Genomic DNA, 122103 nt, shown 5'->3' with positions numbered 1-122103 from the left:
AGAAACAGAAAAGACCATATTCAGAGAATCCTGAATAGAGCTAACTTACAGTGTCAACTATGTTAAATGCCTAATTGGATTTCTGTCTGTCTGCTATCTAATGTTTAAAAAAATCTAAAATTCATTTATTGATTATTTAATATAATCCAGAGTAATGTGAATAGGTAATAATATTAATATGCAGCCTAAATACAGTCTTTTCATCATTCCAGGTTTTGGAATTCCAGGTTTTGGAATGATGAAGTCAGTACTTAGACTGCATATTAATAAAATAAAATTCATTCCTGTATTCATTCCAACAGCACTAATTGACACTTATGAAGGGACAGGCAATTCTAGGCCCTGGAGGGCCAAAGACAGAGGACTAACTCTAACTGACATTCTTAAGTCACCCTGTTTGTGTTCAATTAGTCAGATTTGTTTGTGGAAAAATAGTAGAGGAATAAAGTAGAATCCAGTCAAATTTCCCACTTTTAAGAGATGAAATCTGGAAAATTAAGTCTGTGAGAGCACAATACTCACTGAAATCAATATGGCCAAACCCAGTTATAAAAAGGTACATTATTATTGAAGGATTCATACAGCATGCAGATAACAAACTCCTGCCTTCTTCCCACCATATACACTGCAAAGCAACAAGCATAATCATTGTATTTAACACACTACTCTTTAAGGTAGAAAATGGACCTATTCTATGTTTTAAATATACTTTTTAATGTTCCCCCATATTTGCTTTAAGAAGTTCCTAAGACACTCAGTTTCAGATTTCCCGAGTACACAGGCATGACAGAAAAATGCAGACCAATAAAAAATGTAATTTACCTCACACAAATACACACACACACAAATTCGGGGTTTCCAACTGAGCGGGGAAAATCTTAACAATGTACAAGTCTTCACTATATGTAAGTGTTGAGTTTTTTTGTTTTGTTTTGTTTTTGAGACGGAGTCTTGCTCTGTCGCCCAGGCTGGAGTGCAATGGCACGATCTCGGCTCACTGCAACCTCTGCCTCCCAGGTTCATGGCATTCTCCTGCCTCAGCCTCCCAAGTAGCTGGGACTACAGGCGTCTACCACCACACCTGGCTAATTTTTTGTATTTTAAGTAGAGAAGGGTTTCACCATGTTAACCAGGATTGTCTTGATCTCCTGACCTTGTGATCCACCCACCTCAGCCTCCCAAAGCTGGGATTACAGGTGTGAGACACCACACCTGGCCAAGTGTCAGGTCTTAAAAATTGTTCCTACACAGACACACTCAACCACACATTCTCACACATACATGCTGTAACAACTGAGAACAGGTTACTGACTTAATCTAATTCATTTTATCCTCATTGTAAAACTTCTACTCCAGTTGAAGAGCCTGTTTCATTTCAATTCAAAGATTTCTCATATATCCACTAATTGTATGGCAAAACTGACTCATCTCCAGACTAAGATATTCAAGCTTAGGAAGTCAAATAATAGAAATGATTTTTTTAAATGTGTATGAGGTTATAAAGAAAAATTTCATGTGCTCCTTATTTAACCTCTATATGGTAAATCCTTTATAGACCTATCTCCATTTCTGCAGTAACAGTGAGCTCTACAGTTAGCTGTAAGGCTAACTAGTGAAATTCTTGGACTTATTCTTAAAATGCAAGTTTTAGTAATTAACAAAATGATGAAGATGTCCCTTTTCCCGACAGCTACAGATGGAGGGAGATTTTTCTTTGCCATACAACTCGTTTAAAGGATTAATTTGATAAGTTGTTAAACTGAGAGTTTTCACAAAAGTATCCATCTTGTTTTTGATATAAATGGAGATACATGTAGATATTCATAACTGTCACTAATTTGCTTTTTATCCTGTTTCTACATATCTGTCCTTGGAAATATAATTTTAACAAATATTTCAAAGATTTTAGGAAATGTCATGTTCTGTTAAAAACTTCCAAAAGTAATTTTGATTAACGGTTTGATAATTTAATACCTAGGACTAAGATTGCAATTGACTGCCCTACATTCCTGAACTTTATAAGCAGTAGTTTTTCTCTGTCAAATCAGTTTCCCTTCTCCCATTTGCATCATGGGAAAGTAAAAGCTTGTAATTCTGCTAAATTTATTATAACAAATAAATTGAAATTCTCCATTTTATTAAATTAATAGAATGCTATGAATCAAAGCACCAAAAAAAACTGATGCAATTTTGATGTCTCATTCTGTACCAAATTCTCCAGATCTTAATATATTCAGTTCCACATTATTGGTGCTAGTAGGAGACATGATGAAAACAGTTAAATGAAATCCACAGCGAGTGTACTGATTACTTTAACCAGTACTGTCAAATTTCTCATACCTACTGAATTTTAACTACTGACAAAACGAGTAGTAACAATTCCATTTACCTGGTTGTCCTTTGGCAAAGGATATTACGAAGAATCACTAAAAATAGCCAAAAAAGAAGCCATATGGATGGAAAAAGGAAAACAAATGGCATGAAAAGGTCTCACACTGAGTAACTATGCTCTTATAGTTGACACTGGTATATTTCTTTTTTTCACTACCTAAAACTGAACTATCTTACTCTTTAATTATAGAATAAAAACTGCAGGAGAGTATTTAAAACTTTTTTCACAAACACAGGTATCTCATTAACCTATGTTTTATTTTGAGTAAATTCATTATTCATTATTTCACATTATAAAAAGGAACCACACACACATATGCATTCACAAATTAGATCATCTTTATCATACATCGATACATTTTAAAAAACAAATATTTTCTAATATCAATATAGTTATATGCTGATTGCATTTTGAAATAGAGAAGCTGACAATAGCTTCATACAGTATATCTCAAGAACTGACAGTTTAAAATTAAGAACTGTATATATTCCACAGGCAAATTTTGATGGAAATATTAGCATTAGTACAAATAAATGCTGTTGACATAGCTTAAGCATGATAGCTTGGAATAACAGCTGATTCAGACTAGATTCATCATTTTAAATTAAATAAGGACAAATACAATCTAAAATGTAAACAAAGTATTTATAAAATAAATTCTCTAGGAAATAAAGAAAATCATCAATCTATTATTTTTAAGGTATTTATAGCTCAAAGTTATCAGAAATCTTTGTGGAATTTTCATTGCCAAATTTAAATTTGGGAATGTCCGGGTACAACATATTGACACCACAATCCGGAGGGCTGCCAAAATCGCAGACGGCTATTTGCATCCTTTCAGTGTGACTTTTCAAGTGGGCTTGGAGAGTCATGAGAAAATGCAGTATCTTTCTTACCTTCCAAGTCCCCCTCCAAGTGATTATGAAGCTAGGACGATTTCAGCTGATATAGACTTTCATACGATTTTTAAATGCTAAAACTTTAGAACAATTAAATAGCTGGTTTCCTGCACAAATAAATGCAGACTTGTCTCTTTTACAGCAGTGGTTAAAGCACATACCTAGAGATGTTTTTCATTACACTTCACTATAACACTGGAATTCTGTAACCACATTATTACTCAAGAAATATATATTATACCTCCTAGGGAATCTAATTTGAAATATGGAAAGTTTAACATCAGCTGTCATTATGTCTCTCTTTCCACTCATTAACAACAACAAAAAAAGACCCCAAAACCTAAAAACAAAGCCCCAACCATTGCTTTAGCTTTTGTGCACCAACCACATTATCTTCTGCTGCCTTTGTTTTGCCTCCTTCATCAAGCAGTTGATTTAAGGATTGGATTTTCTGGATTTTCTTTGGGAAGAAAGAAATGAAGGAAGAGAGGGAGGGTGGGGAAGGAGGGAATAAGAAAGGGAGAAAAAGAAAAAAATATGAAAAATGTTATTATGTGTACAAAGTAAATTAAAAATATATAGATACTCTACTTTGAATAAATCTAATACATGAGAAGTCTGATTAATGGAAAAAATGAATTACACATTAAAGATTACTTGGAATTATCTTTACTTGCCAAAAATTCTGTGTATATATAACATAGCATTCAATTTAATTCATCTTTTCCTACATTTTAAATTTTGTATAACCATAATGGAAGTGACACAGGCATAAATATATGAACTGCCTTAAGAGACAAGATATAATACATACCTGTGCTTCCTTTAAGACACTAATATTCCTAAATACCAAATGTGTCATCTCAATGACACTGAAAAGCTGAGGAATGTATTGCATAGAATTTGAGAAGCAAAAATTGAGATAATTTATACTTTCCAAAATCACCTCACAGGCTTATTTTAAATGAAAAGAATGTATTTTCATTTGGATATGGCCTGTTTTGAATAGTGGATACTATTTTACAGAAGAAAGACCAATGTGGATATCATCACCCATCCAGCCATGTGGCAGTGTGCACTCAAGAGAGATCCATATAAGTGCCGCATCAGATGGAAATATAATTACAAACTTGTATATCCAGTCACAAGTTAAAAAAGCAACTGTGGATATCAACATGCCTCCTTTAGAATCAGAAAAGACTAAACCTGATATGATTTGTTATCAAAATGTTTGTTTCTAGATTCACTTTTTAATCATTTATACATATATAAATTATATAAATAACTACATACTATGTATGTTGAACAAGAAAAAATTCAGTCTATGAAAAGGAAAAGCATGCTCAACAATGAAAGAACACATAAAGAGAGTAATCTGAAATAAAGGAGAACTGGCATAAATATACTGGGTTTCAACAGTCTTTACTGTAAAAAATGCCTATGGCATTTAGAAAAATAATAAGTGGACAAGAGAATACATTACTTTTGAAGTTACTAAATATGCTCTTCAACAGAAGAATTTCAGGGCAATCTTTTCTGAGGAAGAGGGTTTAGGGTAATAAACAGGATTTCAGGGTCGGGCGCGGTGCCTCAAGCCTATAATCCCAGCACTTTGGGAGGCCGAGACGAGCAGATCACAAGGTCAGGAAATCGAGACCATCCTGGCTAACACGGTGAAACCCCGTTTCTACTAAAAAATACAAAAAAAAACTAGCCGGGCGAAGTGGCGGGCGCCTGTAGTCCCAGCTACTCGGGAGGCTGAGGCAGGAGAATGGCGTAAACCCAGGAGGCGGAGCTTGCAGTGAGCTGAGATTGCACCACTGCACTCCAGCCTGGGTGACAGAGCGAGACTCTGTCTCAAAAAAAAAAAATAAATAAATAACAAGAGGATTTCAGGATGCCAGAGCTAGAAGGCACCTTAAAGAAGGAGGAACCATGAGGCGGCCCTGTCATGTGACAGATATGCACAGTGAGGGTCAGTGCACTGAGCTGAACTTTGCACAGCCACTTAGCTGCTGCTGGGAACAAGACACACAAGGCTCTCTATACACCATTACCGTGTCCTGCCTCTGTTTTCATCACTTTTTTTTTTTTTTTTTTTTTTTGAGACGGAGTTTCACTCTTGTTGCCCAGGCCGGAGTGCAGTGGCGCGATCTCAGCTCACCGCAACCTCTGCCTCCCGAGTTGAAGCGATTCTCCTGCCTCAGCCTCCTGAGTAGCTGGGATTACAGGAGCACGACACCACGCTTGGCTAATTTTTGTATTTTTTTAGTAGAGGCAGGGTTTCACCATGTTGGCCAGGCTGGTCTCAAACTCCTGACCTCAGATAATCCACCTGCCTTGGCCTCCCAAATTGTTGGGATTACAGGCATGAGCCACTGCACCTGGACCTTTCATGACTTTTAAGTGGAACTTCCATAGTATAATCATGGGAGCAATAACTGTATAGCTAAAGAGCATTCTCTGTAAATAAAAGTACACTCTGCATTGACACTAACCTGTAATATCAATGTTCATTTTTTTCTATTACTATTATGTTTTTGTAATAGTACATTGGTTCTCTTTCCGTGAGCGCTAGTCAATAAATTTATTTCTAAACTTATTTCTAAATTTTGAATGAAGTTGGGCATATACCCAACGACCAATTAAACTTTGGAATACATATAGTTTGGATGTTTGTCCCTGCCCAAATCTCATGTTGAATTGTAATCCACAATGCTAGAGGTGGGGCCTGGTGGGAGGTATTTGGATCATGGGGGCTGATCCCTCATGGCTTTGTGTTTTCTTTGTGATAGTGAGTTCTCGCAAGATCTGATCATTTAAAAGTGTGTGGCACCTCCCCCAACCCCACTCTCTCTCTCTCCTGCTCCTACTTTTACCATGTGATGTGCCTGCTCCTGCTTCGCCATCTAGCAGGATAATAAGCCTCCTGAAGCTTCCCCAGAAGCAGATGCCGCTATGCTTCCTGTGAAGTCTGCAGAACTATGAGCCAATTAAACCTCTTTTCTTCATAAATTACCCAGCCCAGGTATTTCTTTATAGCAATGCAAAACAGCCTAAATCAGATCCTAAAAGGGACTCCAGCACAGAGTTTTTGCAAAAGAATGCATTTAAGAAACTTTATTCAAAAATGCCCATGCATTCACTAAAATATGTTTAAAAGAACATCTAAATATTGTTAAAAGTCTGTTCCAACCAGAAGGTTCAGGTGTCCTATATGAAATAGCTAACTTGTAACTACGGTTTGGGTATCCTGGCAGAATCATTTATAACTTGATACAGTCTCTTATCAAGGTGATTTTTATGGTACCCCTTTCTTAAATATTTAAGCTAAAAGAAAGACTTCAACAAATCAAACAAGATACAAATAGCACATTAAAAGGAATCATGGGGGAAAAGGAAAATGGAGGCCCTTTATAACTTCAACTTCAAGACATAAGTATAGTCTGTAAACCTCTCCAGTTTACTGAACTCACAATTCTGGGTTCCATGCTGCCACTTATTTCTTAACGTGACATCAGCTGTACCCATCTTTCTGCACACTGGGTGATTAAATACCATATCCTTAAGCTAGGTGTTTAAAGGGATGCCTTCTTAGAGACAAATTCCCTAAATGTAAACATTTCATAGAAAAAAATTAGATTTCAGATATTAGTGGGAGCCATTTAAATGTTTCCTGTTGATTTCCTAAGGTTACAATGCCTTTGCCAAATGTAAGTTATTCTATATAAACTAACATAACAGAGTCACATGTGACAGTAATACCCTTTAATTTATAACATTTCCTCATTATAGACATTTTCTATTCTTTGGAAAGTACTTAAGTGGGAAGGAAAGTCTGTTGAGAAAAAGAGTAGGATAATACACTCAGTCTGACATCACTTGATTACTTACAAGGTAGCCTTCCGTGGTTGTGTATCTTTACTTCCACTGCTCTTGGGATCAACTGAGTTACCTGTCCCACGGGAAGTACTTGGTAAGGGAGTATTAGGAGAAAAGGAAGGTGGAACACTACTGGCATTACGAGTCCGGAATGAATCATCTGAAAGTAATACATATAAAGTCAGATATATCAAATATACTAAGAAAGAGGGTAACCAAAGAGAAGAAAAGGTTAATGATAGCTGACTTTTTCACTTTTTAAGTCAATTTTATGAGGGTAAAATTTACATACAACAAACCGCAAGAAGTTAAGGTTTTGACATATGTACACCCCCATGAAGTCATCACCACAATCAAGATGTGAGCATGTCTATCACTATGAAACAGTCCCTCATACCCCATCATGATCCTCCTCCGCCCTCTCCAAACCACTCCTGTCAACTATAAAATAGTTTGTATTGTCTAGAATTTTATATAAATGAACATACAGTATATACTCTTTTCTGTCTGGCTTCTTTCATTCAGCATAATTTTGAAATTCATTCATGTTTTATGTATCAATACTTCATTCCTATTTCTGACTGGTATTGTGTGAATATGTCAAAATTTGTTTACCCATAATATCTGTTGATAGACATTTCTATTTTTTCCAGTTTTTATATATTACAAATAAAGCTGCTATGAACACTCATGTACAAGTCTGTGTGTGGACATATGTTTTAGTTTCTTCTCAGTAAATGCATAGGAGTGGAACTGCTGGGTCATATACTAAATACATATTTAACTTCACAAGAAACTGCCAAATTGATGTCCAGAATTTCTTTTCTTTCCTGACATTTCTGCCAGGAACATGAGTATTCTGGAGAGTTACTCCACATCCTCACATACACTTCATATTGTGAGTCTTTCTAGTTTCAGACATTCTAGCAAGTGTGAAGTGGCACCTCCTTGGGTGCTTTTCTTACTGCTTTTAAATTTCCATTTCCCTAATGATTAGGATGTTAAGCATCTTTTCATGTACTTACTTGTGTATCTTTTGTGAAGTTCATGTTCAAACCTTTTTCCCATTTTAAAATTGGTTGCCTAATTTTTGTTAAGGCATCTTTGTATATTCTGGATACAAATTCTTTGGTTTATATTCTATGAATATTTCCTCCATATCTATGCCTTGCTTTTTATTTTTTAATGCTCTACTTCAAAGCCCAGATGCTTTAATTTTGATTAAGTCCAGTATGTTAATATTTTTGCTTTATGGTCAAGATAAATCTTTGTGTATTCCAAAATCACAAAGACTTTCTGCTATATTTTCTTTAGAAAATATAGACGCTTTTATGTTTAGGTTTACAATACATTTTGAGTATAGTATAATTTTGTGTATGGTGATAAGACTTGAGATTCACAGGAACGGAAAGTCAGATACTGCATGTTTTCACTTATAAGTGGGAGCTAAGTAACGTGTACATGTGGTCACGGAATGTAGAATACTCGTCACTGGAGACTAGGAAGGGTGGGAGTGTCAGAAGGGGTGATGGATGAGAAATTGCTTAATAGGTAAAATGTACACTATTAGGTTACACTAAATGCCCAGACTTTACCACTATGTAATATATCCATGTATATCCATGTAATAAAACTGTACTTGTATGCCTTAAATTTATACAAATTTAACAAAGAATTAAGGTTTAGGGTTTGTTTTGGTTTTTGTTTCTTTAATATGGATATCCAATGGTTCCAGCACCACTTTTTAAGTAGACTTTATTTTTTAGAACAGTTTTAAGTTTACAGCACAGTTGAGCAGAAGGTACAGAGATCTCCCATATCTTCCCAGTCATACACAGCCTCCCAACTTCAATGTCTCCCACCAGTGGTACATTTGTTGCATTGATGAACCCACATTGATACATCATTACCACCCAAAGCCCATAGTTCACATTAGGGTTCACTCTTAATGGCATACATGCTATGAATTTGGACAATATATAAATGACATGTTTCTATCATTTTGGTATCATACAGAGTGTTTTCACTGCCCTAAAAATTATCTGTGCTCCATCTATTCAATTCTCCTTCCCCCAAACCCCTGACAACTACTTATCATTTTACTGTCTCCATAGTTTTATCTTTTCCAGAATGTCACATAGTTGGAATGCTACCTTTTCAATGTGCTTCTTTCACTTAGTAGTATGTATTAAAAGTTCCTTCATGTCTTTTCATGGCCTGATAGCTCATTTCATTTTAGCACTGCATAATATTCCACTGTCTGGATGTACCACAGTTTGTTTATTCATCTACCTACTGAAGAACAACTTGTTTGTTTCCAAATTTTGGCAATTATGAATAAAGCTGATATAAACACTCATGCTCAGATTTTTGTGCGGACGTAAGTTTTCAACTCCTGTGGATAAAAACCAAGGAGCACGACTGCTAGATCATATGGTAAGAGTATGTTTGGTTTTGTAAGAAACTACCAAACTGATGTTCCATAGTGGCTGTACCATTTTGTATTGCCACCAGCAACGAATGAGAGTTCCCGTTGCTTCACATCCTCACCAGCATTTGTTGTCAGCATTTTGGATTTTGACCATTCTAATAGGTGTGTCATGGGACTTCATTGTTTTAATTTGCACAAACCTGATGACATATGATGAACACCTTTGCATATGCTTATTTTCCATTGACATATCTTCTTCAGTGAGGTATCTGTTCAAGTCTTTGCCCATTTTTTAATCAGGTTGTTAGTTTTCCTACTGTCGAGTTTTACAAGTTTTTTGTATATTTTGGATAAAAGTCCTTTATCAGATTATGTGTTTTGCAAACATTTTCTCCCAGTCGGTGGCTTGCCTTCTCATTCTCTTGACAGTATTTTTCAAATAGTAGTTTTAATTTTAATGAATTTCAGCTTATTCTTTATTTCATAGATTGTGCCTTTGACATGGTATCTAAAATATCATTACTATAAGCAAGGTCATCTAGATTTTCTCCTATGTTATCTTCTAGGAATTTTATAGTTTTGCATTTTACATTTAGAAAAATTTTTGTGAAGGGTGTAAAAGATATATATATATATATATATATATATATTTTTTTTTTTTTTTTTTGCATGTGGGTGTCTTATTGTTCCAGCTGCATTTGTTTGAAAAGACTATCTTTTCTCCATTGTATTGGCCTTGTTCCTTTGTTAATGATCATGTGACTATACTTACATGGGTCTATTTCTGGGCTCCCTATTCTGTTTCTTCAATCTGTTTGACTATTCTTTTGCCAATACCACACTGTCTTGATTGCTGTAGCTTTATAGTAAGTCCTGAAGTCAGGTGGTGTCAATCTTCCAGCTTTGTTCTTTGTCATTATTATGTTGGCTATTCTGGGACTTTTCTTCTCTAGGTAAACTTTGGAATCAGTTTGTTGATATCTACCAAATAACTCGTTGGGATTTTGACTGAGACTGCATTTAGTTCATAGATCAAGTTGGGAAGAACTGACATCTTGACAATATTGAGTCTTTCTAGCAATAAACATGAGATATCTCCTTCTTTATTTAGTTCTTTGATTTCTCCTATCAGAGTTTTGTAGTTTTCCTTATATAGATCTCGTACGTATTTTGTTAGAATTATGCCTATTTCATTTTTCTGAGTGCTAATAGTAAATGGTATTTTGCTTTTAATTTTAAATTCCTACTTGTTCAATGCTGGAATACAGGACATATTGAACTTTGCACATTAACCTTACAGAATATTAACCTTATATTCTGCATCTTCACCATAATCACTTCTTAGTTCCAGAAGTGTTTTTGTCAATTCTTGTGTATTTTCTACATAGATGATCGTGTTATCTGTGACCAAAGACAATTTGAGTTCTTCCTTCCAAAATCAGTATATCTTTTCTTTCCTTTTCTAGAACTTCCGGTATGATGGTAAAAAGGAATGGTGACGGGAGGACATCATTGTCTTGTTCCTGATCTTAGGGGGAATGCTTCTAGTTCCTCACTACTGTGATGTTATCTGCAGGTTTTTTGTAGATTTTCCTTATCAAGTTGAGGAAGTTCTCTATTCCTAGCTTACTTACGGTTTTTATCATGAATAGGTGTTGGGTTTGGTCAAATGTCTTTTCTTCATGTATTACTATGATCACGTGATTTTTCTTCCGTGGCCTGTTAGTGTGATATATTACATTAAGTGTTCTTCAAATGGTGAATTAGTCTTCTACAACTGGTATAAATCCTACTCAGTTTTGGTGTATAATTCTTTTTATATATTGTTGGATTTGAGTTGCTAATATTTTTTGACGATTTTTGCATTTGTGGTCATGAGAGATGTTGGTATGTATTATTCTTTTCTTGGAATGACTTTGATTTTGGTAGTAGGGTAATGCTGACCTCACAGAATGAGTTAGGGTGTATTCCCATTGCTTCTATCTTGTTAAAGAGATTGTAGATAACTGGTATAATTTATTCCTTAAATATTTGATAGAATTTATCAGTGAACCCATCTGGGCTAGATGCTTTCTGTTTTGGAAGATTACTAATTACTGATTCAATTTCTTTAATAGATATAAGCCTATTCAGATTGTCTATTCTTTTTTTTATTATTATACTTTACGTTCTAGGGTACATGTGCCCAACATGCAGCTTTGTTACATATGTACACATGTGCCATGTTGGTGTGCTGCACCCATTAACTCATTATTTACATTACGTATATCTCCTAATGCTATCCCTCCCCCTTCCCCACAATAGGCCCCGATGTGTGATGTTCCCCTTCCTGTGGTCTATTTCTTCTTCTGTGAGTTTTGAATCGTGTCTCTCTCTCTCTCTTTTTTTTTTTTTTTTTTTTGAGATGGAGTCTTGCTCTGTCTCCCAGGCTGGAGTGCACTGGCACGATCTTGGCTCACTGCAACCTCCGCCTCCCAGGTTCAAGCAATTATCCTGTCTCAGCCTCCCAAGTAGCTGGGACTATAGGCACATGCCACCACACCCAGCTGATTTTTGTATTTTTAGTAGAGACGGGGTTTCGCCATATTGGTCGGGCTGGTCTTGAACTCCTGACTTCAGGTGATCCACCTGTCTCTGCCTCCCAAATTGATGGGATTACAGGCGTGAGCCAATGTGCCTGGATGAATTGCGTCTTTCAAGGAGTTGGTCCATCCGGCACCATTTTAAAAAATATTATTCTATCACTATTGATTTATCTTGAAGCCTTTGTTAAAATCAACTGACTATGTATGACAACATAGAACACAATGCCTCGATTACCAGAATTTTATAGTAATTGTTGAAATCAAATTTATATTTAAGTTCTCCAGCTTTTTTCTTTTTCAAAACTATTTTGGCTACATTGGGGTCCTTTTGCATTTCAATACAGATTTTTAGAATCAGCTTATAAATTTCTGCAGAAAGACTACCAGAATTTTAACTAGGATTTCACTGAATCTCTGGATCAATTCAGAAAAAAACTGACACTGGAACAATATTAAGTTTTTCAATCCATAAACATGTTATATTTCTCCATTTACTTAGGTCTTTAGCTTCTTTTAGCAGTATTTTAAATTTTTTATGTATCTCTAGCACATTTTGTTAAATTTGTCCTTGAGCACTGTTTTTGAAGATACTGTAAATGTTATTTTTTAAAATAAACTGTCTTTTTCAGAATAGTTTTGATTTACAGAAAAATTGACACAACAGAATAAATAATTCTCATATATCCCCTTCACCCAATTTCCTCTATTAACAGCTTACATAAGTATGCAATATTTATCATATTTAATGAACCAATGCTGATACATTATTAACTAAAAGCCATAGTAGTTGTTATTTTATCTAATAACAACTTTTTCTGTCTCAGGATCCCATCCAGGATACTATATCACATTTACTTGTTAGTTCTCCTTAGCTCTCCTTGGCTGTGACAGTTTCTCAGACTTTCCCGAACAGTTTTGAGTAGTATAACTGAAGACAGGCAGAAGTCCCCACACAATGAATAGTGGAGTCGCGTTAAGTAAAAAGTATCCAACCTGGCATTCTAAGTTCTGATTCTGACCTTTCCTTACAGTTTTTGTTTGTTTGTTTTTGGGGTTTTTTTTGTTTCGGTTTTTGTTTTTTCTGAGATGGACTCTTGCTCTCTCGCCCAGGCTCGAGTGCAGTGGTGCAATCTCGGCTCTCTGCAAGCTCCACCTCCCAGGTTCATGCCATTCTCCTGCCTCAGCCTCCCGAGTAGCTGGGACTACAGGCGTCTGCCACCACGCCTGGTTAATTTTTTTTTTTTTTTTGTATTTTTAGTAGAGATGAGGTTTCACCATGTTAGCCAGGATGATCTTGATCTCCTGACCTCATGATCTGCCCACCTTGGCCTCCCAAAGTGCTGGGATTACAGGTGTGAGCCACTGCGCCCGACCTCCTTACAGTTTCATCTAACACCACTCCATTATACCCACTCCACACTTCAGCCAAACTAGTCAGCTGTTGCTCCCTGAAAACATCAACAATCATCTTTTATTTATGACTGGTACTGTGAATGGAATGTTATTCTATACACATCTCTGCCTGTCAAAATCCTAGCATACCTTAAGGTTCGTCTCAAATGACATAATCATCTTGAAACCTGTTTTGAGTCCCACAAATAAGATCTCTTCTCTACGCAAATATCTGAAACATTTGTTAAAAGATGTTCTGCTTCCATTTTCTCTTTATAGATGTGTTATTATATAGTAAATTTTTTCAGTTTCTATTTTAAGTAATAAATAACAATAATAAGCACCTTTTTCTAACCAAGAACTCTAGGAGGTATTTCATTAAACCTACAGTTCTCCCTCAACTGAAAATAATACTGAGACATTAAGATAGAATATTTTTCAAATATTTTAATAAAATATTTACTCTCACAATATAGTTTAGCTCTGTGTCCCTACCCAAATCTCACCTTGAACTGTAATAATCCCCACATGTTGTGGGAGGGGCCCGGATTGGAGGTAACTGAATCATGGGGGTGGGTTTTTCCCATATTATTCCCATGATAGTGAATAAGTCTCACGAGATCCGGTGGTTTTATAAAAGGGCAGTTCCCCTATATAGACCCTGTTGCTTGCTGCCATGTAAGACACGTCTTGCTTTCCCTTTGCCTTCTGCCATGATTGTGAGGCCTTCCCAGCCATGTGGAACTGTGAGTCAATTAAATCTCTTTCCTTTATGAATTACCCAGTCTTGGGTATGTCTTTATTAACAGCATGAGAAGAGACAAATACACCTCATAAAACCCATAACTTAAGACTTTGGATGTAAGTTTTAGAATCTGTGGACCACATCTACTCTCTTGGTTCTTAAAGTCACTTAAAAACTAGCAAAGTTAAAACGAAATAAATTAATGCACTTAATTAAAACTTTTAAAAACCACTTCTGAATCAATATTCTTAATGATTTAGACAAAGAAATTTCTTGACAGAAAATGTTACAAGATCATGAATAAATACGCTCATTACAGCTAAGTGAAGAAGTACCAAGAGAACAGGTGAGATCCACGCAAGTCTGAAGAACCCCTTATGAACATCTATAATCATCTGCACCATTAGCTCAAAGTTAATTCCAACCGGTTTTGTACACTTAAGTTTTTAAAGGCACTCCATATTTTAAATAAAGTTCTTAAACTCTGAATGTTCCTTAGTGCCTCCTAAAGAATTCACAGTTTTACTGAGCTGAAAGTAATCAATGGTTTTATTATTTATAGTCCAAGATACGGGGAAAATTTTAGTTCATCAGCTTTCTGTTGTTATCAAATTATTTCTTGTGATAATCATAGTCTACCTTGCAGAACCATTCTATATACTGTACGTGAATTGCCAATGCTTTAATGCTAGAAAGATTTTCTCTTCCAGCAAATGAAAAAGTTTACAGAACAGCCAATGAGTATATACATTCCCCATAAGAATTAAAAAGAAGGCCGGGTGCAGTGGCTCATGCCTGTAATCCCAGCACTTTGGGAGGCTGAGGCGGGCAGATCACGAGGTCAGGAGATCGAGACCATCCTGGCTAACACGGTGAAACCCCATCTCTACTAAAAGTACAAAAAAAATTAGCCAGGCGTGGTGGTGGGCACCTGTAGTCCCAGCTACTTGGGAGGCTGAGGCAGGATAATGGCATGAATGTGGGAGGCGGAGCTTGCGGTGAGCCGAGATCTCGCCACTGCACTCCAGTCTGAGCGACAGAGCGAGACTCCGTCTCAAAAAAATAAGAATTAAAAAGAAAAAGAAGACAGAATACTCAAAATGTAACCTAAAAAGAAAATGTAATTAAGCTGTTAAAAATTTCAGATCTTTGAGCAGATTCACTATTTACGCTAAAAAAAGCTACCATAGATCAGTAGTAAAATTTTCAACCAATATTTCCAAAGTATAAAGTTAAAAACACACATTTAGCCACTAGTAATTTTAACAATATAGTCTACATTATTTATAGTACAATTCTATGCTCTGTTATATAAACCAGAGGCCAGCAAATTACAGTCTGTGGGTCAAATCTTGCCCACTGCCTGTTTTTGTAGATAAAGTTTTATTGGAATATAGCCACATCTATTCATTATGTACTGTCTATCGCTGCTTTTACTCAGTAACAGCAGAGTTCAGTAACTGTGACAGACCAATTTAGCCAACAAAGCCTGTACGTTTACCCTCTGGCCCTTCAGGGAAATGTGCTGACCCCTGCCACAAACTTCCAAATACATCATATTGTAAACGTTTAGCTGTTCACCTAGATTTACAGTGAAGTCCTGTTGTTTCTAACTTCCTTAAAAATTACTGTGAAACCTTTTTGTCTGTGCCTCAGTAAGCCTTCCCAGTATGGTAAAACATACCCTATCACTTTTGTTCTTTTTCTATTTTAAAAGTATTAAACTGAGTCTTGAACAGTGAAGACAAAATAGTTTAGTCAAATATTTTCTCAATTGCTAGACAAAAATTTAATTTCTTAGGGATCTGATAAAGATATAAATTTAGGAAAACACTGTATCTAGTACTAAATAAATAGGTCATTTAAGGAAAATAATATTTTGTTAAATTTAGCAATTTTTTGAAGAACTTAGATTGCTACTTACCAGTTAGTGAAAGCACAGAAGTCTTTCCTAACCCTGAGACAGGTGTATATCCTGCTGTAGAACTTTTACTAGAAAACAACATGATTTAGTTTAAAATACAAAAACACACTTTCTTACAATCTCAGTCATCTAACACTCGTGCTGTTTTAATCTTCTTTTTAATGCTTTCCTCTACTTACGAAACATTTGTTGCTTTCATTTCTCATTTTTTTAATATTCATGCCTCACAACACTTACTTTGTCCATAACTTAAAAGCATGTCCTTAAACTTTTGCTTCATCAGAATTACAGTTTTTCTTTTGAGGTTCAAGCAAGGCAGCTAAGATGGGTAAAATTTTCTTGGAAATAAAACTTATCTTTAGTTATAATCTCTTTTTTCTATCTTGAGATCTCTATTGGCCAGGTACTTTTGATGGATCTATTGATAATGCCCCGAAACACAGCTGAAATTCTATAAGAAGCTATCTTTAAAAGAAAAATATTTTGTCCTGAAACATGTAATTTATCTTGATAGACAAAGGAATAGTTTTAAAGATATTTGTTTCCTTAAAATTACTTTGCTTGTCAATTGACATACAGCTGTTTGTCAGCACATATAAAAAATCATGGTAATTTAATTTTTATTGATTCTCTCCTCATCTTAACTGCTTGTAATTTTGTCTCCTAGGCTAAAGGGGAAACCAGACATTCATCTATTGTCAGGATAACTCTGCTGTGATCACTTTATCATATTAACATGCCAATGGCTTCTTTATAGACAGAAACAATATTAGTAGCAAAGCAATGTCTATACACATTTAGCAAATGGAGCATACTCATACCTATTAAAAGTTAAGTGGAATATGTGACATACTACTACCTCCCTCATGAAATAATATATGGATTCTATGATATTATTAAATAGTATCATGTCAGTATTCTTCCTAGAATGCCAGAATACCTATTTTTGTGAAAACTGTTGGAGGTCTCTTATTTTTAAAAATAACAATTCCTACAGAAGAAAACTGACAAAATATTGGCCTATTAAAAAAAACCTCAAAATTTATTCTGATTTTTATAAAATGTGAACTCATATATATGAAGATGTGAATAAAGATAAAAATTATGTTAAAAATTGAAGAGCTGACAGATCATACCTAGCACATTTCTCTAAGTTGCCATATTTTGCATGAAAAGCTTGATTATTAAAAGACTGGCTTCGAATCAATTTGGATTTCTTGATTTCTTTACCTAGAGTAACAAGCAGAAAAAAGGAAAATGTATTCAGTTCATCCTCAGCTGCTTCAACCCCCATTTCCTCCCCAACTACCATCATTTTCAGTAAAACACAGATGGCTTTAGCCCTTTTTTTCTTTAATTTGAGCTCACTGAAGTATCTCTTACCCTTACTAGCAATTAAAAACTACCAAAACAACTAATGATAGAAGGTGAAAAGTGATTTAGAATGAGATATATTATCCTATTGTATTTCATCTAATAGAGTGACTTTGCCAGCAATTAATTTTTATAAAAGGAAGAAAAATTATAAAAAGATATAAAAGAAGTTATTTCTTACTTGTCGATGGGGTGACAGAAGAGGGTCCAGGAACAGAAATGGGGATGTTCTTGGGCAGACTTTGCGTTGGTGTCTTAGTGTCTCTACCTAAAATAAATTCTGCTTTAAGTTCTATAATTTCCTCTAAGTCCTTATTAATCTCCATAAATATACAAGACAATTCAGACAATATGAATCACTATCCCTAGCTAAGCAGCTTTCTTTTCCAAATATTCTTATTTGGCAAGATTTACACATTTCAATCTTTGTTATTCAGTGATCAGTTTCACAATCTTACAGTTGTTATCAAACTTGAAGCTTTCCTTTTGAAGGATCTGAATGTCCACTCTGGTTCCTGCCTTTCACTTATGTATTCTTAACATCTGTACCACATTAAACAGCCAATTTTCAAAAATGACTTTTCAAAAATGAAAAAAAGTAAAGCAATTTTCCATATCAAATAAAAAATTCAGCATGGTCTTTCAGAATACCAGGATGCAACATTAATTACGTAACTAAGTGGTGAAGACATAGAAAAATTACTTACGTTTCTTTTCAAACACTTTATCACTCATGGGCCTTCCATCATTCTGTTGCTTTTCTTTCTCTAATTGTTCCTGTTATTAAGACAGTATCTTGCATTAAAGGTACAACTGAAGTAGGTTTAGAAAATTCTTCTGAGAAATTAAGCATTAGAGATTCAAATAAAGTTCATAAAAATGCCTAAAAGAAGTAGTTTTTTCCAATGTTAGTGTCTAAAGAATTCAGGGTTCTTTCAGATTTGTGCTCTTTTCATATCTACAGAATTCAGCCCTTGGGGGTCTGTCAAGCTAAAACAATGAGTTTGATATCGATGTAATAATGACCCTTCATTTTCTAGATGGTATTTCCTAAATCGCATTAGTAAAATATCCCTTACTTTGGTCACTTCAATTTCAGATTGGTAAATGGCTAAATAATATCTTTCTTTAAAAAGACTGAAAGAAAAGAAAATGGTCTTGGATATTTTTAAATGCTTTGTTTAAGTAAAATATACATAGAGAGGCCGGGCACCATGGCTCAGGCCTGTAATCCCAGCACGTTGGGAGGCTGAGATGGGTGAGTTATCTGAGGTCAGGAGTTTGAGATCAGACCAGGCAACATGAAGAAATGCCATCTCTACTAAAAACACACAAAAAATTAGCCAGGCATGGTGGTGCATGCCTGTAATCCCAGCTATTCAGGAGGCTAAGGCAGGAAACCTGGGAGGTGGAGGTTGCAGTGAGCCGAGCTCATGCCACTGCACTCCAGCCTGGGTGACAGAGTGACACTCCATCTCAAAAAAAAAAAAAAAAATATATATATATATATATATATGTATAAAGAAAGTGCACAAATTATAGGTGTACAAATTCATAGCTCAATGAATTTTCCCAAAATAGACGCACTTGTATAACCAGCTCCAATATCATGAAACAAAACATTACCAAAACAAAGGAGGCCCTTATGCCAACAGAACAAATAGGCAAGAAAATCAACAAACACAGCAAGTTCTGAACAAACTTGGTATAACTGACATGCTAGAATACTACAGTCAACAAGTGTAGAATAAACATTCTTTTAAAATGCGCATGTAAACTAAGGAAAAATATGGAGAAAATAAGATAAAGAATTTCCACATAGAAGTGGACTATATTTAAAAATCAAATGGAAATTCTGAAACAGAAATAAAGCATGAAACTGAAAAATTTCATTGGGTGGGATTAACAGAGTTATCCATTTTCTACACGTTTGCCTCTATTATCTTGATCATATTAATCACAGTTATCTTGAAGTCCTTGTCTACTAACTCCAGTATCAGGATTATCTGTGGTTCTCTTTCTATTGTCTGTTTTTGTCTTGGGCTAGGTCATTTGGTCCTAAAATTTTTTGAGAGTCTTCCCTACAGCTTCTCCCACTGGCAATCCTGAATTCTAATCATGCTTTGAAAGACTGCTGAAATAATAAACTTTGCTTTTCAGAGGATTTCCACTTTAAGCACACAAATTATTGGCATTGAAATAGAAAATATAAAAAGAACCAAATGGAAATTTTACAACTGAAAAATATAATATTGGAAATAAAAAATTCACTGGATAGGCTCAGCAGCTGAATGGAGATGACAGGGAAAGGGTTGGTAACACTGAAGTTACATCAAGAGAAATTATTCACACTGAGTAGCACAGAGTATTTTTAAAAATTGAGAAAGAACAAAGACTCGTAGGCCTATGGACAATAATAATATGTACAATTGGTAACCCAGAAATAAGAGAGAGAAAAATTAGAACAGAATATATATTTAAACAAAAAATGACCAAATCTTCCCAAATTTGGGGAATGATATACATTAACAGATTCAGTAAGATGACCAAATCCAAACTGGATAAATTTCAAGTAAATAATGCCTTGACACATCAAAAGCAAGCTGCTAAAAACAAAAGATAAAAGAAAAAAAAAATTTAAGTGTCCAGAGAAAAACAATGCTTCATACAGAAGCACCAACAATTCAAATGAGAGTAGCTATTGTATCAGATGTTATGGGGGCCAGAAGACAGATAGAAACACATTATTAGAATGTAGTAAGGAAAAAGCTGTCAGCCCAGACTTCTATACCCGTGAAAATATCCTTCAGGAATGAAGGTAAAAATAAGACATTTTAGATAAAGAAAAAATAAGAGAAGTTGTCACCAGAAGGCCTGCACTTCAAGATTTGCTAAAGAAAATTATTTTACCTTAAGGAAAAAAACACCAGAGGGAAATTTAGATCTTAAGCAATGAATGAAGAGCACTGGAAATGGTAAACATCTGAGTAAACCATAAAAGTTTACACTAAGAGTGTATTCTTCAAGATACATATGACAACTTAAAGCAAGATTACAACACTGTCTGGTGGGCTCTTCAATGCAGATATAATTCATATGACAACTGTAACATGAAGAATGGGTGTGGAGGGGGTAAAGAGATTTGTATTATTGTTAAGTGACATGATATAATAACAACAATATGTAGACTAAAAGGTTAGGTGTGGATATTAAAATCTCTAAAGAAATAAGCCAAAAAAAAAAATTCCAAAAAAACGGAGATGTGAAGAACACAAATCACTAACACAAGAATAAAATGGTTATCCCCATAGATTAACACCATAATTAAAAGGATAATAGGAGAATATTACAAATAACTTCATGCCAACAGATTTGTCAGTTTAAATAATATGTAAACTGGGGTGGAAGGGAAGCAACTTACCAAAATTGACAACAGAAGAAAGAGAAGATCTACATTCTCTAATGTCTCTTAAGGAAACAGAATCGATTATCAAAATACTTTCCAAAATGAAAACTCCAGGCTTAGATAACTTCACTAGTGAATTCTATAGAACACTCAAGGCAAAAATAAAACCAATTTATACAAAATTGGTCAGAAAACAGAGAAGGTGGGAATACTATTCATCTTGTTTTATGAGGCCAGAATAACATTAATACCAAATTTGATCCCAAAAATGACAAAAAGGGGAATTATAGGCCAATTTCACTATGAATCTATGAATACAGATGCAAAATCCCTTAACAAAAACATTAGCCAAGAATCCAATAGAGAAAAAAGATAATAAACCATTGCCAAATAGGGTCTGTCTCCAAAATACAACATTAGTTTACCATTTGAAAAATCAGGGTAGTTCAGTGTATTAGCAGAATGAAGGAGAAAAACCAAGTATCATTTCTAGATATAACACGGGCGTGGTGGCTCAAGCCTGTAATCCCAGCACTTTGGGAGGCCGAGGCGGGTGGATCACGAGGTCAGGAGATCGAGACCATCCTGGCTAACATGGTGAAACCCTGTCTCTACTAAAAATACAAAAAACTAGCCGGGCGTGGTGGCAGGCGCCTGTAGTCTTGGCTACTCGGAGGCTGAGGCGGGAGAATGGCATGAACCCGGGAGGCGGAGCTTGCAGTGAGCCGAGATCACGCCACTGCACTCCAGCCTGGGTGACAGAGACTCTGTCTCAAAAAAAAAAAAAAAAAAAAAAAAAAAAAAAAAAAAAACACAACAACCATTCATAAAAACTCTTAGCAAACTAGGAGTAAAAGGTAACTTCTTCAATCTGATAAAGGGAATCTACATAAAACCTATTTCTACCATCACACCTGACGATGAAAGACAACTGTTTCCCGCTAAGATCAGTAAAAATACAAGGATGCCTACTTCTAACACTTTAATTTTACTGGAGGTCTTGGACCTTGTGATAAGACAAAAGAAATAAACAAAAGGCATAAATATTGAATAGAAAGAAGTAACACTGCTGTATTTAAAGAAGATATGATGGCTTACATATAAAATTTTAGTTTTAGAAAATCTAAAAAACAATTTCTAGAACAAATAAACAAATTTATAAAGTTTATAAGACACAAGGTTAATATAAAAAAAAAAAAAAAAAAAAAAAAAACAGTATTCTTATACTCCAGGAACAAAAACACTGGAAAGTGAAATAAAAAATGCATACTTCCATTTACAATAATGCCAAAAACATAAAATACCTAGAAATAAATTCTGGACTTCATATCAAAATGCAAAGGCCCTAGACTGGTCAAAGCAATTTTAAGAAGGAACAAAGATAGAAAACTTACCCTACCAAATTTAAAAAACACTATAAAGTTACAATGATCAAGACAGTTTGGTATTACTTAAAAGATAAACTTATAAATAAGTGGAATACAATAATAGGAAGTCAAGAAATAGACATATATGTGTACAACTAATATTTTTTAAGGACGCTAAGACAATTCCATGGAGAAAAGAAGGCTTTTCCCCATTGTTGTTATTCCAACAAATGGTGCTGGAATAAATGAATATTCCCTATGGAAAAAAATAAACATATATTATATAAAAATGTACTTGAATCATAAACCTAAATGTAAAACCTAAAATGAAAATTTTTAAAAGACAATAGAGGAAAAAGTCTATGATCTTAGGATAGACAAAGGATTCCTGGAACAAAAAAGAATTGTCAAAGAAAGAATTGATAAACTGGGCTTCATCAAAATTAAATATTTCTGTTTTTCAAAAGACACCATGAATAAATGAATAGATAAGCTTCAAACTCCAAGAAAACACTCATAATATGTATATCTGTCAAAGAAATTGTATTCAGAATGGATTAAAAGCTCTCACATCTCAATAATAATAAACAACCCACTTAAAATTCTGAAAACAAACTTTATCAAATAAGAGATAAAGATGGCCAGTAAGCAAAGACAAGATGCTTGACATCTTTAGGCATCAGGAATAGAAAAAGGGATTTAAAAAAAACAACAAGATACCATTACATACCCCATAGTATGGCTGGTAACTACAGCATAGACAATGTGGATGTAAAATGGTACAACCACTTGAAAACAGGTTTTTTTGTTTTTTTTTTTTTTTTTGAGACAGTCTCGCTCTGTTGCCAAGGCTGGAGTGCAGTGGCATAATCTCGGCTCACTGCAACCTCCGCCTCCTGGGTTCACGCCATTCTCCTGCCTCAGCCTCCCAAGTAGCTGGGACTACAGGCACCTGCCACCATGCCCAGCTAATTTTTTGTATTTTTTAGTAGAGACGGGGTTTCACCATGTTAGCCAGGATGGTCTTGATCTCCTGACCTCGTGATCCACCCGCCTTGGCCTCCCAAAGTCCTGGGATTACAGGTGTGAGCCACCACACCCATCCTTTGTTTTGTTGTTTTTTTTTTCTTTACTTTTTTTTTTTTTTTAATTAAGCATGCCATACAATCCAGGCATTCTATTCCTAGGTATTTACCCAAGAAAAATGAAAACATGTCTAACCAAGGACTTTTTCACTAATGTTCAAAGCAACTATATTTGTAATATCCCCAAATTAGAAGCCAAATGTCTATAAAGAGGTGAATGGATAAGCAAATTGTGATATTCCATAATATAGACTACTATTCAGAAATAAAAAGGAATGACTTCTTGATGCATACAACAATATGGATGAATCTCAAAGTAATTATGTTGGTAGAAAGATACAGAACCAAAAATAGTATTAATACCTAATATATTATTCCATTTATATAAATTACGGAAACGCAAGCTAATCTACATTTTCAGAAACTAGATCATTGGTTTTTGGGGACTAGAGTAGAATACATGGATTACAAAGGGGCAGAAATCTTTAAAAGGATAGAAATGTTTCATATTTTCATTGTGGTGATGGTTTCATCAATATGTCAAAACTCATTGAATAGTACACTTTAAATATGTGTAGTTGTCAGTTATACTTCAGCAAAGTAGTTTTTTTAAAAGGCTCTCAAATATAGTTTTCTTTCTAGTTCATAAAAGAACAGATTTCAAAAAACTGGGACTGTCATTTAAGAAGAAAAAAGAGTAATGTGAAATGGTGAGATGGAAAGAAATGATTAAGTTTAATAACAAAACACAGTTTTATTAATCAGAAAAGAGTATATGTGTGTGCATATGAAAGCAACATACCATTTCCAAAAGAAGTAGTTCTTCTCTTTCTTTCTCTTGATCCAACAAATCTTTCTCATAAAACTTTTTCTGAAACTGTTTAAAGTTTAAAATGAAGTTGTGAAACATTAGTGATGAGTTTCTGCCAAGTTTAAAATATTCCTTTTAATAGAAGTGATATGGTTTGACTCTGTGTCCCCACCCAAATCTCATCTTGTAGCTCCCCTAATTCCCACATGTGGCAGGGACTGGGTGGGAGATGACTGAATTATGGGGGTGCGTCTTTCCCACGCTGTTTCATGATAGTGAATGAGTCTCTCAAGATCTGACGGTATTGTAAGAGGGAGTTTCCCTCCCTCTTTGCCTGCCGCCCAGATGTGACTTGCTCCTCCCTGTTGTCTGTCATGATTGTGAGGCCTCCCCAGCCATGTGGAACTGTGAGTCCAATTAAACCTCTTTCTTTTGTAAATTGCCCAGTCTTGGGTATGTCTTTTTCAGCAGCATGAAAATGGACCAACACAATAAGGTAAAGAGAGTATACTTACAGCATCCATAGACATTTCCATTCTGTCCAACTCTAACACAGTCTATAAGGAAAGTTTTTAAAATTATTCTAAAGTAATTAAATTAAAACAACCAATCATTTCTCAGCAAGTTATTTTACAGAGGCAGGTTCAAATAGGAGACTTCTGCACTATGGGGTAGACTAAGTCAGAAAATTAAAGTTCTGCCCAATTCTACATTGTACTTACAATCAACCTTTATATAATAATGCCAGGGTCAATTTTAACTTTTGAAAGTTTTTAACCTTAAGAAGACCAAGTCTACAGGCATACTTCAAATACCAAATGCATATAATCTAACTAATTTCTAGTAACTCCCAGTGCCAATTTTTTCTGAATTTTCAGAAACATAATGTAGCTTTTGAATTTTTAAAAAGTCTTTTAGCTATATATGAATGAAACAAGCCATCATTTGGCCGAATAATCCTTAGTTCCCTTCTGTAGAAATTTTCTATCTGCTCTAAAAATATTCTCTCAATTTACTATTTGTCTTTTGGAATACACTAGTTTGAAACAAATTATTCCAATCGAAACAATGGTCAATCTAACCCAGGGTTCTGTCTCTGATAGAGGGCAGTACTTCTAAAACTTACTCTACACAAGTAACCCTAATGGCCAAAATAAAGTACATTTGGATATGCATATGCCCAAAACTATCCATGACAAATATTAAATTTAGTGAAAGTTTTTTCTGCTGAAATTTATGAAACATTCATAATGTATGCCATGAAATACTCTCTATTTATATAAAGTTACTTTTCATATTAAAAAACTGATAAAACTATTCAATTTTTATCCAAAAGTTTTGTGTAGCTTTCTGGGAGTTTTCTATACTAATGTCTCATTATACTACAGAATTTCCATGGGACAGACTGGCTTCATTATATGCAGCATACTGAAAATAAGAGCTGTACTCCAGAATAATCCACTATAGACTAATAATCCATTAATTTAATTACATCATTGTTACACCTGTATAGGGTTAACTTATATTGTCTCTTGAATTAATAAATTATTCTGGAAAAGTAATTAGCCCTCTCATGTTTATTATTTTGACAATTTAACTCCATTGCCTAAACTTCTATACTTCAATATTAAACAGTAAGGAAGGAACTGTCTGGTAGAAACAAGTGTGTGTGTGTACTTTTAGATTTAAATGCACGTCCAACTCTAGGTATTTCTGGTTATATCAGTTAATGAAAGAAGAATTCACATTTCATTAAAATTAAAACTATACTAATTAATACTAAGTCATCAAATCACTTAATTAAAAGATTCCTCATGTGACATCTGGCAATGATTTCTAGAAAAAAAGAGAAAAAAAGTAAGAATTCTCTTTTTACTCGCCACGTATACTAATTTATTTATGACATTAATAAGGAAATTTCCCTCACTACAAATAAACGCTCAAAAACAACGTGTCCTGAAGTTTATATTCAGATTCATAAAAGTAAATAATTTCACTTGAATTTATAAAAGATTAGTTATATATTCAGCATAAACAATTTTTGAAGAATAAAAATTATTCTAAGATGTGGCTCACTAACCCAAATTTTTACTGTTTAGTTTTTCCAACATTTCCAAAGAATCCATATACTACGATCTCATGCTAAAACAAACAAAAAACTCACAGGATACAATCTTACATTATTTACAAAGATGCACTCAGAAGTAGGTAAGAGGTCTCTATTCTAGTCCTCCTGATTCTGCTACTTACTAATATGATCTCAAGTAGACACAATATTTCTAGGCACAGAACTTCTATAAAGTCAAATAGACCCCTGAATTAACTCAAAGCGCCCTTCCAGGGATAAGTTTCTATAAAATGTGACTTTCCCAATTTTACCAACAAAGTTTCACTGGATTATAATCACTTATGAAGAAAATCTGATGAATAAAACATTCATTATTAATTGAACAGTGTTTATTGAGCACCTAACATGTGTCAAACATGGGCTTATATTACTAGTAATAAAAGTTTAATGTCTAGGTGCCCTTCAAAACTTTCATATCCAGTTGTAGCACCTGTCAACCAAATCATTCACTAATTCTTACAACTTTAGCAAGGATAAAAATATTTTAATATATTGCTATCCTGTCAAGCTGAAATAGTGAAGTTATGATTCTTACTACCTTAATAGAAAAAAAAATGCAACATTCTGGCAAGAGTGATACTTACTCTTTTTACAATAGCCAGAACATCTTTATCTTTTTCTTGACACAGGAGTTTTCTCACACACATTTCTAACTGCTGAAGTAGATGCTTATCAGCAGGAATCTTCAGAGTAGATTTCACTTTGGGCAACAGGTAGCAAAGTTTCATTCTATAATAAAATAGTATTTACTCTTGAATGAATTTAATAACTAAGAATAACAGTAACATGAAACAAAGAAAAATCAAGTTTTAGATAGCCTGAGACTTCATTTATTCATGCAAGATATATTCATGGAGTGTCTATTATGTGTCAAGCATTCATCATGCTGGATGCTGAGATACAACAGTAAATAAAACCAACAAAATTCTCTGCTCTCCTGGAACTTACATTCTAGTATGGGAGCAGAGAAGAGAAAAGAAACAAGGAAAATCTGTCAGATAGTGTTAAATGCTATGGAGAAAAATAAAGCAAGGAATAAAGGCAAGTGAGTACCAGGGGCGGGGATTAATTGGTTTTAAAGCAGGTGGCCAGAGAAGGTTGTCACTGAAGGTTCCACTGAAAAGATGGTATTTAAGCAAAGACCTAAAGATAATTAGGGAATAAGCTATGTGAATATCTGGAAAAGAGCATCACAGCAAATATGGAGAGCTTGTCTCTACTGTTGGTCCAAATGAGCAAATTGGCCATTGTGCCAAAACAGAGTGAAGGTGAGACTAGCAGGAGAGCTCAGAGTGGTAAATAAGAGGCTTTGAGAGCCACTGTAAGGAAATTGCCTTTTATTTTGAGTATGACAAGAAGCCATTGGTAGATTTTGAGCAGAGGGGTGAAATGATCTGACAATGTTTTACAAGAATCATCTGCCTACCGTGTTGAAATTAGACTGTAGCTGGTCAAAAACAGAAAAAGAGAAACAATAGGAAAAGGTCTTAAAATAATTCAGGCAAGAGATGATGGTGCATTGATCCAGAGTGGTAGCAGGAAAAGGTGGTAAGAAGCAGTTGCATTCTGAATCTCTTTTTTTTTTTTTTTAGAGATGTAGTCTCACTCTGTCACCCAGGCTGGAGTGTAGTGGCGTGATCTTAGCTCACTGAAAGCTCGGGCTCCCAGGTTCACGCCATTCTCCTGCCTCAGCCTCCCGAGTAGCTGGGAATACAGGCGCCCGCCACCACGCTCAGCTAATTCCTTTTTGTATTTTTAGTAGAGACAGGGTTTCACCGTGTTAGCCAAGATGGTCTCGATCTCCTGACTTTGTGATCCGCCTGCCTTGGCCAAAGTACTGGGATTACAGGCGTGAGCCACCGTGCCTGGCCTGGATTCTGAATATCTTTTACAAGCAGCAGAATGTACTGAGGGATTGGAGGTAGAATGACAGAGAGAAGAATTTATTTAAGGTTTTGATCTAAGCAGGTGGGATGGTTATTTCCTGAGATGGAGAAGACTACAGAAGGAGCAAAAGCAGATAAGAAAGATGAAGATTGAATTCTAGACAGATTAAGTCTGAGATGTCTATCAGATATACAGTGGAAATGCTAAGTGGGCAACAGGCTCAAAAAGTTGGCTATCCATCTAGCCTATCCAGAGTAGATGTCAATGCTTCAGATAAAGTGAGGAATCTTCAGCAAGTAGATGATATTTAAACCATGAAATGGGAGAGATCATCAAGGTAATATGTACAGTTAGAGAAGAAAAGGATAAAAGGACCTAGTCTAAGGTGGTCTAAGGCACTACCACAGTCTAGACTGGGTTGGATAGGAAGAAACAAGGAGGTTGAAGAATGCCAGGAAGGTAAGAGTAAATCCCAGAACCTAAAAAAAAAAAAAAAAAAAAAAAAAAGCCTTTCCAGGAGGAGGCGTTTCAGAGGAAATACTCTGCTTTGCTAAGCTAAAAGTCTACTTTTTTTCCATGGCTGTTTTAGAGAGGGATGCTAGGTGGGTATCTATTTTATAGCTGCTATGTTCATTTATTCATCTGAATGCTCTCCAAATTATTATTTTTTATCTTTATTGCAACCCTTGAGACACCTGAATTCCATTTTTAGAGTTTCCAGAACACTTTCTCAGCTGAATCTTTACTTGAGGATTCTTCATATACAACAAAATTTGCTTTTTATTTAACCAAAAAGGGTAAAGAAGCTCCTCCTGTAGAATTTCCAGCACTATAAATAGCAACAATGGTCTCAATCTCATTCACAGTTCACCACGGATACAGCCTAACCTAGCAATGCTTTCTATAATTAAGGAATATCAACCCCCCAAAGAAATTATATCATTTCCGGCAGCTGTGGAAAAGGCTTCTCTGAATACCAAGAGTCTTTTTCCAGCTTGATAGTGTCTAAACTTGGTGAATTTAAATTTTAAACATTAACTTAAGGACAAACAAAAACACTTAACAATCTATGCACACTCCATTCTTTATAACCCAAGGCATGTCTAGAAAATAGATATTCAGCAGAAGCTACCCAATCCATTGTAGTGATTCATCTCTATGAGACTCCTGGGCCCCTGAGATGATCTAATTCTTGAGATTAGGGACCACACCTTTCAGATAATTTATGTATGTTATCTCAGTTATTTGTGCCTCAGAATACTTTATAAATTAGGTACTAAGGAAATCAGTGCACACAGAAGTTTTGTAACTTGGCTAAAGATACACATTTAATGTAGAGCTGGAATTTCAGCTCAGGCAGTGTGGCAACAGAAACTGTCCTCCTAACCAACATGATCCTACCACCCTTGCCTGTGATGGCTTTCATTCTATCTGCACATCTCTAAAGCACTGAGCAAGTGCTTTTATACCCAAAGCCAGCTAGCATACAGTGTTGTCGGATACATTTCTTGGCTGGCAGCTGGCCAGGCAAGAGAGTAGGAACCAAGACAGACAGTTATACAATAATCTGCTGTCCTGCAAATCTCTGAAATTAACAGAGTAATAATTAATTATTCTTCATTTGGTTTTTTGAATTGGCAGATTTCTTTCTCATAGAGTCAATGTCATGCTCTTTGTTACACTGATCAAAGTAGAGATGATGTCATTTCCTTTCAAATTATTTTTGTCAACTGCTTGATAAGTGACAATACATCACATTGAAAGTTGCTTTTATAGAATCACAATTGCAATTCACAAAATGTTCTTAAAGCTGGACCCATTAGTTGTTTAGGAAAAGTTAAAATCTAAAGAATTACCAAAGGTTCCTTTTTTTTTTTTGAGATGAAGTCTTGCTCTGTCACCTAGGCTGGAGTGCAGTGGTGTGATCTCAGCTCACTGCAACCTCCACCTCCCAGGTTCATGCGATTCTCCTGCCTCAGCCTCCCAAGTAGCTGGGACTACAGGCGTGTACCATCACGCCTGGCTCATTTTTGTATTTTTAGTAGAGACGGGGTCTCACCATGTTGGCCAGGCTGGTCTCAAACTCCTGGCCTCAAGTGATCCCGTCTGCCTCGGCCTCCCAAAGTGCTAGGATTACAGGCATGAGCCACGATGCCCAGCCCAAAAGGTTCTTTTCAATTCACTTTAAATGTCAGCAATACCCCACCTCTCATTTATAAAGCACAAGAAACATACACCAAAAATTAAAGTCAATGCAGTTGTGCTTTCTGTATTTTCTCACATTTAAAATACAAAACAAAAACTTCTAGATTTGTTCCCATTAAAAAATGCTCATAAAATTCTTAGGTTGAACTTTTCAATATCTTTTGACAATTCATCTTCATATATATCTCAACACCAAGACTATTAATCTCAGTTAGCTTATTATCTCACCAACTCTTCCTATTAAAAAGTTTTGACGTTTTACGTATTGCCTAAAATTCACATCAGTTGTTTATAAAAGTGGTACATATGCATCTTTCAGATGCATAAAACTAAGTGTCCCTAATGTATGGAAATTCAGCAGGGAGTTCTAGAGTTTGTTCAGGAGAGCCTTTGGCCAACTGACTCTGATATCTCTCTTTCCTGCAGATCTGAGTTCAAGTTCCAAATAGAGACACAGGACTTAAAACACAGTAATCTAATGGCTGGGCTTAAATTTCTTTTAAACAGGAGGGTTTAAAATTATTTTCATTCCATTATCAAATGTACAAAAATAGTTCTTAAGTAATAACATGCATGTACTTTAATGTCACTGAACTACACACTTATAAATGGTTAAAATAGTAAATATTATATTATACATATTTTACCACAATAAAAAAGGAAGTGTTGTGCTCATTTGGAGAGAAAAAGGACAAAATATATTTATTATTTTTTTCCATTTCCAGGCAAGCCATTTTCAGATCTGTTCCTTCCAACTTAACAGTTAATCAAATGAAATTAACATTTTACTGGATTTCAAAAATATAAGGCAGCTAAACATAGAAGACAAGATGAAGACTTTGAAGCAGTTCTATTTCTTTGAAAAAATGGGCCTCTAAAAACTAACAGATGCTCATCAAACAACTTTGAAGTGATAAGGCGACTGACCATCTTTTCTTTAGTTTTAATGGTAGATAAATTAATAATAGCTACTCGATCTTCTAATCATTTCAATGTGTATATCCAAATGGCCGAAGAAGCTTACCAATCTGCCTTTGACTTACTGCTCTCAATCCAGTAAAGACAAAAGATCTGAGACAGTGTTGAAAGAGTATGCTTCCAAGTCTTACTGATACCCATCAATTATGAATACTAAGAATTTCAAAGCACATGTAAATTCTTGACTTAAGTTTTTAATTGGCTAAGGAAAAGATTTTGCATATGTTCACTATAGTAGATAAAAATAAATACAATTTCAAATATTTTCATTGATTGATAACATACCTCACATTTGCTACTGGATCATGTGTCAGTTCAATAGCAGGTAGAAAGAAATATTTACAGAAAAATGATTTGGAAAATATCTCTATAATAAATTCACAGGTATCCAAAAATCGAAGTCTATTCCAGTAACTTTTTCCTTGGCCCAATTCTAGAAACAACAACAAAAATTATCTTGTTAATTTTTCCTACATGAAATTAATGTGACAAAGTTAGACACACAAAACGCATAACAAGTTTCTTCATACCCACAATATGGCTAGCAAATATAAGAGATAAGAGGAAAAAAATCATTATTATATACCTCAGATTTGTAAATCCCCAAATTGACACCTCAAAAACCATAAAAAAGTTTTGTCAAACATTTCATTCAATTTCATAAGCATTTATTAACTATGGAATGACTGTATTTACTACTTTTTATCACCCACTATGTGCTAAGTACTCTATACATATTATCTCATTTAGCCCTGAAAAGCAGCCCAAAGAGGTGCACATACTTCTTGCTCCTAAAAAATAAGGATACTGAGATTCAGTGAGTTTAAAGTCACACATTTGGCAGGTGCAGAGCTAGAATTCAAACACAAGTCTGTATAACTTCAAAGTGTTTTAAAACCAAATTAACTGTTTTGTTCCCTTTGTTTCCTTAAAAATGCCTAAAGTAGATATAGTCACATATAAACAGCCTTACTGACAATAATTCAGGTCAATATTAAAAGGCTAATTTTCTACTTTTTACATAAATGTTCAAAAACAAAACCAAACTGAATCTTCTTTCAAAATAAAACATTCTAAACATGAGCTCCTACCACTGAATAATGAAAACCGAATTAAAATAAGATTATAAAAAGAAAGATTAAAGTATACTGAGCATACTTTTTCTTAAATGGAATTTTATAAAAGTACTCTAATTTTTTGAAAAGTAGTGATACACACTTAAACTGGTAAACCCCGATAACTAGAAAATCCCATTACCTGCCTATGCTGGATAATATAGTTTAGTAAAAACATTAAGACATTATGGGCAAAGCAAATATACAATAATCAGCAAATTCACTAAGTATATATAGGTGTGTGCAACTATTTCTAAAATCAATACTATAAACCAAATGTTTTTGCCTTGATTTTAGCTTTTACCAAATTAAAATAAATTTGCATTTGTAAACTGACTTAGTTTCTTAAGACATTATAAACCAACTAGGCTCATCAAATTTATATTCAAATATACTATCAACTCTATTCAAGGAAAAATCCCAGATTCTGTTAATTATGTGACTATTGAAATAGGACCATAAAATAAATGATTAGATTCATGGATATTCTATTTATATTTTAGTTCCAAATGCTATTTCATCAGGGCAGAAACTGAGCTTTCAATATAAGTAAACATATTTTAATTTCTAAAATGTAGACATTCACAAAAGAAAACAGAGTAATTATTACTTTCATTCCTCACAGATCTAATCTTGCCACAAGGATTTCTAAAAAATAAAAATCAACTTATAAAACCCAATAGTAACCTAATTATTCACAGCAAAATGATACATAAGTCAGATATAACTAAAGCCAACTAGTTCATTTACTTTCCTTTTTCAAAATAGTAGACAATATTACTTACGTTCAATTAATTTTTGAATGACCTCATGTCTCTGTTCTTGTTTACGATTATAACGCAGAAAAATGCATAGAGTTCGTGAGGCTGCCTTTTGGACAGGTAAGACATTCTTGAAGAAATAAGACAGACAGTTACACTAGGCTAATTCTAGTCTAGATAATTTGGCCCCACCAAATCAATTTTAAGTTATTGACTAAAATAAAGTGTTTGCTGCCTCTCAACTCATTGAATTTATATCCTTATGGAAGTATCTTCATAATTTAATGTTAATCACTCAGGCAAATCAACCAATACTTATATTACAAAGTTAATTTGGCATAGGCAAGTCCAAATCATCCAGATTTGACTCTTATTTCCTTGCCATCTCATCTTACATGACCAAATACACCCCTGCCACTTATTCTTTTAGCTGTTTTCTGGACTTTGTCATTCATTCATCTGACAAACATTTGCTACAACATGCCATGTGTTAGGTACATCACCAAAAATATGTCACTACTAAAATATACATTTAGAGATCCCGTGATCAGGTATACGCTTCAATCCTTCTGGCTTAATTCTAGCTCTTAATGATACAGATGACATTTAGAATCCAAAGAGCACCATGTCAATCATTCTTACCAGTATTTCAAGTCCCTTTGTCCTTTCAATTTCTGTCACACCACCAGGCAGAACCTTAATTCTAAATAAATATGGCCATTTACCTTTCCTGGGTTTGGGTCAAACCATACATTAGAGAAAAATCTCTCAACCAGACATATTGTGTCCAGTATAAATTCACATGTTCATTATCTTGACTTACATACAAATATAATGTTGAATTACTAAAGATCCCAAATATTACAGTGGGGATCCTTGAAATTCAAATAGAATGAAACTTTACATCGCTGAGACAGTGTTGCCTGCTACCTCCTCTCATATTTTATATGAGCTATTCACATTATATCAGGTGTAATTTGAGTGGGGTTTTTAATCTGTTGAATGTAAAAAGAGGGTATTTCCTATGATTTAGAAAAGAAAATTTTAAAAATATACATAAGCAGAAACATGACTGGACTTAAGGAAAATGAATTTTTGATAAATGAACTAAATAAAAGCATGTTATTCTTTTCTTTCATTTTATGCATACTGATAGAATTTCAAATACATATATAATAGTCATTAAAATATATATATTTTGTACCTCACATAAAACATATATTATAGTTTATGGTATGAGGTATTCTGCTGGGCCAGAAGTCAAAGATAAATATAATCAGGTCAAAAGCACATAAGAACCAGCTTGAAGAAGTTGTAACAATTTGTGCACAAAAAAAAATAACTGCAATAACATTATTTTATCTAAAAAGATGTTAAAAACAAAGTGCACTTGTCACCATTAAAAATAGCTACTATGCCACCTCTTAGCTCTGAAAACTGATAATTAGAGGAAAAAAATTAAGAATTCATCCTGTCTTTACATTAGTAAATGTAGCTCAAGGCAATCAAATAACCAATGTGGACAAAGGAATGCACTTCTTCACACAATGCCACCATCAAAAATGCATAAGAAATGATGGAATTTTAAAATTATTTAGGAAGTTATAATGAAATCACCGATTCAAGTAAGGATCATCAATGGATTCTAAAACTAACAGGTAAAAGGCTGATAGGAAACTGGTATTCAGAGGGCTGAAATACCAGCTGAAGATTGTGCTGGCTATTCAAGCATAATTTTAGAATAATTTTTTTAATTCTATGAAAAATTACATTGGTAGTTTGATAGGAATGTGTTGAATCTGTAGATTGCTTTGGGCAATATGGCCATTTTAACAATATTAATTCTTCTAATCCATGAGCACGGAATGTTTTTCCATTTGTTTACGTCATCTATGATTTCTTTCAGCAGTGTTTTATAGTACCCCTTGTAAAGATCTTTCGTCTCCGTGATTAGATGTGTTACTGGATTTTTTTTGTGGCTATTATAATTGGGATTGCATTCTTGATTTGGCTCTCAGCTTGAACGTTATTGATGTATAGAAATGCTACTGATTTTTGTACATTGGTTTTGTAACCTGAAACTTTACTGTAGTGGTTTATCAGGTCTAGGAGCCTTCTGACAACATCCTTAGGGTTTTCTAGGTATAGTATCATATCAGCAAAGAGAGATCATTTGACTTCCTCTTTTCCTATTTGGATGCCTTTAATTTCTCTCTTTTGCCTGATTGCTCTGCCTATGACTTCCAATACTATGTTTAATAGGAGTGGTATGAGTGGGCATCCTTGTCTTGTTCCATTTCTCAAGGGGATGGCTTCCAGCTTTTGCCCTATCAGTATGATGTTGGCGGTGGGTTTGTCATAGAGAGCTCTTATTACTTTGAGGTATGTTTCTTCAATGCTTAGTTTGTTGAGGGTTTTTAACACAGAGACACTTGACTTTATCAAAAGCCTTTTCTGCGTCTATTGAGATGATCATATAATTTTTGCTTTTAATCCTGTTTATGTGGTGAATAACATTTATTGATTTGCTTACGTTGAACTAACCTCACATTGCAGGAATGAAGCCTACTTGATTGTGGTGAATTAACTTTTTGATGTGCTACTGGATTTGGTTTGCTAGTATTCTCTTGAGGATTTTTATGTTGATGTTCATCAGGAACACTGACTTGTAGTTTTCTTTTTTTGTTGTGTCTTTGCCAGATTTTGGTATCAGGGTGATGGCGGCTTTGTAGAATGAGTTAAACAGGAACCCTTCCTCCTCAATTTTTTTGAATAGTTTCAGTAGGATTGATTCCAGCTCAGAGCAGGTTGCGAGGTATGTCTGCTGGTAGTCTGGCCGTACAGTTTGTCAAGGGTGGAAGATCCCTGGGCAGGGCAGTGGTACAACTGGTATACAACCAGGTAGGCACACGCACCCCAGGGTTTTCAGCCCAGCAGATGAGTGTGGGGCCCACCCAGCTTGTACTCCCCCAACTCAGCATCTGCCCCAGAGGTAGGCCTGACCAGTTGGGCTTGTCCCAAGCCTTCTGTGCCCAGATAACAGAGCCATGGAATATTTCTATATTTCAAAAAATTGCAATAGGATGTCATATTAAATGTAAGGTGAATTATGAGTTAAATAATCCCCTTGGAAATTTCTGTGAAAAAAGTAGACAACTTTGTGGGGAGGCTTGAGTGCCACCTTGTTTTGAGGGAGGAGTCTTTTTTTTTTCTTTTAACACTACTTATAAAGCTATCAATAGTAGGGCATCCATGTATTTGTATAAGCTTTCTCTGTTCCACTGCCACACTATAAAAGTAACCAAACTTATAGCAGGAAGCTTAAGGGGTGCCTTGGCAAAACAGCATACCTGGGGTCAGACATTAAGGGTGTGGATGTATCAGATGTGCAATCAGAACAGAAGGTCCTTTGCAGTCAAGGTCACTGAGTCCTGTCAACCTTCCTCTTAAGAAGAACTATTTCAAGTTTGAAGTGAGTCTGCCCTGTTCTTGGCAGTATATAATCAAAGGATAGGTGAAAGTGCCACCTAGTCATTCCTCTCTCCAGCTGGAGAGAAGATTCGCAGAGAGAGACCTAGTGGGGAAGGAAAGGGAAACCTGAGTCCCCTCCTCTGGACCTAGGAAGCTGACATCCTCCTAGGGAGAATGGAATGAACTGAGTTTGTTCCACTATTTTGAAAATATGAAGAGTTTTGATAATTCCAGACTCAACCATGAGTTCAAAAGAATAAGATGAAAGGTACTGAGCTCACATTTGTCATCATGATTGTGAACATTCTTTGTAAGAAACGGTAATAAATCTGATCACTTGATATGACATGTGGCAGGCAGGCATATTTCTGAAGTAGCTTCTCGTGAGTTCTCCATTTTAAAGAGGCTGCAGCTCGCTGTTCAGCGGCTGTGAGTGCTGGAATCAAGTCAGGAAGAGAAGATAACTGAAAAATGAAACGCATCAAAAAACAAATCAATTATAAATAAATAAATAAATTGCAGCACTCAGTAAAATTACTCAGTTTTGTAACACATTGGGGAGGGGAATACTCCTTCTCATTTCAGAGTTTAGGAGATATCTTAGTTGTCACAAGGAGAAAATTATCTGACTAAATCAAACACTTTTAAAAGAAATCATTAAGTAAAACGTATGATTCCTGTGAACCAAATTTTGAAATAAAAACTGCAACTCATTCTTCTTCCTGTCAGATTATCATAGCAACTTTTCTAACTACAGTAAAATGTATTATATATTACTGTCAGCAAGCTTTGACCTCCTAAATTCCTACCCTTTTCTTAGGTTACACAGTGGCTTAAAATTAATAATAAAGAATAAATTTCTACCCTTTTGTCCTATTTGCTATTCTTGGAATAATCATTAATGCTAATGAAAAATGAAAATATGAACATAAACCCCAAAGACAATAAACAACGATCATGGTAATTTAAAATTATTAATGTAAGAAAGATAGAGGAAATTCAAGCTGTTCATACTCTAATAGGCTTTTACTGACTACCTGCTATGCGGCATGCACTATTTTACATGCTTTTCAAGCATTCTTTCATTGATGCCTCACAGCACCCTGTAGAGTAGGATAATATTTACACAGCTCAGAATGTTTCTGAAAGATGAAGTTTACCTTATTTTCTTGAACACTGCTTTCTCCACCAGTAGACATAAGTTCCAAGATTTCTGGAAGATGATCTATAAGAGCATCTAGTACCTTTTAACAGAGATATTTATTACTGTTATAGTGATTACTATGGTTTTTTTCTAGATTAGTTACTCTACATGTCAATTTCTATATAGTAATAGTGGGTTTTTTTTTTTTTCCCCAAACAACATTTTGGGTATTTGTATTTTCTTACTCTGCCATCTTCTTGCTGAAAAGTCTTAGAAACGTGATCAACTGCCTTGGCCAACCTTTGAAAAGAGATTAGTATACCTGCCTCTTGACATTGTTCAAATAGTCTAAATCTGAGACAGCTACTTCCACAAAACTAATATGTTCAGAAACTGCCTCCAAACTTTTGACAGGTATTTTAAATCGGATAATATTCTCAGTGATATCAAAATATTCATGAGTTGTGCTTTGGCAAACTAACATTTAGGTGAAAGGAATATCTAAATATAGCATCAAAATAAAGTATTTCAAAGTCTTTGTAAGTACATATTAAGTGGTAAAATACTACACAAACAGTGGCAAGAGAAAAAAGTTATAAAATGTGATATATGATTACAATTGAGTAAAATAAAAACCTTTATATAGAAAAGAACATTCATATAAAAAAAAAAAAGAAAACAAATAGTAACAGTAATTGAAATTAAAGGCATTCTTTTGTCTGTTTTTTGGCACTTCCTAAATTTTTCTTAATAAATAAATATGCATATACTAAGTTTTAAAACTGAATATATTTTAAAACCTAATTTTTTAAACTATTTTCCCAATATCCAGTTTATGATACAGTGGTACAACAATTTGAAGCTTCTGGAGCTAGTCAGCTGAAAGAGTTCACACAATTTCAAGAAGTAGGGGAGAAAAGGCATTGGTGTATTTGGACCAAACATAAAAGAATCAAACATCAAAGAGTAAGAAAATATTACCTCCAGTGATTCATCTTGTAATAATGTTATTAGTTCTTTATGTATTAAATATACTCCAGAATTCAGAAGCTTAGACACCTAAAATATAGCAATAAAGTCTCTCAGATTTAAGACTACTAGACAGATACAGGTTACAACAATTTTTAAAAATACATCCTTGTTATATATTTCTTCTAAAAGCCATGTTATAACGCAAATATAAAATTAGATTCTATAAAAATTAGTGGCACAAATAACCAGCTTTCTAGTCTGCCTCATGGAATGCTGGAGTGTGTGGACACACACAGGGGTGAGGAAATACAAAAGAATGGGATTTACCAGAGTCATAACTTTCACATCAACAGCAATAACAAGCCCACAGGGGCCTCTAGTTCACATTTTAAAGTCTTAGAGCAGCCAACAGGGTCTTAAAGGATATCCTGGGCATGCAAGTATTCATATGAGTTCAGAACTTCCCAGAGGGTAACTTCTACTGAAGGCCTACAGTGATACCGGGGTAGTTATAACTTCTAAGAAAGCAAACCAACTTTCCTTTTCCCCATCAAAGACTTTAATCAGCATGAGAGGAGTTGGGAGAGTCTCGAATAACAGTTCCCCTTGTAAACAGCAGTTTTTTTGTCTCCTCCAGATAAACTCGGAGCCCACAATAGTGGATTTACCAGTTTCTACTTCATCTTATTCTTTTTAAAACACACTGGGCTTGACTAAAGTTTTATTTGGAAAAAAAAAAAATGGTCCCTGGATAAAGAAAGTGTTTTAAAATTCTTTCCTCTAACACAGTTGTTTTTGACTTGTCGAAAATATTTCCAAAATATTATTATTATGAAAAATAAGAACAAAGACTACAGTAAAGCAATTATCAGAAGCTAGCATTAACACTGTTAGAAAAAGTTAAATCCGCCAGTGGATTTTCATTACTTAAAAAAAAAAAACAAAAAAACTTACACAAGCCCTTCATTTTATGGAGAGGCACATCATTTTTACCCTACCTACATGGTATGATTGTGGAAGAATATGAAAACTAGCCACCCAGCAAATATAGATCAATGATTATCAAACTCACTTCCACCAGTGAAAGCATATTTGTATACACATGTACATTTCCATATGTTTAATTATATGGTGCTATGTTATGTCCACTATAAAACATAAATAAAATTATATATTAAAGTGATGAGAAAAAACAGAAAGTCTAAAATTGCATAAATACTGCATTCTCAGACTCCAATCCTGAACAACTGTCTCTGGAGACCACTGATCTAACAAGTACATGTGGACATGGTAACCAAGCCTAAATGACCATTTAATGCATGTTGGAGGTGAATATTCTGCTCAGCTGGTCAGTGCTCTCTGCCCTATCCCCACTCCTCCTAAAAAGCAGAGTTCTACAGGTGTGTTTTACAAAGATGATATAATTTTGCAGCACTGAAATTATTTTAACTAATTATACTTTAATTTAAAGGGAAGGTGTCCAGGATTTTGTATAATGCATATATATTTCATTCATACCAGAAAAAGTGTTCTTTTAAAAAAGTAAAACTATCACCCAATAGCCAAAAAAGAATCTAAGCAACATTTATAATGATGCTATGGATGGATATCCTGCACACTTGTAGAAAATCAAAGTGCTCTGACACAGGAACGCAGTGCAAGGAAGGGGGTGAAATATTCTCACTGAGAATAAGAACTTATACCACTTATCCAGAGGTTTTCTTTTTTTTTTTTTGAGACGGAGTCTCGCTGTGTCTCCCAGACTGGAGTGCAGTGGCGTGACCTCGGCTCACTGCAAGCTCCATCTCCCGGTTCACGCCATTCTCCTGCCTCAGCCTCCCGAGTAGCTGGGACTACAGATGCCTGCCACCACGCCCAGCTAATTTTTTGTATTTTTTGTAGAGACAGGGTTTCACCATGTTAGCCAGGATGGTCTTTTTTTTTTTTTTTTTTTTTTTTAATTTATTTATTATTATTATACTTTAAGTTGTAGGGTACATGTGCATAACGTGCAGGTTTGTTACATATGTATACTTGTGCCATGTTGGTGTGCTGCACTCATCAACTCGTCATTTACATCAGGTATAACTCCCAATGCAATCCCTTCCCCCTCCCCCCTCCCCATGATAGGCCCCGGTGTGTGATGTTCCCCTTCCTGAGTCCAAGTGATCTCATTGTTCAGTTCCCACCTATGAGTGAGAACATGCGGTGTTTGGTTTTCTGTTCTTGTGATAGTTTGCTAAGAATGATGGTTTCCAGCTGCATCCATGTCCCTACAAAGGACACAAACTCAGCCAGGATGGTCTTGATCTCCTGACCTCCTGATCCACCCACCTTGGCCTCCTAAAGTGCTGGGATTACTGGCGTGAGCCACCACGCCTGGCCTATCCAGAGGTTTTTATGTGTCAGTTTTGAGCTTGAAAGTTATAGCTTATCCGTATTTATTGCAACCACGGCATACATGCACTTCTTGCTGTCATTCAAGAAAGATGCCCCAAATTTCAACTTCAAGGGTTAAAAAGTTAAATTCATCATAAAAGTTTCAACTTACTTTTGCTCGTACTTTATAGAGAGTCATAATAGCAGAATCTAAAAGCCATACTCATGAAACACCATCCATTTGTAGTAAAAATAATTAATGAGTTTCAATTTTCTATTGGTTCTCAAGTGCTTAAGTTTAGGTGCAAAGTTAACTGTAAATATTATAAAGCATATAAAAACTGATTTTACCTTAAAATCTGCATCACCCATATCTACCACAATGTCTGGTTTAAAGTAAACACTTGGTATAGATATGCTGAATGAATGGGTTAATAAAAGAATTCACAAATATCATGTATTTATGGAAATGGATTCTGTAAACATACTAAAAAAGAAGAAAATTATGGAAGTTTTTAAACAAGATTTAACACTAGAACATGAAAGAGATATCCAGTCTATATCTTATAATCTACAAGCACAAAATCATCTAGTATACATAGGTAGAATTAACAACAAATGTAAAGTGATACTAAGTCTTCAGACTTACTTCATAAAAGCAAATAGCAATAGTGTATCTGACTGGTACTTCAGGGTCATGGCAAAGGCAGAAGAATGTAGAATAGAGTTCCATGTGGAAGTTTTTAGGATCAACAAAAACAATCATGGCCTGGTGGAGGTGGAAGGGAGGAGATGAGTGGGAAGGAAAGAAAAACATGCATCAATACCTAATATTATAATCGTCTCACTTAAATTGAAATCATGTTCTCTGAATTGTAATTTAATTAGAAATCATATTTGGAAGATCCAAATATGTGTATATCAGTCTGATTTATACACAGATACATAAATTTCTCAAATATTTACTCTGTATGTACTATGTACACTAGACATAATGCTAAGCAGTAAGTGTCAAAAATGGCAATATTTTGAATGCCATCTATGCACCTATTTTAAAGTTATAATAAAAATCCTCAGTAAATATAAATACATATTTATTACCGGAAAGTTATAAGCACAGTTCTTCCGTACTGAAATATATTTCTTCTCCTGCTCTAAGATTTGGGGTGGAATCTGGTTTTCATTGTGTCCATTTTCTTGTTGCAAACCCAATGTACAAAGTTTCTTATAAAATTCCAAAAATCTCAAGTGCTGATCTGGAGTGAAAATTCCTAAAACAAATATAAAAACCTATGCTCAACATTTCAATCGAAAATAAAATTTAAAAAGGGAAAATCAAAGTACAAGAAAAATATAATTGAAGCCAAATACTTAAATAAATGGTTGCAGATAGTTTACAAATGAAAGGAACATGAAAAGAGTAACTGTTAAGAATCTAACAGATCACATTATTTTACCTCATGTTAATTCCAGTAATATTTTAATTTCAAAAGTATAACTTACATAATGCAGGAAATATGCCTGCATTAATTGCTGCAGCATGTATCATATTGTAGGCCACTAAAAAGTCGCTAATAATAACATTGTGGCTATTTATACATCTGCTATTTTCTTATAGTAAATGTTCTAAAATTGCTGGCAGAAAAGACACATGCATGTGTGTATGTGTCTCTGCAGGGAAGGAGCTTAAAAACGGAATCTGAAAGACAGCAAAGTAAATTCAAAACATTTTTAATCAATGGAATGGTTCCACATTCATCAAGTATCTCGAGGAGCTAGAAACTCATAATATATTGTTATGAGTTCATTATTAAACAGTCAATCTCACACTGATATAGTAAGCTAAGAACTATGTGTTCAAAATGCCAAGAGTTACGGTATTATTATTCCACATCCCAAGCTGAACTTCTCTAATAATATAATAAATTATTCAATAAACGGTTAATAAGTGTATACTTACTACATACAAATAGTAAATAAGCCTGAGCTTCTATTATTACATACCAAATAATATATAAGTATAAAATATTCAGAGATTTAAAGAGCTATGTTTACTTTATTCTGTCACTGTTCTTTCAAACAGGTTCTACTGGTGAAAAAGTCATTCCTAAATGTGCTCTAAATGATGTTATCAAAATTCTAAGATCTCATAAGATTCTTATATACTTAAGAGCTAGGCTTTACAATTAACTGAAGAGCCAAAGTTTAATGACTAAGGTAGAAAAAAAGGGAAAACAGTCTCAAATTCTTAGGATATATCATACCATATAGTCCATGACATAGTTTTCCTAAATGGAAAGATAAAGAAATAAGAATTGATTCATCTGCTTTGAAAGATTTTTCACAAAATGATTTCACTAAGGGAAGTATAGTTTGACTTCTGTCATCTGGAAAACAAAACAAAATAATACATACTTTAAATTCAGTCATCCACACTGCACATGTGGAAACTAATACACACAAATTCCAGAAAGAAAAATTACTACATTAGCCTCATAGTAATAGAAAATACCTGAAAGCAATGATGATGGAGGTGGGTGGTGAAAAAGGGCTAAGAGGAGGCTTGAAATGATCAAAAACTTTAATGTCAGGTTAAGGGGTTTGGACTTCAGATTGCAGGCCATTGGGAACAGAATATAAAGAGTGATTATGAATTAAAAAGCTAAGATGATTGAGCATTTGAGTCTGAATAACTAAAAGAATTCTAATACCATTAACATAAATAAATAGTAAGCAAAGGAAACTTTTCTTATTCTCTTTTACACACATCTCATACCATGCTGCAGCTTAAGCCCATTTTACCATTTCATTTTTTACTAAAATTATATTAGCTTATAATATGTTCTATGTATTGTATTTCATCACTTTTACTTCTTAGATGGCTCTTCTTTAAAAAATTAATCGATTCTTTGAGTACATCTGCTTAGGTCACAAGTATCTGACATAGTGGGGATATTTAACTCTCAATTCTAAATGCTCTCCAAATTTCTCACAGTTTTCTTAAATTTCAGAAATGAATCACTTCTTTATTATCTGGAAATGTTAAGTAAAATGCTGTAACAGGCTTATGAGTATTATTATTACTATTATCATTACATTTCGGCGTTATATCTACTATTTTTGTTAAATGACATTCATTCAACACACTGTGTTTCTTACAGAACAAGCCTTGTAACTAAGTAGAAATAGAAATATGAATAATAAATAGTCTCTTATTTTGAGAAATGCAAACCAGCAAAAAAGCCAAACACAAACAATGTAAGACAATGTGATCACTGCCTTAACAGCTGGTATAAGGCAGGGATCTATAAACTTTTTTTGTAAATATTCTAGGCTTCGCAGGCTGTGTCCCAACTACTCGGCTCTGTTCTTGTATCACAAAAACAGCCACAGACAATACGTGAACAAATAAGTGTGGCTCTGTTCCAATAAACTTCATTCACAAAAATAGGGGGTGGGCCAGATTTGGTCTAAGGGCTATAGTTTGCCAACGCCTGGTGTCAGGGATTTAGAAAGATGTCAGGGAGGAAACTGTATTTAAACTGGGAACTAAAGAAGCAGAAGGAGTTGGCTAGGAGAAAAATAGAGGGAAGGAACAATAGAGAAAGAAAAAATATGAGAAAAGACTAGAGGTGTGAAAGAAGGTATGCTAAGCAAGTGGGACTGGAGCATCAGACACAAGAGGAGTGGGAAAGAATGGTAGGAAATAAAGCCACAAACACAGTTAGACCCAGCTCTGTGATAAATGGGTGTGGGCAGTAAAAGGGAAAAGATCAAAGATGATGGCAAGGTTCTAGTTTGGAGCCTGGGGATGCCCCATTATTAGAGGAAAAAAGATTTATTCATTCACTTATCATGTATTGAGGTTTTATTCCTCTGGTTTGTCATATTGTCTAAATAACTGTTCTGGAAAATCCAAACACAATTATTGTCCATATTGCAATAATCTTTAAGAGTCTTCCTGGAGTTCAGATAAAATGTTGGTAATCCAACTAAATGTAATACTATAATTACACAATTGAATTCTGTACTTAAGTACTTGACATTTACCCCTCCAAATTTCACTTTATCAAAATAGTTAATGTTTACTGATAACTAATGTCCAGCATTAGTCAAGAGTCTAGTCATACATTCAGTAGAGCAGTTAACTGTCTCTGACATGATTTACATAACACTAAGGAATATCTCTTTACCCTCTCCCACTCAAATATCCCATCCCAAATTTCTCCCCCAATGGCCATGAGATTTCTAGCATTAAAATATTACTAAAGAGAGGAAACTCATGTAGACAATGTCTCAGGATCTGTCTTAATGTCATTAGGTGAAAAAGTTAAAGTCAAATTCTTAGCCCTATATACACACAAGTCAGTTAAGTTTTGATGGGAGAAAAGAGAGATGGAATATGTAGCAGCAACACTGTATGCCATGTGGTATTGGTTTTAATATGGTTTGTTCCCATCAAAATGCCTGTCAAGGCTTGGCCCCAGTGCAGCAATAGTGGATGGTGAAATCTTTAAGAGGTGGGGTCGCATGGGTCCACCCACTGGCTCCACTCTCATGGGTTGACTGGTGAAGTTCCTGTGGTATTAAGTGAGGTCTCCTTCACAAGGGACTGCGTTAGCTCTCATGGGACTGGGTTAGTTCTCTGGAGAGCAGGTTGTTACAAAGTCAGTTTCTTTTGTTCCCTCTCCCTTTTGCAGGTCTGCTTCCCCTTCCACTTGTCTGCCACATTATGAGGCAGCATGAGGCTCTCATCAGAAACAAGTCAGATGGGACTGCCTAATCTGGAACTTCCCAGCCTCTAGAAATATGAGCCAAAATAAATTCCTTCATAAATTACCTGGTCTCAGGTATTCTGTTATAGCAACACAAAATGGACTACGACACCATGAGGTAAAAGTGAAAGCCAAGAAGACACCAAAACAGAATGAATCATAAAAAGAGGGAGAGGAAGGGAGGCTTAACATAAGAAATTCTATATCTACTTTTATTCCTGATTAGTGACATAAAACATGTAGAAAAACACTATTTTCAGAAGCAAAGATGTATCCACATGATTTACCTGTATCAAATATGTCAAGCAGATTAACCAAAGTTTCAAAAGCTGCAAGTCGTACACTGCTGCCTTCATCCCTAGAAAGTTCTATTAATTCAGGGAGCACCACGCTTTTTGTAAGTTCTGTCCTGCACAGTAAGCAATAGAAGAAAACAAATCAAATCAATAAATGTGTAGCAAGAACTTACTAAAAACCAGTGACTGGGCTAGTTGCTGCAGAAAATATGAAAAGTCATAAAGATACTGTTTCTGCTCTCCAGAAGCTTTCAGTCTTATGGGGAAAGGATATCATACATATAAGAAACATTAATAGTAATTTCATAATGATTTAAATCAATCCCACTTCCCCCAGCATAATATTGTTACCTACAGAAATCTTAATAACTAAGAGTTTATATTAAACTTTATAAATTATAATATAGTTTTCCATTTTAAGCAACTTCAGCAAATATCTGGACTAATTAGAAAAACTTATCAGTAGTAACTGCAGAAACCTAAATAATGTATTTTTATCTAGATTTCAGGGTATAAATTATTTTTCCATTCACCTAATACATGACATTATGGTAACTAATTTCTATACAGAAGATGATATATTACTCTAGGTGTCCTATCTAGAAGAATGAAATATAATATAAATGCTTTTAGGGAGTATATAATATTTATAAGACAGTCACAAATAGTTCTTATTCAACACTTTGTGTCTGCTTATTCCTCATGATAAGGTGTCATTGTAATGACAAACACTTTGATAAAGGAGAGGTTTATTATGTGGGTAGCTTTCTTGGGTACAAGATGGAAAATGGCATCAATTATAATTGAAATAAGATGTTGATAGAGTCCAAGAAAGTTATTAAGAGCTGTAGAAAACTTTAAAAAATTCAGGGCAAATTTCAACAACTCTAAGACAATGCTGTCAAGTAGAACTTTCTCCAATGATGGAAATGTTAATCATTTGTGTTCTTCAATAGGGTAGCCACATGTGGCTACTGAGCATTTTTTAAAATAAGTTCATTATGAATGAGGAACTAAAGCTTTAATTTTCTTTAATTTTCCTTATTTTAAACTAAAATTGCCACATGTGACTAGGGGCTACCATATTAGACAGCATAGCACAAAGACAAGGACTCAAGCAATTGAAGTGCCAAAAAAAAAAAAAAAAAAGTTTCCAAGGGATTGATCTCGGTCATACAGATACAGATATTAACATTACCAGTAGTTCATAAACATTAGGCAAATACAGGATGTAGACAGAGGAGGTAAAAGAGTAAAATGTGACAGAACATATCCAAAAGTCATAAAAATTTATTTCATATAAATTTTGCTCAGAATATATTTGTATACCTACTGAAATCCTTGAATTTATTAACAATGGAAGAAAATAGTTTAAGAAAAATAATTTCATCTCTATAGTAAAAGTTATTTTCATTCAATCTTTAAACAGAGTTTTTTTAAAAAACGTTAGAGTGATGCAAATTCAACTTAATTATCTCTGGTCATTAAAAATGAAAATAATCATAACAAATAACTCTTTCATTAATTGTGTTAAACTTCCAACACAACACTTAGGAAATATTATTTAGTAAGAGTGGACACAGGACAGAGTACACTACCATACCCTGTGTGACATTCTACTATACCCTGTGTGACATTCAAAAGCCTTTTCAGAGCCTTAAATATTGGCCCAGATATTTAAAAAAATTAACAAAGGTACAAATGACCACAATCTGATTGCCCTAGCTTGTGAAACAAAGAACCAGATGAAATCAGAGCAACTTCTGCTAAAAATGAGAGGTTCCAATGATTTTTGCACCAATTTTGAATCTTGTTTTTAAAAGAAAAGCTTTCCCAAGACGGTTTTGAGGGAAGACTCCCTTTAATATCATACTTCTAAGACTGAAATGATATCAGTTCTTATGGATGAGGAGACTGGCTGCTATGTCCCTCCTGGAGCTTCAGGCACCCATAAAACAAGGAGAGTAACAAAGCAAATATTGGAAGCCTGAAGTTGCACAGAAGTTATAGAAAGTCTTCCATTAGAGTGTAGTCAGCCCTCAACATCTGCAGGTTCTGCATCTGTGAATTTAACCAACCATGAATAGAAAACATTAATAAAAAAAATTTCTTCTTTACTGAACATGTACAGACTTTTTTCTTGTCATTATTTTCTGAACAATACAGCATAACTATTTACATAGCATTTATATTATATTAGGTATTATTAGCATCTAGAGATTATTTTAAACATGTGGAAGGATATAAGCAAGCCGTATGGAAATACTACACTCTTTTATATCAGAGACTTGAGCATCCTCAGATTTTGGTATCCAAAAGAGGTCCTGGAACCAAGTCCCCAAGGACATGGAGGGACAACTGCAATCCCACCTGAAATGACCCAATAATATAGTCAAAGAATAGCCAGTCAAACATATTCCAAGTATGGTTTATATTGGGATATCTTTCATTTCCTGAATCTAGGTGTCTGGAATAATAACTAAGCAACTAAGGAGAATAAAAGAAATTAACATTAATCAAATACCTACCACCATGCTAAGCACATTCCTCTTTATCTCTTTTAATCCAGACATAGAGGAGGTACTTGTTATGATCATTTTTAAAGATCAAATATAGCCTTTCGATGGCATGCTTTCATGGAAATGGCATAAGGAATTCAAAGTATACCTACCCAATGCCCTGAGCTATATTTTCTAATTGCCGACACATACAAGATCGAACTTCATATTCTACATCCTGACAGAGTGATTTTACCAGAGGAAGTATTTCTCGCTTAATGCTGAAGTTGGGGAGAAAAGAAACATGCAAATGAATGAGTGTTTCAGAATAATATTCCCAAACAATTATCAATAAAATCTTAACTCACCTTAATAATAACAAATGTACTTTAATAGAAAAAATAATACTTTACAATGTATTTTACATATGTTATTAAATTTAGATGTTATTAGCTACTTATTAAATTTGGATGTTATTAGCTACTTGTAAATTATGTATACCACAGTCTTTTAAAAATAATGGTTAATCTTGGATTGGCAGTTGAAATGTCTATAGCTAGGATAAAAGGCTGTAGCAGTGGAATATCTGAGTCTAGCAACCATCAACCAAAATATTCTTCAGCTTTACTCTTGTATCACAGTTACACAACATTCCATTCTTTTCATCTGGTATTTAATAAGTAGGCAAGAAGTAGCACATGAATTATACATATGCTCCATAAAACCTCAAAGTAAGTTAGATTATTCAAAATAACAAATTCACAACAACAGTGTATAAAAGCAGAAATTCTATCTTTATGCTGTTTGCCCATTTTGAAAGTCAATAAGGTAATGCCATTTTATCCTCAAAACTACATTTGGTATGAGATAGGGAAGATTAAGATAGGAAGTAGGAAAATAGTTTAGCTTATCAATTCTGAAAAGTTATGAGATTGAAAAGAAAGGCATCTGAATAAGTAAATTCTGTCATGAGAATTCTATAAAGTTAAAATAGTTAAGATAACTAAATTTGTATGCAGTATGAAATAATACAAATATATTGTTATACAGTCATTATACATTTTAAATCAATGTAATAAAGTAGACCAAAAATTACACACAAATACTCACGTGTGGGCATCAAATTTGTTGGTCAATTTTCCTAAAATTTTACAACTAACTAAACGAGACTGGACTGTTTGGGAAAGTTGTGCCTTGGAAACAAGTGGATTCAAAATCTAAAGAGAAAATTCAGAGAAAAAAATTCACAAAATTTTATACATTCATGCCACTCATGTCAGCTATTTCCTTCAGAGTATTTTAATGTTCTAAATATTTTTAAAGAATCTGAATTACAGTTTGAGGTTCATGACTCAATAACTTGGATTATTTTGTCTTCTGAGTTATTAAGGTAAAGATAATTACAAATTATGCAATTAAAACAATTAGAAAAAAACTGAAGTAAAGTTAACGGTGATTTTACAATGCTCTGTATGCACAGATAAAAGCAGAATTTTGAAATATATATATATATATATATTTTTTTTTTTTTGAGACGGAGTCTCGCACTGTAGCCCAGGCTGGAGTGCAGTGGCCGGATCTCAGCTCACTGCAAGCTCCGCCTCCCGGGTTCACGCCATTCTCCTGCCTCAGCCTCCCGAGTAGCTGGGACTACAGGCGCTGCCACCTCGCCCGGCTATTTTTTGTATTTCTTAGTAGAGACGGGGTTTCACCGTGTTAGCCAGGATGGTCTCGATCTCCTGACCTCGTGATCCGCCCATCTCGGCCTCCCAAAGTGCTGGGATTACAGGCTTGAGCCACCGCGCCCGGCCGAAATATATATTTTAAAAAGAAAAAAGCAAATTAATGACTAAATACTTTGAAATGTATTTTTATTTCATATAGATTTTTATATTTATCCTAATGGGATGAAAAACATTATAGCTTCAAATAAATCCTATTAAATAATTATGTCATTTGAATACAATAAGCCAAGTCTGATATTGCATTATGTATACATTGGGCACTCAAATACTACAACAGCCTGACAGACTATAAAAAACTATGAAGATCAGACCCTGATTCCAGTCCCAGTTCTTTAGTTTGTCCAAATACTCTCGCTATTTCTCTATTTTTTTTTTTTCTTTTTGAGACGGAGTCTCACTCTGTGGCCCAGGCTGGAGTGCAGTGGCCCGATCTGGGATCACTGCAAGCTCCGCCTCCCGGGTTCCACGCCATTCTCCTGCCTCAGCCTCCCAAGTAGCTGAGGCTACAGGTGCCTGCCACCACACCCAGCTAATTTTTTTTTTTTTTTTTTTTTTTTTTTTTTACTAGAGACGGGGTTTCACCGTGTTAGCCAGGATGGTCTCGATCTCCTGACCTTGTGATCCACCCGACTCGGCCTCCCACAGTGCTGGGATTACAGGCGTGAGCCACCGTGCCCAGCCATAATCTCGCTATTTCTAATCTCCAGTTTCTCATCTATTTAAAATGGAAATTAGAATATGTCCCACTAAGATCTCTTTAATTTCTAAAATTCTATGACTCTTATAGTCAACTGGCTTGTTTCCTCTCAAAGTAGCTGGAATTACTGAATATGCATTGATAATTTAGAAGTGAAAAGTTTAGAATTACATATCTAAAATCTTTGAAACCACATGTTAAATAATATGGTATTCTAGAGTAAAAATTGCATTATACAGCATATGGCTTTTCAAAAAATATAAAAATCACATGTCTACATTATGTTCAACATTTAAATATGCATAATCATCTAGATGTTTGGCATCAGATAGTATGCAAACATCCTTATAACTAGAAAATCTTCCCATTTTCAAGCCAATATTTAAGCATTGTGATATGACCATAAACTATGAAGACAAAGAAAGGACAAAGATACTTAATGAAGTCAGTAGAGGACATTTCATTGGCTGATGACTCTTTTTTTCAATCATGACATATTTGGAAAGAAATATATATAGAAATAATGTTCAAAGAATACAAAATCTTTTCATTAGTGGATACATTTCCTTTCCATTTTCTTCTTCTTCTCTCATTGTAATTTATTTAAAACCTTTAGGGAAGAGTATGCTGTTCAATGTTGAAAATTAATAGGCAAACAACATGTTGGGAATAATATTTGTAAGTATAACAAAGAATTGGCAACCATAATAGGTAAATAGCACATATAAATAGTGATTAAAGGATAGGATCAAACAATTGCAAAGGAATACAGAGAAACTGATATAAATATGAGAAAATATTCAACAGCACAATAATTTTATAATTCCAATTAAAATGTAATTCCATTTTTAGCCCATTAAATAGAAACACTATTGCTGATAAAAGTCCAGGAAAAGAGCATCTTCACATATTGTTAGTAGAAAGTTTAAGAATATTAATGCCCTCTGATCCATTAATTTCTTTTTGAAAGCTACAATTAAATTATCTGAAAAACAGGAAGAGCTCTACAGAAATGTTCATTAATGTCCTATTCAATAGTAAAATATAAGCCTGAAAACAGGCTTAAATGTTTAACAAGTAAAATATTCTGCAGCTACTACCAAATGAGTTTAAAATAATATAGGAAAGTAATGCTAAATGAAAAACAACCATATATAAATTCAGTATGATCACTGATATGGCAAGCAGCAACCATATATAGGAAAAAAATTTGAAAGGAAATACATCAGGACCTTAAAAGTGGACAAGTACAGAACTACAAATTCTTTTTTCTTCCTTCTATATTTTATATTCCTCAAATTTTCTACAATGTGCACGTGTTACATTCAAAACGAAAAGCAACCTTCTTTTTTAAAAACCATTTTTGACAATAAACCTTTTAAAAAAAAAAAACCTTAGAGTGACTTACTCATTAGTATTTACCCCATGAAAGTATTACCTCATGCCGTAGGGTTTCTTTTGGCAATACTTCTATAACAGACAGAAGAGTTTCCAGCCATGCATTGCTGACACCTGGTTGACACAGATAAAACATACTAAATTAAAAGTCTCACTTCAAATTCAGTTTCAACTCATCCATTAATAGTTACAATAGCACTTAATGATAAAATGGAAATAATTATTTTCATTACTATTCTAAAAAGTTTCTCTATTATTTTGTCTCAGTCAACAATCTAGAAAATTTTTATATTTTTAAATAAATAGTATTGGTAAGATATCTTTAAAGCAAGGTTTGCTGTTTTATTGTACAAACTATAAACATGACTGCTAGAAAAGGAAAAAAACTAAGAAGAAAGTATAAATCATAAGATGAATTAATGGGTCTTCAGTTTCCAAGGATATTAAATTTTGTGGGTTTTATAAGAAGACAGCCATAGCTATTTTAAGTCATTCCACTGCTCAACTCCTAGGCAGCATGGCCTTACTCAGTTATCCTCATCAGGCTAACAGTATTTATATAATATCATGGTCATATACAAAAAACAATAAACAAGTCTATAATTAAGCATGCCGGCCCCTGACCTGTGTCCCTGTGCTCCAGATGCAGGAGAATGACTTGGAGGAATGAGTGGGTATATGAATGAATTGACACTGATTCGTCCTGCAGAATGGTCAGAAATGACACCGCAGCCGTTAACTGCATTTCCACTCCTGCAACATGTAGGGCTTCCTGTATAATCAGAAACAGTTTTCTATTTACATAGATGAGAGATCACAAATTGTAATTTTTAAAAATCCAAGGTTATAGAAACTAAATAGTCATATTCCACAAAATTAGATATATGACCTTTAAGGATATGTACTTATTACTTTATTGAAGAGAACTATATTAATCTGCTCCTGATCATTTAACTTATTAGACTACACAAAATTTAAGTGTCTTAGGATTTTATAAGATAAAGTAACTTTCTATCACTTTATTGAATAAAAAATATAAACAGTACATAAACCTTTAAGCAACAGAGTAGAAACTTTTGATAGATTTTAATTTCTGTTTTCCTGTTTGGATTGTGACAGTTTGTCATCCTGCCTAGAATAATGTCAAAGCTCAGACAATCACATGTGTTTCCATTATTTGTATTTGTGTTTCAAAAAATAAACATCATACATTCTACTATTAAAAATACACTTGAGTATGCAAATATATTTCCCCTTTAAACAACTGAAGAGAACATAAATTACCATGAAGTAAACTGTTTTCAAAAGAAATTTTCTTAAGAATATGCTTTAAAAATTAATTATATTCATAGCCATCTCCATTTACCATTTAAAGAATTTTAAAATGTATATCCAAAATTAAAACCTACATTATAGTATGTTTTCAACACACCAAAAGGTCAAAAAAAGTATCTTTCTACATAAGCCTCAAAGATATTATCTATACCTCTCTATGAGAGAGAGACAGCGTGCGTGTGTGTGTGTGTGTGTGTGTGTGTGTGTGTGTGTGTGTGTGTAATGTAAAGGCAACTAGAAGTATTACTTGTTTAATCAATTATGGCAATAATGAAAATTTCACTTTTATGCCTATTTTATAATATAATAAAGTCAGTAGAACCTGGAACTTAGTCATAAAACAAAGTTTCATATCAGTGATCTTAGGAATATTAATCCTTCTGCATTATTTCCTAATCGATAAAATGTGAATTATAGCAACATCTTCATGGAGATTTAAATCATTTAAATAGAACTTTTATGATTTATCAACTTGTGCAAAATGAACATTTAAATAATTACCATTTTATATCCACTGTCTTCTGTCTACATTACCCTTGAATATCTAGTTGGAATCTCATTTGCTCACACGTTTACTGATCTCTCCCTAAAACCTGCTCCTCCTGTAATCTTCCTCATCCTGATAAATAGTAAATGATATCTCTGCCCTTCCAGCTGCTCAGCCCAAAAACTACGGGGTCATCCTTAACTCCTCTCAATCCCTCACTCCCCACAGTCAAAAGGCCAATAAATCCTGAAGGGTCTACCTTCAAAACAGATCCAGAAACTGAACACTAGTCACCTCTCCTGTTGCCACCCTAGTCCAAGTCACCATCTTCTCCAGCCTCAATTACTCAAAAAACCTTTAATCAGTCCCTGATTCCATCACTGTCCCTCTATTATCCATTCTCTACACTGTAGCCTAAGGAATTATTTTAAGAAATCAGTCAAATAATGTCACTTTTCTGCTCAAAACTCTCCAATGGGCTTCCATCTCACTCAAAGGAAAGGTCAAAGTCCTTTTAACAACTTACAGTATGTGTTCTCAGTTCCCCTTTTCCTGGATTTCCATATAGCTGGCTCCCCTACCTCTTTCAAGCCTCTACTCAAATACCACCTTTTCAATGAGGCCTTCCCTGATGACCCTACTTCGAGTTGAGTTCATCTCCTTACCCCACTACCCGCCTTTACCAGTTATTCATTACTATCATCCAATATACAATATGTTTATTTGTTTATGGCCTATCTTTCACAACTGGACCACAAGCTTCATGTATCCCCATCTCCTAGCACACAGCAGGCATTCAGTAAGCAGCTGCTGGGTGACTGACTATCTCTTACCCTCTCACCTACTCTTTCTGCTCTTGATGCTCTCTCCCTACACACACATTTTGCACATCTTCTAAAAAGTGGCTTCAAGAGATTTTGAGGTGAGTCCTAAAGATTAGGAACTGGCAGAATTAGACAGAAGGCAAAGCAAAAATGGATCACATAGAAATGTATTCTCAATCCTCTTTCTATCATGTCCACACTGCTGTCTTCCACCCTAACATCTCCATAACCATGATTTGGACCTATATACCCAGTCTTCTTGATTTAGCACAGTGGGACACTGCCAGTCATCACAATAGGAGATAACACAGGGATATCTACAGCAGAAGAAACAAAATAGTAAAGCACTTTGATAAAGGCCAGCGAGCTAATAACTGGCAACTCTAACAAACAATTGTCTACCAGATGCCAAAAACACTCCTAAGCACTGAATTCTTACTCACGGACTCTGCACTTCTATTCATCATTTATTAAGGCATGACTTAAAACAATGCTAAGCCTTCATGTCATGGTGTGGAAGATCTGGCAGTGGCATTTCCTGTGGCAAATATCTATGTGCTATGGTTAATTGCCAGAAAACCTACCACATATTAGAGTGGCTGTTTTTGTTTTATTCTAAACTTTTGTATCACACACAAAAACATTATTTTACATGTTTTTTCAACCAAAAGCCAATTACATATCATAAGAGTTCTTGGCTGAGAGAAAGAGGGTAAGAATGTTAGAGTATAAAGCAGAAGCAGCAATTGGTCTCTGAAATCAATCCTCCCATACCCCTTTGTTTTAGTGTTCCCAAAAGAAACATTTGTTCCACACTAACAATTTTGGGTTTGGAAAACACTTTTAAAAGATTTGATGTGGCCAGTATACATCACTTACAGGTTTCAGAAGGCACAGCTTTTATTTAGAAACAGAAAGGACTTTGCAAAGAAATATTAAAATCAATTGTGAGGGCCACAATGTACATTCCAGTTCACATGAGTCTGTTAAATTCCAAGAGATGCAATTCTGCCCCCTCTTAAAGTCATTAAAGTCCTGGGTTTTGTACGTATGCAAACTTTATACAAAAGAAGAACATGAGAAGCTCTCCAACTTCATATCTTCTTACTGTATTACTTAGTCTTGACTCCCGCAGCAACATTTGCCCCAACTATTTTGCATTTAATTTTCGAAAAATCCTCAAGTCTTATCAGGATTTGGGTTTTTCTCTTGTTGTGCTGACTTCAACATCTGGGACTGTCCACTGTTAAGAAACCAGCACAGACTAAGAGATTTCATCACTGCTAAAAATCAACTGATTTTCTAAACATATTTTTCTGAAACATAATACAATAAGAGTTCAATACTTACCAGTAAGTGTTCTCCTCCACAGAGTCACACCCTCTGGACAAACATACGTGAGATCCATACTCTCTGGATAAATAAGTGTGCATCCTCATGGACCTTGGAAGACACTGAAAAGTAAATTCCTCTATTGCTTAAGTGCATGCCTTAATGCCAGTTACCATTCCTCTTACATTACTATAGTACGGCTGGCATCCCAACTTGAATTCCTCAAAAATGAAATGAGACATTAAGAGTTAATGGTACATTTCCAAGTTTTAAAAACTGTACCCATTCAAGGAAGGAAAGTGTAGTAAACATGTCTGTGTTTAAATTCGCTCTTTAGTTAGCATGAGTGGTGCAAGAAAGCATTTTGTAAAACAACATAATACATTCCTTGCAGGGAGGGAAATAGCTCTGTCTCCAACAAGCCTGTATTATATCCATCAGGAAGATATTTCTCCTTACAATACACAACATAGAAAAGCATTAAATAAATCATTGGCTTACTCCAAAAGAGCAAGTATTTAAGTTTCACAGATTCTGAACAGAATCTTATTGAATAAAACTGAAAAATATATTTATCATGAATAGTGCTAGTAAAAAGTAAAGGAACTCTAAAATTACACAATATCTGTGTATTTTTAGAGATAGTATTGATTATTTTGAAATTGAATAATAGGGACTTCTATATTAAAATACTGAATATCTGGGACATATAAAATATCTGGGGTATTAAAGATTATAAATGTGGGAGCTTTTAGTAATTAACATAATAGTGTAACAGCCCTCTTCATTATAAAATCATATTTATAAAATACTTTCAAATAGGTTAAATATGAATAATTGAAATACGCCAGGTTCTAAGATACCTTTAATGATTATACCTCATTATTTTCCCTATCCCTGATTGCCACATTCCACCACTAAATAAAGGGTGTAAAGGACTAGATGAGATCACTGAAAATCAAAATCTGAGAGGGAAAATGAAGTGAAGACAATAAACAGAAATAACAAAGGGAGATATGTTTTACCATTCCTAAGTTTGTATTTCAGTGACTAGCAAGGTTCATGAGGAGGTACACATAAAAATATCCTTAAGAACTCTTTCCATAAAGGAAATACCAATAGTAAGTATCATGTAACTATTGTAAATATACAATAAAATATGCTGCCATGCAAAATCATAAGAACACCAAAACAAACAAATCAATTTAAAGACCATGGTTTTGCAACTGAGCCTTCTGGCTGCGGTACTCTGCTAAGTCATTTTTAAACGTAATAAATTAGAATCACAGGAATTTCATAATTTAGGCTTAAAATATGTAAATAACCTGCAATTCAAAACTTTGCAAAGAAAGGATGTGCTTTTCAAAGAAATATCTTTTTAATGGATGTTACAGCTATAAAGAACCATTCCTTCCAAATGATTCACTGTAGTAATATTTAATTAATTCAATATTTTTTCCAAAAATTATACACAGTTCTCTTAGAAAAAAAACAGCCATGGAAAGTCTAGCAAATACCTATAAGCAAGAGGAAATAGGACTTTTTTCCCCCCAAGTCAGTCATAATACTTTCACCTTCTATCCTAATCTCTCTCAAAAGTAGCCCAAAGAAAATCTAATTCTGAAGATAATATCATTTTAATTTCATTCAAGTCCCAGCATCATACTATGTATTCTGGGAAATTGGAAAGAAGCCAAAGATAAGGATCTCTTCATTTGAGTGATTCCTGTTGACTATATACGCTCACTCAAATGCTCAGTTATGTTCAAGGCACTGTGCTGCTAGGTGCTAGAGACCTAGAGACGCAGCAATGAGCAGGACTAACAATGTACAGACACTTAACTGCACTAGCAGTAGAGTCTTACTTAACCTGATTTCAGGTACTAGATGATTTGAAGCTGGGCTGTCCTCCCCTGCAAAGGACAGTCTATTCAGGATTGCCCTTATTCCTACTGCAGAGGGGCTTACCAAGGACTCTGCAAGGCTGTCAGAGAAGTCACTTAGGCTCTCAGTCCCTCAAGACCCTCTTCTAGAATCAGCAAATACCCCCAGGCCCAAAGCAGGCCCCAAATTACATGTTCACTTTTCTGGATATTTGTTGTCTCTTCAGTCTTGGAAGGGTAATATTTTACTACCTTGTTACTTTCCATAGGCTTGTATGCAGATGATTTTTATGTTTTGTTCAGCTTTAAAAATTATCCTTGCCAAGAGAGTTGATTAGAGTTACCTAGTCTGCCTTTATTGAAAGAGGAAGTTCCCTTTCCCTTTCCTGTTATTATTCCTTCTTGATTTAATCTTAAAATGAGATTAACCCCAACATTTCTATTTATATACCTGCATAGGTTCTCTGAGCACACATACCCCTCTACCATACCCTGTCACCATCTCCACATCCACATAGATCAACTGATTGTTTGCTAACGATACATTAGAAGTAATCAGGAACTTAAAATTAAATATTTTACCAAAACCCTTGTGATATATGTCCTCAATTTATACTTCTAGTTCTTAAGCTTCCTTATTTTCTTGGTGTAAAATTATGTTTCCAATATCAGTTCTCCACTTTCGGTCTTCATTTTCTCTGTAGACAATCTCTTCCACACAAATGACTTTAAATGTAATCTGTATAAATTTTACTTTTTTATTGGCAGACCTGTTCAGAGTATCAGATCTGTATATACAACTCTCTGCAGTCTCTACTTCGGATGTCTCAAAGGTGTCTCAAAGGCAACAAGTTCAAAATTGAGCTCATGGTATTTCCTTGGACACCTGGGGCTCCTCCAGTCTCTTGTCCTAATGTGGGCTTTCTCTAGTCTCCTATCTTAGTGTGTGCCACTGTTACCCACCTGGTTTACAAACCAAGATTTCAGGAGTTATCCTTGATACTATTGGTTTTTATTGCTCACATAGTCCTGGTTTTGTTATTTATTTCTTTAATCCGTCCATCTCTCCATCCAGACTACTTCCACCCTAATCCAAGCTATTTTGAAGGTTTGCTCAGGTAAGGGTAACAGATTCCAAGTGATCCTCACCCACTACATCCCTTCCATTCCATCCTACATCACTCTTTTCTGATTCATTTTTGACTTCACAGTCAGCATGAGATTTCAAAGCATTTAAAACTGTAATTTGAATATTCCCTTACATAATGCACCTAAGGATCTGCATAATTTGGGCTTTTTCACTGTCTCAGCAACTCCTCTTGCTTTATGCTCTAGGCACACTGATTTTCTCTCAGTTCTTTGAATCTGCATTCAATCTGCATGCTTCTCTTTCCTTCTCAATGCTGGGAATGTCTGCTTTCCTATCTGCCCTTATCTTGCCCTTCGTCTAATTATTTCTCTTCATACATGTCAGCTGTCACTTCTCAGCAAAGCCTTCTCTAACACCCCAGAGGAGATTACCTGTTATTAGGTGCTCTTAGAGCATCTTGTACTTCTCGCTGTTAGCTGTTATTACAATTTTAGGTACAGAATTAACAGTGTAGTTAGAATGTAAGCTCCACCATCCTGCTACTGCTACTATAAACATAATGTCACACCAACAATTTGAAGCCCAGCTTCAAATCATCCAGTACCTGAAATCAGGTTAAGTAAGACTCTACTGCTAGTGCAGTTAGGTGTCTGCCAGAAGAAAACATATTCCTTTCATGAGAAAGATATCATCCTAGGCCTCAAACTATTTCTACAAAAGGTTTGTCAAATACAAGACCAAGCACATAATCAATAATTTCAACACACAGGAGGAGATAATATAATAAGCAGAAAAAATACAAAATATACACATACCAAAAGGAGCTCCAGGTACTCGTGCTATATGATACATACATGGTTCAAGAGGATAAAAGATACAATTGAGAATTTCAACAGAGAATTCTCTAAGATATAAAAAACATGGCAGATTTTAAAGAGCTAAGTGGAAATTCTGGACTAAACAAATACAATAATCAAAATAAAAATCAGGTTAGATACAGATGAATTAGTGAGACAGAAGGTGTATTCGAATAAAACACTGATGAATCACAAACAGAAAAAAGGATGGAAATGAAAAAAAGAAGATAAAGGACATGGAAATACTATAAAAATGTCTAATATATATGAAATTGGAGTCTTAGAAGGAGGAGAGAGAGAAGATTAGGCAGAGGCACATGTAAAAAGATATCTGAGAATTTTCCAAAATTGGCCAAAGAAAATAAGCCACAGAGTCAAGAAGCCATAAATATGCCTCCATATTTCTAGAAATCTACAGATACACAGTGTAAAATCCTATGCTAATAAAAACATCTATTTAAAATGCATGTGGAAGACATTTTCAAACAGACAAAAACAAAGATAATTTGTTACCAGCAGACTTGTACTGAATACTAAAAGGTGTTCTTCAGGCAGAAAAAAAAGAAGATTCCAAATGGAAATACTATAGGTAATTAAAAAATGATAGATATGTGGGTAAATCTAAATAGATATTGGTTAGATAAAACAACAATATCTAGGAGACCTGAAATAGATAAATAAAATAGCTAGCAACAATAACATATAAGTCAGAAGAGGATTAAATAGAGAACTGTAAGGTTCTTCTTGTATTATTATCTGGGAAGACAGTAAAAACACCAGTGAAATTTGACTTTGATAATATGTCCTTTTTGTAATGTCTAAGGTCACTAACACAAGAAAAGTAAAAGAGTCTGTAACTTCCAAGCTAACAGAAGAGGGGGAAAGTGGAATAATAAAACTACTTAATCAATTCAAATAAAATAAATAAGAGAAATAGAAACATAGAGCAGTTGGCAAAACAAAAAAGCAAATTATAAGATGACCTAAGCAATTACATTAAATGTAAATGGGAAAATATTCTAATTAAAATACAGTGTGAGATTGGATTAAAAAATAAAATCCAATCATGTTGTTTACAAAATAAAATCTAAAACATCAGGAGGAGCCACAGAGTGGAAGAAGAAATTTCAACACATAACCAGAATATGTACAGAGCATTATATCACTGAATGGTTATACCACAATTGACTTACCCATCAACGGTTGACTGATACTTGGGTTGTTTCCAGTTTTAGCTATAGCAAGCAAAGCTGCAATGAACATCCATGTATAAGACTTTATATGAAAAGATGCTTCATTTTCTCTGAATCCTTAGGAGTTAAATAGCTGAGTAATATAGTAGATGTATGTTTAAATTTTTGAGAACCTGTTTTCTAAAGTTGTTGTGCCATTTTACATTCCCACCAACAGTGTAAGGGAGTTTGAGTTGCTCCACAATCTTCCACAATACTTTGTATGGTCAATTGTTGTTTTTGGGTTTTTTTTTTTGTTATTGTTAGTACAGATATTTTAACAAGTGTGTTGGAGACTTACTTGCATTTTCCTAATGACTAATGATGTTGAACATCTTTTCTTATGTTTACTGGCCATCTGCAAATGTTCTTTGGTGAAGCATCTTAAAAATTTTTCCATATTTCTAAAAATTGGGTTGTTTTATTATCGTGTTTTGAGAAGTTCTTTATGTATGCCGAACACATGTCCTTTGTCATCTATGTGATTTATAAATACTTTCTCCCATTCTGACTTTTCATTCACTTAGTAGTGTCTTCTGAAGAACAGATCTAATTTATCAAATTTTTCTTCTAAGGATCATGCTTCTAGAGTCATATGTAAGAAACTTTTACCTAACCCCAGGTCACAAAGATTTTCTCTTCTTGTTTCCTCTAGAAGTTTTAATAATTTCAGTCTTTAACATTTAGGTCTATGATCTATTTTATCTTTTGCATATGGAGCAAGGCATGGATTTATTTTTCAAACTGTTTTAGCATCATTTTTTGAAAAGCCTATCCTCTCTATAATGAATTGCCTTTGCCCCTGTGTCAAAAACAAACTGACAATTTGTGAGGTAGGTGTGAGATTTTTTAAACTTTCCCTATGTCTCATTGATTACTTTATCTGTCTTTACACCAATCATACAGTATTAATTGCTGTGGCTATATATTATGTCTTGAAATCAGGTAATATAAGTCCTCCAATTTTGTTCCTATTTTTCAAAGTTGTTTTGGCTATTCTAGGTCCTTTACAGTCTCATATTAATCTTAGAATTAGTCTGTCATTTCCTACAAAAATCTAACCTACTTGAATTTTGATTATTTTGCATTAAACATATGCATTGATCTGGGGCAAACTGACATCTTAACAATATTGAGTCTTCTGATCCATGAATATGATCTACATTTCAGTTCACTTAGTTCTCTCATTATTTCCTCTCAGAAATGTTCTATAGTTTTCAGTTTATAGATCTTATGTAACATTTACCAGATTTATCTCTAAGTATTACATATTTTAATGCTATTTTGATAGTTTAAGAGAAACTTCAATTTCCAATTGTTGGTTGCTGGTTTGTAGAAATGCAATTGATTTTTGTACATTGATATTGTATCCCACAACCTTTCTATACTCGCTTGGAAGTTCCAGTATTTTTCTTTTGTATTTTCTTTTGTTCCTACGTATGATAACGTTATCTGAGAAAAAAAGACAGCTTTACTTATTTCTCTGCAATGTGAATGTTTTTTTTTGTTGTTGCCTTACTCTACTGGCTAGAATGTCCAGTATACTGTTACACAAAAGTGGTAAGAGCAGACACATTTGGCCTTTTCCTGATCTTAGGAAAAAGTCTTTCACCTTTAAGTGAAACTGTAGGTTTCTCACAGAGGAAGCTCCCATCTATTCCTAGTTTACTGAGTTGTGGGGTTATTTATTTATTTATTTATTTATGAGATGGAGTCTCGCTCTGTCGCCCAGGCTGGAATGCAGTGGCACAATCTCGGCTCACTGCAATCTCCACCTCCCGGGTTCAAGCCATTCTCCTGCCTCAGCTTCCCAAGTAGCTGGGATTACAGATGCCCACCACCATACCCAGCTAATTTCTCTATTTTTAGTAGAGACAGGGTTTCACCATGTTGGCCAGGCTGGTCTCGACTCCTGACCTCATGATCTACCTGCCTCGGCCTCCCAAAGTGCTGGGATTACAAGCAAGAGCCACCACAACAGGCCTGATTTTAAGACACAGTCTCACTATCTTGCCTAGACAAGACTCAAACTGCTGGGCTCAAGAGATCCTCCTGCCTCAGCCTCCTAATAACTGGGATTACAGGTGTGCATCATCACACCAGGCTAAGATTTTTTTTTTTCCAGAAATAGTTGTTGGATTTTGTCATATACTTTTTCTAAATCTACTGAGACTAGATGGTGGTGTTCCTTTTTTAGTTTTCTGATAAGATGATTTATACTGATTAGTTTTTAAATTTTGAAACAATCTTGAATTCCTGAGATAAACTCTGACTAGTCATAATGTATTATCATCCTTTTGATAAATTGTTGGATTTGATTTCTCATTTTTTGGGTGTTTGCATCTACGCTCATGAGTATATATACATTAGGGTAATGTTTGGCCTGAAAGTTTATCAGAAAGTTCTTACCTCCTCCTTTATTTTCTGAATGAATTTGTGTAGAATTGTTATTTCTTTTATATTTACCTTAATTTTTACCATTTCCAGTGCTCTTCGTTTATTCATGTAAATCAATTTCCATCTGGTATCACATTACTCTCACCTAAAGAATTTCCTTTACAACCGAGTGCGGTAGCTCACACCTGTAATCCCAGCACTTTTGGGGGTGGATCATCTGAGATCAGGAGTTCAAGACCAGCCTAGACAACATGGTGAAACTCTGTTGCTACTTGAAATATAAAAATTAGCTGAGCATGGCAGCAGGTGCCTGCACCTGTTCCCAGCTACTTGGGAAGCTGACGCAGGAGAACTGCTTGAACCCGGAAGGCAGAGGTTATAGTGAGCCAAGATCATGCCATTGCACTCTAGCCTGGGCAGCAAGAGTAAAACTCCATCTTTAAAAAAAAAAAAAAAATTTCCTTTACCATTTCTTGCGGTATAGATTTGATATAATTAATTCTTTCAATTTCTGTTTATCTAAAAAAGCCAATTTATCTTCGTCCTGGAAAGATATTTTAACTGGGTATATATTTCAGTTGACTTTTTAATTTTTGCTTTTCACTTTCAGTACTTTTAATATGATATTCTTTTGTCCTCTAGACGACATAGTTTCTGATCAGAAGTCTGTTCAATGGTCACCTTTGTCTCTGGCTACTTCCAATATTATCCCTTTTTTATTTTCAGCAGTTTATGATGTGTCTAGGGGAGAGGGGGTGTGTGTGTGTGCGCGCGCGTGCGCTCCCATGCATTTATTCTGCTTGGAGTACTCTGGTCTTCTTAGATCTATGCTTTGTCCTGGCTAGTATTTCTTTAAATAATTCTTCCTTCTCGTTTCTCTTTTCTCATTCTGAGATGCCGATCGCACATATATTAGATCTTTTTATGCTGTCTCAAAGCCATTGGATGTTCTCTTCTAATTTTTCACTCTTTTCTATCTCTATGTTTCAGTTTGGATAATTTCTATTTTCTATCTCTATGTTTCAGTTTGGATAATTTCTATTTTCAAGTTCATGGATTCTTTCACCAGACATGTTCAAACTGCTGATAAGTCCATTGAAGAAATGCTTCATCTTAGATATCATTTTTATTTCTAGCATTTTCTTCTTTTTCTTTTCTTTTCTTTCTTTTTTTTTTTTTTTGAGACAGAGTTTCGCTCTTGTTGCCTAGGCTAGACTGCAATGGCGCGATCTCTACTGACTGCAACCTCCACCTCCCGGGTTCAAGTGATTCTCCTGCCTCAGCCTCCCGAGTAGCTGGGATTACAGGGATGCACCACCACGCCCGGCTAATTTTGTATTTTCAGTAGAGACAGGGTTTCTCCATGTTGGTCAGGCTGGTCTCGAACTCCTGACCTCAGGTGATCCGCCTGCCTCGGTCTCCCAAAGTGCTGGGATTACAGGCATGAGCTACCACACCTGCCTATTTCTAGCATTTTCACTTGATTATTTTATAGATCCTCTCTCTGTTGAAACGCCCTATACATCCAGGCATGTTGTTTTTTCGGTGGATATTTTACCATATAAATCACAGTTACTTTAAATTCCCTAATATTTCCAATATCTGGGTCTTCTCTGACACTAGACCTGTTGTTGTTTTATGTTTTGGTAAGTTTCCTTATTTTGTGTGCCCAGAAATTTTTGATTTTGAAATGTTGAATGCTGGATATTCAGTGACAATAGAGGTAATAGTATTTATGCTCAGAAATGAACATTCCTCCTCTGCTAAGCTGTTAAGTACAGGGGGTTGAATAGTAAGTCTAGTTAGCAATGGAGCTGGGTTTGAGGATTCTTGTTGCTATGGCAATCACAGCACCACAGGTTTCAAACCTCCAATAGTGGGCCACTATTACCTTTTGTTTAACGTGCAGCCTCAGATGCCAAAGGGTTTTCCTCAGTGTTCCTGCTCCACCCTCAGTTTTCAGCAGGGAGTCTCTCTCCACACTCTTGTCCCTTCTCTAGTAGGACAACTGTTGCTTGTTACTACACACTAGGTTAATGGTGGATGTAGAGGATTCTCAGATATCTTGGTCCAGCCTCATCTTGGGCAAGGTCTTTGAGCCTGGGCCTCAGGAATGTAACTTTTTCAGTGTTCCTGTCCTATAACTTTGTATCTTGGGGTGTGGGAGGGGAACCTTTGCCAGGGTCAAGTTTCTTGCCCTATCCCCACTGGTGGCAGACCTCTGCTTTTTATCAGTGCAGGGTCCTAGGTCTAACATCTCCTGCCTTCCACACCCAGCCCCTAGTGTCAAAAGGCTTGTGCTCCCACCTTTCTCCCAGAAGTAAGTGATCTTTGCATGGTTCTGGACGAGTGAGGGTTTTCTACCTCCCTTCCAGAGGCAAGTGGGTTTTGCTCCTATCACACCCACCGAAGCAATGGCACTTCACCTGGGCTGTAGAAGCAGGAAAGTTCACTGCTTCTCCCTCCGCAGCTTAGACTTTTGCTTCATAAAGGAGAAGGTTTTCAGAAAATGGGCAGAGTTGGCTCCTGTCCCTCAGCAGCAGCTCATCAGTACCACACCTTTATCATCAAGAGAGATGCTCTCCAATCTCCTGCCTTGTCCCCCAGTCTATCTCACAGAGCAAACAGTGGAGACGTATGGAAAAGAGCTTGCAAATGGATGCAAAGCTCCTCTGTGTCTAACCTACAAGTTATCCTAAACACATAAACTGTGCTAGCCCACAGCCACCCTTTAAAAATGTGTTAAGATCTTAGCTGATACTGCTAACTACTTTATGTGGTGGGCACCTCTTCCTCCTATGCTCTACCAAGTCAGTGTTCCTCCGTCCCATCTATCCTCAGAGGGGTCTTGTGAATTCAGCTCACTTGGCTGCCTTGTGACCAGCTCTGATGTGCTCAAGAAGTTATGACTGTGTGGATTTTGGGGATAACCTACTGTTATTAGAATGAAAGTGATGTTCTCTTGCAGCTTTCTATATCCTAAATGGAAGTGAAACGGATTGCTTTGTTTTTGAGCCCTAGTATCATTCCTTACTCCCTTACAAGCTTACACATTTAAAATAATTTCAGAAACTTCTGTTCGTTTTTATTGCAGATAGGGTAAAAATAACAAATGACTGAATGACTAAGAAGCATATGTGAAAACACTGGTGTCCACTAAGAATTTACTGAAAGGCATTATTTTTAGGTCTATAAGGAATACCAGTTAATATAATTCTATATACACAGAAAAACTATATACTCAGTAAACGTTTCATAGAACTTTAATTATCATTGTGAAGTAATCAGTAATGTCAATCTATTTTGTCCTTAAATACACATATATATGTAAAAAGAAAAAGCATAAAATACATTATTCTCAAAATGCATAGCATTAAATGTACTTTTATTTTTTAAGCTGTAAACCATAGAACAGTTTGTATCAATCTGTTCATCTCTAATTCCTTTCATTAATACTCTTTTTTCTGAGTGAAATAGAAAAATAAGTTATATAATTTTATGCTTCCTAAACCACAAGACCTCTTAATTCTGACCCTGATGATTACCTTCTGTCAACCTTACATTACAGGAATTATTTCACTTTCTTACTTACATTCCTTCCTATCAGTGTCCCCAAATGTTTAGCCTGTCTACAGAATATATATTGCGGGACTTTTATGACCTGTAAGGGTCTGGAACATCATGATCTGCTCATTATGCTTATCTCAGAACACATCATCTTCAGTGAGGAAGACAGATGCCTGTTTTCTTAGCTGCAAACCAAATAAGAAAGCAGTCTGGATCATTTGTTTATGCTCTTTAATTCCTTTAGTCAAGACTATTTCTTTTCCTTGGTGAACTGTAAGAATAAATTATATACTTTCATGCTTCCTAGAAATCTCCCAACTAACTATTCACAAACACTGAATTTTTTAAGCCGAGATTTTCCCAACTGTAAAATGCGTATAAATACATCACATGGAGTTGTTAGGAAGATTTTTTTAAGGATATATCTAAAGCATTAAGCACAGCACCTGGCCCACAGTAAGTGTTCCACATATTATTACAGCTTGAGTATCCCTTATCCCAAATGCTTGTAACCTGAAGTGTTTCAGATTTTGAATGTTTTGGGATTTTGGAATATTTGCATATTCATAATGAAATATCTTGTGGATAGGACCCAAGTCTAAATATGAAATTCATTTGTTTCATATACATCTTATACACATAGGCTGAATGTAATTTTATACGACATTTTAAATAATTTCATGCATGAAACTAAGTTTTGACTGCATTTTGACTTTAACTACACTTCATCACATGAGGTCAGATGGGGAATTTTCTACTTGTAGCATCATGTTTATGCTCAAAAAGCTTCAAATTTTGGAGCATTTTTATTTTGGATTTGGAGAACAGGAATGCTCAATCTGGGTTGTTTGTCCACTTAACTATGCTACTTGAAATAGGACTTTTAAAAAAGTAAAGCTTCCTATTTACAAATTTACTTACAAAGTAAATGCTTTCTGTAAAAATTCTAGAAGATGTTTAAAAAACTACCCATATACAGGATATATAAAATTATATAATAAATAATCAAATTAGGAAAAATTTATCATTTTTTTCTATTATTTTTTCTTTTTTTTTTTGTTTTTTTGTTTTTTTGTTTTTGTTTGTTTGTTTTTTAGAGGCAAGGTCTTGCTATGTTGCCCTGGCTGGAGTGCAGCCAGTAACTATTCACTGCAACCTCAAACTCCTGGGTCCCAGCCTCCTGAGTAGCTGAGACTAGGGGCATGCACCGAAATAAAAGGAAATCACACTTCACATTGATTATGTCCCTTTTATCCTTTATTATATATTTCCCAAATCCTATTAAAACCCCCAAAAAGTCTCTCTAGGAACATAAATCAGCGTTATATACCATTCTACAGGTATGTGTCAAATTTCCAAATTCTCTTCCTACTTCTTATCCAAAAATGCCACCAGTGGATCAGGCCAATGTCCCCTTAGTCTTTCAGGTAGATACTTATATTGTCTCTAAATGTTAAGTTCAATGAACACTCATTTACAAAATTTTTTTGAATGCCTATTATTTGCCAGACACTATTCTAAGTTCTCGGGGTACAGTGAGAAACTAGACTGATACATATTCTGCTCTTATGAAAGAAAGGGAAAAGACTGGCAGATGATGAGGTCACAAAGGTAGATGGGGGTGATTTAAGGACATAGTAGGGAGTTGTATTTTATTTGAAATAAGAAGTTACTTTTATTAGTTTCCTGTGGCTGCTGTAACAAATTACCACAAACTGAGTAGCTTAAAACAACAGCTATTTCTTCTCTCACAGGTCTGGAGGCCAGAATTTCAAAATCAGTATCACCTGGTCAAAATCAAAGTGTTGGCAAGGCCACACTCCACCTAGAGGCTCTGGGGTAGAATCTACTTTTTTCCTCTTTCAGCTTTTGGTGGTTGCTATCATTCCTTGGCTTGTGGCCACATCACTCCAATCTCTACCTCCATCTTCACATTGCATTCTTCTACATGTATGTGTCAACTCTCCTCTGCCTTCTTATAAGGATACATGTGATGACATTTAGACCACCACCCCAATAATCCAGGATAATCTCCCAATCTCAAGATCCTTAACTATATGTGAAAAGACCCTTTTTCCAAATAAGGTAACATTTACAATTTCTAGGGATTAGGGCCCAATATCTTTTGGGAAGGGGCATGATTCTGCCTACCACACCACTTAAGTAATTTTCATGCAAGAGGGAGACAAGATATGACTGATGCTTTTTAAAAGATCTCTCTGGTTGAGTTTCCTCTAGGAGGCAAAATGGAAGCAACAGAGGCAAAATGGAAGCAACAGATTCAGTGAGGAGGCCGCTGTAGTACAGATAGGAGATGACTAAGGCTTGAGACATTAAATTATACATTTTATATCTGTTACAGTTATGATCAGCTAATGAGTAGTAAAGACTGAGGACTCAGACTTCCTGTTTAAACCTAATTATACCACTTGCAAGCTTTGTGACTTTGAGCAAGTTACTTAACTAAGTTGTTTCTTCCACTGTCAAGTGATCATTATAGAACTGCTATGAGTATTCAGATTAAAATATGTAGAATATCTGACAGAATACAGTGCCTGACACGTAGTAAGACCTCAATAAATATTTGCTACATTATTTTTATCTGTACCTGGCATTGCTTAACTTCTATTACATAATTTTATGACACATATTATGGTTGCCAAAATGTAAGTGTAAAAACAACTAAATAAATTTAATAACTCAATAAGTAGAGAGTGCTTTTTGCATTGGATTGTAATGGAATCACCTTTGTTATGTGGTGTAATTATATCACTATTATTCTGAATTTTATAAAAGACCATGGTATAATATTTTGGATATTTATCTTGCCAATCAAGTTCTTTCACTTCTAGATAACGAGAAGTTCAAATCAAATATTGAGTTCTAACAAACATCTAAGATTTCAATTTAATATACTGTGGAAAAAGAATTAAAACTTAATAAAACCACACAAAAACAATTCTTTAACAGATACCCTAGGATTAAATTATGTAACGTGAATATATGGTAATAACTATATTTTAAAATGTCTCCACATTTAGGAAATTTAAATTGGAGGTCAAACATTTACTTTCTAAATTCCTAGCTAAATTCAATCTTGAGATGAGTGGCCTAACTGCACTACCATTCATTGCCCACTTTGCACACAATTTAGAAAATAAACTGGGGAAATACTATGGATTGGCTTAATTCTATTTTTCTTACTTTCTATTTTTCTTCTTTTGTTAGTTATTCTAGACATCAACCTCAATCTGATGGATTGGCTCAATTGTAACACCAACTCTGTTTCTGACATTTTATTTTTAAACATTAAATTCCTTTATCTCTAAAACAGTGAAAATAGCAACCTATTTTTTAAATCACTTTTCAGTTAATCCATTATCATAAGAACAAAATGCAAATGCAATAAAACAAAAATATCACTGATGAAAGTTTATAATACATAAGGCCAGCAAAATCTCCATTACTTTATCTGATATTCTTAAAAGTAAAGACAAGGTAAAAGTGAACTCTAAAAGCTGCACACACTACTGTTATAAACGTGGTAAACATCTTGGTATTAATTAACTTAATGCATAAAATATTTATTGTTCATTTCTTTAAATTATCTAAAAGTAAATTATTCATAAAAGACTAGTATTATCAAGTACACAAATTATTTTCCTTATGAATTCAACAATCAACTATAACTGAAAACCAGCAGAACCATATGCATGGTCAAGCCAGAAATCTGGAAGTCATCTCTCACTTCACAAACCCAATCCATTATAAAGTTCTGGTCATTCTACCTTAACCCATGTTATCTCAGATATGTCCACTGCTCTCTACTGTCTTAATTAGTTGTCCTTATACTAGCTATGAGGCCCAGTACTGAAGCTTCCTAACTATCCTACTGCAATCTATTCTCCATACAATAACCAAAATGATCACTGTGAAATAGAAACACAATTAAGTCACTGCCTGCTTTAAAGCCTTCAAGGACTTTTCACTGTCCTAAGAATGAAAACCAACACTTGAATGCTCCGTCATCAACCATTTCTCTAACCTCTTCTCAATCACACCCCACCCCATTCACTGGGTCCAAAACACACCTGTCTCTACCTCAGTCCCAACCAGCTCTTTCACCTTAGGGCTATTTACTGCTCTCTCTACCTCAACTACTTGATCCTGACTCTCAAATGGCGCTTCTTTCCATCCCTTCAGTTTTCTGCCCCTCAAAAAGGCATCCCTTGCCATCCCAATGCACAGCAGGTGCCCTCGTTACTTTATTACTTTATCTCATCAACTTGTGTTCTGTACACTCAGACTGCTTATCACAAATGACCATTATACCTTTCTTGGGTGGGGAGGGATTTGCTTGTCTAATGTCTGTTTCTCCATCTAGACTGTAGCCTCCTTGAGGGCAAGTTCCCTATCTTTTGTTCACTTCTGTTTTCCCAGTGCTTAGAACAGTGCCTGCCTTATAAAAGGACTCAGTAAATATTTATGAATGAATGACAATGCCATTATTACTAAATGCTCAAGATCACTTTTTTTAAAAAAAATTGAGAAATCATGGCCAAGCAAAAGTAAACAAAGCAGTTACCCAATATTTTGTCAGCATTTCATCACTGGAAAGTAAACACTCACAGAAGTGAGGTGGAATTGACAGAGGTGCTAACCAGGAGTACCAATAAGTCACAACAAAATCTGAATACAATGAATTTAAAATAATATGCACAGAAACACAGATTTTATCATTTGAAATGGGGGTGATCAAATGTTTGGCTGTCTACATTATATATTAAACTATCAATAAAAGTCATTATTATTGGAGTTACCCCCATAAAGCCCTTCTCATTTGCCTTATTCTTCAGCATTTTTACATCAAGTCAGAAGCACACAATACTCTACCATACTTGTTCTCTCATTGTTTCCCATGGTCACTAGACCTTCCTAATATACAATCTAATCTGGACTCTTCTACCTTTTTGGTATCTCTTTTAAACAGAGTACAGGGCAAGACGATGGTCCTAAATAAATGGTTGCATGTTGATTAGTAAAATAAATGAGTGAAATCATTCAGTTATAAATAAAGGTTTCCTTAGTACATATTCATTAGTATATACTACCTTTGTATTCATTTATTAGTTAATATACTCTGTATTATGGATTAATTTCCATTACTTTTAAAGCTTACTAAAACTATATCTTCTATAACTCAGGCATACCTTATAGTTTCAGAAGATACATTTGATTCTTTGTATAAATATGCTATACATATGAGTGTACTATATTATTTATACACCCCCATGAAATTAAGGTTTTGGGGGAGCTGTTACTTAATTTCCTTTATTGTGAACTCAACAAAAGGATTTTTGCAAAGTAATTTAGAGATGTCTAAAGTTCACTGCTCTCTTTCATCTTTTATTCTTGCATCGTGAAACTTTGGACATCTAATATGCTCTCTGTGGACCAGATTTCACCTGCTCAACGCAGAGTGTGCAGCATGCAATATTCTTAGCTATAAATCTAATTTGCTTACTTACATTAACTCTGTAGCCAAGAGGACCTAAATACCTGTTCCTTTCTGCTATTGTTTAACTGGCACTTCCAGGTGTCCTGCTGACAAGTGTAGGTCAGTTAGTATCACAGAAATTGAATGTAAAAATAAACCTGGTCTGTGTGGACCTAATTCCTTTGAAATTATGGCATGATTCTGGGAAAAACAGATATGAAAAAGCTTGATTTATTTTTGAATCACATGCAATGCCAAAATAAATATCATCTTAATTCACCATTGTAATCGGTCAAAACGTTCATAGTGCCTGCATAGGTGGGCATCTCATGAAAATAACATGGTATGTCCCTGATCTAAATCACAGTAACTAGAACCATAATACACATGCCTAAAAATAAAACTCAAGGACTCAATAATAACTTCAGTATTTTAAACACATAAATTAAAAATTATGAGAAGAGCTATATCCAAATAAAAAAAAAAGCAAAATCTACCAACCTCTATTAGCAAACATAATCCTCAGTAGTATGTAACCTCACTGACCCCATTAGTAGGCAAATTCTTGGAGGACACATACACTGGTGTCTGTTTTGTTCATTCAAGTTCTTATAAAGAAAAGCACTTTGCATATAAGTACAAATAAATAATTAGTAAATATTTAATAGTTGAAATTATTTAATTTTATATTAATAATCAATAAATATTAAATAGAAAGAATGTAATAGTAGATCAAACATTTTTGTTCATAGCAGAAAAACTAATTCTGAAGAAATTTATGAAGCAATAAATTACATACACATCTAAAATTGTGATGGCTATAATTCACTTTATCTGATGATTCTTCGGAGGTCATCATAGGGTCAATTATTAGGAGTATCAGCTCAATTACATTATCAATGTTATATGAATACTATTAATATAGATTTAAGCCAACAGAATATTAAATACTTTTTTTAAGAATAATTAGGAGGTGTTTTTGAGCTACTAAAAACTACCTTTAGTAAAATGTCTCTACTGAGAAAATGACTAAAGAAATTTTACAACTTAAGATCTGAATTTCTCCATTTCCATCAGCTAATTTCCCTAAATATTTTCATTATAATTCAAAATGTATATAATAACACTTCCTCCACTCAAGGTGCAAAAGATCAACCATCAAAGCTCCAAAATCCTCTTTCAACAATGACAACATGCTACTGGGAAAAATGGGAAACTCCAATCTTATTTCATACCAACTTACTCTGACTTTTGGCAACACTCTCCGAAGCGTCTCAGTGGGATTCTGTCGCATCAAAAACGGGAGATTTGCAATCACACTTGTTCCTTGGACATCTTGACCAGCACTTACAAAGAAAACACAAATTTAAAATGTATAATTATAAGCTGAATTCCTCTGCACAGTTATAAAAAGTATGGACTAATTGGAAAAATGACTGCTTTGAATGATAAGCACTCAGACTTCTAAGTTTTAAGCCAGAAATACATCATTTAGATATAAAACTAAAACCAAAACTGAAATTTCATTAAGCAAATCTTATCACAAATACATGAAGATATTAATGATGCCTGTGCTGAAACAAGATTATCTTATTGTTTTAATATGTCTTAAGCCTAAAAGTTTTGAGACTATTACTAAATATGTATTTTTTAATTCTACCTCATTTTTTCCTGTGACCTGTCAGTTTGCCATGCTTTATAAAAATGTATAAACGGTAACATTTTATTACGGTAAACATTAATAATCATAACAACAGGGAAAGCAATAAAATCAACTACAGCAAAATCATACAACTTTCTCTTGGTACAGTGAAATCACTTGTAAAACTAGATTTGACTCCATGCCAGAAACTTCTTAAAGATACACTCAATACTCTTAAAGATCAGCAGGGTGTATTTACATAATTCCTTTTTAAATTGACATTCATTAAGGAGTTATCAAAATAATCTCAGCAATACTCTAGTGGCCTAAATACCTTGAAAAAAATGTTCAGATTCTTCCAAAAAAATCATTTCCACAAACAGCAAAAAAACTGTTTTCAAATATAACCAAAGTGGCCTAAGTTTTGAAAATACTTGAAATATCCATATATATATGTGGATGGATAGATATCTATCAAAAAGATGCCAACAAACATGGCATCACCTCAGAGGGAAATCCCACCTATTCTTAACTGACACCAATTTAAATATTGATTGCTGATTCCATAATATTTACTTATTGATTAGAATTATTTTACTTATCTCTTCAAATGGATTTGTAGTTATATGTACATAAGACTTTAATACATTTTACATAGTTTTTTTAAGTAATATATTTTTGCTTCAGAGTAAGTTCTATTAAAAAGAAACATATTCTAATTCTAAATGAGGCTGCCCTGCCATGAAGAAAGGCTTTTTCTGTTGCAATATGGTAAGCTAGAAATACAGGACATCGTAATCATTCCACTGTTCTCATCACCCTCTAGGAGAATCCTTTACTAGACAAAATTCAGAAGGAATAGTGAAGGGTGTGAAATAGAGAATCCACGCCAAATGGAGAGAGGGTCAAAAAAAGAGAAATTAAGGTTGCACAGAAAAACACTACTAGTAGTGAACTGAATGGTGGCCCCCTAAAAGGTATGTCTACATCTTAATCCTAGAACCTGTGATTATTGTCTTTATTTTTAAAGGGCTCTTGAGATAAAGAGATTATCCTGGGTTATCCAAACTAGCTAGGCCCTAAATCCAATAGCAAGTGTCCTTAAAAGCGAAACTCACAGAATAAAACATAACAGATGGCCGTTTGACCACAGATGCAGAAATTTGAGCAATACAGCCACAAGTCAGGGAATGGTGACAACCACCAAAAGCTGGAATAGGCAATAATGGATTCTCCTCTAGATCCCTGCTGACATCTTGACTTCAGACTTCTGTTCTCTAGAACTGTGACAGAATAAAATTCTATTATTTTTAAGCTACCTGGTTTGTGATAACTTGTTACAACAACCAGAGGAAATAAATATACTACACTACTAAAGAACTGAAAGAGAATAATCTGAAAGAAAAAGAAAATGGCAATGCCTGGCCCAGGGTAGAGGTTCAATAAATATCTCTTGAAAGCTTGAATGAATAGATGGCTAACTAGATGAACAGATGTCAGGAATATTAAATATTGAATGTTCCATGAATTTTATTCACTAATTTGCAATTAAGGTAAAAAAGGGTATAATCTCTAATATCTCACAGAGGTGAAAACAAAACTTTTCATAGGAAGGCAAGAAAAAGAAAACAGAAGCAAAAAAAGAACAAATAAAAAATAAAATGATACACTTTAGCCTTAAAATATCAACAATTACATTAAATATAAGTGGTCTAAAAATATCAGTTTAAGACAAGAATTGGCAGAGTGGCTTTTAAAAATGATTCGACTATATACTGTCTACAAGAAACTCACTTCAAAAAAACAGTATCAGTGGTTGAAAACAGTATCAGTGGTTGAAAATAAAGAATGGAAAATAATATATCATAGAAATGTGAATCAAAAGAAAGCAGGAGTGGCTATATGAATATCAAGTAAAGTAAATCTCAGAGAAGAGAAAATCACCAGAGACAGACAGGGACACTATAAAATGATAAAAGAGATGAATCCACCAAGAAATAGCAATCCTAAATGTGTATACAACAAACTGAGCTGCAAAATATGTGATACAAAAACTGATAAGACTGAAAAGAAAAATAGACAAATACACAGGTGCAGCTGGAGATTTCAGAACCCATCTCTCAACAACTGACAGAACTACACAGAGAATCAGCAAAGATATAGAAGAACTCAAGAATACCATCAACCAAGATTTAGTAGACATTTATAGAACACTCTATCCAACAATAGCAGAATATACATTCCATTCAAGTGCCCAAAGAACATATATCAAGATGGACCATAAAACAAACTTCAACAAATTTTTGAAAATTTAAATAATACAGAATTTTCTCTAACCACAATGGAATCAAACTAGAAGTTGGTAAAAGAAAGGTAACAGAAAAATCTCCCAACTCTTGGAAACTAAACAAACTTCTATATATTCCCATGAATCAAAGAGAAAGGTCTCACGGGAAATCAAAAAATACACTGAACTGAATGAAAATAAAAAATTAACATTTGTGAGATACAGCTAACATATTCAAAGAGGGAAATGTAACCATCAGAAAAAAACGGAACATCTCACATCAATAATCTAACTTTCCACTTCAAGAACCTAGAACAAAATAATCACAATACACAAGCAGAAGAAACAAAGAGATAAAATCAATAATAAAAACAGAAAAAATAAAGAAAAAGAAGGAAACAAAGACCTAGTTGTTTTAAAGATCAATAAAAATCAACCTTAGCAAGAATGACAAAAGAACAAGAGAAGACAAAAATTACCAACATCAGAATTGAAACAGTAGGTATCTCTACAGACTGCAGAAATCAAAAGGACAATAAATGAATGCTGTGAATACTTCTATACATATAAATTTGAAAACTTAGACAAAATGGACCAATTTGTTGAAAAACATAAATAGTAACAACTTATCCAATATGAAAGAGATAATCTGAATGTTCCTACAACTATTAGGGAAATTGAATTAATATTTTCAAAGTCCTAAAAAAATGTCCAAGCCCAGATGGTTTCAGTGGAGAATACTACCAAACATTTAATGAAAAATTAACACTATTCTACACAATCTCTTCCAGAAAAGAGAAGAGGAGGTGGCACTTCCTAAATCACTTCATAAAGAAAAACTACAAAGCAGTATACCTCATAAATATAGATGCAAAAATATTTAATAAAATTTTAGCAAGAATTATATACCATGATCAAATGAAGTTTATTGCAGGGATGCAAGGCTGGTTCAATATTAAAAATCAATATACTCCATCATATTAACAGGCTAAAGAAGAAAAATATCACATGATCATATCAATTCAGAAAAAACATTTGACAAAAGTCAACACATGAACACTGAAATTACAAATTCAATATAATTTATAATCACTCCAAAAAACTAACAAAATATGTACAGAAGTTGTAGGTTGAAAATACACAATGCTGAAAGAAATCAAAGGATATCTAAGCAATTAGAGAGGCACACACTGGGAAATTCAGCATGGTAAATATGGCGATTCTCCCCAAAGTGGTATACAGCTTTAACACAATTCCTATCGAAATACAAACAAGATTTTGGGAGACACAGATTATATTTTTTCTAAATTTATATGAAAAACCAAAGGAATAAGCATAGCTGAAACAACTTTGAAAAAGAAGAACGAAGTAGGAGGAACTGTGTCCACCCACTGTTAAGACTTATTATAGTAAGCTATAGTAACCAAGACTACACAGTATTGGTGGAGGGAGAGAGACATAGATCAACAGAACTGAAGGCAGAACCCAGAAATAGACCCCACACATATGCCCAACTGATTTTTGGCAACAGTGCAAAGACAATCCAGTAGACAAAAGATAGCCTTTTCATCAAATGGCACTGAAGCAACTAGATATCCACAGGTGTTTAAAATTTAAAAAAAAAAACACAAAACTGACACAACCTATGTCTCACACTAACTCAAAATGAATCACAGACTTACACCTAAACCATAAAACTAATCACTTCTCAGCCTTTTCACTAAGATCAAGTGTGAAACGTATAACAATAGAGCTGCCAGGAAAAACACGGGCAAATAGCTTCTAGATCTAGGGCTAGACAAAGAATTCTTAAACTTGGCAGTAAAAGCATGATCCACAAGAAAGGGAAGTTAGACTTCATCAAAATTTAAAACTTTTGTATTGTGAAAGACCCTGTAAAAGGATGAAAAGACAAGCCACAGACTGGAAGAAAATATTTGCAAATGAATGTTTGAAAAAGGACTAGTGTTGAGACCACATAAAGAACTCTCAAAACTCAATAGTAATAAAATACACAATCCAATTCAAAAATGGGTAAAAGACAGGAGGGAACATTTTACTGAGGATGATATAGAGATTGCAAATAAGCCCACTAAAAGATGCTTAATTCATTAACCATCAGGCAAACACAAAGTAAAAGGACAATGAACTATCACTACACATTTATCAGAATGGCTAAAATTTTAAAAACACCACCAAAAGCAAAAAAACTGGATGATTCATTGCTGCTAGGAATGTAAGCCGGTATAGCCACTCTGGAAAACAGTTTGGAAGTTTCTTAAAATATTAAATATGTAACACCATACAAGACAGCAATTGTACTCTGGGGAATTTATCCCAAAGAAATAAAAATTTCTGTTCACATAAAAACTTGTGGATGAATGTTTATAACACCTTTATTTGAACAACAAAAACAACAAAAAAGATATGAAAACAATGATATGTCCTTCAGTGAAGAAATGGATAAACGAACTGTAGTACACCTACACCATACTGTGGAATGCTACTCAGCAATAACAAGGAAAAAAAAACTATTGATATGTGTAACCACCTGGAAGAATCTCCAGAAATTAAGCTAAGTGAAAAAAAAATTCAATCCCAAAAGGTTACATACTGTATGATTCCACTTATACAGCATTCTTGAAATGACGAAGTTATACAAATAGAGAACAGATTAGCGAATTCCAGGGGCTAAGGAGGGATACAGGAGCAGGAGGGAAATAGGTGTGACCACACAAGTGTAATATGAGAGATCCATTGATGATGGAAATCTTATGCATCCTGATTTTATCAATGTCAACATCCTGGTTGTAATACTGTACTATAGTTTTTCAAGATGTTATTATAGGGGGAAACTGGGTAAAGAGAACATGGATATTTCTGTATTATTTCTTACAACTGTATGTGAATCTAAAGTTTTCTCAAAATATAAAGGTGTTTTTTGTTTTTTGTTTTGTTTTGTTTTTTGAGACAGAGTCTGGCTCTGTCATCAGGCTGGAGTGTAGTGGCACGATCTTGGCTTACTGCAACCCCCGACTCCCTGGTTTAAGCTATTCTCCTACCTCAGCCTCCTGAGTAGCTGGGATTACAGGCACGCACCACCACGCCTGGCTAATTTTTGTATTTTTTTTTTTTTTAGTAGAGATGGGGTTTCATCATGCTGGCCAGGATGGTCTCGATCTCTTGACCTCATGATCCACCCGCCCCGGCCTCCCAAAGCGCTGGGATTACAGGCATGAGCCACCACGCCTGGCCGAAAAGGTTAATTTTTGAAAGCAGTCAGTGTAACAGAATTTTCAAAAAGCACCTGGATACCACACTACATGTGGAAATCTGAGAAATACAGTATCTACTCATGATTTAAAACTATCAGCAAACTACAAATAGAAGGGAACTTCTTCAACCAGATAAAGAATACCTATGACAAACTTAGAGCCAGCATCATACTTAATGGTGAAAGAATGAATGCTTTCCCCCAAGTCAGGAACAAGGCAGGGATGTTGACCATTACCACTTCCTTATTTTAATCCATAAACACAATATTTATCTTTGTTTATTTAGATCTTTGAATAGTTTATTCAGTTTTACATAATTTTTAACATACAGATCTTACACACATTTTCTTAGATTCGTATCTAAGCACTTTTTTATTTCTATAGGTTTTGGGGGAACATGTGGTGTTGGTTACATAAGTAAGTTCTTCAGTGGTGATTTCTGAGATTTTGGTGCACCCATCACCCAGCAGTGTACACTGTACCCAGTTTGTAGTCTTTTACTCCTCACACCCCTCCCACCCTTTCCCCAGAGTCCCCAAAGTCCAATGTATCATTCTTATGCCTTTGCATCCTCACAGCTTAGCTCCCACTTATAAGTGAGAACATATGATGTTTGGTTTTCCATTCCTCAGTTACTTCACTTAGAATAATAATCTCCAGCTCCATCAAGGTTGCTGCAAATGCCAATATTTTGCTACTTTTTATGGTGAGTGAGATACACACACACACACACACACACACACACACATAAAAAATACACATACACACACACCACATTTTCTTTACTCGTTGACTGATGGGCATTTGGGCTGGTTCCATATTAGCAACTGCAAATTGTGCTGCTATAAACATCCATGTGCAAGCATCTTTTTCATATAATGACTTCTTTTTCCTCTGGGTAGATACCTAGTAGGTACAGAATCACAGAATGAATAAGAATTCACCAACCAGCTGCTGTCTTCAAGAGAATCACCTAACACATAAGGACTCACATAACCTTAAGGTAAAGGGGTAGAAAAAGATATTCCAAATGGTCACCAAAAGTGAGCAGGAGTAGCTATTCTTACATCAGAAAAAAAAAAAAAAAAAACTTTAAAGCAACAGCAGCTTAAAAAGACGAAGAGGGACATTATATAATTATAAAAGGACTTGTCCAACAGGAAAATATCACAATCCTGAATATATATACACCTAACACTGGAGCTCCAAAATTTATAAAACAATTACTGCTAGACCTAAGACAGCAACACAATAATAGTGGGGGACTTCAATACTCCACTGACAGCACTAGAAAGGTCATCAAGAACAGAAAGTCAACACGGAAACAATGGACTTAAACTATACCCTAGAACAAATGAACTTAACAGATATCTACAGAACATTCTAACCAACAACTGAAGAATACACATTCTATTCATCAGCACAAGCAACATTCTCCAAGAAAGACCATATGATAGGCCACAAAACAAGTCTCAATAAATTTAAGAAAATCAAAATTATATCAAGTACTCTCTCAGACCACAGTGGAATAAAATTGGAAATCAACTCCAAAAGGAACACTGAAAACCATGCAAATACATGGAAAGTTAATAATCTGTTCCTGAATGATCGTTGAGTCAACAATGAAATCAAGATGGAAATTTAAAAATTATTTCAACTGAATAATAGTGACAAAACTTATCAAAACCACTGGGTAGAGCAAAAGCGGTGCTAACAGAAAAGTTCATAGCATTAAATGTCTACATCAAAAAGTCTGAAAGAGCACAAATAGACAAGCTAAGGTCACACCTCAAGGAACTAGAGAAACAACAAACCAAACCCAAACCCAGCAGAAGAAAAGAAGTAACAAAGATCAGAACAAGACTAAATGAAATGGAAACAAAAAAATACAAGAGATAAATGAAATAAAAAGCTGGTTCTTTGAAAAGATAAACAAAACTGATAGACCACTAGTGAGATTAACCAAGAAGAGAGAAGATGCAAATAAACTCAATTAGAAATGAAATGGGAGACATCATAACCAATACCACAGAAATACAAAAGATCATTCAAGGCTACTACGAACACCTTTATGCACACAAACTAGAAAACCTAGAGGAGATGGATACATTCCTGGAAGTATACAACCCTCCTAGATTAAACCAGGAAAAAACAGAAACTCTGAACAGACCAAGAACAAGCAGCAAGATTGAAATTGTAATTTAAAAACTGCCAACAAAGAGAAATCCAGGACCAGACAGATTCACAGCTGAATTCTATCAGACATTCAAAGAATTGATACCAATTCTATTGAAACTAGACCATTATCACCATCCAACACTCTGTTGGAGCTCTGAACCAGTGCAATAAGGCAAGAAAGAGAAACACAGGACTTACAGATTAGAAAGGAAGACGTTTAATTGTTTTTACTCACAAACAACATAGTTGTCTATGGTGAAAATCCCAAATAATCTACAAAATGGCTAGTAGAATAAGTGAGTCTAGCGGTATGCAGAACACAAGGTCAATATATAAAAGTATCTCTACTTTTATATATTATATTTTCCATACAATGTAAAAGATATAAATTATAATTTAAAAGGTAATCTAATTTACATTAGCATAACAATATTGATATGGGAAGGGGTGCAGGGAAGTGCTGGCAAGGGATGGGTGCGTTCCCTGTCTAGGGTACCACCCCCGGGCCTGTGCCCGCAGACCTAGGTGAGGACAGGAGCTCCTGCCTTCACGTCCAAATGCTGCCATTTCCCAAGACCACCCTGGCCCACCACACCCCCAACCTGTGCTTATAAAAGCCCCAAGACCCTAGCAGGCAGAGACGCAAGTGGCTGGATGTGGAGAGGAACACACCAGTGGAGGAACACCCAAGTGGCTGGACGTTGAGAGGCCGTCAAGAGGAACGCATCTGCATAAGAGCACACCAACAGGCCCCGCAGGTCGGCAAGCCATGAACCGGCGGCATGAGGCAGTTTGGCTGGGGCCGTCAGAGGAGAGCCCGGGCTGCTAAGCAGCCCGACTCCAGGGGAAAATCACCTTTCTACTCCTTCGCTCTTCTGGCTCTCCCATCTGCTGAGGGCTACTTCCTCTCAATATACCTTGCGCTCATTCTCCAAGTCCACGTGTGATCCGATTCTTCCAGTATACCAAGGCAAGAAACCCTGAGATACAGAAAGCCCTCTGTCCTTGCGATAAGGCAAGGGTCTAATTGAGCTGACTAACACAAGCCGCCTACGACTGCAAAACTAAAAGAGCACCCTGTAACACATGCCTATTGGGGCTTCGGGAGCTCTAAACATTCACCTCCAGATACTGCCATGGGGTCAGAGTCCCACAACCTGCCCCTGGGCATGCTCCCCCTAGAGGTTTGAGCAGTGGGGCACCAAAAAAGCGAGCCACTCCCCTACTGCACGCCCTGCGAGGGAGGCTGAGGAACTTTTCCTGTTTCAATATGAAATATAATTGGAACACTTGACAAAAGATGTGCAAGACGTGTAGACCAAAAATTACAGAACATGCTGAGAGAAATAAAGAAGAGAGAAATATATTCAAGGATCAAATACTCAATATTGTTAAGACGTAAATCTCACAAATTGAAGACAGATTCAATATGATCCCCTTCTAAATCCTAGTAGGCTTTCTGCAGAAATGAACAAGCTTATTCTAAAATCTGCATGGAAATGCAAAGGATATAGAATAGCTAAAACAAATCTGACAAAAACAAAGTTGTAGGGCTAGTACTAGCAGGTTAGACTTTAAAACCTATCATAGAGCTATAATAGACAAGATAGTGCAATATTGGCATATAATCAATGGAAAAGAACAGAAAGTCCAGAAATAGACCCAAACATAAATGCGCAATTGACTTTTTAAAAAGGTGAAACGACAAATCAATGAGGAGATGATAATCTTTTCGACAAGTTGTGGCAGAACAATTAAATAGCCATTTACAAACACAATGAGTCTCTCCTCATCCTGAAACAATAAACAGAAGTTAACTCAAAATGAATCACAGGCCTGACTATAAGAGCCAATAATGTAAAACTTCTAGAAGAAAACAGCAGAAAATCTTAGTGGCCTTGGATTTGACAAGATTTCTTGAAGAGAACACAAAAGGTAAAGTATAAAAAATTTAAAACTCAACCAAATAAACTTCATCACAATTACAAATGTTTGTTTTTCAAAGGCACTGTTACAAAAATGAATATGTAAGCCATAGACTGGCATAAAATACCTGCGAAACAAATATTTAGCAAATGACTTGTATCTAGAATATATAGAGAATTCTTAACTACAAGAGTAAGAACATCCAATAAAAAGCGGACAAAAGATTTGAACACCTCACCAAAGAAAATATAAAAATGGCAAATAAATACATCTTAAAATGCTCAACAAAATTTTAATCATTAGGTAAAATTACGTTACAACCACAATGAGATATTACTACACATTCACTGATATAAAATTATAAGGACTGAACATGCCAAATGTGGGCAAGGATGAGGAGTAATGGCACTTTCACATACTACTGACAGAATATAAATATAATACAATCATTTTGGAAAAGTTTGACAATTTCTTTAAAGGTTACACATACACCTACCAAACAACCCAGACATTCCATATTTAGACATTTATCCAAGGGAAATAAAAGCATATGTTCACATAAACACTTTAATGTAAATATTTATAACAGCTTTGTTTGTAATAGATAAAAACAATTCAGATGTTCACTAATAAGTGGATAATCAAATTATGATATATCCATACAGTGATATATCCATATAGCAATAAAAAGAAATGAAGAAAATCATGGATAAACTTCAAAACAATTACACTGAATGAAAGAAGCCATACAAAAAAAATTAATACTACTGTATGTTTTCACTTATAGAAAATCACAGAAAATACAAACTGAACTATAGTGGCAGAAAGCAGCTTTTGCCTGGGAATAAAGAAAGGAGAATGAAAGCTGGATTATGAAGGGGCATGGGGAAATTTTTGGAGGTGGATATGTTTATTATCTTGATCATGGTGAGGGTTTCATGGGAATATACATATGTGAAAAGTCATCAAATTTCCAATTTTAAATATATGTAGTTTACTATACATCAATACTTCAATAAACTAGTACGAAATAAAGTATATAAATACAAAAAAAAAAGATGAAATCACCCCTATAAAGATGGCAACAGTGAACACATTTTTTTTTTAATTTCCTGAATCCCTCATAAAAAACAGAGCATAAAAAACTAGGACAAAAATAATAAAATTAAACAAAATAAATAAAATAAACCATGCATGACATCTACACCATAACTACATGATAAGATTTCCCACACAAACCAAAAATCCATGTCATGTGAGAACAGCAGCTAAAACTGTAAATGGTTTTGTATCCTCCAACAGCTGATGAATTCAGCAAGTCCATAGTAACATCTGAGAGGGCCAAGCAGTCTTATCCCCATGAACTTTCAAAACTTCTAGAACAAAGACTCAAGTTGAAGAAAAATTCTGGGAAACAGAACCCAAATTGAGCAGCAGAGGAACAACAGAAAAGGTCTACATAACAGTACAGGAGAGAAACAGAACCGAGAAACCTCAGAAAGTAAGGTATCCTAATTCGAACACTATACAAAACAACAAAAAAGGGAGCTCTAGAGTCCTGAAATTAGAAAAGCTATCCTGAACCACACCTCTTAAGGTTTATGAAAACTAATTTCACATAAAAATGAAAAATAAGGATCATTAAATTACACGAATAGTTATTTTTTAAAGAAAGAATAAGGAGCAGACTAATATTCCTAAAGACAATGGAAGACATACTCAAACAGGTAACTACAACCTACTATTTCTCCACAAGCAAAGAAATTTTTAACGTATAAGATATGAAAAAACACATGAATCATAATTATGAAAACTCAGAAATGAAGTGATAGAACTCAGGAAAGAATTAGAATAAAATATTTCAAAAAAGACTAAACTAGAAAGAAGAAAAAGATGAATAAACACAGTAATACTTCAAGAGAAATAAAAGGTGAAAAGAAGAAAAATTTTTAAATAAAAAAGATTTGAAGCCAGGCGCAGTGGCTCACGCCTGTAATCCCAGCAGTTTGGGAGGCCAACGCAGGCAGATCACCTGAGGTCAGGAGTTCAAGACCAGCCTGCCCAACATGGTAAAACCCTGTCTCTACTAAAAATACAAAAACTAGCTGGGTGTGGTGGTGGACACCTATAATCCCAGCGATGTGGGAGGCTGAGGCGGGGAATCACTTGAACCCAGGAGGCAGAGGTTGCAGTGAGCCAAGATCGTGCCACTGCACTCCAGCCTGGACAACAGAATGAAACTCTGTCTCCAAAAAAAAAAAAAAAAAAAAAACCACTTTGAAACAAAGTAATATAAGCTTATAAGCTTGAGAGAAAGTAATATATGTAATATATAAGGTAGACAAAGAAGATCTAACAACTTTTAATAGGAGTTCCTGAAGAAGAAAACCAAAACCAAAGCAAGGGAAGGAATTTTTTTAAGTCAAAATTTTTTTAAAAAGCCCTTTCCTGTAATTAAAAACAAAAAAAAAGATTCAAAAGCACGTACCGCAAACCTGATATAACCAATACTGAGATTTACTGTTGAATCTTAAAGAAAAATCCTTTGGGCATCCAAGCAAAATAAGCAAGTTACTTAGGAACAAAAAGAAAAGCAAATTATCATTAGACTTTCACAGCAATAAGATACAAGGAAAGCAAATAATACTAGTCTATAGGGTGATATTGCTCACTATAAGCAGGACGTGAAAAAATATAAAAAGTAATATAAATTTTGTAAAATTATAAAAAATTATAATCACCATAATCTTTAATTTCTATAATTAATTTATATCTAGCCGTTTTCCTACCCAGGGAGAAAAACTGATATATTATGGGTAGTACATTGGCTATTACGAGTTTGAAGAAAAAGAAACTAGATTAGCTAGTGGTTCTCAACCAGGAGTGATCTCCTCCTTCCCTTCCCCTCCACTCGTGGTCTAGGGACATTTTTTTAATCATCACTTAGGAAATGTTACTGTAATCTAGTAGGTAGAAGCCGGAGTGCCACTAAACATCCTACAATGCACAAGACAGCTGCCTACAACAAAGAATGTCAATATCTCAACAAAATATGTCTAAGAAATTCTGGTTTAGACAAAGCAAATATTAGTTGAGTCACATGAAACCACCAACATTAATTACTGGCCATAGTTCAACATATATGTTGAGCTTATCAGAAATATATTAAGTCAGTGACATCAAGAAAATGTATACAGGTTGGCAACTACAACATGCTACAGCAGTGGTTCTCAAACTTCAGCATGTGTCGGAATCACCTTGTACAGGGCTTGTTAAACCTGTGTCCCCCACCAGAGATTCTGGTTCAGTTGGTCTTGTTTAGGCCTGGGAACTTGATTTCTAACAAGTTCCCAGGTGATATACTGGGGATCACACATTGAGAGTCACCATGGTAGAAGAACAGTCAAAAACAAAAAAAGAGGAAAAGGAGACTGCAGAATCTTAACATTTTTTAGATGTGAGTGAAATGAGCCAAGTGCACAGCAGCAGTTTGCCCAAATGAAGCGGAAGGTCCATCTGACAGTAGACTGCATACGTTCACAACTTCTGTTAGTCCTGGCCACAGGGCTCTTCGTAATGACTTTAAAAGTAATACGGCAAAAAAATAGCAGAGATGGAATAACATGTAAGTCTACTTAAATGTACATTAGAGAAAAGTATAAGGAGTTTGTGAAAAAGCATATCAGACAAAAGGGTCATTGAGTAGAAGCTTGCATTAAAATGGGAGTTCTTAACTTGCATGCCTGGGAATTTCTTGGGGCTGTGAACATGTTGCTTTGTTCTGCTGACTTTAGTCATAATCAGTATAAGTAAACCAAGTATTCCCCGGTGCGGGGTACTGCACCTGTAGTCCCAGTTAGTCAAGCAACTAAGAGAGGAGGATCACTCCAGCCCAGGCCCAGGCATTCAAGTCCAGCCTGGGCAGCACAGCCAGACTCTATCTCTTAAGAAAAAAAAAAAAAAAAACAAGTATGTGTGGATCTATGCTACCATCACTGACTAGAAGAAACCCAAAAATAAAATTGGCATAGAGGATTCCACTTTATTGCTACTTTATATCACACATGTAATTTTTAAATATTTGATCAACATTATTCTTTTTGTTTCAAAGTAAGCTACCCAGCTTCCCAGACTTTAAAATCTACAACTTTCTATTGAAAAGCCCGGCACAGGAAACAATCATCATGGTTACAACTTGAGCTGCTCCTTTTTGCCCCAATTGTGCTATTCTTTGGGACATGCTCCTTTTCTAGGATACTTACTCAGAAACAAAATGAACACAAGCCCACTCAACAAACCATTCCTCTAAAACTAAAAAGAATTGGGTTAATCATCTCATCTGTACACTAGTGGCTAAAAAGGAAAGCCGAAAAAAACAAGACTAGTTAAATAAATGAATTTAGGACACCTATCTTTTAAACTCTAAATTAATGTTTCTAATTATTTTATCCCTACTGGGAGATGCACCTATTTTAAAGAGCCATTTATAGTAATATCTTACGCCAATAAAAAACAAGTCAATCCACTGAAGTATTCTTTGCTACAATAAAAGTTATATAGTCTTTCTTGTTGTCCCAGCTTCTGCCACTGTCATGGTAAACTTCATCATTCAGGTGAGTGACCAATAGCTGGTTTCTGCTTTCCTGTAATCCAAGGATGTTTTACCTAAATGTGACATTCCCCAATGCCTAGCAAAGCAGCACGCAGTAAGGGCTTCATAAATATTTGTTAAAATGAATTCATCTCCACTTCATATTAGCAACCCACAACTTTTGTCAAAGGCTGGATCTTATTATCTGGAAATGCTCCATCTCTAGAATCTCAAACTGTGATCTCACTTATTGGCCATTAACTCTTATTTTTCTACTTTTCTATTGCTAAGCCTATGTTTTGCCCTCATCACATTTCTAACCTATTAACCTTCTTATTCTCCAGTACCTAATATTCTTCCTAGTTTCATTTTTTCCTTGCCAGCCTGAATCTCCCTAGCATTGCAATTAGATTCTCACCAATAACCTTACTTTAATAACCTCCTTCTAATCTTAACAAAATAAAAATAGTATCTAATATAAGCCAGGCATTGTGCTAATAAATAAGCACCTTATTTGCATTCATCTTATTTAATTCTCATACTAATTTTACAAGGTAGGTAGATCCTATTATTATCCCATGTTGTAGATGAGGAAATTAGAGTTTAGAAAAATTAAGGTACTTGCCAAAAGTTATGCAGCCTGTACTACTCCAAAACTCATACCAACCACTATGCTACACTGACTCCTGTCCAAACTGTGCATCCAGACAATACCAAACACAGCTATCAGCTTTTCCTATCCCACTCCTGCTCCTAAGCTATGCAGCACTGCTAGAGAAAACTGTGTAACTATGCTGCTTAATGCTTTTTAAAAACATATGGTTAAAAAAAAAAAAAAACTTGTCTTCAATGATCAATGATGCTAGACAAAAACACAAAATGACAACCAATTTGTTGCAATCAAGAAAAGAAACAGAAATTTAGTTTATGATATTGCCTAAAGCATTTTCAGAAACATCTTTGATCTCTGAAAATGAGGCTACCTGTGCTAGTTTATGAAAGCCTTGCCCTTCTCCACAAAGAATAAGCCACGTTAGAATAAATCCAGGTACTAACAATATTATCTTCCTCTATTCTTGTACCTTGCTCCTACCTCTAAGAACTTAAAATCTAATAAGGAAGACAGATTCACACACTAAAAATTTTGACTACATAGCACAAAGTCCTCTTTTCCTAGCCTGGACACCCTCATAATTTGTTTAGTCCTAAACCACTTGGACAAGAGAGAGGAGATGAGCAGATGCTATCCAAAAATGATGACGTGACATAATCAGTCAGTACTGTATCTGAGAACTCCAGCTTTGCTACTGTTCAACTATGTGTAGGATATCAAATGTTTGTAGTTATAGAGAGCCAGTTATCCTACTCCTAGCAGCTCTCACTTAAAATCCAAAGTATAACTCATAAGCTGCTGATACTGTGCTTGAATTTATAACAATAAAGCAGATGCCATAAAGGCCTTGCTTTGAGTTCACAATAAAAACTAAACTTTACATAGCTGATAGTTAATTATTTCCTTACTCAAATTAAATTATTAAAGTTTGTTTTAATGAATAGAACAAAATAAATTAAATGATTACCTTAGAGAATTAACCTTCCAAGAAAGACAAAACCTTCTTTGAAGGCAAAGATGACTGATAGAGAGACTCAAAAAAAACTAAGCAGAAGACACTGAATACCAATCCCTAACATCAGTAATTTTTCAAATATAGAATATTTCCGTATGTTAATCCTGTAAAATGAAATTCCTAATAATGTTTAATCTTTAAAACATTGCCTTAAAAGGTTTATGTAGAAAACCATTCAAACCTGATTATAGTCTTCATGCTTAAGACCATACAGAAACAAATAATATTTTTTAGTAGGACCAAAGAAAGAGTAAAAGAAAAATTAACATTTAAGGGCCTACTATGTGCTGTACAAGGCACTTTACATACATAATCACATTAATCGTCACAATATATGAGCAGTATATTTCTATCCTTACTGATGCTCAGAAAAAAAAAAAAGGGATTCACCCAAAGTCATGTGACTAGTAAAGATTAGAGCCAGTATTCCAACCTATTTCTCAGTCCATAACCTACAGCCATCATACCACCTCAGATCATAGTCCCATCATAAGAACTCGCTTAAATGCCAGCCTAAAAGGATTTCTAAGTTGATAATTTTGTGAGAGTTATGTTCATGATTTATTTAATAATATTTATGTTACCAATAAATTATTTTACTAATAATGTCCACTATGTGTTTTTTACTATCATTGCCATGTCAAAACAATATATACAAGTTTTATGTTCCTTGCGAAGAGATAAACTCCTCTTTGGATTAAACCTTTATCACCAATGATATAGAGAATATTGCCTTTGGAGTGGCTCTTCGACAACTTATACAGCAAGACAGGAGGAATAAGTTCCGCCGTTCTGTACCACTGTAGGGTGAATATGATTAACAACTTAGTGTGTATTTTCAAAAAGCTAGAAGAGATAATTTTGAATGTTTACAACACAAAAGAATGATAAATGTTCAAGGTGATGAATGCTAACTACTCTGATTTGATCATTACACACTGCATTAAATATGCTCTGCATCCCATAAATATATACAATTATTACATGTCAACTAAAAATAAAAGAGAAATAAATAAAGGCCCAAAATTTGCCTGAAAAACACAAATGAGCTTATTTTCCCCTCCCTCTTTATACCAACAAGGGTACAAACAGCCCTCTGATTCCTAAGGATACAGTTCAGAATTATTTCAACCTTTCCTTTCTCCTCACACCCCACAGCACATTTCACAACAGTGTAATAAGATGTGTATGACTCCCAGTTGTTCTAGATTGAAAAGAACTTACTAAGGTGCAAGTACACCTGTGGCATTAATAAATTGTCGGTTTTTTGTATTGTTTATCTTGGATTTTTTCCATATTATAGTGCAATATAAACAACATTATATTTGATATTAACTTTTATATGTTTTACTGTATGATATATAGAAGAATAATTGCTGTTAAATTTTAGTTTCAGTTCTATATATTAATACACATGCACACAAACGTGTGTATATGTGGGGTCACAATTTAAAATGTATTCCTTACGTGATAAGGTCATAGAAAAAAAAAAAAAGTTGGAAATCGCAGCTCTACAGTATTTTGCATAGAGTAAAAGGGAATATTACCAAAGTCTGTCCTAAATATATGAGCTATAGCAGGAATATTGAAAGGTATGAAAAAGTTAGTTCAGGAATAACTATATAAACTTGGAAGAGTTCTGGGAACATTGTAAGCTCCCTCCTGTTAACTTTTTTAACCAGCCTTTCTATTTCCTCATTAACAAATAGCAGTAAAAATTCCTTTAAAATACTTTTATTTTTATTTTTATTTTTTGAGACAGAGTCTCCCTGCATCGCCCAGGCTTAAGTGCAATGGCACAATCTTGGCTCACTGCAACCTCTGCCTCCCGGGTTCAAGCAATTCTCCTGCCTCAGCCTCCTAAGTAGCTGGGGCTACAGGCACACGCCACCACACCTGGCTAATTTTTTAGTAAAGACAGGGTTTCACCATATTGGCCAGGCTGGTCTCGAATTCCTGACCCCAACGATCCGCCCACCTGAGCCTCCCAGAGTGCTGGGATTACAGGCGTGAGCCACCATGCCCAGCCTAAAATACTTTTTAAAAATATATAGATATGTTAGGACATAGCAGGGGAAAAGGGCTAGCTAAGATAACATACTGCCAACCCAGCCAGTAAGACAAACTCAGAATAGTAACCAACAGCTATTAAAAATAAATAAACAAAAAAACAAACCAGGTGTGGTGGCACGTTCCTGTAATCCCAGCTACTAGAGAGGCTAAGGCAGGAGGATTGCTTGAGGTCAGGAGTTTAAGACCAGCCTGTGCAATATAGTAAGACCCTATCTCAAAAAAAAAAAAAAAAAAAGATAAAAGCAGGCCAAGTCCCTGGCACCTACAGGAAGAAGGGGTGACAAATAAGTATTGAAGGAGAAGAGACCCAATTACCTAACCTAAACAGGTGAAGTGACATGTTCAATCATTCAGGAACTGCTGGGTGCCAGGCACTGGTTCTGGATTCTCCAACACAATCTAATAACGCTTTATGCCTAGCACAGAATGTGTCAGACAACGAAGACTGTCAAGAGTACTGACAGAAAAAGAAAGAGTATAAAATTACTCCCAGGTTTCCCTCCAGTATGATACCGGAAGATGGTCAGGCTTCAATAACAAGAGGAGGCATATTTAGGTAAGAAGTGATGAATGCAGCTTCAAGCACATTGAGTTTGAAAAGCCAGCAAGACATTCTGGTGGAGACACCCTGGTGGAGGTGCCCAGTAAACAGAAATGATCCAAAATTGAGAAGGAAAGGCCAAGGCTACAGTCACACATTTGGAAATCATGCCATGGAAATGATGACTGAAATCCAGAATGAATAATATGACCCAGAAAGAGAGTCCCAAATAATACACAGTGGCTCCCGTCTGTTCATTTGACTGATTATCACTGTAAGTGGGGCACTGAATCAGAAGAAATGTAATACAAACACATCAACTATAATATTTAAAAACTCATCAGTCAATCCAAAATCAATCTGTAAAAGCTATGTGAAATAATTATTTCTTTTATCTAATAATAAAGACAGGATAAGATAGAATAAAATGAAATGTTCAAACTAAAAGGGGGTCTTGGAAATATAACACATCTCCTTCACATTGTGACAAGGAAGAAACCAACATCTACAGAGATTGTGGAACTTAGGTCAACCAGCTAGTTACTATCAGGGCCAAAATGTCATCTCCACAAAGCAAGAGCTGATTTTTAAAAACTATTGATCCTATAATCTCTCTCATGGGTTCCTAAATAACTATTCATTTAAATAAATTTTACATATGTATATTTTCTTCTCTAAGAGAAAAAAACAAAGTCAATTTTCTCCCTGATTTCTCTTATGGTAACTGTTTTAGATATTCTTATCATTCAACAATATACAAATTATCAGTCCTCTAGTTATTCTAAAATAATTTTTTCAGTTTTATTGAGGCATAACTGACAAAAATGCTGCATATTTAAGATATATGATGTGATGCGATTTTTTAACCCTTTTTAATTGTAAATTGAGAAAAAATAATCTATGTATTCACAGGCTACAAAGTGATTATGATATCTCACCATACGTATACATTATAAAATTATTACTACAGTAAAGCCAATCAACATGTCCATCACCTCACATAATGACTTTTTGTGATGAGAATACTTAAGATCTACTCTCTTAGCAAATTTCAACTACACAATTGTCTAAGGAAATATAATTATTAATTACAACAAATGTAATTCAACAGCAAATAATTTAGGTACTCTATCACGATACAAATGTTTCTCTATATGTGTGTGTGTGTATACACACATATATATATTTTAGGCAAGATATATATATCCCTGTCAAGATTTCAATATGTTGTCCAAAGACTAGGTCTACATGCTATTTATGTAGTAATAATGAAGAAACTAAGCAGTGTAACAGAATAATAGGCATTTTGATTGTAGGGTCATCTTCATAAAATACAATCAAAATAAGATATTATAAGAAAACTGATGATTAATCCTCTTATTAACATAGATGACAAAATCCTCCACAAAATATTAGCAAAGAGTCCAGAAACGGCCGGGCGCGGTGGCTCAAGCCTGTAATCCCAGCACTTTGGGAGGCCGAGATGGCCGGATCACGAGGTCAGGAGATCGAGACCTTCCTGGCTAACACAGTGAAACCCCGTCTCTACTAAAAATAATACAAAAAACTAGCCGGGCGAGGTGGCGGGCGCCTGTAGTCCCAGCTACTCGGGAGGCTGAGGCAGGAGAATGGCGTAAACCCGGGAGGCGGAGCTTGCAGTGAGCCCAGAACGCGCCACTGCACTCCAGCCTGGGCGACGGAGCGAGACTCCGTCTCAAAAAAAAAAAAAAAAAAAGAGTCCAGAAACATATAAAAAGACTAATTACATAATGAACAAGTAGGATTTATTCCAAGAATGAGAGGTTGGTTCATCATTCAAAAAGTAATCAATGTACTTCACTGTATTAAAAGACAAAATAAGAAAAGCCATATACCATATCAATAGATACAGAAAAAAACATTCTACAAGATTCAATACCCATTCATGGTAAAACTTAGCAAATTAGGAATACAGGAAACTTAACCTAATGGTTATCTATTTAAAAAGTACAACCACATTATACTTAATGGTAAGAGACAGAATGCTTTCTCCCTAAGATGACGAAAGGCTGGAAGTCATCTCTCGCCACTCCCACAGTGGAAAAACCTGCCAGGTATTTCCTTAAGTGAATGGCCTAAATTAACATAACTGAGGATAAATCCATGGTGACAGCATGAATCCCCTGATATGACGAGATAAGAAAAGCACTGTGGTACTCTTCCTAAAAGCACATAACCCCAATCTAATTATGAGAAATAACATCACACAAATCCAATTTGAGGGAGAGTCTATGAAATACCTGACCAGCACTCTTTAAAACTATCAAGATCATGAAAAATAAGAAAAAGTTAAGAAAGTGTCACAGCCAAGAGAAGACTAAGGAGGCATAAATACAATGCGGTTTCCTGGAGTTGATCGTGAAACAGAAAAAAAAAACAAAAGTGAAAAAACTAGTGAAATCCAAATAAAGTCTGAGGTTTAGTTTAGAGTGATGTATCAATGTTAATTTCTGAATGTTTGAAAGATGTACCATGATTATGTATTAATAACATGTTAGCATTAGGGGACACTGGTGGAAGGTATATAGGAACTTTCTAAACTAACTGCAATGTTTGTGAAAATTTAAAATTATTCTGAAATATAAAAAATTAATTAAAAGGACAGAAAAAGATATACTTTTTAAACACTAACCAAAAGAAGATTGGAATGAACATGTGAATATTAGATAAAGTAGATTACAAAACAACGTATACTCTCTTTTTTTCTTTTTCTTTTTCTTTTTTTTCCGAGACAGAGTCTTGCTCTGTCGCCCAGGCTGGAGTGCAGTGGCGCAGTCTCGGCTCACTGCAACCTCGGCCTCCCGGGCTCACGCCATTCTCCTGCCTCAGCCTCCCGAGTAGCTGGGACTACAGGCGTCCGCCATCACGCCCAGCTAGGTTTTTTTTTTTTTTTGTATTTTTAGTAGAGATGGGGTTTCACCGTGTTAGCCAAGATGGTCTCGATCTCCTGACCTCATGATCCGCTGGCCTCGGCCTCCCAAAGTGCTGGGATTACAGGCGTGAGTCACTGCGCCTGGCCAATTTTTGTATTTTTAGTAGAGACAGGGTTTCACCATTTTGGCCAGGCTGGTCTCAAACTCTTGCCTTGTAATCCACCCGCCTCGGCCTCCCAAAGTGCTGGAATTACAGGTGTGAGCCACTGTGCCCAGCCTAACAAAGTATATTTCAAAGAATAAACATTACTTAATGATAAAGGGGTCAATTCAAGAAAACATAATAATCCTAATTTTATGTGCATTTCACCACAGTTTCAAAATACATAAACTACTAGTAAAAAATTACATATTTGAAAGGAGGAATAGACAAACCTGAAATTACAGTTGGAGACTTCAATACTCTCTCTCCGTAATCAATAGAACAAATTATAAACACAATGAAATACTACTACACACCACTAGAATGACTTAAAATTTAAAAGACTGATCATATCAAGTGTTATCAAGTATAAGGAGCAACTCCAACGCTCATACTGCTGGTGGAAATATAAAATGGTACCATCACCTTAGAAACAATTTAGCAGTTTCTTAAAGGATAAACATACATTTACTATATGGTCCTACAATTCGATGTTTACCAGAGAGGAAGGAAAGCACATGTCTACATGAAGATTTATAAATGAATGTGTATAGTCACTAAGTTTGTAAAAGCCCCAAACTGAAAATTACCCAAATGTCCATCAACTGATGAATGGATAAACAAGATGTGTTATACCCATTAAATGGAATCACTATCAATAATAAAAAGCAGTAAACTAACAATATAAGCAACATCAAGGATGAACTACAAAATAATTAGATTGAAAGAAGCCAGGCAAAAGAGTAGACTATATGATCCATTTCTATAAAATTCTAGAAATTGGAAACTAATTTATAGTAATGGAAAGCAGATCAGTGGTTGCCTGGAATGGAAGGGGCTCACGGGAGGGAGCGAGAGATAATCTAAGGACACAAGTAGCTTTTGGGAGTGATGGATATGTTCAGTATCTGAATTGTGTATACATATGTCAAAGTTCGTTAAATTATACAGTTTAAATATGTGTGATTTATTAGATGTGAATTATACCTCAAAAAGCTTCAAAAAATGAAAAAATATATAGTCAGCATATAACCCAACAAACATTCTTAGGCATTTATCCAAGAGATATAAAAAAACGATGTCTAGATTCCACAACAGGCAAAATTATTCCACAGTGACAAAAGCAGATTAATGGTTGCTTAGGGTTAGGGTGTGGAGTTAACTGCAAAGACATACCAGTAGCTTTTGTGGGGGTGATGAAAATGTTTTATATTTTGTGCTAGTTATACAGGTGTACCCATTTGTCAAAACTCATCAAACTATAAACTTAGTTTATTTAAATTATACTTCAATAAAGGTATTTTCCAAAAATGGAGGTGGGGGAATTTGGTGCCCCATCTAGAAAACTAATCTAGAGAGGAAACTTTGTAACACAAGAAGTTTCTAAATGGTATGTTTCCTGTATATCCAAAGTAAATATGTTCCCAATCCCAAACAGATGGTTTAAAAGGGCAGCAACAACTATCTTTTACTGAACAGTACTCTGTACCAAGCATTGTGCCCTATACATACATTTCCTCTAATCTTCTCAACAATCCTGCAATGAAGGTATTATTATTCTCATTTTATTTTTTGTTTGTTTGTTTTGAGACAGGGTCTCACATTGTTGCCCAGGCTGGAGGTCAGTGGCACACTCGTGGCTTACTGCAGCCTCAAACTCCTGAGTGCAAAAAAAAAAAAAAAAAAAAAAAAAAACAGGAACAAGCCACCATTCCTGGATACTTTTTAAAATTTTTTTGTAGAGACAAGGTCTCGCTATATTGCCCAGGCTAGTCTCGAATTCCTGGGTTCAATGGATCCTCCTGCCTTGACCTCTCAAATTGCTGGGATTACAGGTGTGAGAGCCACTGTGCCCAGCCTATTTATTCCCATTTTAGATTAGGAGACTTGGGCTCACAGAAGATAAGCAACTTACCCAAGGTCTCTCAGTAAGTAAATGAGCAAGCCTCAGCCTCCAAGAATAAATCTGGGTCTGCCTTAAACTATTTCCAATATAACATACTGACTCCCAGTACCTGTTAATTGATACCTCTATTCTACTGAAATTTAAGAAAAACACATTTGCTTCCTTAAACTATCTCCTTGAATACAAGTATCTGCCAGTATAATGACCTTCATTCCCCAGGAGATGCCTAGCACATAAGTACTCAGATATGTTTTAACCTAAATTCATAAGATTTGCTGTAAAGCAACTATTAGTTGCATTACAAATCTTTTCCATTATTAACATCTCTGATTGGAGGGAAAATTACATTCTAAGGGTATAATCGATTTTGCAATTATTACTAACATGATTACATATACCAGTATTATACTAGTATCATCTAAGGATAAGCCAAAAGTGGCTTTTGGCTTATGAAGAACTAAGCCTAAACACTTTCTCTATGCTTTCCACATTTGATAGCCAACACAGTCAATGAAAGACACTGTAATACCCAAAAAATCAAACTGAAAGATGTACAGATTTAAAAGATCATTGGACCTTATTCAATGCTTTAATTCCCTTCATGTAATCTTAATTTTAAGAAGGAAGACAGGCCTGGTGACTCATACCCATAATCCCAGCAACTTGGGGACTGAGGTAGGTGAATCACTTGAGGCCAGGAGTTCGAGACAAGACTGGGCAATACAGCAAGAACCCCATCTCTACAAAAAAATTTAATTAGCTACGCATGGTGGCTAATGGCTGTAGCCTCAGCTACTCAGGAGGCTGAGGCAGGAGGAACACTTGAGCCCAGAAGTTCAAGGTTATTGTGAGCTATGATTGTACCACTGCACTCCAGCCTGGGTGACACAGCAAGACCCTGTCTCAAAAAAAAAAAAAAGCTATGAATTTTACCACTTGGTATGGTGAACCCTTTAATTCTTAATGTCAATACTAAGAAACTACTGCACAATTCAACATTACAAGACTGGGAACCAAGCAATACAACTCCCACTTTTTACTGGGAACTAATTAGTTATAATTTATGATAGAACTCAACTTTCCTGTGTCCCTGTGTCTCACTTAGCTACTTCCCAAGAGGAAGCATTGGGATGAGTTAATTGCTCATGAAAATAAACACATACACATGCGTGCATATACATTTATAATATACATATAATATGATTACATTGTAGTTACATAACTTAACACATTCTTTATTCAAATATATATACTCATTTATTTTATATTGCTTTATATATTATATTTATTTTATAGATTAATTTTTACATATTTTATTATTCTATCTTATGAAATTATTTTATATTACAGAATTTATAGGCATTTTTAAATAAAACACTATGCTTACAAGATGAAAACTTTGCTCAATTCTCTCACATCACATTATGTTGTTACGCTTTCAGAGGTCTTTTCAATGACATTATATGGGTCACTTTTACATTAATGAAAATATTTCACTTTTATTTTTAAGCTTTTCCTACAGATCCCATGAGAGCGTTCTGCTTTCTACAGATGTCACAGAGAAACCTTTCTGAATCTTCGGTAAGTAGGAAAAAAGACACAGATGCCTCCCATGGTTGTTCTCATAACAAAAGAAAAGGAAACAGAGATGGGAAACAATCTCCAAACCCTTTATATTCAGAGACCTAGTACTTTTCCAAAACAGGGAATTCAAGGTTTGCCAAAGACTTCAGTAATTTGACCTTAGCAATAATGGAAGGTATACAGCTGGAATCCATTATATACTGCTCTTAATATATTAAACAGTGATCCCTCTGTCCTACAAAATACAAATGAAGTTGCCTGCAATTTCCATGTAGAAAGGCAAGTCATTTGTACATCATCTTCACAGAAGATGACAACGTGGGCAATTGTTTTTTAATGAGGACCTCTTAGAATCATTAAAAGCACAGGGACTGAGAATAGCACTCCCAGGAACAGGGAGACTCCAATATCCACTTTGTTTCTCTTTTTCTAAGAAAAACTAATCACACACATGCCTTATCCCCTAAGAGACAATCCAATAACTGAGAGTCTTCTAACCAACAGTCTAGCCAAGTAAAACCTTATAGAACTCCCCTTCTTGTAGGGAAAGAAAAAAAGTTAGATGGTGTAAGTCATGCACAGAGAAACGAAACATCTAAAGGCTATTAACTAGGAAGCTCATTATTGATATGCTAGAAATTATGTACTAAGAAGTTTGTCACTTTTGTTTCCTAAAAAAAATATAGGCTGGGACCATTCAAACACTGCTGGCAGAAGTACAAACTAGTCAAAGCACACTGGAAAACTGTTTAGCAATATCTTTTAAGCCGGACATAGGCATATGCTACGACCAACAATTCTACTTCTATAATGATACCTAAAAGAAATGCACACATGTATTCACCAGGAGACTTGTACATGAATGATTATAACAGCATCATTCATAAAAGCCCCAAACTGAAAACTAAGCCAAATGTCCATCAGCAGTGGAATGAATAAATTGTGATATATTCACATAATGGAACAGTATACAGCAATGAGAATGAACAATCTGTTGCTCCTTGCAACAATATGGATAAATCTCTTTTTTAAAATGTTGAGCAAAAGAAGCTATACACAAAAGGTACATAGAGTGCTTTCTACTATAGAAAGTTCAAAATCAAGTAAATCAATGTATAGTGTTAGAAGTCAGGAGAGTAGCTACCCTTTGCAGGAAGTACGGGGCACTGGGACAGGAATACAAAGGAAGCTACTAAGCTAACACGATAATGTTCTATGCTTTAATCTGGATACTGGGTACATGGGTGTGTTCACTTGTAAAAAATCAACAAGCCGTGTTACGATTTGTGCACATTTCTGCATATATTCAAAGTTCACGTTAAAAAATAAAATATAAGCTTATAAAAGTACTTCTTTAACTGATATTCCAAATTCATTACTTTTTTTAATGTATAAAGGCAAACGAAGAACAAACCAGACCATGGGAACGAATTCAACAGAGAGACAGGAGAGGAATATCAAGAATGAAGCAAGATCATCACAGAGCACACTTGGAAAGGAGATGGTATGTACCTCTCTCAAACAAAGGTGTTTGAGATGTGAAAAGATGTTAAAAGACCTGATTAAGCAATACTCTCTCTACTGCCTTGCAACTGCAAGCTGAAAGCTCGTCGCAAATAGACTACTTTCTGGAAAGCCCACAGAATTCCACTCTCACTAGTTGAGTTGTAATTAAGAGTCAGTTAAGTATGTTCCCAAACTAGTTTATCTCAAATTTCACTTGCTGTTGCAATTACATAATTACATAATTTAATTAAATATTACCTAAATATATGAATACATATACTTGTTTCTATAAAAATAAAGTTAAAAGTTTTAGAAAAACTAAATTCAATAAACATAAGTTGTCAAAGAAAATCGCTATTAAAGTATCGAAGAACAAAACACAAGTCGAAAATCATAAAAACCTAGAACCATGCTTTCAGACTGCTTCATAAGCAAATTTAAATTCTTGTTCACCTATAAAGAAAACTGAACTTGATATTGTAAATGCATTATGGGGTGATTTATGAAAGAAGGAGAATTTCAAACTTTAATCAGCAGACCCATACTCAAAGAAAAGACCATGACTCTACATCAAAAGATTGGCAAATGAAAATATATTTATAGTTTACATTAGAATGTACTGTTGAAAATATGTATCATTTATGATTTTATGATTCTAGCCAATTGTTTGTATTAACAACCAACTATCTATCTTAATTGTGAAGAATGCAAAAGTCCTCTCCTGTATATCACTAGAGAAAACTGAGCAAGCAATACTGGTCACTCAAGACCACCTATATACACATACACACATGCACGCACAAATGCAAACGTGATCTCTCTCTCTCCCGCCCTCTCTCTCTCTCACACACACACACACACACCATGCCTCACTAAAACAATACTGAAAGGCAGCAAGCATCAAAAACAGAAATCAAGACAATAATGAAAGTAAATGTGGGACACAGGTCTTAAAAATGAGGGCATTCAAAGGAGTTTTCCACACAACTTTCCACTGTGGGATAGCAAATAAGATAGGTATTTTAAAAGATAAAACAACTAAAAGCTAGGTGGGTAGCAAAGCTTTAAACACTAGAATTCTTCCTCACTATCTCATTGCTACCCTATCCTAGTCTTGAACCCAGGAAGTACGCCAGAGTTCTCACATGGTACAACACTTGTTTATTTCCACTGATTTGACTGCAGAAATCTCACTCCTTCATATCACTAGGGGGAGCACTTACTCTTTAAAAAATAATAAGAGAAAGTTTTAAAAAAAAAGTTCCAATTACAGATGCACTTTATGATGGGGGCAGTGGCTGTGGAGGTAGTATGTGCCTTCTGTAGTCCCAGGTATTCGGAAAGCTGAGGTGGGAGGATCATTTTAGCCCAGGAGTTAGAGCACTATGACTGTGCCTGTGAATAGCCACTGCACTCCAGCCTGGGAAACAGAGTGAGACCCTGTCTTTAAAAAAGAAAAAAGGAAAAAAAAAAAAAAAAAAAAAAGCAAAGCTCTTTATCTGACTGTCCCGGGAAAGCAAAGTGCAAAATGATTTAAAACTCACAGCACAAAGTGAAAATAGTTTTAAAGTCACAAATGACTTTAAAAGTAAGCAACATAAAAGCTAGGCTCAGTACATTAACCAATCAACACATTTAATGCATAACAGCAAATATTACTTAGGGTCATTTGTTAAGAAAATATAAATCAACAGGCTGACCTTACTATTACTCAGTTAAAAATGCTTAATTATGATTTGTGAAGATTCTAATTTCTGATAAATACTATTAGCAAATGAAGTTAATGGACATCTATCACAAACTTCAGTTGGTATACTTTGTTTATTAAATTATTAGAAGGCAAAATTAATACCATTATCCTCTTTTAAAGTTTTAAATGTAACTTGAGCACCTAAGTAGCAAGGAAGTAGGGAAAGGGAAAAGGAGACAGAAGGGAATTAACAGTAATGGGATGCCTATCATGTGCCAGGTGCTTCAACCACACTGGGAAAAGGGAATTATTATTTCCGCTTTACAAATGAAAAGCAGGCCTCGAAAACCATAACTAACTTGACCACTGTCACATAGATAACAAGTTATAGAAGAAGATATGACCCATAATACCTAAAATTAAAAATATCAGAAGTTGCTTAATTCATCTTGCAGTATGGTCATCTTAAATACTCTTTATTCCATTAAGAGGTATGTATTTGTATCACAGCAAAGAACAAGAAAGAACAACAAGAAAGCTTGCCCTTGTCCTCTAAAAGCTTGTCCTCCAGGACCTTACAATCTACTGAAGAAAACATGTACACACAGTTAAGGAATATAAATCAATGATTAATGGCCAATTGAAGAAAGCGCCACTAAGTGATAAGGGAGATCAAAGAAGCCTGGGATCCATGTGGTTTAAGCAGTTAGGGAAGACTTTATGAAACATGTAAGATTATAGCTGGATCCTAGAGATGCTATATGTTGGATAGGGATATACTGAAAGAGTACTCCAGGATGAGCAAAAGCAAAAGTTAAGGATAAACACAATGAAACTGAGTAACAATGAAAAGGCCAGCATGACTGAATCAAAAAGTGAAGAATTAAGTGGAAACAACTCAATATCCATCAACTGATGAATGGCTAAACAAAAGTGCTATATCCATACAGTAGAATACTACACTGCAACAAAAAGAAATAAACTACTAATGCCTGCTATAACATGTGTGAACCTTGAAAACATTATGCTAAGTGAAAGAAGTCAGTCACAAAAGGCCACATACTGTATGATCCCATGTTTAGGAATGTCCAGAATAGGCAAATCCATATATACAGGAAGCAGAATGGTTCCCAAAGGCTGAGAGGGTTGGTATTGAGGGGTAACTGCTAATAGTACAAAGTTTCTTTTGCGGGTGACAAAAATGTTCTACAATTGATTGCGGTGATGGTTGCACAATTCTGTGAATATACTAAAACCTGCTTAACTATTCAGTTTAAATGAGTGAACAACAGGGACTATGAATTATATCTCAATAAAGCCATTTTTAAAAGTGGGGGACTGGTGGGACATCACATTGCACAGCTAAGATAGAGTCAACTATGGAGTATTCTGAATGCCAGGCTTCAGGGTCTACACTTTATCTGGTAGGCAGTCAGAAATATACAAGTAAAGATTTACCTAATGAAAGCACAGTATACATACTTAAGATTCTTCCATAACAAAATCATTCACATGTTTTAAGTACATTCCAAAAATATATGCAAAATCACAAAGAAGAGAAAGAACAGGAAAAAGATATGATTTTGACTAAGACACAAGCTGGGACTATTAGGAAAGTTGTTTTGCTTCAGTGCTAAATGCCACAGATGGGTATAGCAGCATCATATGTGTGCAAAACCACAAATTCATCTGTGTCAAATCTTTGAAGACTGTAATATTCTAAACTTAATTGTGAAAATGTCATTAATAAATGACTTGCCATATTTCAGGGTAAGATAATGAACAGTATAATTTGTTTTTCATTGATGATAGTACTCTATATTATATATAATGCTTTTTTCAGATAATGGATTCAATCTAAGTGCTACCAGAAACTCCACTAATATAAAGCATTGCTTACTGATGCTTACATATCTGACTTTGAATTCTAATTTAACATAATACTCCAAAATAGTTTTAATATACAAAATAAAAGAACTAAAGAAACAAACCTGACACATAAAAGCCAAGAGAAAAAATATGTTACATATTATACATTTATATAATATTCAATGCAGAGGAAAAGGTAAAGTGCTCAAAAATAAACCTGAAAATCACTGACAGAGGGAAAAAAGGACTCAGCAAAGTACAAATGAAAAAAAGGAATAAATTACATTTACAATAGCAGGTTCAATACATGAGAGAAGATGAGAAGGCCTAAACCGAGGCAAAGTTCGGAACATCTCTATGAAACGATCCTGTCTCCTCCCCTGAATCCCAGGGAAGAAAGACCCTTTCAAGCATTCTTGGCATCATCCCTCCCAAAGCTGGACTAAGGTGAAATCCCACATTCCCCCAGGAGGTGGTAAGATGTTAAGGATACAAAAGAAGAACTCAGCTGGAGAACCCATACACAACCAAACCAGTGTTCCCCTTCTGAGTCACCTTGCAAACCTCCTTCAAGGTAGGTGAGCCACAAGAAACTAAAGGAGATATTGAATCTCTTTTAAAATTCTCTTGTCTAAGAATAAGAGGGGCCATCTGTCTCTATAAGGGCTTTGTAAATTCCAGAACTGAGCGAAACTTATGTTGAGTCTAAGAAATAAAGACAACTCAGACAACCTGGTTTGCTAACAAACAATAAAAGCAAAATAGAAAACAAATAAGCTTTCCTTAAAAAAAAGGCTTATCACTGATATCTAGAATACGGTGTCTTCTATTACAAGTAAATAGAGCAAGACTCTCCATTTCCTAATTCTAAGCCAGTGTTTGTACTAAAGAAAATTCAGTAGGAATAAACAGGAGGTTATTTCAAATCATTAACTGTTGTAGATTTAAACACATTTATCCACACTTTCATCAATTTTCTACCTACTTTGAGTAAAAGAACTGTGGGAATAGGCAAATGTTGACAACTATTGTTCACCATAATAAATGTGTTAATTATTAAGGAATAAAGTATTCCAAATACAACACAATAAAATATGAAAATCGGTTAAAAGTTGGATTATTCTCTAAGTAAACACCCAAAACACACACCGTTGAATTCATATATAAAGAGAAGTTTTCTCTGAAGTAAATAGGTAGAAATGATGAGAGCATGTACCATAGCTATCACAAAGAGGGGGAAAATAACATCAACATTAAGTCTAAGATGCAGTTACATTTCTAAATGATACAATTATCAGATGGAATGGTCTACATGGTAAATATGCTGATATTCTGACTAAAGTTACAACAGAAACTCATGATGCCACTTTTAGTAGGCTAAAAAAAGTAATTAAGAAAATTGAAGACCTGGAGAGGGAGTTTTTGTTTGTTTGTTTGTTTGTTTTTACAGGATCATTCAATGAATAACATGGGACTGGAAACATGATCTGTAAACAAGAAAGGAGAACAAGAAACTTGCCAGTACCTGGAACTGGCACTGAGCTAAGGAAACAAGGATGACAAATATCCTAGGAGGTAAATTACATCAGTTTTCAAAATCTGATTCTGGAAAATAAGAGTGACTAATTTGCCAAAAGGGAAAAATATGTTGTGTAAGCTAATGAAAAATTTTAAATATACACAAAATGCTGTAGGAAATTTGTTTCTAAAGGATTTTAATCAATTAAAACATCATTAATGGTCACTGTACTAGTTTTTAAGATGCTCAATCTACAAGACAATGTTTTAAATAGTTCAGAAAAATCTTGTAAATATTCGCAGTAACCATTTGCCTTAAGCAATTCTGTAGAGCCTGTGAAATGGTTTGAAATCAACTAAGTTTCCAAAACCCCTCAGACAAAATCATAAAGCTTGCATAGCAAAAGTACTACAAACAGGATATCCTGAACAGCAAAATGAACTACCATATTTGTGGATTTTTTTCCATATAGTAGATCCCATATAATGTGCCTACTCTACAATGAACTTAAAACTAATCCTTGTATACTCAAGTCTCATCTAAACTTACTGAATCTTAAGTGAGAAAAACCAATGCCAGAAAAGAAAAAAAGGATGAGGTTCAACTCAAACCATCTGCTCTTCCTCCTCCAAGCAACATTCTATAAATTAGGTGTTTTATTTAAATTCTCAAATTCATAAGTCCACAGCCAAATCTAATGTATAATATAGTTAAGTACTATGCACACAAAAGTACTCTGTTCAAGTGGCTAAGTAAATCTGAACATAACGGGAACATACATTTTAGAAAGCATTGATCTCTGCTGCCACAGGGGGAAAAAAAAGAGCAATTTCACAGAAAGACTAGGAAATACCTGAGCAGATAAACAGCCCTTTCAATATCACTGAGGTCTTCATCGACTGTCAATCTTTCTATTTCTTCTGGTGTCTGTCAAGGGTAAAATACACATTTATGCACCACAAACATTGGGTCAGTCTTGCCTCCCAACCTCCCAGTGACCCTCTATGAGGATAAACGAATGAAAAAGTTTCACAATTAAGCATTAACAATGAAAACTAATCAAGGAGCTGAGGATACCAGGCGACATCAATCACGGAAGTCTCTAATTGGGTGGTCGAATTTGGGGAGGGGACTGTTTTTTTTCTGTTTTTATCCTTCTAGCTTCTGGATTGCAGCTTGAAAATCGCATCGTGGCTTCAGAACCTTGGCTGAAATCCATTTCATACGCATGTTATAAAACGAATAAATACACACACTTTTATCTCTAATACCTCACGGCTATTTCTCCAGCATTTTCCACCCCAAGAAATGCTAAAAGGGGGATGGATGAACACTGCAGCCGAGCAGGCATGAAAAGGACAAGATCTGGAGTGGGGGAGGGAAGGAAATCAACTCTGGGGCTGGAAGAAACCAGAGATTTGAGATATTGCGGCAGGTGGGAGTGAGAGGAGCTAAAGCAGCTAATTAAGCGATGGCCAGGGGAAAGGGGTCCTGTCCGTAAACTAGGTTTGCTGGCGCTAAAGGTTGGAGCCTCTGGGAGGAAGATGACTCTGCGGGGTGGGAGAGCCGGTGGGGGTGGGGGGAGCAAGCTGAAGGTTGACTCCCTCAAGGGATTGGGGAGCAGGGTCCCAGCTAGAGTCCTGGAGGGGTTGGGAGGAAAGGATGCGCGGTGACTCAGGAGGGCGGCAAAGGGTCGCGAGGGCTTGTAGACGGGGACCAGGACCACACTGAGAAAGGGTGCTGGCTGGGAAGCGAGAGGAGGCCGGGCTGCCTCGAGGGCAGAGGGACCCGAGCTTGATCTGACTTGGTGGGCTGGGGGTGAGCGGACGGGACGCTGGGTGGTGTCTCGGGGAGAGGTGGGGGGAGGAGTCGGGAATGTGTGGACCGAGGGGTGGGCCTGGGGCCAGAACCCGGGCGGCGTCAGCGGACCAGAGGTTGGGGAGCCCAGGAGAGGACCGGGTAGAGGTGGGCTGCGGCCTCGAGGGGCAGCTCCCGCGGGGTGGGGCGGGGGGCGGAAGGAAGGGGGTCCGCGACTGAGGACGCTGGGGCTGCCCCGAGGGCTGGGGCTCGGCCGTTCCTGGGGGTGAGCCGGGGGGATTCGGACGCCTCAGAAGGGGCAAGGGCCGCGGGGCTGGCGCCGGGTCGGGGCTGGGGCAGGGACCCGTCCCTTGCGGATGGGGATCCAGACTAGAGAGGACTGGGTCCGCGCTGAGGAAGGGTCCGGGAGGAGCTGGCTTAGGGCGGCACGGCAACAGGGGCTGGAGGAGGACGGAGGGGCCGGTCCGAGAGGGTCCCGGCGGCCCGAAGGAGGGGAGGGTGGTGGGGTGGGGCGGAGATCAGCGCGGGGCAGGCGGCCGGACGCCCTGAGGGCAGGTCCTCTCCCCGGGGCGCACCTTGAGGCTCCGGCGGACCGGCCTCTCGATGATGGTGAGCTCCTGCAGGTCCTCCATGTAGCCGAACAGGCTGTTCTGACTGAAATCCATCGCGGCGGCGGACGGCGGCGGATGCATGGACCGCCGGGCACCCTCGCCGCCCGGGCCGGAGCGGCCCCGGGATGCCGGACGCGCTCAGCCCCGCGGCCGCCCACCAGCAGGACTTTCTCCCGCTCTTGGCCGCCGGAGCCTAGCGTGAGGCTGGCGGGCGGCGGGAGCAAGAGCACGGCCCGGCGAGGGGGCGGGGCGGGCCCGGCGAGGGGGCGGGGCGAGGCGCGCGGGCGGGCTGTGGGGGCGGGGCCAGGGGCGGTGGCCCGCCACCTTGCCCACCTCGGCCCCGCCCCCTCCCGGGTGCCGCGCGCACGAGGCAGGACGCAACTGCCGCGCAACGACGCGGCGGCCCCGCCACCCCTCTGCGCCCGTTCCTCGCTGTCCTCCTAAACCCCCGTCCGCCCCCAACCAAGGGCGCCCCACCCCACGGCGCGTGCGCAGAGCCTTTTGCCTCCAGCAGCCGGCTGAGGCGGGCTGGGGGCGGGGCCTGGGGGCGGGGAGGCTGAGCCAATGAGAGCGGAAGCAGAGGAGAGTGAGCTGGCTGGGTTGCGGCTGCACCTGCTGACTTAACTAAGTGTCCGGTTATTCCCAGGACCGCCCACCCCAGCTGGCGGGTCGCGAACCCAGAGACCCCCCTAACACAACTCCAGCCCTAAGGGGAGCGCTGAGTGCCCAAAATAAGCAGTTAGAACGCGGGGTGCCGGGCTGACGGGGGAGGGGGCTGTGGGAATACAGCCCTGGAGGGGCTGGCTTTTGGGCAAGGGCAGCATTCGGAAAAGGCCTCCCGGAGAAGAGTCACTTAAACTGAATCTTAGCTTTCCCAAAAGAAATAATAAAAGCAAGCCCGTCTGGGGTTGAAGCCTGGGTGTGTTTGGTTGTGTTTGAGAAGTGCCGTCAAAGTAGAGCTCGGGGCTCGGGCACCGAGGGCTTGGCGAGGTGGGTAGAGGGAAGAGGACCTAGGTCGTTGGTGAAGAGAAGCCCTGCTCTGGACAGTCACGCTGAGTCCCTTGCACTTGGTTCTGTTAAGAATGGGACGAGATGGAAGGGGAATTGGGGAGGTTTTTTTGGACCTTAGGGACAAGTTATGTTCGTACTCCAGCTCGTCAGTCAGTCAGTAAGGCCCTTTTCTTTTTCGTTTTTATTTTCCACTCGTTCCTTCTCCACACCCATTCTTCTACCCGCCATATACACCCTCTCCTCTACTAAGGTATGTCCCAGTTCATGCACCTTATACAGCCTCAAAAGATACATGGTTTGTGTCTGTTTTTAACATACGTGAACGGCATTGTGATAAGAACTCATTCTGTTCCTTGTTTTCCTCTCAGTGTCTTAGAGATCTATCCATGTGACACTATACAACCAGAGTTCATTATTTATGACTAATAATAGTATTTGATTTGTGTGTCTATCATATTCTACTTATCAATTCCTCAAATAACGGACAATTAGGTCGCCAGCAGGTCCTTGCTACCACAGACTATGCTGGAATGGGTGTTAGACGTGTCCCTTACAGAACATAAGAAATCGAGTCCCTGGGTCATGAAGTCCACAGTATTTGGTTTCACTCTGTCATGTTGCCCTCCAGATGGCTTTGCCATTCACACCCACCAATGGCACATGAAGGTAGGAAGGTACCCGTTTCCCATTTTATATGGTAACATTTGGTATTATCTGATGTCCTAATTTCTGTCAATCTGAAATCAGTAAAGTAGTATCACATTGTAATTTCCATTTGTATTTCTTTGATTGGTGGTGTTAACCATTTTTCCATATACTTAAGAACCGTCGAGATTGTTTTCCTTCTGTGAATTATCTATTTACATCCTTTACCTATTTTCTGCTGGATTTTATTATTTTTTCTGAATGAATTTTAGCAGTTGAGTTTCTTATATGTTCTAAATATTAATTTTTTGTCAGTTTTAGAAAAACATTGCCAATATTTCTCTCAATCTTTCATGCATCCTGTTTGCTTGGTCTTTGCTATGGTACGATGAAGGAGAAATCCTTAATTTTCATTTAGCCTAATGCATCAAATTTTAGCCTTGTGGAGTGTGGTTTTGGGGTCTTGTTTAAGAATCTTTTCCCACCTATTAGTTGCAAAATATTCTCCTACATTTTCCCCTATTTGGCTTCATACTTTTACCTGTCACAGGTCTTAATCCATCTGATGTTCACCTTGCATACAGTGTGAGTAGGAATACAGTATAATTATTAACTCTATTTAGTGAACCAGTTTTCCCAGCAGCAACCACCAAACAATCCATCTTTCCCCCTCCGATGCATGATGGCATCTGTATCATATGCCAAGCCCTAGAGACACACACGTCTGTCTCTGAGTTCTTGTTGCTATTCTATTGATCTAGATCTGTTCCTGTGCTAGTGCTGTGCTGATTTTATTGCTATGGCTTAATTATACATCCTAAGATCTAGTAGAGTGAATTTCCCATTCTTGGCTCTTTTGTTTTTCAATTTTGCCTTTGAAGTTCAAAGCAAAATGGTCAGTAATGATGCCCACAGCTAAAATTCAGGTTTTCTAATCCCTACTTTACTAAGGAGAAGTGAAGGGAAGTAGAAGAGGACAGAAACATGATGGGATGAGGATGGAGAAGAGGCAAACACATGAGGAGGTGGTTTTCCTAAGCAAATATCTTACAGCCTCCCCTTTCTGTCAATTTCTGAAATTCTGTGCCTTTTGATTTGTAAATGATACAAAATATTACCTGTCAACTTTACCCTATTCCAGCTAAGAAGTATTATCTCACATTTGGGTTTTGTAAAAGTATCATCTAAAACTGGAGGACGTTCTTAATGAACAGTTGATTGAATATACAGATATAGCTTTAATGTTGGTCGTTCCAGGGCAGGAGGTTGATGAAGGGAAAATGTTCAATTTGATGACTGGAATCTGTAACTGCTCTAATTACCACTCTGTGATGGAAGTAGCCTGCCCAGCCTGGCTGCCAGGAAACCTGAGTCCCAGTCCTGGCTCTGCCAGTGACATGTGGCAGAATGACTCTTGGATCTCTGTTTTCCTTATCTGAACTGCTTTCATGCATGTTGTCTCAACGTGCCCTCAAAGCATCCCCGTGGAATGCAGAAAAGCTGCATCACTATTCTAATTTTACAAATAATGAAATTGAGGCTCAGAGAATTTATGTGACTTAGTCATGAACACACAGCTAAGGGAAACTAGATTTATCCACTTTGTTTATTCATTTAAAAATAGCATGGTAGGCCGGGCGCAGTGTCTCACGCCTGTAATCTCAGCACTTTAGAAGGCTGAGGCAAGTGGATTGCTTGAGCTCAGGAGTTCGAGAACAGCCTGAGCAATATGGTGAAACGCTGTCTCTACAAAAAATACAAAAATTAGCTGGGCGTGGTAGCACACACCTGTAGTCACAGCTAGGGAGGCTGAGGTGGGAGGATCTCTTGAGCCCAGGGGCTCAAGACCAGCCCTGGCAACATAGCATCTCTACAAAAAATAACAAAATTAGCTAGGTATGGTGGTGCACACCTGTAGTCACAGGTACTTGGGAGGCTAAGGCAGGAGGATCACTGGAGCCCAGGAGGTCAAGATTGCATCACTACACTCCTGCCTGAGTGACAAAATGAGACTCAAAAAATAAAATTAAAAAAAATAGCATGGTGCTAACTAAGCACATGGACTTTGAAGCTCAGGTACTTGGGGTTGAGTCAAACACTGCTGCTTCCTATCTTCAGCAAAGTATTTAACCTCTCTGTTCCTCACTTTAAATATCTTTAAGCTAGGAATAATAGTAGCACTTAGTACAAAGTGTGGTGAAAATTAAATGAGATAATATGCATACAATGCTTAGAAACATTCTCGGCACAAGTGTTTGTTGTTACTATTATTATAGTCACCAGACCAGTGTCCCTCTGAACCCAGGTTCAGAACTGAGTCAAGAAGTTGTGCTGAATCAATTGATTATAATGGGAGGCAAAATAATGTTTCCCCAAAGATGTCCACATCCTAATTTCCTGAACATATGGGCATGTTACCTTACGTGGCCTAAAGGATTTTGATGCAACTAATTTAAGGATATTGAAGTAGGGAGATTATCCTGGTTTACCTCCGTGGGCTCAATGTAATTACAAGGAACCTTCTACATGAAAAAGGGAAGCAGAAGTTCAGTGTCAGAGTGATGCCATGCAAGGATGCAACCAGCCACGTTTTTTTGTTTTTGGTTTTTTTTTGGGGGGAGGGGAGATAGAATCTCACTCCACCCTTGACCTTCCAGGTTCAAGTGATCCTCCTGCCTCAGCCTCCTGAGTAACTAGGACTACAGCTATGTGCCCGCTAATTTTTTTTTTTTTTTTTTTTTTTTTTTTTTTTTTTTTTTTTTGCTGTTGTTCTTGGAATAAGATCTCACCATGTTGCCCAGGCTGGTCTGGAACTCCTGGACTCAGGGACAACCTCGGCCTCCCAAAGTGCTGGGATTATAGGCATGAGCCACCACGCCTGACTGAGTGCTGGCTTTCAATATGAAATGGGGCCATAAGCCAGCACCCTGTAGAACTTGGAAACAAAAAAACTTGAAAATTCTCCCCTAGGAATGCAGCTCTGCTGGCATCTTGATTTTAGCCCAGTGAAAACTATTTCAGACTTCTAGCTTCCATAACTGTAAGATAATAAATTTATGTTGTTTTAAGCTGCTAGGTTGGTGGTAATTAGTTATAGCAGCCATAGGAAACTAATACAATGATATCATATGCAAAAAAAAATTTTAGGTGAATAAAAAGCTGAAATATGAAAGGCAAATCTTTCAAACTTTTGGAAGAAAATATAGGAGAATCATTTTATGACATCTGAATAGGGAAAATTTTCTTAAAACAAAAGCATAAGCCATAAAATAAAAGATTGATAAATCTAACTACTTTAACTCTGGCCTGGGTGACAGAGTCAGACCCTATCTCGAAAAAGGAAAAAAATCTAACTGCTTTAAGAACTTGTATTTATCAAAAAATACCACAAAGACCATGACAAGACAAACTGTAAACTGGGAAAACATATTTACAACCAATTAATCATAGAAGAATTACTGTCCAGATTCAAGAACTTCAAAAAAATCAGAAGACAACTAAATAGAAAAATGGGCAAAATATATAAACAGGCAGTCATTTTACAGAAGAAGAATCACCAATATGAAAAGGAGCTCAATCTCAATAATCCTTAATTAAGAATAATTAACATAACCTTAATAATAATTAAGCTCAACCCTCTCCAATAGAAGTGAAAAGGCAAATTTATAGACCCATCAAACAGGCAAAATTTTAAACATCTGATCACATCAAATGTTTTGCAAATGTCAAGAGGCAGACTTACATACTGCTTGTGGAAGGGTAAACTGGTGCAACCACTTTGGAAAATAACTTGGCATTAACTTGTAAAACACTAGAGAAACTCTTGCACATTTGCACAAAGAGCTATGCACAAGAAGTTTCATAGCAGTACATATTGCAATAGCAAAGGCCTGGAAACAACTCAAACATTTATGGACATTTAAATACTTAAACTAATTGCATTTTACTCAATCAATGGAAAACTGTCAGTGAAAATATACCACAACTACATAATTCAGTGAAGACAAATCTCAGGAACATGTTGAACAACAAATGCAAATTGCCAAAGTTTATCTACATGTGACACCATTTACACAATATTCTGAAACAATAATATATAATATCTATATGTGATTAAAATGACCAAAAAAAGAAGAAGAATGGTAAACACAAAATGTAACCTATTGTTTAGCTCTAGGACTAAGACGTGCTCAGGGAGGGACACACAAAGGGCAGAGGTAATGTGTTATCTTTTGAATTGGTGATACATGAGTGTTTTTTTATTGTTATGCTTAAAATATCCATATGTATTACATATGATTTTTTACACAGGAAATATTTTATAATTTTTTAGATCAGGACAATTAAATGTTTTCCAGTTATAGTTTAGCCACTTCATTTATCCATTCATTCATTCATTCAAAAATATTTCAAGGATTATTGCTATATTATAGGCTTTGTTCTAGGTGTAGGCCTTACTATCAGGTAGCATACATCCTAGTGAGAACAACGAAAATCAATCTAATCCAATAAGCATACAATTAAATATATCATTACAAACTATGATAATTGCTATGGAAAAAATACAGGTAGTTAGACTGATGGAGGAGCATCACCCCACCTACTTTTGCTTAAGTGAGAAAGAAACCTTCTTTGTGTTAAGCCACTGAGAGGTCATGCTTTCTGTTTCTGCAGCATTGGCTATATATCCTGACTAATAGAGATAGCAGGCCACAGAGTGACAACAGGGACCAGGTGGGAAATGATCATAGCTTGGACTAGAGTTATTACTATAGAGGTAGAGAGTTGTGAACAGATTCAAGAGAAGTTTTACAAGTAACTGGGATGATTAGATGGGGGTGGTGGGGGCAGCGTGTGGAGGTCAGGGAGGCAGAGGCAGTGAAGATGACTTCCTAGTTTTTGGCTTGTGGAGATGGATAGATGGAAATATCAGCCACCCAGTGCTCATTCTGTGCTTTCATTAATGTCTGAGTAGATGGCATTTGCTGACAACTGCCCCAGAGCTCCACGTGGATGTCACAAAGTCTGCCTTCCAAGTCAGCAGCTGTTCTCTGCAATTCTCTTCAGCTTGGATCATAAGTGAACTAGACCAGGCTCCTAGTGGGTCATACTCGTTGGAGTCTACCCAGCACCTGATACAATGGTTAGCACATAGTAAGGGACCTGTTAATGTTTATTGAGAAAGTGAGAAGAGAAAGAGGGAGGAGGCAGGGAGCAATAAACTGGAATATTAGGAGGCTATCTACCACCCTGGTCCGAGCCACCATTATTTCTCACCTGGTTCAAGGGTGCCTCTGCTTTTGCCTTTCCTCTTCTAAAGTTGTCCCCAACATAGCCAACATGAACCTATTAACACAAAAGTCAGACCTAGTCACCATGAGCTTGAAACCAGGGTAGCCAACATGAACCTATTAACACAAAAGTCAGACCTAGTCACCATGAGCTTGAAACCGGGGTTACTTAACCTTGACACCACAGACACTGTGGGCTAATTGCTGGGGAGGGGAGGAAAATGCTGTCCTGTGCATTGAAAGATATCCTCTACCCACTTAGTGTCATACTGCTCCTCCACCCTCTTTCCCACCACTGTGATGATGAAAAATGTTTCTACAGATTGCCAAATGTCCCCTGGAGACAAAATTCCTCCTTCCTACCCCAAACCCTGCAATTCTCTCCATCTCATGTGGAGAGTGTCCTTCCACATGCCCTCACCCTCTGATCTCATGTCCTCCCATTTCTCCCTCACCCATTCTGCTTCCTTCATGCACACTGGCTGCCTTGCTATTCTTCCAACACTTAAGGTATGATCCAGATCAGAGCCATTGAGCCTGCTAGTCCCTCTGCCTGGAATGCTTTTCCCTTGGATTTTCAAATAACTCATTCCATCACCCACTTTAGGGTTTTACTCAAATGTCATCTTCTCGATGAGGCCAACTTGGGATGTCTTTCAAGAAATTAAAATCCTGGTGTATTAGTTTGCTAGGGCTGCCATAACAAAATACCACTTACTAGGTGGCTTAAACAACAGAAATGTATTTTCTCACAGTTCTGAAAGCTGGAAGTCCCAGACGAAGGCATCTGCAGGATGGCTCGCCTCCTGTGGCTGCCTTCCTGCCAGGGCCTCACATGGCCTTTTCTCTGGGTGTAGACCTCCCTGGTTTTGTGTCCAAATTTCTTATGAAGACACAGTCCTAATCGACTAGGGCCCATTTTAACTTAATTACCTCTTTAAAGGCTCTATCTCCAAATATAGTCACAATCTGGGGTACTAAGGGTTAGAGCCTCAACACATGAATTATGAGAGGGACACAATTCAGCCCATGACACCCACCATCGCCACCACCAGCAATGATCACTCTACCATTCTGAATATTTTACTTACTCACCTTGTCTATGGTCTTTTTCTCCTCCAATAGAATGCTGTGTTCCATAAAGGCAGGGATTTTTTGTCCATTTTATTCACCACTGCATTGCCAGAATCACGCCTGGCACATAACGGATGCTTGTTAACTATTTGTTACAGTAATGAATAGACATAGCTCCTCCACTTAACTTCTCTGAGACTCAGCTCCCTCTGTCAAATAAGGGAATTAGGCTAGATAAGACAGAGCAAGAATTATGTTTTATTTAAATCTGACTGCCAACGTAGCTGGGTTACCTAGAAAACAGTCTGCGGTGAAGCTTAGGTGTTAATGCTTTCTGGCGCTGGGGGAGGCAGGGGGAGAGTGGGGGTACAATCCCAGGGCAGCTGGAGTGAGGGAGAGTGCAGCGAGATGGGGCAGGAAGGGAAGCAAATACAGGGCACTGTGCTGCCCACCAGGCCTCAGTTTACCAATAGGCACTGCCAGATGTCTGGCCACACAGGACATCTCGAGGCAGGCCTGGGAAATGCTCATGAGAAGGAGGCCTGTCAGGCTTCCTGCCACCTCCCGTTGGTCAGAGTTGGCTTCTCAGCGATTAACTCCCTTGCACTGGAATTGTCTCACCTGGCTCAGCAGGCTCTGGGGCTCAACCCCTCAGGAGGAGGGCTGCCTCCAGCCAGGAAGTAGATGGAGGAGCCTGAAGGGGTCAGCCTCAGGCTGCAGGGACCTGAGGAAGGAGGGTCAGGAAGACAGCAGCCCTGATCCCTGTAGTCTGGGCAAATGACTCTGAGCCTAGGAGACAGGGGAAACCCAGAGACTCTGAGATGCCCAGGATGTGTCCAAGACAGGTGAGATGGGGGAAAGGAGTCAGTGAGGGGAACAGCAGAGGCATCTGGAACAGAAGCCATGATAAAGCTGGTCAGAAGCACAGGTGGGCTCCAGCAGTTGAGGAGGGAGCTCAGGTGAGCACAGTAGAGCGGGCCGGCACTTGGGTAGGCAGCCTGGACCCAAGGAGCTGGCTTTGTTTGTTTGAAGTCCTGACAGAGGGTCCATGTCCCCGGCAGCCTGGTCTCGTGAAACTGCTCTAGCAGGGACCTTGAAGAGGGAGCCCAGCTTCATTTCCTGCCGAGTGGGACTCCAGGTGTCTGCAGCCAGGGAAGAGGCTCTGATCTCGCCTGGCAGCCGAGCTGCTTCATTAGCAACAGGCTGTGGCCGCCCAGCTTCCCCGACTCCCACCCCCTACCCCTCCCCGCCCCGCTAGCCTCCCCATCAGCCGCCTCAGCCGCTCATGTGCTCCTCACTTTGCAAACTTCCTAAACTCGGCCGCCCCCTCAGCTGTCTCTGAAGGGGGAGAGGGCGTTCGCTGCCACCACTCCCCTTCTCCGGGAAGGGGTGTTGTATTCTCCTGTGTGGGCTGTGTGTGTTGAGCTGCGCCTCGACTCGAGGGCAGATTCCTCCCTCCAGAGGTGATGATACGCGCCGAGAGCAGATTGCACATTTGTCTCCTGGGAGGCAGTGGGCGAGGGAAGCAGAATGCGCTGTGTGAGCGTGGGGAGGGGGTGCCTGTAGAACCGTGAGGGGGTGATGGGCTCGGAGCGCAGGGAGTGTGTATGACTGTCGCTGCTGGCTGCCTGCAGAGGCAGCGGGAGACTGATTATAGGGCTGGGTCCCGTGGCTCTGGATGTGGGTGCGAGAAGCTGCATTTGCACTTGCCTGTCAAGGTGGGGGTGATGGTTGCCCTGGTGACTAGGCTGGGAAGTGGGTTGGTCTTGCCGACAAATGCTGGAAGGAAAATATGACAAGCACCTTTTAGGGATTTTCTCTTTTCTTTTTCTTGATTGGAGCACCAGTTCGATAGAGCCCTGGGATCATAAATGAAGGACAACTTTCAGTGGTTGGACCCACCATATCCTGTTCTGGTTCCCTGAGAAAACCCCACAGCACCTGCTCGGAGCCCACTGAGCTGGCATAGAAGGCCTGGATCCTAATCCTAACTGGTTCGCCCTGGAACCTGGGACAAGTGGCTCCCGCCCTCTAGTCCTCACTTAGACCAGGAACCCTCCAGGACCTCTTTGTGTTCTGATTCCTGGACCTCACCCCCAGACAATGTGATTAGTAGGTCCACAGCTGGGCTTAAGAATCTGCATTTTAGCCATTCCACCCGCTGCACCTCCTACATACACTGGACCTGCGTTTCAGAGCCACTGTAATCTGCCATTAAAAGTTCTGGCTTTGGGATCTGACAGGACAATCTATCTGTAGCCTATCTAGGCCTCAGTTTCCTCATCTGTATAGTGGAGGAAAAAGGACGCCCAACCATGCAGTTACTGTGAGGATCAGATGAGATAAGGCCACAAGCATAGCACAGAGTCTGGCACCTTGGGGCAGGGGAGTCCAGTAAATGTCAGGCTTTCAGCTTATTATTCTATCTGAACCTGTAGTGTCTCTACTACCCTCTCCCCTTCCCAGTAGCCCCTCGCCAGGCACATCCCACATCCAGGAAAATGGTTTCTGCAGTAAGCGAGAATCAGTCAGGTTAGAACTTAGGCAGAGGAGGAGGAGGCAGTGCTCACAGCTGGGGCACTCACACCCGAGTTCCAGCTCCATTTAATCTGTTGCCATGACAATCGCAGCTTCACCAACCTCTGTAGGGTAAAATGACTTCCTTCAACATCCAAATGCTCTGGATGTCTGTGGTCATTTTACCAAAGGCACTAGGAGATGGCAGGGATACACACCTCTCTCATCCCGACCCTATCATCATTTCAGTTCTCATCTCGGGATATACTGAGGGCTTCTGGACAACAAGGACTTGGCTGAATTTTGCTTCAAAGCCCCAGCACCTAACGCAGTGCCTAGCATACAGTAGGCAGATGACAAATGCTGGTTGAATGAATAAATGCAGTGCAAATCTGCTTTTCTTAATCAACAATGCACTTCATTTAGTAGAGGGATGAAATAGAATTAGGACTCCAGGCATCTGTTACTTGATTTCTTCCCCACTTACCTTTTTTGAGAGAACTGCATTTCAGCCCCTGTAAATGGCATTCAGTCCCCTTGGCATTAGTACTAGATCCCCCTAGGAAAGCCCAGGGCACGCAGATACAGCCCACCAGACCCTCAAACTTTTGAAGTAGTGTTTCCTCAGCATATTTGTTCGTACAAGCTCTTCTGAACCTTACTGGTTATTGATATATCAAATTTCGTATGCAACAAGAATCAATATTCCCCTTGCAGGGCCCTGCTTCCTCTGAACATGAATTCTTCATGTCTCATCACTTCCCATCTCCTTCTCTCTAGCAAAAAATGGAATTGATGAAACTCAAATCTACTCAGAATTGCAGATGATTAACCAATCTCATATAAGAAAAGAAGATTAGGCCAGGCTCGATGGCTCACACCTGTTATCCCAGCACTTTAGGAGGCTGAGGCAGGCGGATCACTTGAAGTCAGGAGTTCGAGACCACCCTGCCCAACATAGTGAAGCCCTGTCTCTACTAAGAATACAAAAATTAGCCGGATGTGGTGGTGTGCACCTGTAATCTCAGCTACTGGGGAGGCTGAGGCACTAGAATCACTTGAACCCAAGAGGTGGAGGTTGCAGCCAGCCGAGATCGTGCCACTGCTCTCCAGCCTGAGCAACAGAGTGAAACTATGTCTCAAAAAAAAAAAAAAAGATAAGAAAAGATTAAAACTCTTGACTCAGGAGCTTTTTTGAACAAAATTATCTGAGGGATTAATATATCTGTGTTGTCTACAATTAGTAGCTTGAGCTTTGGTTAATGAGGCCTGTGATTAAGAAGTAACATTTGTTTATTCATTAACCAAGTATTTATTGAGTACTTCCTATGGCCAGGCAGGGCCAGCTGCATAGGTAAATGACCTGGGCAGTTGTACAGGGTCCAGAGCTCAGAGGGGCCCTGAACTTGGTTTCCTGTTGTGGCCATCTTGAAATTCTCAACAATTTTATCTTTGAACTTGTGTTTTGCAAGTAAAGCCCTACGCTGAAGCATGTCTGTGAGCTGAGGAGGGAAGTACAAGGCGTGTCCACCTTTCCTCGCTGCCAGTTACACAGAGTGTTCACCATCCTCCGTGAACGTGGAGTTCTGGGGACCCACAGGCATGGGAGTTCAGAGAAGCTCAAAGTGAGTCCAAGGTAAGTGTGTTCTGGCCAGAGCCCGAAATTTCTATTCAAACTGGGAGACTTGCTTCAAACACAGAAAGAAGGCAATGGTATTCTAACCCACACCATGGCAAGATGCCCCATCACATCCTTCCTTACTGGTGCTGCTTCCCTGCATTGGCCAACCACACCCACTAAAGATGATGCTTAGAAGGAAAGGGGAGAGAAGGGTCCCAGAGCTTGTATTCCTTTCAGTCCTCCCTACTCCCCTCAAGAGGAAGGCAAAGAGTGCTGATGAAATGTGCACATATCAAGAAGTGAAAGGAAAACAGATTCGCTTGTTTTTGGCAGCATTTCAAACAGTGTCCTGGTAAGAATAAAATGCATAGGCACATGCAAACTACAAAATTCTGTGGTTGCATAAACAAGTTTAATGCACTCATGTTTACGTTTAAAAATGGCATTGTATAACATAAAGACGAATGCTGAAATTCATGTTAATAAGTTTTTAATTTTTCTTTACTTACAACATTAAATAATATATAAAATATACAAGATAAACTGAGAGAGAAAGACACCAGGGAAGATAGGAAAATGCTTTCTATTTTAGTTTCTCTAATGATATATATATATATACACACACACATATTTTTGCTTTTTGAGCAAGGAACCTCACATTTTTATCTTGCACTGGGACCCACAAATTATGTAGCCAACCCTGGGGTCGCAAGTTGGAAACACATGCTTATCTCCAAAAAGCTAATTTCTTCTTTCTTTCATTATTCTGAAAAATGTTTCAATCCTCACAGAGCAAGCAAATAAACAGTTTTAAAGGAAATGAAAAGGAGTAAATAACTGACTTTCATAGAGTTGATGAGGATCAAATGAGTTAGTACAAGTCAAATGTTGAGGACAGCATTTGCAGCATAGAAAGTGTTATCCTAAGGATGTCTTGGTCCAT

At 36.3% G+C, this 122103-nt stretch overlaps 1 protein-coding gene across 3 annotated transcripts; it reads right to left on the bottom strand.

The window, feature by feature from the left end:
- Positions 1-2630: 2630 nt before the first annotated feature.
- On the bottom strand, positions 2631-109226 carry PPP4R4 (protein phosphatase 4 regulatory subunit 4). Of its 3 annotated transcripts, XM_015144418.3 has the most exons (25): positions 108966-109226; positions 107426-107499; positions 74487-74589; positions 53367-53514; positions 52783-52856; positions 50013-50119; positions 49076-49183; positions 46396-46517; positions 43598-43720; positions 42435-42604; positions 41983-42102; positions 38964-39041; positions 37999-38082; positions 37120-37302; positions 33392-33497; positions 31777-31924; positions 27006-27150; positions 24809-24850; positions 24285-24359; positions 18332-18401; positions 17806-17892; positions 17387-17480; positions 16251-16318; positions 7186-7333; positions 2631-3751 (listed from the first exon to the last, which is right to left on the bottom strand). In XM_015144418.3, exons 1-25 carry the CDS (start codon positions 109080-109082, stop codon positions 3727-3729), a joined length of 2619 nt encoding a protein of 872 aa, XP_014999904.1. In that variant the 5' UTR covers positions 109083-109226; the 3' UTR covers positions 2631-3726. The 3 variants fall into 3 exon arrangements, with proteins under 3 accessions (XP_014999904.1, XP_028707615.1, XP_014999908.1); XM_028851782.2 differs by lacking the exons at positions 2631-3751; positions 7186-7333; positions 16251-16318; ... (17 more) ...; positions 52783-52856; positions 53367-53514 and adding exons at positions 56568-56631; positions 56739-56842; XM_015144422.3 differs by lacking the exons at positions 2631-3751; positions 7186-7333; positions 16251-16318; ... (17 more) ...; positions 52783-52856; positions 53367-53514 and adding an exon at positions 56763-56831.
- Positions 109227-122103: the final 12877 nt, after the last annotated feature.

This window comes from Macaca mulatta, chromosome 7 (assembly GCF_049350105.2).
Source record: "Macaca mulatta isolate MMU2019108-1 chromosome 7, T2T-MMU8v2.0, whole genome shotgun sequence".
Lineage (NCBI taxonomy): Eukaryota > Metazoa > Chordata > Mammalia > Primates > Cercopithecidae > Macaca > Macaca mulatta.
Note: the sequence above shows the minus strand (reverse complement) of the source record. Positions and strands in the feature narration are given on the sequence as shown.

Coding starts and splice junctions, on each gene's coding strand:
- PPP4R4 (XM_015144418.3), bottom strand. CDS start 109,082: ATGCATCCGCCGCCGTCCGCCGCCGCGATGGATTTCAGTCAGAACAGC. Junction 52,857..53,366: donor TCTGGAGCACAGGGACACAG/GTCAGGGGCCGG, acceptor TGTGTCAACCAG/GTGTCAGCAATGCATGGCTG. Junction 7,334..16,250: donor TTCTGTGCTTTCACTAACTG/GTAAGTAGCAAT, acceptor TATTACTTTCAG/ATGATTCATTCCGGACTCGT.